Below are 144,179 nucleotides of genomic sequence, written 5' to 3'. Positions count from 1 at the left end.
TGGTGTATGGACAATTGTATGCAGGATGTGGCTAAAGAACTGCATTGCCAAGTTTGGAGATGTGCAAATGTCAAAGGAGGGCTGTGCATTTGTTTGTATATTGTTTTAGAAAGTGCAAATCAGGTAAGTTTCAATGCAAACTGAACCCAAAGTCTCCCCCATCTCTAGGTCGTGGTGGCTGGTGGCTCCATGTCAGCAAGGCAGCAGAATACACTCTGGGTTTTCGTCTGGACTTTCAAGGAGCTGTCCAAGGTGCTGAAGCCTAATCCCAAATTAGGTTCAGCACCATAGAAAGTTCCTTGAAAGTTGGGACTAAAACCCGGAGTGGATTCCGCTGCCCTGCTGCCCTGGGCTGATGGGTGCTAGAGTCCAAGAATATTTAGGCTCCTTCTTGCTGCCCTGGACTCCTTCTAGGAGGAAGGCAGGATATAAATTTAATGATCTGGAGGACAACAATCTAGCATGTCTTGGTGTACACTGAGAGGCAGCAGCATCTTGATGTGGGTGGGTCCCAGCAAATCTGACACCAATCCAGGTGTTACGTTATCTGTGCTAAAATCTATGAGTGTGTTCGTGTGTGAGCAGGGCTGGCCCAAGGCCTCTCTGGGGCCCTTGGGAACAGGCCGTTGATGGTCCCCTGGTCTCCTTGCTTTCCTCCTCAAACCACACCTCCTCCCTCTTGGCCGCACCCCTTTAAAATAAAACAAATCTTGACCGATACGGCAAAGAAAAATGACACACTTTGACCTTTTGAAATGATGAGTGCCATTTCCTCATCACTGAATGGATGCACCACTCCCACACATCTAAGGTCTCTCTACCTTTATCTCATGTCACGCTCCATTTCTTACATTTTTTCGATAAAAGCAGGACATTTTTGTACATGCAAAGTACGTAAATAAATAATATTTGATATTACAGCAATATCCATAAGCTGGGTCTGTCGGTGGGGCTGGGCTGGGGCCGGTGAGGGGCCCCTATGAGCTCCTGGGTCCTTGGCCAATGCCCCACCTGACCTACTGCTGGAGCCGGGCTGAGTAGAAGGGGTGCATATCCATACCTCACTACAAATGGCCCCAGCTCCACCAGTTTCACTTCCAATCACACCCACTCTCCTCCTCCAATCTAGGCAACCTTATGGGGGCCACATAATAGTGGTGGGAGGGGCCACAGGCAAATGTGGGCGGAGCAATGGAGGCAAATTTTATCTTTGTACAGTAGGCATGTTTCCACACACCCATCTCTATCCCCATCCAGACAAGCTAGAGGCATTATCAGAGTTCCAGCACACACTCAGGCTGCAAAGCAGGGCTAGTGAGGGGTGTGGCCTGGGGAAAGGGGGTGTGGCCTGGGGAGAGTGCTGAGGGCCAATCAGGGAGGGCTGGAGGGCCACATTCATCCCCTCTGGACCTTGGGTTCCCCATCCCCAGTTTACAGCATTGGGGTGAATACGTTTTTCATTTATGGATCGGGATCTTCAGGCCCTGCTCTCTTAATTGCTCCCTTGCTTTCCTGACCCCATTCTCTCCTCTCCAAGAGCTATTACTATGACTTTGTGCACAGCATTATAAATTGAGCCTTGTCAGCATTTCTGTTCCAAATTTTGACAAGTCAAGGCTGGAAAAAATCACCACAGCGACCTCCTTGGCGCAGAAATCGTTTTTCCTCGCTCTTTAACTGAAAATCTAGGCTTCAAAAAGAAAATCTCTGACACTTTGCATTTTGAAGTGTCATACTCCAGTTAAGGCAAACCTTTTGCTATTTTTTTTTTGTTCTCGTGTGTGAGGGTGCATATTAAAAGCACCTCAGGGAAGGGCCTCATGCAGATACCATCTTATCAGGAGGTCAGTTCCATATGATATACCAGCTGAGAGGAACCTTTGACCCTTCCCAGATATTGCTGAACTACAACTCCCACCAGCCCCAGCAAGCATGGGATAATGTGAGGTGTAGTTCAGCAACATGTAGAGGGCCAAAGGTTCTCCACACCTGTGATTTAGGAATTAGGTCTTTACCTTGATGGCATCTACCTTTTGGGAATCCATTCCATTCCATATCAGACTCACCTCTACTGTCCTTTCACACCTATTGAAGATCTTCCTTTTTCAGCAAGCGTTTAAAGTGGAGACCTTTATCCGTCTGTATCTGTACTGGATTTGGAATTGTTTTTACATATGAAGATTTGAATTGTTTTTACATATGAAATAGTGTTTAGTTGTTTTATGTATGGACTTGTTTTTAACGAGTTTTACTTATGATTTCCCCCCTGTGAAATCCCTTCAAGATATTTGATGGGAAGTGATTCCTAAATGGAATCAATCAATCAAACAAACAAACATCTAAAGCAGTGCTCTTCAACTTTGGATCCCCAGATGTTGATGGGCAACCATCATCCCTGACCATTGACTATGCTATCTGGGGATGATGGGAGCTGTAGTCCAACCACATTTGGGGACCCAAGGTTGAAGAACAGTGATCTAGAGGGCACCTTTAAATGCTGGCAGGAGCTGATGGGAACTCTAGTCAAAAACGCAGAGCACAAATGCAAGCACAGTCTAGTCAAAAGTATAAAAGATCCAAGTGGCATGGATGTAATCTACTACTAAGTAGCAATGAATTGGGCAAGCAAGATGAAGAAAGAGGGGTCTCTCCAAGCTCTCTTTGGAGATGGTGGGGATTGGACTGGGGGGCCTTCTACATGCAAAGCAGATGATCTGTCACTGAGCCGATGGGTCTACTCAAGGGGTAGGAGAGAAATTTGATTTAGTTTGCATTTAAAGACAAACCTACCAAATTTGCAATTGCTGAAACAGCGTGTGATCTGAAACACAACCCTTCTTCAAAATTTGCACGAAAATGCATGTCCTAGGGGTCAATCAATCAATCATTACGGTCAATGATCAGAGCTATAACATGTTAAAACAGCAGACAATAAAACATGTCAATATTATACAGTGAAGAAAACAAACGGCAGAAGCCTGAGATAATACGGAACTGTAGCCTGCGAAAAGGACCAATAATTGGGTGTTGGAACAAATTAAACCAGAACTATCACTAGAAGCGAAAATGTTGAAACTGAGGTTATCATACTTTGGACACATAATGAGAAGACACGATTCACTAGGAAAGACAATAATGCTGGAAAAAACAGACCATGCTGATGAAGGTTCAAGAGGAAAGAACAAAAGCAGGACTACAGCTAAACATCAAGAAGACTAAAGTAATGACAACAGAAGATTTATGTAACTTTAAAGTTTACAATGAGGACACTGAACTTGTCAAGGATTATCAATAACTTGGCACAATCATTAATCAAAATGGAGACAATAGTCAAGAAATTAGAAGAAGGCTAGGACTGGGGAGGGCAGCTATGTGAGAACTAGGAAAGGTCCTCAAATGCAAAGATGTATCACTGAACACTAAAGTTAGGATCATTCAGACCCTGGTATTCCCCACCTCTGTGTATGGATGTGAAAGTTGGACAGTGAAAAAGGCGGATAAGAGAAAAATCAACTCATTTGAAATGAGAGACTATGGCTGCAGTGAGCTACTCTCTGTCTGTATTTAGCCTCGCTCTGACAGTATCGTATCTGCATCTGAATTCCAACTCATTAGCTTCCCACAGCAGGAGTCTTCCTCTGAAACTTGTTTTCTTTCTTTGGTTCTTGGCTGAAATATGACAACTTTCAAGTCTGTTACTGACTCTCCGAAGAAAACGAAACGCTTCCCTGCTGGTTTCTCTGAGTGTAACCGTTTTAAAAGTCTGATCTGTGTCCATTGATTGCCTTGTGCAGAGACAATCTGGGTTGGCAGAAAGGAGAAGGGCATGGGTGGTGGGGTGGGCTTCACCGATACTTCCCATCTCTGGAGGCCAGTTCACCACCCTGCTATCCCCAGTCTGCTCTCTGCCAGCTCCCAGCTGCCTGCCTTCTTACTTACAACCAGCTCAGAGGGTGGTCCTGGCTGTCAGCTTCCTTCTCCATAGTCTCAGCATTGCTCCGCGAGAACTCAGCAGGGGCCGAAACAAGGATTCATTGGCTTTGCCTCTCATTGGCTGTGGTCCACCTGCGGTTGGGCTCCCTGCCTTCCGCCCCACCAGCCTCAGTGGTAGGGTTGCCAGGTTCAGGGCCTGAGACTGATCCTGTATCTTTAGGAGAAGAGAAAGTCAGCCAAGTGCAGGTGTTCTTGCAACGCTGTAATGGGAAAAGCCACAAGGTGGAATTCTCCCTTCCCCCTGCACTACTTTTAAAGATAGAGAAGACCTCTCGGTTGCCAGGCTCATAGCTAAATGAATAGGTTTTTCATGGTAAGTGGTATTCAGAGGGGGTTTACCATTGCCTTCCTCTGAGGTTGAGAGGCAGTGACTGGCCCAAGGTCACCCTGTGAGCTTCAGGGCTGTGTGGGGAGTTGAACCCTGGTCTCTCAGGTTGTAGTCCAACACTCTAACCACTGCCCCATAGACTATCGCTTCCCCAGGATGCTATGTCTGAAAAAAACCATTTAAGTGATCCAACCCCAGAGGCTGGTCATGTGGGTCCCATCTGCGGGGTCAACATTCTGTTGAGAAAGACCCAGAGCACAGGCCCCAGAAAGAGGGATTTCTCATGGTCGGATGTTTTCAACAGCATGTGCCCTGGAATGAAGACAGAGTTCCCATTCTTTGAGGGGCAATACAGAAAGGAGATGGTAGACCTGAATCCCAATGAATCCAAACAGAACACTCGTAAGGCCTGGGGAGACGGAACTGATGCCCATTGGGCCTGGTAGGGCAGAAGGCAGAGAGGCCAACAGCAGGTGGAGCCAGAGCCACTGATTGGCTGAGCCAGAGCCAATGACTGCCAGAGCCAGCAAATTCTAGTTTTGTCACCATCCTCCTCTCTGCTGAGCTCTACAAGGGCAACCTTGAGAGTAAGCTGAGAGGCACGGCCAACCCTCTGGGCTGGTTTTCAGGAGGAAGGGCCATAGCTTTGCATGCTGCTTTGCAGGCTGAATGGCCCAGGTTCAATCCCTGGCACCTCCAGCTACGGGCTGGGAGAGAACCGTGTCTCAGACCTTGATGAGATGCTGCCGGTCAGTGTAAACAATACTGAGCTAGATGGACCAATGGCCTGTCCTGGAAGAAGGCAGCATCCTGTGTCCCAATGTTCCTAAACACAGAAGAGAGTTCAGAGCAGAGCTGGGAGGGGGGTACCCCCTGTGAAGGAGGCCTGGCCTGGAGAGAGTCCACCTGAGAGGCCACATAGAAAGGTCTGGAGGGCCACATTTGGCCCCAAGGCCTTGAGGGTGTCCACTCCTGATTAGGGATGGAAAGATCTGCCTGCTTCGGTTATCTCAGTTTCTCATTTTTCCAATGTTAAATCCAGTTCTCTAGATTTCTACAGCAATCTGCAATTTTTTTAAAAAAAATCCTCATTTATTTATTTATTTATTTATTGTATTTGTAAACCACCCCATAGCCGAAGCTCTCTAAAAACATCAAAAAGAAACATACAAATTTAAAACTCATGAAAATTCTCCATTATTTTAGTGCAAATTTCTCCAAATAAACACTTTTTTATAGGCCATTTTGACAAAGTTACACATTTTTTGCAAGCCATTTCTCATCGTTTCATGCCTTTTTGCATGTTATTTTCACTCGTGTTCATTTTTACCCACACTTTCCCTAACATATGCATTTTTGTAAATGTTTAGTTGGCGAACTGCATCCCAAAATTCTAATAAATGAAAATGTTGAAGGATGGCTGGGTTTCCATTCTCATAGTGTTTCAGAAATGGTGAATTTAATACATTCTGCTTGAAATGCGAACTGAATCAAAATTCTCACCCATCCCCTACTCCTGATATACAAGGTAGGTTTGCTTCAGTTACCAGTTCCATTTGCTGCTTAAACTCGAAGACAAGAGAGGGACCATTAACTTTGTTATTTTGATTCCTCAGTGTGAATCTGCAGGAGCAAAATAGGCTAAAAGCGTATTGACTAGCAGGAATCTGGCCTTGATGCAAAAAATGAGATTTAATGAATGCTACATAGATGCAAGAACAGCCCCAATCTCTTTACGTTAAATCTGGCGTGAAAGATGTCCTCAAGATATGAAGGAATCCTGCCCTCATCTGGACAAACAAAGAAAAAATGTTTCACAAATAGCCAGCATCTATGTTGCTCTGAAAGAATGGATTTCTTTACAGCTGGTGGATAATTACGTTGTCAAAAGAATTTTTAAATCAACTCCACTTGGCACTTGGGGTGGACAAATTGGTCTACTTATGGTAACAAGCAGGGTACCTCAGGGCTCGGCCCTGGGCCCAGTGCACTTCAACGTTTTTATTAATGACATGGATGAGGAGGTGCAGGGATTGCTTATCAAATTTGCAGGTGATACAAAATTGGGAGGGACAGCTAATACCTTGGAAGACAGAAACAAAATTCAATGGGATCTTGACAGGCTGGAGCGTTGGGCTGAAAACAACAGAATGACATTTAACAGGGATAAGTGCAAAGTTCTACACCTAGGAAAAAGAAACCAAATGCACAGTTATAAGATTGGGGATATTTGGCTCAGCAATACTACATGTGCGAAGGATCTTGGGATTGTTGTTAATCACAAGCTGAATATGAGCCAACAGTGTGATGTGGCTGCAAAAAAGGCAAATACTATTTTAGGCTGCATTAACAGAAGTATAATTTCCAAATCACATGAAGTACTGGTTCCCCTTTATTCAGCACTGGTTAGGCCTCATCTTAAATACTGCATCCAGTTCTGGACACCACACTTTAAGAAGGATCCAGACAAACTGGAACAGGTTCAGAGGAGGGCAACGAGGATGATCAGGGGACTGGAAACAAAGCCCTATGAGGAGAGACTGAAAGAACTGGGCATGTTTAGTCTGGAGAAGAGAAGCCTGAGGGGAGGTATGATAGCACTGATCAAGTAGTTGAAAGATTGTCACACAGAGGAGGGCCACGGTCTCTTCTCGATCGTCCCAGAGTGCAGGAATAACGGGCTTAAGTTACAAGAACCCAGATTTCAACTGAATATCAAGAAAAACTCCCTAACTGTTAGAGCAGTATGACAGTGGAACCCATGACCTAGGGAGGTGGTGGGCTCTCCAAAACTGGAGGCATTCAAGAGTTAGCTGGACAACCACCTGTCAGGGGTGCTTTAATTTGGATTCCCGCATTGAGCAGGGGGTTGGACTTGATGGCCTTATAGGCCCCTTCCAACTCTACAATTCTATAGCCCATGTCACTATCACATGTGTGCAGTCATAAATCCATTCTGCATTAAACTGTGATTTTTTTTAAAAAAAAGTTGTATGAACATTTACATTTAAATATGTATTTAAATATGCATTTCTAAGTAGGGATGGGGAAGGAATGTGGTTTGGTTCAGATTTTAATACAAACCTGCCCAATTTACGTTTCTCAAAACAATATGCAAGTTGAAATACAGAGCTGTCCTTCAGCCCTTCGCACAGTTCTCCAACCAAGAAGGTGTATACTCTGGGAAAGCGTGCATAAGAATGCACATGTTAAAGACAATATGCATGAAAAATTATATAATTATCATATTTATTTATCAAATTTATATCCCTCCATCCCCCCCAGAAGGAGCCCAGGGCGGCAAACAAAAACACTAAAAACACTCTAAAATATCTTAGAAACAAAAGACTAAAACACGTTAAAACAAAACATCTGAAAAAGCAATTCCAGCACAGATGCAGACTGGGATAAGATCTCTACTTAAGAGGCTTGTTGGAAGATGAAGGTCTTCAATAGGCACAGAAAAGATAACAGAGATGGAGTCTGTCTAACATTTAAGGGAAGGGGATTCCAACACTAAAGGTATGCTTCCTATGTTGTGCGGAACAGACCTCCTGAAAAGATGATATCTGCAGGAGGTCCTCACCTGCAGAGCGCAGTGATCGACTGGGTATATAAGGAGTAAGAAGGTCTTACATACAGTGGCAGAGCTGCCACAGATTATAAAATATAAATGCTTGCAAAATGTGCATATCAAGCAAAATTGCATACAAAAATGTGTGTATTAGGAGTAGGGATGGAAAGCTTTGTCAATTTCAAGTCTTTTGGTTTCTCATCTTTCCAGTCTTAAACAGAGTTTTCCACATATCTGCAGCAATTTGCAATTTTTTTTAAAAAAAAATCCTTATGAAAATTCTCCAGGATTATCGTGCGAATTTCTCCTCATAAACACATTTTTTTGTAGGCAGTTTTGACTAATGCACACATTTTGCAAGCGCTTTCTCATAGTACAATGCATTTTTGTACATTATTTTCACTCATATATTCATGATTATGCACATTTCCCCCTAACATATAATTTTTGTAAGCATTACTTATTTACTTATTTGATTTATATCCCACCCTTCCTCCCAGTAGGAGCCCAGGAGGACTTCATCATATTGAATTCTTTTGTCCACCGCTTAGAGATGATTTGTAATTAAGGGGTGTATAAATTGTCAAAATAAAGACATAAAATTGGAGCAAGCTGAAAAATAAACTGAGCTGGCTCCAAAAAAGAATAATCAGAAATAGTTGCCATAGGTGTGCATATTGATAAAGCATGCGTGCATGGACAAAGCAAGCTTAATTGACTGTGTACATTCTTTCATCAATATTATTTTGGGCTGGTGTTTGACAAACATGGAGGAGCAAGCACACACTTGTTGTTGTTGTTATGTGCCTTCAAGTCTATTACGACTTATGGCGACCCTATGAATCCACGACCTCCAACAGCATCTGTCGTGAACCATCCTGTTCAGATCTTGTCAGTTCAGGTCTGTGGCTTCCTTTATGGAATCAATCCATCTCTTGTTTGGGCTTCCTCTTTTTCTACTCCCTTCTGCTTTTCCCAGCATTATGGTCTTTTCTAATGAATCATGTCTTCTCATGATGTGTCCAAAGTATGATAACCTCAGTTTCATCATTTTAGCTTCTAGTGACAGTTCTGGTTTAATTTGTTCTAACACCCAATTATTTGTCTTTTTTGCAGTCCATGGTATGCACAAAGCTCTCCTCCAACACCACATTTCAAATGAGATTATTTTTCTCTTATCCGCCTTTTTCACTGTCCAACTTTCACATCCATACATAGAGATCGGGAATACCAGGGTCTGAATGATCCTAACTTTAGTGTTCAGTGATACATCTTTGCATTTGAGGACCTTTTCTAGTTTTCTCATAGCTGACCTCCCAGTCCTAGCCTTCTTCTTATTTCTTGACTATTGTCTCCATTTTGATTAATGACTGTGCCATGGTATTGATAATCCTGCACACACTGGAGAAGGTTAAATGGAAATGGACTGCCTTCAAGTTGATCCTAACTTATAGTGATGAACAGGGTTTTCATGGTAAGCGGTATTCAGAGGGGGTTTATCATTGCCACACAAAAATTTCAGTGGCATCGCAGATACGATTACATCCGCATTGTTTCAAGAAGCCACTACACAACTGCCCCCTGTAAAACTGTATCTCCTGCTTTCAGATTTTTTTAAAAAAACCTATACATTTAAGGTAAACCCTTTCACATATGAAGCTTTAAGCTTTCACTATATATCACTCATTTCTCTTTCAGGATGAATTATACACCTTTCATCACAGAAGGAGAGGAGAGCCATCAGTCGATCGTTTGCTAATGGAGCATCAGCTTAAAATTACTCTTGTCCCTCTTGGAGAAATGAAGCTTTTCACAATTATCCATTAGAGTAGTTAGCTGCAGCAATATTGTGCATCATTTTCTGTGAGAATTGTTAATTTGGGACCCAAGCGACAGATATGTTTTTAAAAGGAAGAATTAATTATGGGGTGAATGTGGCTTTTCTGCAAGTCAACTCTGCCTCTCTGTCAATAAGAGACAAGCGCAGGCAACCCATCTGCTCCTGACAGAAGATTTTTGCTTGCCAACTCATATCCATCAGTTTCCACCACCAAAACAAAATCCAGTGACGCATAAATACTGAGGGATTAAGTATACCTCCGACTGCTGCTGTGGGAAGCTTCATTTTCCCCTTTTGAAGGGCTTTTCTTGTGTGAAAGCGTAAGGGTTAAGGGACATGCAAATACAAATTGCAGACCTATAATTTTTTAAGCAGAACATTCTTCTGCTCCAAGTTTGAGATCTTTTGTTGAGGTTGTTGTTGTTATGTGCCTCCAAGTCAACAATGACTTATGGCGACCCTATGAATCAGCGACCTCCAAGAGCATCTGTCATGAACCACCCTGTTAAGATCTTGTAAGTTCAGGTCTGTGGCTTCCTTTATGGAATCAATCCATCTCTTGTTTGGCCTTCCTTTTTTTCTACTCCCTTCTGTTTTTCCCAGCATGATTATCTTTTCTAATGAATAATGTCTTCTCATGATGTGTCCAAAGTATAATAACCTCATAACCTTTGTCGAGGTAAGGAACCTTTTTTCATACCGAGAGTCATATCCTCTTCTGGGCAGCCTTCTCAGGGCCATAGGCCAGGAGTGGGCAGGGCCCAGAGGCAAAAGTGGGTGGAGCAACAAATGCCCATTTTATTCTTCTGGACTTGCGTACCATCCAGGCAAGTAAGATTGAGGGGGCCTTTGCTTCTCTTCTGTCCAGCCATCCTATAGCTCCTCTCCATCCTGTGCTACAGCGTAGATGCTTATATCCATCAAAAGACCCCAGAAGAGGGTGGACACAGGGGAGAGTTGTAACTGATACAAACTGACTGCAGTGTCTTGGTTGCTGTGTCTTGAAAGCCGTTTTTGTGTGGAGGGAGGAGGTGGGGTGAGCACAGGGATGTTGGTGAATCCCGACAGAATCAGAAACGGGTACAGAAACTGTCAATGGTTTCTTATCCATCCGGATCAGAAATCAGTCCTGCGTATATCATAGGCATTCGCTGCTCTTGTTGCTTTCACACCGTGAAAAAACAAGAGACGAAATAGATTATGTCCCTTTTCCCTTTGCATTGTGTTTCCTTTGCACTAAAATAAATGGGGTGGAATAATGTATAACAACAACATAATTTGTGTATTTAGTTCTGCTCATGACATAATTTCACCACAGCAGACAGCAACGTATTATTTATTTATTATTTATTTTATTCGATTTCTATACCGCCCACAGCCCGAAGGCTCTCAGGGCGGTGCACAACATAGGATAAAATACAACAGAATCACAAAAACAGTAAAAGCATACATATTAAACAATTAAATGACCTGATATACATTAAAAGCTAAAAGATAGAATTAAAATGCCTGGTAAAATAAAAAGGTAGATAACCATCATTGCTGGCAGAAGGCAAACTGCAGTGGAACAGAAACAGTGGTGAGTGCAATGAATACAGGGTAGAATGGAAAGTGCTGCCATTGTAGATTCCTACCTGAGGAGAAAGCTGATCTGTGGGGAAAGGGAGAGAAAGAGGGAACGTGAACATGAAGTGGCCATGCCCTGAATTAGTTCTGCTACCATCAGTCCCTCTATTTCTAGTGTTCAGAGGTAAGTGCCAGTGCTCAGGTTGCCAAAACAGTGCCAGTTTCTCAGACAAGAGGGATGTAGCAGTCAAGATGTACAAGCTACTCCAAGGGGAAAAATCCTGAAGGGGGACAATGCTTCCCCAAAATGAGGACTGAGGTTCTTCAGCGGCCGCAGAATGCTGACTAGGGATATGGTTCAGTTTGCATTTAATACCAAATTAATCAAATTTGCATGTTCTGAAACAATATGAAAACCAAAACACAACTACCCTCTGAAATGTGCACTTATCCAAATTTTGCAATGCAGTTCTCTAGCCAATGTTTTGAAAAATGCATATATTAGGGGAAAGTATGCATAAATGTATATTTTATGAAAATAACATAAAATGCTTGTATTAGGAGAAATCGCTTGCAAACATTGTACATCAGTCAAAACGGCATACAAAAACGGTCATTTCATCATTAATAATATTTATATATCGCTTAATATGCAAAATCCCAAAGTGCTTTACATAAAATATCACGTTATCATAAAAAAAGAATTACACTATAGCCAGCATGGATTTTTCACATTCAGCAATGTTAAATTGAAAATACCCCCCATGCCATTCTGATGCTTCCCATAAGCTCATTTCAAAACAAAACCTCACAAAATTTATAATCCTGAACTCAGAAACGCTTGCTTAACGACCCTCTCAATTTTCATAACGATACACAAAACAGTCAGAGAGGATAGAGAGTTCAAAGTCTAAAAAGAGAGGGAAAAAACCCAGAGCCCTGTTGGGCTTTTTTTCTGTCAGAGTTCTCATAATCTGTTGAAATTCATTAAAAATAAGCCATGTTCACAGAGTACCTGTATTCCTGTTACTGACCTTGCCCCGTGCTTTGGCCTTCATCTTCTGCAGTTTAAAAGTTAAGAAATGCCTGGTGGAGTTTTAATTAATTTAATAAATTTTGCATTGGATGGAATGATAGTATCAAGCATGCTCAGTAAGAACCAACTGTCAGAGTTCTAAAAGCCTCACAGCTGCTGGGCTTGCCTAATCAGGGAGCATCACCCACACACCAGATTTTGATTTCACGTGAGACAGTCATGGCTTCCCCCAAAGAATCCTGGGAAGTGTAGTCTGTGAAGGGTGCTGAGAGGAGACTGCTATTCCCCTGACAGAGCTCCAGTGGTCAGACTGGTTGAACAGTCAGCCGTTCTGATTGAAGCTCTGTGAGGGGAACAAGGCGTCTCCTAGCAACTCTCTTCTAACCACGAAGAAGCATTCACTGAGCGTGCTCATATATACACACAAACCCAGGTGCCTGATTGCAGCTATAACAGGGAATTGCATACAACGGAGGCAAAGGCGTATGAAAGGGAGTATCAGTATTTGGTGAGATTCACAAGAGAGGAAGAAACTCTAACCCCTCACTGAGACCACTAGGTCTGCATTGGGGGTGAGTGTTGGGCTGCTATAGCGCCCAAGGGCCTAGCCCCCAGCCCTGTCAAGTGCGAATTAGGAAAGCTCGCCTTTAAATGCGAACTCAAATTGAATTTCTCCTGCATCCCTACGTGAACCAGAAGAAAAGCAAAAGAATGGAATGAGTGAAGGATCCTTTCATCCGTACCTAAGCTGCCCTGTCTACAACTTTAAAAGGGAAAGTCTTGAATCACTCTTCAGTTCCCAGAGGATGGAGCCTGACTTAATCCTCTTGAAACTGCTGTAGTGTTTCATTAATGCCCTACTTGGTCTCTTTGCCACCGATACTTTTCCCACAGCAGGCTGCTGTATTTTCATTTCTGTGCATTACCCTTGGTTGTGCTTCAGCAAGCTTGTGCTATGCTGGACACAGAAGCCATTGAAGTGGGGCCTAAAGTCTTCTCGGTACTGAGAAAACGTCGAGCCGTTGCCCCACAAGCGGAGGCTTCTCTGCAGCAGAATTTGCCCACTGGATCGTTCATATATGACGTGTGTGTGTGTGGACATTTGCAGTATGAAAATGGAAATGGGCTTCCTTCAAGTCGATCCTGACTTACGGCGACCCTATGAACAGGGTTTTTATGGTAAGCGGTATTCAGAGGTGGTTTGCCATTGCCTCCCTCTGAGGCTGAGAGGCAGTGACTGACCCAGGGTCACCCAGGGAGCTTCATGGCTGTGTGGGGATTCGAACCCTGCTCTCCCAGGTCGTAGTCCAACACTCTAACCACTATGCCATATAGTATAGTATTTGTTTATAGTAGTATATTATCGTATGTGTAGTGGAGCAACTCCCCTGTGAGAAAAAGTTACAACATTTGGGGCTTTTCAGTTTAGAGTAAAAGTTGAGTAAGAGGCAACAAGATAGATTTGTATAAAATTATACATGGTGTAGAGAAAGTGGGGAGACATGCGCTTTTTCTCCCTCTCTCATATTGTTAGGACTCATGGACATCCGATGAAGCTGAACAGGATGGATAAAAGAAAGGATTGTGCATAATCAAGCTATGGAGCTCACTCCCAAAAGATATAGGGATGGTCACTGTCATGTTGTATGTGCCTTCAAGTCGATTACAACTTATGGCGACCCTATGAATCAGCGACCTCCAAGAGCATCTGTCATGAGCCACCCTGTTCAGATCTTGTAAGTTCAGGTCTGTGGCTTCCTTTATGCTAGTAATCCATCTCTTGTTTGGCCTTCCTCTTTTTCTACTCCCTTCTGTTTTTCTGACTGTGTTAAATCATAGCTGTTTTTGAAAGGCATGTGTCACAGGAAGCAATTCATAAATGAAATAAAGACTATATCCGCAACTAATTGAAGAGCTACCACATAGGCTAATGGATCAAAGAGTGTGGGACCTGAACCACCAAGTTAAAAGAAAAGGGATTTTGATTAAACATTAGGGGGAAAAACCACGATTGCACATGCTGTTTGCGGCTGTGGGACAGACTGCCTCAAAAAGCCATGGAGTCCCCTCTGTCAAGGTTTTGGTATAGCACATGGACAGTCTTGCCTCAGGAATGCTGTGGCAGTGACTTCTCTCCAAGAGCAAGAGGGTTGGACTAGATTACCTTTGAGGTCCCTTCCAACACTATGGGTGGCATTCAGCTAAATCCAACTCTGAGTTAGACCCACTGAAATGATTGAACCTAAGTTAGTCATGCCCATTTGCTGCAATAGGTCTACTCTGAGTAGGACTAGCGCTGAATGCTCAGAGGAGACCCACTGAAATCAATGAGCTTAGTGAGCAAAGTAGTGCATCTGCTTTGCATATAAAAGGTCTCCGTTTCAATCACTGGCAACTCTAGGTAGGGCTGGGAAAAATAATCTGAAACCTAGAGAGACGCTGCCAGATCCCAGGAAATACTGAGCTGGATGTTCCAATGGACTGATGCCGTATAGTTCCCTATGTAAAAATCAGCCCTTTTATTCAGAACCTTGAGGACTGGGATCTTATTTCAGCAAGCCTTTGATTCCGAAGGCGGCTAAGGTTAGGACCAAAAGGAGGTTATATTGTTCTTGCTTGTTTATTTTTTAATTATTCTGATTTTATGAGTATAGTTTTTAATTATCAGAAACAGTTTAATGCTATTTTAAATTATTTATTTATTTATTTAATTTAATTTATATACCGCCCTAAGCCCAAGGGCTCTCTGGGCGGTGTACATAATAATTAGAGTTAATTTTTTAATTATATCTGTCTATATTTATTTATTTATGTATTATATGCTTTTAACTTTGGTAGGTTTTAATTGTATCTGTTTTTTATCAGGAAGCTGCCGTGAGTTCCAATTTGGAAAAACGGCGGGGTATAAATAAAGTTAATAATAATAATAATAATAATAATAATAATAATAATAATAATTAGTTTATCTTTAGGGCAAAGAGCAATAACTCAGTGGGAAAGCATCTGCTTTGTGTACAAAAGGCCCCAGGTTCAATCCCTGGCATCGCCAGGGAAGGCAAGGAATATCCTCTGCCTGAAACCCTGGTGAGCTGCTGCCAGTCAGTGCAGACAGTACTGAGCTAGATGGACCAACCGTCTGACTTGGGATAATGCAGATTCTTAAGTACTCCAAGCATGAGTTAGTTGGGTGCATCCCTATAATTCAATTATTTCTTTCCGTTTGTGAACAGCGGTGTGAATCTCGCATGGTGGCTGCCTTGGTGACTGGAGTTACCTCCTCATTTCAGATTCCTGCTGCTAATGCATGATAGACAGCTCAGGTGTTGAACAGCTTCTCACTGCAAATGCTCGGGGCGATAAGAAGCTCTTGTTTTGCCAGCTCTTCCTCTGCGGGGTGAGTCCTCAAGTTTATATGGGTAGGCAAACATATAATTAAGATTGTAATCAAATTTGTGCAGTATTATTTTAGGCAAACTTACACAGAGGCTTGATATTTATTTTTTGAAAGCCTCCCTAATCAAATCCAGAGCTAAGATAATATTGTTGCCTTTGAAATCTTCCTGTCATTGGAATTCCAAAGTCCCCTCCACCCCCTCCCCCCAAACAGAAAATGGTTCATACTCTGACAAATTGGTACGTTGCTACCTGGATAGTCATGTCTCAGTTACTTGCCCATGAAATCTAAGGGCCCATCCATACCTAACCCAAAATCCGCGTTTTCCATATTCGGTTGGTGGCCTCGAGATCCATACATGTCCTGTTTGTGGTCAGATCATTGTGAAAATCTGATTATCAAGTATCCATATGTGTGGGCTTTTATATATTTTTTGGTCTAAATTGCTTTAGCATTGGCCACTCCCCTTTACAGTCATTGGTGCATAACGATAATTTGCTTTTCGGAAGACAACTGAAACATATATCTTTTTAAAAAAAAAAAATTCCCATGCATGCGCAGGTCTGTGGATGTGCTATTGGGTGGGACGGAGACAAGGGGCTTGGCATACAACAGAGGAACACCCATGGACCGCCTACTGCAGGAAAGCCCATGGCATTGTGTCCAAGCGCAAGGACATTAATGTGATTGATTATCGATATAGGAAAGCATATCTTTTTTTCCTGTGGTATTTCTAATGCAGATTTGTGAACGCGAAAATCCGTACCTGCTTGCAACATCATATGGACGGCAGTGAATTAATGGGGACACAAAGCAATAAGATTGCAGATTATATAGTTGTATGAATGGGCCCTAAGTTTTGAGCTAGACAGTACTTTAACTGCATGGCTAGAGAAATTTTAAACTCTAATTCTAGAAACCCTAGAATCTGCTTTAAACCAGGTAAGTCCATTGGTCCATCTAGCTTAGTACTGTCTACACTGTCTTGCAGCAGCTCTCCAGAGTTTCAGACAGGGAGTCCCCCTGGAGATGTTGGGGATTGAAGCTGGGACCTTCTGCATGCAAAGCAGATGCTCATCCACTGAGCTGTGGCCCTTTGAACAGACGCTGCCTTACACTGAGTCAGACCATCTAGCTCAGAATTGTCTACACTGACTGGCAGTGGCTCTCTGGGGTTTCAGGCAGGCAGATGCTCTGTTACTGCACTATGGCTTTTCTCCACTCCCCTTAGGTGAAGGGAGGCCATTTTCATTAAGACCGCAAGACAAGGAGAGAGGAGATGGTTCCCCATGATATTCTGCACAAATCCCACGCCCTTATTTATACAGCTATCCTTTAAACAATACTTTAAGTTGCTATGCTGCTTAAAGTGTCTTCTTCTCACACGTAGTTTCCAAAGACAAATGATGAGGCAAGGGAGGTGGATAATCGCATTGGGGAAAAAGATATGCTGGAGACAGCTCCATTAGTACTTTTTCCATCTGAGTACCATTACAAGTGAACATGTTCTCAAGAAGCCAGATTTAAATACCTGCGGACGGACCTCTCGGAAGCAACTATTTTTGGACACTGAGGATCTCTAGCATGGCAGCAAAAATAAAATAAAATAATTCCTAACAGGAAGTGGCCACCCAGCTCTTTGCAATAGCAATGCATTTTTGTTTTTTTTCAGCGTAGGGAGATGCAAGGACAGGGAAAAGACATGGAGGTAAGCTGGCATCCAGTTTAATATGCACATTAATTAACGTGGCATAGCACCATGTGTTAATTTAAAATGTGATTAATTTATGGAAAGGAAATAAGCCTAACATTTAAATAGCATTCCCATCAGCACCCACGGCTAGAATAACATTTGTGGGGTGGGGGCAGGGTAGAGTTACCATAGCAACCTTTTTGCTACAAACCTATGAAGAAATAGACCTCCCCCATTTTTTACTTAGAACTGAAGCATTAACGAGACATGGACCTGAGCAATTTAAATTATTGGGGCAGGAATGGAAGGCAGGACTTGAGAGACAGAATTAAAAGCAATTTTCAATTGGACTTCCACGTTGAGCAGGGGGTTGGACTAGACAGCCTTACAGGCTTCTTTCAACTCTACTATTCTGTGATTCTGTGGTTTAGGCTGCAATCTTAAGGTGGTGGAGCAATATCCTACCAGCAGGGGTGAGGGAGACGTTCAATTCAGTTCACATTTAAAAGCACACCTACCTAATCTGCACTTTCTGAAACAATATGAGAACCGTCCTTGGAAATGCGCACTTATCCAAATTTTGCAATGTGGCTCTCCAACCAATGTTTGTAAAAATGAGCATATATGGGAGAAGTGTCCATACGAATGAACGTATCAGCGAAGCTAACATACAACATGCATTCTTTTTAGGGAAGATCCCTTGCAAAAATGTGTACCTTAGCAAAAACAGCACCCGAAAATGTGCTTAATATGGGAAATCCACACGAAAACGCTGGTTTTTTTTTTTAAGGTGCAAATTGCTGCAGAAATGTGGAGAACTGAATTTATGATTGGAAGAATGAGAAACGGAGAGAGCCGAAATTGACGGATCCTGCCATCCCCACCTGTCAGTCTCCAGCAATCAGAGAAGAAGAATGAGCATTGTGTCGACCTAACGGGCTGGCATCTATTTGAGTTTCTTCTGTATCTGCTAGCCACTGCTTTTAGTGATCCATTTTTTTCCTCTTGCAAAAATTTCAATATGAATATTGATATTTTAAAAAGGAAATATCAATATTTTGAAGGAAATATAGATATTTCCCTTAAAAACATCAATATTTTGAAGGAAATATCGATACATTATCATTCTTCCAAACAATGTTTTAGAGGCATTAAATTCCTATCCTCAATGATTGAGAATAAGTGAATTAATGAAAAATTTGGTAAATTACTGCCTTCAAGTAGATTTTGACTTATGGCGACCCTATGAATAGGGTTTTCATGAGGCTGAGAGGTAGTGACTGGCCCAAGGTCACCCAGTAAGCTTCATGGCTATGTGGGGATTCGAACCCTGGTCTCCCAGGTCATAGTCCAACACCTTAACCACTATACCACACTGGTACAATATCCGAATTGGGCGGATTTCTAGCACATCCCTTTAGACATGTTTTAGCTTCCATGGGCCCTTATTTTCAATGAAAGAAGCTCAGTTTCCAACATCAGCAGTCTAGATGGCCAACTAGAAGTACTTACCCCACTGGTGGGGAAGCTTCTTCAGCCCACGGGCCACATTCCCTTCTGGACAACCTTTTGAGGGCCATGTGCCAGTGGAGGGTGGAGACAGAGGCAAAAGTGGGCAGAGCAACTAATTAAAGCTTTGCCTTTGTACTGTAAGCTACCTGCTACACACACCTCTCTCTGTACTCTATCCAGACAAGGAAGAGGCAATTTGAGAGCTCACAAACCCATTAAGAACATCAGAACAGCCTACTGGATCAGGCCAGTGACCCATCTAGTCCAGATTCCTCTTCTCACAATGGCCAACTAGATGGCCATTATGGGAAGCCTACAAACAGGACCTGAGCACTAGGGATGGAATCCTCTCCTTTTTAAAGTTTCATTTTCAAGTGTGGCCCCTAGTGGCCTTTAACGATCTGATTCCTTTTTCCTCTGATACCTTGTCATTTTTCTGATCTCCGATATATATATATATTGCAGAGCAGACAGATTAAGGCAGATAATCAAGTCAGTGTCTTCCCCCTACTGCTTACAAACAACACCTCATTGCCCCCCCTGCTGCTTTCTGTCTCTCAGTTACAATCAACACTTCATTGAAAGGGAATACACGTCTGAAGAGCTCACATAGAAAGTAGATCGATAAAAGTATCATTCACGTTATCGATGATTTCAAAGCAAATTTTTGTTTAAGAAAATGAATCAGGAAAAAAAGAATGAATAGGAAACCAGGTGCAGAGAGTTGCTACTTCAAAATTCTCTCCGCAAAGATAGAAAATATCAGAAATAATAATTAATCCAATGGCAAATCTGATTATTGCAGAAATGGAGCCGATAGCTACTGAGCACAACAGCAACTGTCCTGCATTCCACCAGATGTGGCCTGATGTAGTGTCATTCTAAAGCCATTCTAAATCTCACCTGGTAATTTCTCATCCATTTTTCTCAATTGAGAGGGGAACACAAAATGAATGAAGGAGTTGAAAACACTCCCCAGATCACACCTTCATCATGCTGACAAAAGCCCAGCAGGCCTTTGCGTAGGGGCTTAAACCACCTTCAGATCCTACCCCTCCAAGCACTAGTCTTAGGAGTGCGCAAAAGAAGTGCAGTTCTATACCTGTCCACTCATAAGCCAGTTCTGATCTGTTTAAAGGGGCTCACTCCCCATAAAGTATGCATGGGAGCTCTCTGTAAAATACAATGTTCAGTCACAGGTTGGCCATCCATCTTCTGGGACGCTTACTGCTCAGAATCAATTATCCTTTATGTAGACAGTTTGAAATCATGAATGTCATGAACGATCATGGAGTATGAAATCATGAATGACAAAGTCAGAGGGCAGCTTGAAATTTCTGGACAGACTGAGGCGCCTTGCCACAGTTTTCAGAATTGATGTGTCACCTTTAATCTTCGGAGTTAGACATGCAATGAGGTCTACCCCCCCATAAGCACCCATCTGATAAATGCAAGGTTGATAATGCATCCAAGCACTATTTCTTTTCCCACCCCCACCCCATCTTAATGATTAAGACCTGATCTAATATAAATTTGGATTGAGAGAATAGCTAGGGATGCCAGAGAATTCCAACAAAAATGCAAATGGGAGTGGAAATTGCTAATGTTCGCTTATTTGTCCCATGTTAATGCAGTGAATACAAATGGTATTTACTATTGCTGTTTACAGTCTGCAAATGACACATAACACATTACTGCTGATGCTGTTAGCTGAACATGAACCAACCGTGTAATGTGGCTGCAAAAAAGGCAAATGCAATTTTAGACTGCATTAACAGAAGTATCTTTTCAGCACTGGTTAGGCCTCATCTTGAGTACTGCGTCCAGTTCTGGTCTCAGTACTTCAAGAAGGATGCAGACAAACTGGAACAGGTTCAGAGGAGGGCAACAAGGATGATCAGGGGACTGGAAACCAAGCCCTATGAGGAGAGACTGAAAGAACTGAGAATGTTTAGCCTGGAGAAGAAAAGACTGAGGAGAGATATGATAGCACTCTTCAAGTACATGAAAGGTTGCCACACAGAGGAGGGCGGGGATTTATTCTCGATTGTCCCAGAGTGCAGGACACAGAATAATCAGGCTCAAGTTGCAGGAAGCCAGATTTCGACTGAACATCAGGAAAAACTTCCTAACTGTTAGAGCCATATGACAATGGAACCAATTACCAAGAGAGGTAGTGGGCTCTCTGACACTGAGGCATTCAAGAGGCAGCTGGACAGCAACTGTCAGGGATGTTTTAAGTTATTTTTCCCTTGAGCAGGGAGTTGGACTTGATGGCCTTATGGACCCCTTTCCAACTCCATTAGTCTATTATTCTGTGCCCCCTATTTGCATTGCATTTCCTATACATTGAAATGAATGTTGTGGAACAATACAGTTATGACGTAATTAACCACATAAAATTTCACCATAGCCGAGAGCGAGAAGACAAACTGCAGTGGAACAGAAACAGACCTGCATGCGATGAATACAAGGAAGAACAGATATTGATGCCAACTACCAGAGGGACATTTTTTTTTCAATTAATTTTTATTCAAGTTTCCAAAACCAAAACAATACAAAAAGACAAAACACAATTCAACAACTAATACAATAAAAAAAGAAAAAAAAGAAAAAAAACATAAAAAATATTGACTTCCAATTTGTCTTAGTTCAGCTATAAATCTATAATATATAACAAGCCTGACTCTAAATAGATTATAAAATCACCCTCCTCCAGCGGTTATCTTAATTGGTTTCAAATCTCATTAACATCATATCATTTTATTCTTCCACAAAAAGTCAAAGAGAAGTTTCCAATCCTTGAGATATATGTTGTCGGAAGGCAGAGCTGGGGTCCCAATCCCGGGGAGCTGGATCCCGGAGAGTTGGGAGAAGAGTATTCGGATGGATGGCAGAGGGAAGGGGGAGGAACTTCCCCCCTTTGGAGCGAAGACGAAACAGAGGAACTGCCAGTGATAAGGTCGCTTAGCAACGGGGAGCCTAAGCCCTCCCTGGACATTCTCACGCCTCCCCCTCTTTCAGGCTCAGAGCAAGAGGGGGAAGAGGGAGGGCTGCTCACAGCCGAAAAGCGGGGAGGCAGTTTACCATCAGCCCCTCCCCTATCCCCCATCCTGGAATCGGAAACTTCAGAAGAGGAGGGGGTGATGCTGGCACCCCTGCAAGGCTTGTACCACTTGGAGACTGGGGTAGCCCGGAACTATATATAAACTGTTAATGTTTGCTTTTTATTGCTATTTTAAATGAATATTTTAGACTGTCTCATAAACCACTTAAGAGGTCTTTTGTTCTAGGAAGTGACATATAAATTTGGTTAAATGAATATAAATATATATATATTTTAATCTGAAATACTAATTTAGGAAATGTTAATGGATTCAATAATTGGGGGCAGGGTTCAATTCATAGATTTTATATCCTTCTGTCCCCCTCCCAATAATAATGTGTAGAATATATTTATATTTAACTTTGTATTTAAATATTTTTTGCAAGTCCAATATATGAGACAGAGGATTGTGTCCAACTAAGTCCTATTCAGAGTAGACCCATTGAAATGGATAGACCTAAGTTAGTAATGTCTGTTAACTCCAGTGGGTCTACTCTGAGTAGGACTAGCCTTGGAAACAACCCAGAATTTCCCAACTGTTCTTTCAATACTTCCTTAATGTTCAGGATGTTTTCCAACACAAGATATTGGCACATCGACCTCCAAGAAGATCAAGCTTTGCTACAAAGGCAAATTCTGAGCTTTCCCCCTGACACGTCACTCTCGGAGATGAACCTAAATGGAGGCTTGTTAAGTTTCTTGATTCGCATGGCAGAAATCAAAGCATCCAAGGACGCCCTGAACTGTGGTTGGTCTTGTTATTCTTATTAAGTATTTATGCCCTGCTCTTCTGCAACAGATACCCAGAACAGCATACAAAAGTGAATCAATAGTAAATTCATTAACATGAGCAAAAGCTTTTTGGAAAAACCCAAACATAACACTAACGCAATAAGGATAACTTTTCCAAATCTCATTTTAGCATCTGGTTTTAGAGTGGTGTGAGCCTGTTCTGAAATACACGCATCATTCACCATGTAGACTGCCTAAATCCTTCACCAAGTGTTCATTAGTAGCAGAGCTTGGCAAGTTCATTTGTAAAAGGAACTAGTTCTAGTTCTGGTTCACCCTGTCCAAAAAAAGAACTAGTACCATTTTGTCCCTTAGCAAAACAAATTAGTTTGGTTCACGTTCAGGTCACAGATCAGTTCAAGTTCATCCAAATGATCTTCTGCTATTTTTTCAGCATTCAGGATGTTACAAACTGCTGTACTGGTGTATACTGTAAAATATACTTTCTCTCTCTCACACACACAGTGGAATGTGAATTGTTTAATTAATTTCCCCCAACAATTGTTATCTGTAACAGCCCAAACAGTCTAAAATATTAAAAACCCCAAACATTTGAAAGAGGACTAAGGAAACCTCAAAGTACCCCCATAGTCAAACATTGGTCACCAGCCTCTTTGGGCTTGGGGGTACAGTCGGATTTTTGAAAGAGTGCCATGGGCACCACCCACACAAACGCCACCACAGGTCTGTGACGTAATACAAAATGGCTGCCAGGGGAGTGGCCTAACACAATATGGCTGCCACAAGCTCAAATGAACAAGAAGATGAACTAGAAATTCTGTTCTTTGTATGTTTCTATGGATGGAATCAATGAAAATATATATTTAAAATATATATTTAAAATATATTTAAAAATATATTTAAAAAATCATTCCAAGTTCTACCTCAAAATAAACTTAATTCATGTTTCCTTATGGGAACTATTTTCAGGTGTAGTTCAGAGAGTTTTGAACTAACTCAGTGAACTTTGTTCAAGTGAATTGGTTTAGTCTTCAGCATTGTTGACTACAACAGGTTCCTTATCCACATTGCGTGGCAGCAACAGCAGCTCACAGTCATCCCTTCCTACAAAAGCAAACAATCTTTCGTGGCAGGCTATGATGGGTGCCTCCACTGCTTACCAAAAAAGAGAACGCTGAATTCCTTTTCTGCTTGGCTTTCTATCAGTCAACATTTATGGCAGTGATGGGAAATTTGTGGCCTTCCAAATGTTGCTGGACTCCATCTCCCATAAGCCCTAGCCACCATGGCCAACTGCCAGGAATAATGGGAGCTGTAGTCCAGCAACATCAAGAGGGCCACAGGTTCTCCATTCCTGCTCTGGATCCAGCTTTTATTTTTTCCTTAAGAGAAGATGCAAGGCTTGTTCAGACATTACAGTGAACACAGGTACATGCTGTCTCTACACTTGCTCAGGTGTTTGTGTGAAAGAGTGTAGGTTTGTTGTTTTGTTCAACTCAGCTGTTTGTGTACATGGGTGCACAGACTGTAGACAGGTGTTGAAATAACTGTTCAGGTGTACAACTTGACTGTTTGTGTACACAGGTAAGCAGATTGTATGCCTGTTGAAGGCAATGTGTGAACATGCCTGCATTAATACAGGAAAGCAAAGCAGACATTGTGAGCCTGTGATTTAAAACGTACATTTATGCCTAGAAAATTCCATTATCTTGTTCTCTGGTCCCCCATGTCGGTTTATATTTATGTGGACGTAATCTGATCACCTTAAACAAGTTGTGCTATAATTTAGGATCACCAAGTGGACTCTTAAAAATAACAGACAAAATCACTACCTTTGAAAGAAAAAGGGGAAGTCAGATTTACAACCTGGAATCACAACTCTTTCCCGTTTTTTACGACATGATGACTCCCTTATTAAGATTTCTGGAGGGGATAATCTATAAGAGAATAATGTTTCTCCTTTGTGATTACATTACCATACAGAGCCATTTTCCTTGACACCGAGGTCATCCTATTCTGATGAGTTTTCGAAGAGAGGACCAGTCCATTTGCCTCTTCTGACAGCAAAGGGCAAAATGAGTTATTAACAAGGTGATGACGGTGATTTTTATTATTCAGTTCCTCATTTACTCCCTCGGAATAGCAAGAGATGAAAAGTCTCATGGGTGAAATTAGAGAGTGTTCGATTGAGTGGCCTGTTATCTTGAGAGGGAAAATCGTGGGCTGCATAAGAAGTTCCAGATCATCTCTCCCTCCCCACCCCACCTCAATTATCTTTTATGAGGATTTGTTGAACCCACAAAGATGGGGAAAGGTCATAGAGGTTGGGGGTCAAATCTAGGTCAGAGAAACAGTTGAAAGTTAAAGGAGAAGAAAATAGTAGATCTGGAAAGGTACAGAGGAGGACATCCCAAATGGATCAATCCCAAATGGATCAAGGTCATATCAAGAGGAGACATCAAGTGGGCCAGATCCTTATTTCCCCAACCCTGGCAGACCAAATTTGACCCCCTGTTGATTACCTGACATCACTATGGCATCAGGTGATGCTGCACTTTGAAGCCCTGATTGCCAAGATGTCTAAGCGTAGTGAGGGGGCTATTGGAAAGCCCTTTTGTAAACAGTCCCGCGCTGCTCTTTAAATCTCTGAAAAACTGGAGGTTCAAAAAGCAGTGCAGGGCTTTTTTTTTTTTTTCCTACAAAAAGGCTTTCAAACAGCCCTGCGCTGTGCTTTGAAGTCCTGACATTCAGTGCTTCAAAGTGCAGCATCGCTGGACACCGTAGTGCTCAACCAAGCCCTGCTGTTTGGGCCTCTAGTTGTCAGAGATTAAAAGGGCAGTGCTGGGTTGGAGAAATGGTTTTCACTGAAACCACTGCTAAAACAAAGATGTTTTCCTCTTCAAATGAAAACCATTTTCAATGGAAACTGCTTTCCGCTCCTGGAGCAAGGTATGTTCCCACCATCCATCAGCACATGAGCGGTGGGAGAATCCCTTTCTTTGGCAAAAGAACAATTGGGAGCTCACTTTAAGCTCCTGATTGTCCCTTTGAACCCCCTTTCCTTACCGGCCCAGCACCTGACATTACTTATGGCATCAGGTTTAAGGCAGGTGGGCGTGGCTTGTCCAAAACCGCCTTGCATGCCAAATGGGGAGGCCTGCAGGGCAAGTGTGGCCCATGGGCTGGAGATCCCCATATCTGGTGAATAAAGTGGTGCACACTGTGGGAAAAGGGAAGGAAGAGAAGCGCTACTCCTCTCATAATAGCAGAACCATTGAATGGAGCTGAATGCTGGAAGATTCAGGACTGACCAGAAGACACGTTTCTTCACATAGCACTTAAACTATGGAGATTGGTACCCCAAGAAATAGTCATGGCCCCCAACTTGGACAGCTTTAAAAGGGGGTTAGACAACTTTGTGGAGGATACACCTATCAATGGCTGCTAGTCATGATGGCTGCGCACTACCAATTGTCGGGGAACATCAACGGGAGACAGCTATTACTCTTGTGTCCTGCTTGTGGGCTTCTCATAGGCATCTGGCTGGCCCCTGTGGGAAATAGGATGTTGACTAGATGGACCCTTGATCTGACTCCAAAAAAGCAGATTCCCATGTTCATGAGGAGCATGCCCAGCTTAGTGTTCCTGGGGGCCAAGGGCCTTCAAAGGCCTTCTCTGGTGCCCTCAGTGTCCCGTTCATGATCCCTGAATCTAGCAGTGATCCCAGCATGGAGTGGGAAGTTTCAGGGGCAGCAGATGGGGAGCAAGGCCAGCCAGGCCCTGGCTCAGAGCTGACTGATGAAGATAGGGAGACCACTGAACTGGAGGCTGCTGGGCAGGACCCCTTCCAGACCGCCAGGACCTCTAGGGACAGAGCTTGGACCCTCACCGACATCTGAGTCTGAGGGACCAGATGCCTCCCACTGCACATCACTGGTCTGCCAGTGCAAGGAGTGCACCAGGAGGGGGGGCAATGAAATGGAGGAGGAGTGCCCAGAGGGTTGGCCCTATACAGCTCTACAAGGGCTGGAGGAGGTAATCTGGAGACAGAAGCTCAGAAGGCCCCACTCTGCTCCCAACCTTTGTTGGAGCAAGTTGCTCGCTGGGAGCTGTCCATGGTCTAGCCACCTTTGACCAGTCTCGCCTCTTTCTCCATGGGATTCAGAATTGGACCAGAACACAACAGCCCCCTTCCTGCCTCTCTCTCAGGTTTGAAACAAGCATTCTGCTGAAGCCGGCAAAATAGGCTGATCGTGTGCGCTGAGTTGTAGTGTGGTGTGGCGACCAAGACAATTTCTCCAGTTTGCAAACGTGCTCAGAGGCCCTGAAAGCTTGCCTCCTGGGTGAGAGCATCTGCTTTGCATACAAACTACCCCAGGCCCAGTCCTCAGCATCTCCAAACAGGGCTGGGACAGACCCCTGTCTGAAACTTTGGAGAGCTGCTGCCATTCAGTGTAGACAACATGGAGACAGATGAACCAATGGTCTGGCTCCCTAAAACAGGGGTAGAAAATTTGCTGCCTGCCAGAGGTTGTTAAACATTCAGCTCCAATCAGCCCCACCCAACATGGCCAATGGTCAAAGAAGATGGGGGTTGTAGGTATCATGTTGGCTCCCCCTGCCATAGATGGTAGATTCCTACATTCCTTAGACGCATCCGTAGCTCAGTGGTAGAGCACATGCTTTTATTGAGAAGTCCCAGGAAGAGCTGGAAGAGACCACTCTTTGAAGCCCTAGGGAGTCTCTGCCAGTCAGAGTAGACCAAGCTTGTGAAACGTTTTTCAGCCTGAAAGCCACGCCCCTTCTTTGGCAACCTTCTGGGGGCCACATGCCAGTGGTGGATCGGGGCCAGAGGCAAAAGCGAGTGGAGCAACAGATGTGGTCCTTACTTTTCCAGAGCAACCTGCATTCTAGCTGTGCAAAATCCAGAGATTTCCACACGCACATCTCCCTATCCTCTGTCCGGACAAGCAAGACGCATGAACACCATTCAGGGGCGCTTTCTCGCCAGCCAAAAGCACTGGAGGAGAACAACAAGCAGGGCTGGTGCAGGGTGTGGCCTAGCAGAGTCTTGAGCAGCGGAGGCAGGTGGCTCTACGTCAGCGGGGCAGTGACATCCACTCTGGGTTTTAGACTGCACTTGCAATGAGCTGTCCAAGGTGCTTGCATGTCAGTGGAGAGCTCCACGAACGCTCAGACTAAAATCCAAAGCGGATTCCACCGCCCCACTGGCATGCAGCTGCCACTGGTCCCAAGAACACATGGAGAGGCCTTATTTAGCCTGAGCCATGTTCCCCACCCTTGACAGTAAGCAATACCAAAAGTAGACGGGCCAGTGATCTGCATCGGTATAAGGCTGCCTATCTCCCCTATCTAACTTTAAATGCTATACTTTTAGAAAGGGAGAGTATAAACAGATAGGAGATGCCAGAGACCATCTTGGCTGTATGACCCTCTCCCTGCTCGCTGGCCTCTTTCCACCTGGCCTGGCAGGGTGGGGCCTTGACTGACTGCAGCTGGAAAAGGTGTCGCTACCTGAAGATGCCAGAGACCACCTTGACTGGGGGGTGTTGTTTAGAGGCTTCTGTTTGGGTAAAAGTTTGATTTCTGCTGGGCGGCTTTTTGTTTTGCTGTTATTGGGATTATGCTGCTGTATTTTATTGTATTTTATTAGGAATTATAAGGATGTATTAATTTTTTGTATGTTTTTTAAGACGTTTTTGTTAACTTGTTGACCATTTGAATTTATTTCGTACAGTGAATTGTGTAACTTTTCTTTCTGTTCATGTTCTGAGCAGCCTTATGCAAAAATTGTTATGGAAAGGCAGCATACAAATAAACAGTGATGATGTTCCGTTTCAGTTGGATTTCCCTGAAATGTATACGCATGAGTTGGCTTTCCAAATGTTAAAGAATTTTACCAGGACCATAGGATGAGGAAGGGCCATAGCTCAGTGGCAGAGCATCCGCTTTGCATGCAGAAGGTCCTGGGTTCAATCCTCGGCAACTCCAGGTCAGGCTGGGAGTGGCTCCCTGTCCGAAACCCTGAAGAGCTGCTGCCAGTCAGTGTAGACAATATTGAGCTAGATGGACCAATAGTCTGACTCAGTATGCGGGAATTTCCAATGTTCCCAGACATGGATATTAGGTGGCCTTACCAAATGTCTGGCATCTTTGGGAATTCAAAGAAGCTTTACAAAGGCTGTTTTCTTCTAAGGAGAATGCAAAAAGGAGAAATTTCTCAAAAATGCCAGCGGCTAATGTTTATTTTGGCTCCTTGCTGCATTTTTCTGACGTGCACCACTTCTTCTACAGAATTTGAAAGTATAAGATTGCTAAGAAGGGGCCTGAAGTGTGTTGAGCTGTAACGAATCTTAGCCAGCACTTTTGTGAACATGCTTATCCCTTGTCTACATGTTCTGGCTCCGATGCCTTCCTCCTTGCCCCCCCCCTTCTAAAATAAATAAATAAATCACATTAATCTGTTTCAGCCACTGGAGGTCACTAGCACTGTGCATTTGCTGAGCAGAAACGTGTTCAAATAGTGTGAAACTTATTGTTACTATGATTACAAAATACAAAACAAAAACAAGCTAAGTTTGTACAAAATAGAGAGAGAAATAAAGCAAAGGTATTATACAGTTGCATGTTGTCATCATATTTTTACTTATTTACTTCCTTATTTCACCTGTGCCCCCTACTTTCCTTTAAGCAGTGGGAACTGCTTAACTTGGTCCATTAATTTCAACTGGTGTTCTCTGAATAAAACATTTGTTGAACAATCCATGGTACAGAGTCTTCTTTTTTAACATCCTGAACCAATTGTTTCATTTGAAATGCTTTCTAAAAAACCTGCTGCTTAGAACATCTTTGGGTGTCTGAAAAAATGTTGGCTGAGTCTTGCTTTTTTCCTAATATCTAGAAGTCCTTGCCACTTTTAAAGAGGTGATGTTGGAATGAGTATTGGGGAGGGGGGGAACTGAAAAAAATATTGAAGTAACTCTATCTAAGAGAGATATTAAAATCTAACAATCTATGGGAGGTATCCAATGCTAGTCCTACTCAGAGCAGACTCATTGGACATGACTAAGGCACGTTGATTTCAATAAGAGCTACTCTAGGTACGACTTAGTTGACTACAACCTATCTCTCTCTTTATACTTGGTTTCTTCATCACATCTTAGCAGAGTATGGTCTTTAGGAATGGTAACATCTAAATATATAATTCTTAAGCATTTTTTAAAAAGGGGATACTGTTTCTTACTTGGGGAACATGGTCAAACTCTATATCCAAATCAATGGTACATTATAGCGAGCCTCTCCCGTATTTATTTTCTCACTTTTTAAATTGCTGTATCAGTTAATACATTAATAAATGAAGCTATAAATAACAAAATAGAAATAAACTTTTTTGCAAGTCATCTTATAATTACATGAGTTTTGGGAACTCTTTTTGTTCTGTTAAGGAGTGTGTTAATGCACTGAAAATGAATGACTGCAAATCACTGTGATGTATCTATGCAAGGGTTTTCAAGAGAATCTGCAGACATTCCTAAGATATCCCCCACACTTCCTCTTTCAATTCTGCACTGTACTGTCTGAAAAGTGCACTGAATCTCCCTTTGTCTGTGTAGTGATGAACATCTTGCCCCGTTCAATTTTCCAACTAGATATTGGTCTAGTTAAAATAATCCTGAAAAGCAGGTAGCTTGAAAAACTGTCAACGTAATCTGTGCTATCGAGATTAATCTATTCTAGGCCTGGACAACTCAAGAATGGCCAAGACAAGAGATCCTGACTGAGAGCTATTTCTGACAAGACAGCCATCAAATTTTGCCAGGGGGTAGATGGGAAATTTCACCACATCCGAACTTCACCGTGGATTTTAGAGTTCCAGATCAGTTGGCATTTGTGTATGAACTGATGGATTGTGAATTCTCCATTGCTCATAAAAACAACAACAACCCTTGTTCTTTTCTTTTTTTAAAAAAAAGGATCTACATCTGAAGGGCATCATGTTGGCTAGCCATGGTCTTCATTGACTGGCCATTGCTATGTAGCAGGGGTGGAGAACCTCAACCCCAGGAGCCAGTGGCAGCCCTCTAGACCTCTCTCTCAGGAGTCTTCCCAGGTCACATCTCTTTCCCCAAACCATCGTGGTCCCTTGACACACACACTCCTTCCAAACCATGGAGAAATTAAGTCTAAATATCTCCCTTCTCCTATTATTTCTAATGAAAGGGAAAATTTATTTCCCTGGAAATAAGTGGAGGCTGAGAGGCAGTGACTGGCCCAAGGTCACCCAGTGAGCTTCAGGGCTGTGTGAGGATTCGAACCCTGGTCTCCCGGGTCATAATCCAACACCTTAACCACTATGCCACACTGGCTCTCATTATGTGTCAAGTGACTAATATATTGTAATTATCACTACCACCATCATTATTCCATAGGATTAACTAGCAGCCCTTTAAGGAGACTGAGTAAAGATTCTCATAATTCACTGGCGATCACTCGTGGCCGAGTAAGATTGTCTTCCAAACGTTAACAGTAGATCCATAATTGACTGTGGATGCCAATTCTGGATCCACACAGCCTTCCACAGTGAGACAAAAGTTTCCAGATGGAAGATGGCTGTGATGAGGATTTGTTTGATGTGCCTTCCGCTTAGCTCGTTTGTCCCTTTCGCCATGTATTCGTGCTTCTTCAAAGTCCATAGCACCTTTGATAATGGCAGACCTCCAATTATAATAGACCGCAGAGAATTCACCCATTTCTTGTAACTGCCCACGGTGGAAGTTAAGTGCAATCAGCCCCCGGTGAGGAACAAGCTGGTTCAGTGAGTTCACAGTCACGAGTGATAAGCAGTGAGTACAAATGGCAATGCAAAGTGCCATGTCTGATACGGCCCCGGCGTACGGCTTAATGTGATTTGTTGATGTTGACTCCAGTAAATAGTTTCTCACCAGAGACAGGCTGACACTTCTGCAAACAGCAGCTTGCTTGGGAATCATCTCGGAGTCTCCCGGCACTATTAATAAAGCCTCACTCTGAAGTCTTGCAGTGAAAGTGATTACCTCTCGACACCTGACCGTCAGACGCGAGTCAAAGTTATTCAGCACATCCCACATTTCTGCCATTAGCATAACTCAAAGACCTGCTCCACCTGCCTTTGTTGACTAATGTTTTGCAAAGAGGCTCCTGGGATTGGGACCTTAGCTCCCAAGGGCGTGTGAGAATTTGACTCAGAGCTTCTGCACACAGGGTGCAAGAGGTCTGTGATGCATTTTGGCACTCCTTCTCTTGAGAAGCATTAGCATCGCACAGCAGTCCCACCTGGAAATCACGGAGCTGTGTTTTGAAATTTTCCATCTAACATGCCCTCAAGAATTCTGGAATATAACATCCCCATCCTGTCCTGTTCAGATCCCCCTTGCCTGGGAAAAGCCAGTTAGCTTTCTGGAGAATGCTGACATGACCTTTTTGAGGTGCATCATGAATACTAGGGCTGAGAATGCCCCCCCATTCAATTCAGAGCCTGATTCAGTAATTTGGATTTGGATTTAGATAATCTGAGCCAGAATAATCTGAAACTGAACCAAATCCTGGATCGGGGGGGGGGGAGCAAATCTTCAGAAATCCCACTGCTGCTTTGCTTAATTAAAATTGCGGCAACTTTTTTGCTTTTTCATATAGGCGCATGACTTAGTGGTCCTTCAAGAGGGGATTAACCCTGACAAATTTCAGATGGGTTTTTTTTTGTGTGCTATATCCTTTAAAGTTTGCTTTCTTCAAAAAAATTAAAAAATCTTCCAAAAAATCAAATAGTATGACACTATTATTATTATTATTTCCATTTATAGACCGCTTACTATCTAAAAGATCTCAAAGCGGTTTACAACAGAATACACAAGGTACAATAAAAAACATATCAAATGAATTTACAAAGCAATACATAAACAATATCCATATACATAGAATCATATAATAGTAGAGTTGGAAGGGGCCTATAAGGCCATCAAGTCCAACCCCCTGCTCAATGCAGGAATCCAAATCAAAGCATTCCTGACAGATGGCTGTCCAGCTGCTTCTTGAAGGCCTCCATTGTCAGACAGCCCACTACCTCTCTAGGTAATTGGTTCCAGGGAAGCCCGTAAGCTGCCTTCCCCGCTCTATGAAAGTGTCAGAAAACTGAAATTATGTTGACTATGGAGCAGGGCAACAAGCAGGTAAAGGGTTATCACTTCCCTGGTGTGGCTTGCTGCCATTTCTCTTGCCTCTCCTTCCTCCCGGGGATGGTGGTGGTTGGAGCGCCCACTGGCTGTGAGGCTCCAGGACTCAAGCTTTGGCGGGCCTGTGTGTCCATTGTTCTGAAGGCAGAACATCTTTCCAGGAGGCAGGTTGTGATCAGAGAGCAGGACAGGCTTTAGCTGGGGGCTAAAGAGGGTGCCCGTCATGTTGATGCTGATGGGGGACTGCATGTGACCTCCACGATAGGGAAAATTAGAGGCTCATTCGGTCTTGTCTGCATAGCTCCAGTGACTGGTCCCGTGGCCAGGCGGACCTGCCTCCAAGGGCCCTCCCTCCGAATCTTCCTCGCCGGCATCTCTGTCTGCACTGGCTAGTTGGGCGGCCAGCAGCAACAGCAAGAGGAAGAGGTGGTGGTGGTGGGAGAAGTCCAACCTCAGCCTCTCCCAGGCATGCATCCTCATCGTGGCTCCACGCGGGGTCTCTCCAAGCCCATTGGAGAGTGCGAGCATCATTTTGTGCTGTGGTCTTGAGCAGCTCCTCCAGCTCTGTGTCCTGAGGGTGTTCTTATGCTAGGTTGCTGGGGTTGTTGCCTTCAGTTTTAATTATTTACATGTCCTTATTTGGCACGCGTTTGCCTAGTGCTGGGATTTGCTATTTCAACCTCTACCAGAAAGGGCTTCCTTTGGTTTGGCCCAGCACCTGCCTTCCAGCGTTGTTCTTGCATGGGTCAGCATTTTGACATTTAGGGCCTGGAGCTATCCAGTGAAGTTGGATATTAGAAGATTCAGGACAGGTAGGAGGAAGTACTTCACCATGTAGTTAAACTCTGGAATTCACTACCATGAGATGTGGTGATGCCCACCAGGGTGGATGGCTTTCAAAGAAGATTAGACAAATTCATGGAGGAGAAGCCTATTGATGGCTGCTAGCCGTAATGGCTACGTTCTACCTCCTCTGACAGAGGTAGTATGCCTCTGAATACCAGATGCTGGGAATCACAAGTGGGGAGAGTTGCTGTTGCTTATGGGCTTCCCATAATGGGCATCTGATTGGCCTCTGAGAACAGGATGCTGGACTAGATGGGACATTGGTCTGCTCCACCAGGTAGGTAGGCTCTTCTTATGTTCTCAGAGCTAATTAAGGTTTTTTTTAAAAAAAGAAGATCCCTCTTGAATCTGCAGTCTGATTCCAGGACTCTTCAGTTTGGGGTTGACTTTTTCTCATTCACTAGAGGCAACATGGCCCAACTGTGCTTCAGTCAGCTATTTACAGGAGTGGACATCAGATCATTGCTTATGCTTCACTAATCTAATCAACCTCATATGCTTGGCTTGTTTCTGCAGCATCATAAACATCCGATGCCTGCTTTCAATTTCCAGGAACGACGATGGCCTCTCAAGAACAGTAATTTCCCAAATTAAATCTTTCCGTTGGAAATGGAGATGGATGGCCCCTATTACAGAAGCTAGAGACGCATCCCATACACTTCCAAATATGGCTATTGCCTTACAGCCCTACTGGATTTCTGAAGGATTGATATTATATAGCACCTCTATAGTCTTTCATCCTGGATTGGACATAAGAACATAAGGATAGCCTGCTGCATTGGGCCAATGGCCCATCAAGTCCATCACCCTGTTCACACAGTGGCCAACCAGTTGCCCATGGGAAACAAGCAAGCAAAGAGCACTCTCCCCTCCTCCAGTTTCCAGCAACTGGTGTTGGGAAGCATACTGCCTCCACCTATGGAGGCAGAGCATAGCCATCATGGCTATTAGCCCCTGATAGCCTTTTCCTCCATGAATTTATCTAATCGTCTTTCAAAGCCATCCAAGTTAGTAGTTATCACTGCCTTTTGTGGAATCTAATTGCATGGACATGGGAACAATTGCACAACCTCTGACCCATTTGGCTGACAAGGCTGTTTTGACCAGGCCATGCACATCTGCCCTATACCTGATCCCAAATATGATGCTGCACGGGGCAGGTAAATTTGCAGCTGGGCCAAAAGGCGGTTTGAAAGCATCACAGATCAGCTGAATGTCAGGGCTTTCAAAGCATGGTGCCTTTGCTTGCACAGTTTGATTTCACTCCATACAGGCAAAAACAGGTAATTGTGACATCAGGTGATTGACAGATGGGCAGCCCTGCCCATCTGTCAAACTTGTCCCCTGATGGGGGAGAGATAAGAATCTGATCCATTGACCAGAATCTGCTCTAACATTGTCTACCCGCACCATTGAAGTTATGTTGCCTCATTGAAATTGACAAGGCTCCAGCACTCCATTCTCTGGAACCAAATTCAATGCTTTATGAACATGCTCAGATGTCTTGTTTTCATGAGAGAATGAATGAATGTATGAACAGCTACAGCAAATGCGCATCAGAAACCTTAATGCACTCGGGAATGAGGATCGAGCTTCCAGGTTAACTAGGGTCATGTCCAGACTGACACCATATGGTTGTTTTTTTCAAATGGCTGTAGATATTTGAAATGGGGGAACGGTCACTATAGGTTTGTTTTGGCAGATTCCTGCAAGCTTAGTTTTAAACTGGTTTTCTTTTCCATAGCAGAGGAAATGTGTTCTATCTGCTCTTAATTCCCAGTTATGGCACCCATCTCTGGAAATCTGCTCTCTAAATCTGCTTTTTATTTGGGGTACACATTTTTTAAAAAAATCTTATTGGTTAGCAAACATGCTAGAGATAGACAAATCAACCTATCCCTCTTTCGTGATAGTTTTGCATGCATTGGTCCATTCCAATCCTTTTTTTGCACAGTTTTAAAGAAATGAACAAAAATATGCATTTGAATTGTAAGCACTTCATATGCAGCTTATATACCAGGGGTTGTCAACCCAGTGCCTGCGGGCACCAGCATACCCACCAGTACCTCCCACGATGCCCACAACATCTTTCAGTAAATATTTCATGATGAACTGTTTGCTGTTCCTCTCAGCTCCTGTTTGTAGTGGTTCAACCTTTCCTAGACTGAATACACACCCTTAAACATTGGGCACATTTTGTTGGTTGCCAGAATTGGATTCCCATTCTCTCATCTGTTCCAAATAGAGGAGAGGTATAAAAAGGCTTCTTTCTGTGATGACAGCTGTAAATTACTTTTCTCCACTGATAGTGCGGGCAGCAGCAGCTGATGTGGGACAGGACCACGCCATTTTGTGGCCCTGCCTCTTTTTCTGTTCTTTTTGATGTGGTGGGCATTTTTATGGTTTGCCTTGCCCCCTCATTAGTTATTTTGTGTTATGCTACACCAACCACTTTGTCACTGGCATCTGCAGAACTTGCCTGAAGTCCCAAATGTGCCCACTGGCCCAAAAAGGTTGGCAACACTTGCTTGAAAGTACAACAGCAAGGATCATTCAATTTGTAACTTAAGGAGTTAATTCTGTCAGTGTCAACTAGCCAAGAGGGGGATGGGTGGAGGTGTTGCCTAGCAACTAGTCAGAATGGTATGATCCTTGGTGAGGTAACTGGTGCTCTGACTGGCTGTGTTGTTCTGAGGGAGTTTCCCCCTGTATGTTTGGTTGTTGAATATCTTCCTACTATGAACAAGACCTGAATTAAAAATACTTCAATATGGGCAACAGGAAAACATGTCTTGTTCTGCAATGTGGCAAGGCTCTGCTGAGCTGTAGGACAAAGTGAGGTTCAAGCTGGACACAAGGCTGACTATAAGACTATGCTCTGGGGAATGCAGGGCTGTGAAGGTGCCCTAGCAAGGAGCAACCTGAAAGTGCGCCCTTTTCATAGTAGTAGCACCAGGTGCAGCCTAATGATTAGCACCGCCTGTACAGCAAGGGGCTGCTCTGCTTAAAGAGGCCCAGTTTCCTCTAGTGATCTCCATGGGTTTTGTATGGTGGGATCATTGGAGTCAGAGGATGGAAATGCCACGTCCTTGGGCCAAGGGGGGTCACTGGCCCCACAGGATCATCAGGTAGCAGCACCTCTGGGTCAGCTCCTGCACGCCCTTCAGGCTTGGAGTCCTCGCCTCCATTGACTGACGAACAGGAAGAGGAATCTGAATGCTGGTTCAGCATCCTCCTCCTCTGTAGGAGGGCATCAGCTGGTGCACACAGCTCTGCCCTCCAACAGGGAGAAGGCCATCGCCCCCTTTCTCACCCTCCCTGGATCTTCCACCTGAGATGGCTACCTCCACTCCATTTAGTGGTAGGACCATCCCTGGCTGTTGCATGGAAGAGAGGGGAAACTTGCTCTCCGTTGTCTCAGAGGACAGGGCAAGATCTAATGAGCTTAAATTACAAGAGGGTAGATTTTGGCTGAACGTTAGGAGAACCTTCTTGATGGTAAGAGCAACTCAACAATGGAACCAGTAACCGGGGAGGGAAGGCACAGCAGGGTTCTCTTTTGCTGGAGATCTTTAAGCAGAGGCTGGACCTCCACCTTTTGGGGGATGAGCTAGCTCTGAGCAATGGGTTGGACTAGATGGCTTTAAAAGGACCACTTCCAGCTCTCAATCATTCTGTCTGAAGCATCATTGGCTTTGCTCCCACCCCCTGTTCAAAAGGCATGACTGTTCTTTAGATCACAAAGAATATTGATAGCATCAGCCCACACCCAGCTCCTCGGTGATTTATTCAGTGCAGAAATGCTCTGTGTGGAAATATAGCAAGGAAGTGTAAAGAAATATTGATTTGTGGATTTTAAAAAGAAAAAAATGAGAACAGAAACAAACCGCAAAGAACATTCTGTTCTGCCAAAGGTTTCTGTCCCCCCTCCCCTTGTCTGAAGCAATTTGCCAGTGTTATTTTCTTCACTCAGTTTCTTCAGGGCAAAACAAAGGACTCCATCCTGCACCACTGACTTTATTTATTTATTTCATTAAACTTATAGACCGCCCCATAGCCGAAGCTCTCTGGGCGGTTCACAAGAACAAGAAAACATCAAAAATACAATAAACATGTAACAATATAAAACACATTAAAAATTTAAAATGTTAAAAAGATTAAAACAATGTCAGCGCATACTAAACATATTAAAATGCCTGGGCAAAGAGGAAAGTTTTAACCTGGCACCGAAAAGATAGTAACATTGGCGCCAGGCGTATCTCCTCTGGGAGGTTGTTCCACAGTTCGGGGGCCACCACAGAAAAAGCCCTTTTCCGCATTGCCACCCTCCGAGCTTCCCTATGCGTAGGAACTCGGAGGAGGGTCTTTGATGATGAGCATAGTGTACGGGCAGGTTCATATCGGGGAAGGCGTTCCAACAGGTATTGTGGTCCTGTGCCGTGTAGGGCTTTGTAGGTTAAAACCAGCACTTTGAACCGGGCCCGGAAACAAATAGGCAGCCAGTGCAGGCGGGCCAGAATTGGTGTTATATGGTCGGACCATCTGGTCCCCGTTAATAGTCTGGCCGCTGCATTCTGCACAAGCTGCAGTTTCCGGACCGTCTTCAGAGGCAGCCCCACGTAGAGCGCATTGCAGTAATCTAATTTCAAGGTTACCAGCGCATGAACTACTGAAGCGAGGTTCTCTCTGTCCAGATAGGGGCGTAGCTGGGCCACCAGCCGAAGTTGGTAAAAAGCACCCCGAGCCACCGAGGCTATCTGAGCCTCAAGTGAGAGGGATCGGTCTAAAAGGACACCCAAGCTACGAACCTGTTCATTCAGGGGGAGTGTAACCCCATCCAGAACAGGTCGAACATCCACCATTCTGTCAGGAGAACCACCCACCAGCAGCATCTCAGTCTTGTCTGGATTAAGCCTCAGTCTGTTAGCTCTCATCCAGTCCATTGTCGCAGCTAGACATCGGTTCAGCACGTCGACAGACTCACCTGAAAAAGATGAAAAGGAGAAATAGAGCTGCGTGTCATCAGCATACTGGTGACAACACACTCCAAAACTCCTGATGACCGTACCCAGCGGCTTCATGTAGATGTTAAAGAGCATGGGGGACAGAACTGACCCCTGCGGAACTCCATACTGGAGGGTCCAGGGTATCGAGCAATGCTCCCCAAGCACTACCTTCTGGAGACGACCCGCCAAGTAGGAGGAAAACCACTGCCACGCAGTACCTCCAACTCCCAGCTCAGCGAGCCTCCCCAGGAGGATACCATGGTCGATGGTATCAAAAGCCGCCGAGAGACCAAGGAGAATCAACAGAGTTACACTCCCCCTGTCTCTCTCCCGACAAAGGTCATCATACAGGGCGACCAAGGCTGTCTCCGTGCCAAAACCGGGTCTAAAACCCGACTGAAATGGATCCAGATAATCGGTTTCATCCAAAAGTGTCTGGAGCTGGTCGGCAACCACTCGTTCCAGGACCTTGCCCAGGAACGGAACATTAGCTACTTTATTCATATAATAATAATAATAAAATTTTATTTTTGAGTTGCCTATCTGGCCGAGTGAACGGCCACTCTAGGCGACGTACAAAATACAATAATACCATAAAATACAATATAAAAACCAAGAAGGACCATAATCAGTAATAAATAAAACACCAGTTGGTAACAGAGTTAAAAGACTAACCCACCCCAGCAATCCCATAGGCCTGTCTGAACAACCAGGTCTTCAAGGTCCGTCGGAAACTTGACAGGGAGGGGGCATGGCGAAGGTCAAACGGGAGGGAATTCCAGAGGGTGGGAGCCACGATCGAGAATGCCACCACTAGTCTTATTTTATCTTATTACAGATTTCATAGAATCATAGAATAGTAGAGTTGGAAGGGGCCTATAAGGCCATCAAGTCCAACCCCCTGCTCAATGCAGGGATCCAAATCAAAGCATTCCTGACAGATGGCTATCCAGCTGCCAGTGTCGGAGAGGCCACTACCTCTCTAGGTAATTTGTTCCATTGTCGTATGGCTCTAACAGTTAGGAAGTTTTTCCTGATGTTCAGTCGAAATCTGGCTTCCTGCAACTCTGTGTCCTGCACTCTGGGATGATCAAGAAGAGATCCCAGCCCTCCTCTGTGTGACAACATTTCATGTACTTGTACAGACTGGAAGCGTTCAGTATATATCTCAATTCCAAAGAAAGGGGATCCCAGAGAATTCAAGTAATTATCTAACTATTGCCTTAATATCCCATGCAAGTAAAGTAATGCTCAAGATTCTACAACAAAGGCTCTTACCATATATGGAGTGAGAAATGCCAGACGTCCAAGCTGGATTTAGAAAGGGAAGAGGCACCAGAGATCATATCGCAAACATATGGTGGATAATGGAACAGACCAAGGAATTTCAGAAGAAAATCACATGTGCTTTATAGATCACAGCAAAGTCTTTGACTGTGTAGATCATGAGAAACTGTGGAACGCTTTAAAAGAAATGGGGGTGCCACAGCATCTGATTGTCCTGATGCACAACCTATACTCTGGACAAGAGCCTCTGTAAGAACAGAATATGGAGAAACCAATTGGTTCCACATCGGAAAGGGTGTGAGACAGGGGTGTATATAATCATCCTATTTGTTTAATCTATATGCAGAACATATCATATGGAAAGCGGGATTGAAGATGAAGGAGGTGTGAAAACTGGAGGGAGAAATATCAATAATATAAGATATGCAGACGATACTATACTACTATGTTAGTAGAAACCAGTAATTATTTGAAATGAATGCTGATGAAAGTTAAAGAGGAAAGCACAAAAGCAGGACTTACAGATGAACGTCAAAAAGACTACAGTAATGAAAACAGAAGATTTATGTAACTTTAAAGTTGACAACGAGGGCATTGAACTTGTCAAAGTTTATCAATATCTCGGCACAGTCATTAACCAAACTGGAGACAATAGTCAAGAAATCAGAAGAAGGCTAGGACTGGGGAGGGCAGCTGTAGGTCCTCAAATGCAAAGATTTATCCCTGAACACTATAGTCAGGATCATTCAGACCATGGTATTCCCAATCTCTATGTATGGATGTAAAAGTTGGACAGTGAAATAAGCATTCCCTGCACCTCCTTATCCAAGTCATTAATAAAATTGTTGAAGAGCACTGGGCCCAGGACTGAGCCCTGCAGTACCCTGCTCATTACCTCTCCCCAGTTTGAGAAGGAACCATTGATAAGTACTCTTTGAGTACGATTCTGTAGCCAACTGTGGATCCACCTGATAGTTCCATCCAGCCCACATTTAGCTAGCTTGCTAATCAGGATATCATGGGGCACTTTGTCAAAAGTTTTGCTGAAGTAGAGATATATTATGTCTACAGCATTCCCACAGTCTACCAGGAGGTTGCTCAATCTGTTTGTTTGTTTAAATGGAACTATTTTGTAAGGTACATGGTAATTACAGGGATAATACATGTGATTTGAGCACTTAGGAAAAGCAGTTCTACTGAAACATAGTAGAAAAAGACTTTGATCCAGAGGGAGGGGTTGTAGCAAGGTGCCAATGATGAAATCCCCACCCGCTAACTCCAACCCCACAACCAGGGCAGGGCCCATCCCTATCCAGACTATAGATCTATGAAATCAATACATTTCATAGAGCTATGGGCCAGGGCATTAAAAAAGTGGCAGGTGGCCACCATGGATGACAGCAAAGCCGGGATCCTCTTCACAAGTGGCCCAACTGCCGGCTGAAAAGCATCCAGGCAGCCATAATGGAAGATGACGAAAGGTGGTGTGTCCAGGTTAATGAGGGGCCCTTCCAAGCCCATGAGACCCATCACCAATGCCCAAGCTGGCCAGCTGCTGGTGCCAGGCCTGATTTTAGGCTAGTAAAATTGATGTCCATATTAACTTTGTTTTGCAACAACCTTTGATATTAATCTGAACTATATTCCTATGATGTGGGGACTAACAGATAGGCAACAAATGTGGGTCTTCTGAGCTCTTATGGTTGCAAAGAGACTAATGTTTCAAGGCTAGCTAGTCGCTTCTTACTTGAAGGTCTTCAAGCAACTTACCAACACATTAAAACAGAAATATAAATACATAATATCATAAAAGCAGAACAAACAACCCCCATAAAAACCACAGGAAGCTTTGGCAGCACACTAATGACAAAACATCATCATCTCAGCCTATCAAATTCCTGGGGAAAATGCTCAGTCTTCACCTGGTGTCAAAAAGATGCTGGGGAAGAGCATTCCACAGAAGGGGAGCCACAACTGGCAAGGCCCTCTTCCTTATCAAAGCCCTCCAAGCCACCCTCAGGAGAAGATCTAAAGGTACAGATAGGTTCATACTGGGAGAGGAATTCCAGAAGATATTGGGGTCTTGAGCCATAAAGAGTTTTATAGGTCAAAACCAGCACTTTGAATTGGGCTCAGAAGCATACAGTGTTGCATGATCTGTTCATCTCAAAGGTGTCAACAGTCCATTCTGCACTCACTGAAGCTTCTGAATCATTTTCAAAGGCAGCCCCACATCCAGGGATCAAATCTAGGCCACCGGTCGAAGCTGATGGAAGGCACTTTGCACCACTGAGGCCACCTGTGCCTCAAGTGACAGCAAGGGATCCAGGAGAACCCCCAAACTACAAGCCCACTCCTTCCGAGGGAGCACAAACCCATCTAGAACAGGCGGCACACCACGCAGCCAGTCGGTGGAATCAGCCACCCACAGCAATCTTGTCTGGATTACGCTTCAGTTTGTTGGCCCTCATCCAGTCCATTATCGCAACCAAGCACTGATTCAGCACATCTGCTGCCTTACCTGCAGAAGACGAAAAGGAGAAACACCTGCCATCTATTACTCAGTGGTCTGAAGACCTTACTGCCCTTTCCACATAGATCTCAACAGTCTCATTGGGATGCCTCTTTTGGACATACGAGTGGCTTACATTTATATGTTTAAATTAGGTATGGTGGATTATTCTTATCTCTTCTGATGGATTATTCCTATTGTTAATGAGCGCTGAGTCCCTCCCTTTCTTCTTTGTCATATTTGCAACAATATTTAAATTGGGGTGATGACAAATTGGGATGAGCCCTGCTTATTAGAGCGCTCCCTTGCCTTTCCAGAGCCACAAAACCTTTACTATCTCTTTGCTGTTTACTGCTGGCAGGAGGCAAAGCATCCTTCGCCACAGGCAAGGGGAGTTTTTTCTTTCTGTTCCTCTGAAAGCCCCAAAATGCACAGCACTTCATTATGTCCATCCAAATCACGCTGGGCTGAGTGACTGGCTGGTCGCTGTGCAAAGCCATTTTGTCTGGGTTGGTACTTTGCAAACAGGAGCAGGAAGGGTGTGTGTGAAGCAATCGAAGGCTGCGAGGCAGAGTCACGTAGCACCTTTTCTTAAAAAGTGGGACAGGAACTCCATGCCACAAACAAGCAAATGGGGCACTTTAGTAGTAGCATTAGAACAGGTGCAGAAGAGGAAGAGACATTGTTTCAGGGGGCAGCCCCTTGCCACTGGGCGCTGGATCCTCCTGTCCCTTCCTCCCTTTGTATTTCGTTTTTGCTGATAGCCAGTGGTGTAGTGGCAAATTCAGAAGTGCAGGGTCCCTTCATGATAGTCACAGCCACCCCCCTCCCCCTTTTTTGCTTCAGGGTTGAGTATGAGATCCTTGTTAATGGCTTCTTCCACGACAACAGACACCCCTAGGAGCCAATAAGCATGGAACAGGAGATGTGTGGTAGCTACTGAAAAGCATCTCCTCAGTGGCTGACTCACCTCCTTTCACTCTGATTGGCTCCAATCAGCAGGAAAGGACAAGGAAGCATGTTAGAAGACTCTTCTCAGAAGCTAACATACTCCTCTTTCATGCTGATTGGCTCACAGGATGCTGGAGACATAGGGACCCTGCTGGGACCCTGCTCCCAAAAAAGGAAGGGGTCTAAGACCCCCTGAGACCCTGGATGACTATACCGCTGCTGATAGCTGGGGGTAGGAAACCTTTTCCAGACCAAGGGCCGCATTTCCTTCTAGGCAACTTTCCAGGGGCCATATGCCAGGGGTGGGCAGGGCCAGAGGGAAAAATGGAAAGGGCAATAAATGTAAATTTTACCTTGGTACGGGAAGCTAGTTTCTACACACACACACCCCACACCCCGTCTATCCTCAATCCAGACGAGCAAGAGGCATCATAAGAGTTCGTGGACGCAGTCCATCCGGACCAAAACATCTAAGGAGGGTGCAAAGCAGGGCTGGCAAGGAGTGTGGCCTGCGGAGAGTTCTTGAGGGCCAGAGGCAGATGGCTGGAGAGCTCCATTAGGCCCCCAGGCCTGAGGTCCCACCCCCTTGGGCAAGACAGAGCAAATGCTTTGATGCTTTGATTTGGATTCCTGCACTGAGCAGGGGGTTGGACTTGATGACCTTATAGGCCCCTTCCAACTCTACTATTCTATGATACTATAAAATGCAGACTCTGCCCAAGGCAGCTTCTCCTGGCTTAACAAGGCAGCTTTCCCTCTGAAAGCTGGTTGAACATTGCATCGAAACATATGCGTGAGCATATATGTACATCTCAGGCAAATTTGTACCCCAGGCCTCTGACACGTAGTTGAAGGACCTAGTGAAGCGCCTGAGAAGGTGGCAACCAATATGATCAGAGGGCTAGGAGCACCTTCCCAATAAGGAAAGGTGAAAGAATTTGGGGTTCCTTAGCGGTGGGAAAAGAGGGCAGAGTAGTGTTGAGGGGTGTGTGTGTGTGAGTACATGGTAGGGGTGTATGTCACAATACATGTTGGAAAATAGACAGAGAACAGTCTCTCTTCCTGTCCCCACAGGGGTGGGAAACCAACCGTGGCCCTCCAGGCCTCTCCAGCTGGCCCTCAAAACTCTCTCCAGGCCACCACTGGTCTTACCTCATTGCTAGATTATTGCAATGCATTCTGCATGGAAATGGGAAAGCTTTTAACGAACGTACGGGAATGTCCGTTAGGACAGATTGAGCCTTCAAGGAAGAGGTCAGTGGGTAATACTTGCCTGTGGTATTGCACCGCAACAGGGCTGGCCAAACTCTTTCAGCTCGAGAGCCACATTGTCTCATGGGAAACCATGCCAGCGCTGAGCTTGGCCAGCGGCAAAAGTGGACGGAGCAACAGATTGGCTCTTGCCTTAGTGCAGTCAGCCACATTCCAGCCATGCAAATGCCCAAGATTTCCACACATGAATCTATCCACTCAGGCAAGCCAGAGTCACTGTTGCAGTTCAAGGGCACATTTCAGCCTAGCAAGAGCATTCAAAGAGGGCAAAGAGCACGGCTGGTAAGGGGTGTGCCCTGGGGGGAAGGTGTGCTGCTTAGGAGGGGGTACGCCAGCCCTAGGGGAAGCCTCAGGGACTAGATAGAGAGATGTGAAGGTCCGCATTCAGACGCTGGTGCTGTGGTTTCCCCGCCCTTGCATTGCAACATAAGGAACATAGGCAGGTGCCTTATACTGAAGTTGTCTAGCTCAGTATACACTGGCCGGCAGCAGATCTCAGACTGGGAACATTCCAAGGCTTACCTTGGAGATGCCAAGGGATGACTCCCTTTGGTGGCAACCCCTTGGTGGCAGACTCACTGCGCAAGGGCTGCTGGGCTTCTGCAGCCCCTGACCCAGCCAAGACCTGATGCAAGAAGCTGCAAGATTAGGTGCAGCCTCTCTGTGGAGTCTCACTCAAGGAGGAATGCTAGGGTCCCAGTCCTTACACTGTTTACTGGACACCTCAGCTGTCTCAGAAAACAGCAACCCAGCATTCAGATACTCAGGTACTCATTCCCTGGGCGGGTCTTCGCCAGCCCCACTATGCTGCAGCCATCCAAGCATGGCTCACCTCACATAGCAAACCCAACAACAGCATGACACTGCATAGCTAATCAGATCTGGCTATGAGACTCCCAGTAGGAGCTGGTCCATTAGGGCGAAAGGGGCACCGCCCCACCAACCTCAGTCTGCTCTCAACCAGCCACTCCCTGCGCCTCCTTCCTTACAACCTGGCTGTCAGATTCCTCAATCTCAAGCGTTGCAGTTCTAGATCTTAGCAGGGAGAAGGATGCAGACAAAACTAGAATTAGTTGCCTCTGTCAGTCCTTGGCTCCACCTACTGTTGGTCTCTCTGCCTTCAGCCCTACCAGTCCCAATGAACACCAGCCACTGACTATTAGTAACCTTCCCAAAGACAATTACAAGCAAGGGTAATATTTACCGCATCACCATTGCCTGCCCTCCCTCTGAATGGACATTTTTCATTCCATTTTGGAGCAACTCATGAAAAATCACCAAAAAGGCAGAGAGTGAGCATATATCATGCTCCTGACCCCGGAAAGCAGCCGGGTGGATCAGGAAAACCAGCAACACGAGCCCCAGAGGGGCTGGGCCCAGACCCTGAAACCAAGTGTGACCCTGACAACCAGAAGCCTATTGCACCAGAGATAGTGCCCTCTCAGCCAGATCCCCCCTGGAGAAATTGGCCCACTTTATGCCAAGGGCCTCAACATTCAAGCAATCGAAAACGTGGAAAGTGACTGATGAAGAGGAGGGTCCAGGCTAGAGGATTACCCCTTTAAGACTCATCCCTCTTCAGGAAGGGGCAGGGCCTGGGAGGGGTAGCCTGACACTAGGGCGAAAAGGCCACGCTTGAGCCAGATATCCTTGGAGCTATCCATGGTCCTGTAATGCATGCGACCTCTACCGCCACCATCATCTGTACTAAGCTCTCCTCAGGGATCCATCATGATCTGTAGACTCCAGCTCACAGCCGGGATAGGACAGTGCCTATGAGCTTCTTGTTGCCGCAGCTGATTTTTGTTTTGCTGTTGCAAAAAGCATCTCATCACTTGCTTCAGACATACTAGTAACCCTTAATAATCCAGTAAGCAGCGACAGTGCATGAATATTCCTTCCCACCCATCCAAACCCATCTCTGCTCCCGTTTCTGAAGCCTCTATAGGCAGAGGTACCATCCATCGTTCTCTCTCTGCCCTGAAACAAGCTTCTCAACCCTCACAAGTTAAACCGTTCCTTGATTCTGAGCACAGCCCAAACCAAACCTATCCATTTTTTTCATCGAGACCGTTGAGCTACATTAGGGTAGAAAGGTAACAGCCGTGTAGATCAAGGTTAGCCAGCGTGATGCCCTCCATACTTTGCTGAACTACACAACCCCCGTCGTTCCTGACCATTGGCTGGATGGGGCTAATGGGAGTGAGAACATAGGCTGAACTGTAGGAAGCTGCCTTATACAGAGTGAGGCCATTGGTTCATCTAGTTCAGTACTGTCTGCACTGACTGGCAGCAGCTCTCCAGAGCTTCCGGCAAGGGGCAGTCCCAGCCCTACTTTGAGATGCTGGGACTGAGCCTGGGAACGTCTTCATGCAAAGCAGGTGCTCTACCACTTGGAGTCCAACAATGTCCAGAGGTTTACAACTCCCTACCACTACCACCACCCCGGTACAGACATTGCTCCATTTTTTTTTACTCTTTGCCATGAGCAAAGAAGGATTCCATGCAAGAGCTACAAATTGTGTGCAACCATCCATGACATGCAAGAAAAAGTTTCATCTCAGAAATATCCCCTCCCACCCACCTAATCTAACACGATGCAAGTGTTTGGAAAGGGATGCTGGGATGCAACTTCTCAGGACGCGCCTGACTTCACTGGTGCGCTGAAAACATTGCCACGTCCCGAAATGGCCATCTCAGATGCTTTCTTCCACCTCTTACCTGCCTCCAAAAGTTGGCACTGATGACCAAACACTTGCGAGAAGGTGACAGGCCCCACCACAGGGCCAGAGGTCATGGCTGAGCTCTCCATAGCTTTGCCAGGGTCTCCTGGATTAGTCATGTGCACACTCCCAAACCCTTGGTAGTCTCTTAGCACACCCCCTTGAGGCAAGAGTGGACAGCTCACTGATGGTTTGGATCCGAGGTTCCTTCAAGAAAATGAGAGTCCTTTTAGAGGGACACCCCCCTGTGTTTTTTGGCAGTGCTTTCTTCTCCGTTGGGGCCAATTCCAGAAGGTTTTCAAATCAGCCAGTTTCTTCTAAAGCCAGTCACATCATGTCCTTCCTTGCTGAGGATTCATTTCCCCCAAAATGCCATCAAACCCCCCTCCCTATTCATACATGTACCATCTTTGTACCCTTCCAGAGATAGCTCAGGTAGATGTCAGCGAAGATTTAGGGACTAGCCCTTCTAAGCTGGCCAAAATGCCGACTGTTGTTTCCAGTTCCTGGTTTTGGACGCCTCCCGCTGTCTGAAGATGGCTTTGGAAGGAGCCACGCTCATCTGTCACTCTGCCCAGCTTCCAAGTCTCCGGGAACTGTCGACAAGGCGAAAACAATCCGGTGCGGTGGCCGGCATGTTGAGACAGGGCCTGACCCAAAGCACCCGGCCACGCACCTCGCCAGCCACGGCCAGCCCCAGCCCCAGACAGCCCCCGGCCGCTTTGCTGTCACCAGCTCACCTTCTCCTCTCCTTTTCCCTCAGCTCATCAGCTGCAGCTGCACAACGTCACAGCAACACAAGCGGCCACTGACAGCACAGGCTTCCACTCCAAATCTCCCCCTCTCAGTTGCCTCTGTGTCCAAGCTGAAATACAGACGCAGGAGGAGCTTTCCAGTGTTGCCTTTGCATCCGCTGCAGTCTTTCCTCCACCTCCTTCCCCCCCCCCATCCTACTCCAATTCGGCAATGCCATGCCATGCCAAAAGAGAGACAGAGAGAGAGAGAGAGCTCTTCTGGAAACAGAAACAGCAGGCAAGAAACAGAGGCTCCTTTCAGTTACCTGCTGTTCACCAAGAATGAAAAGATGAGGAGGAAGAGGAGATGAAGGAAATGTTAGGAGCATGTGTGTCCAGAATGCAGCCCATTTTTTTTAAAAAAAAACATGACGCAGCGCAATCCTTGTAAAAGAACCGACAGGATCCAGCCTCTGCTGTGACTAACCCTGCCTGAAGTACACGTGCACAGGGAACTGATGCGTATTCTCTTCTGGTCTTCACCTCCCTCTTTCTGTTGTCAACCTATAACTTGGATCCCCGCATTGAGCAGGGGGTTGGACTTGATGCCCTTGTAGGCCCCTTCCAGCTCTGCGATTCTACGATCCCGCAAGCTGCAGGGCGGCAGAGACTTGTCCCCTCGTACAAGAGAAGTGCTTCTTGGCACAATGTGCCCTTAAGAATGTCGGAAGCTAATAAGAGCCCTGTAGTTGGATCAGGTCGATGGCCCAACTGGTCCAGCATCCTGTTCTCACAGTGGCTAACACACTCCCCTTTCATGCTGATCAGCTCGTAGGATGCTGGAGACATACGGGCCCTGCTGGGACCCTGCTCCCAAAAAGGTGTGGGGTCTAAGACTCTCTGAGACCCTGGACAACTACACCCCTAATGGGTGTTGCATAGCAGCCACAAGACTGAACCACTGTGCTACACCAGAGCAACTCAGAATGAGCTTGTTTCCAACCCAGCTCTGCCATTGTTCCCAACCAGGGGGAAACAGTGTATTGAACATAGCTGGAAAATGACAGAGGTCTCCGCTCTCACTTCCGCCCTGCCAGTGGATTACCCCCATTCCCTGGTTTTGGATTGCAGCCTAAAATGACTGTTAGATAGAACTGGATATATACATATCCAATTCATTGCCCACTAGAATATTGCAACAATATCATTGTTACTTATGTTATTATTAATTAATTTATTTATTTGATTTGTATCCCGCCCTTCCTCCCAGCAGAAGCCCAGGGCGGCAAAGAAAGCCCTAAAAACACTTTAAAAATGTCACCTTTTCATTGCATCTCCAGTTTGGGCTAGGAGAGACCCTTGCCTGAAACCCTGGACAGCCTCTGCCAGTCAGTGTATGCAACACTGAGCTGGATAGGCCAAAGGCCTGACTCCCTATGCTCCTAATTTCACTTATTCCAACACTCAAAGCAAATCTTTTTTTACTTATTTCCCCTTCCCAATTTTTCTATAGTGGAATATCTTGTGCACTACAATCCTAGGCCAAATGGATTTTCCTCCCATTCTTCTTCTGATGGGAGTTATTTGTTCCTTTCAGTTCTTCACCATAAACATACATGCTGCAATTAACGTGGGCATTACATGCAACACACAGTCTTAAAAGTAATATGGGGAAAATGTTGAATCGGAAACAAAACTATAAATACTAGGATTGCATCCCGCAGGAGTTCTACTTAGAGCAGACCTATTGGAATTAATGGACCTAAGTTAGGCACGTCCATTATTTTCAATGGGTCTACTCTAGCATTTGGTATAACCCATTGCAATTGATGCCTAATTTAGGCTCATTAAATTCAATGGGTCAATGGCTAACACACTCCCTTCATGCTGATTGGCTTGTAGGATGCTGGAAACATAGGGACCCTGCTACCAAAAAAGTGAGAGGGTCTAAGACCCCCCGAGACCCTGGATGCTACACCCGTCAGAGGTACACACATACACACTCACGCACAATCTCTCTCTATCCAGGGAAACATTGGTACTGTTCAAGGATACAGCCAAGCAAAGGTACCCAAGGAGAGTGTGGAATCTAGCTAGAGAGGGGTTGGCCTTGAGAAGGTCTGGTCTTGGGAGGGTCCTGAGACCCAGAGACTTGCAAGTCTTCATTCCGTTCCAGGGCCCGAGGTTTCCCACTGCTGGCTCAGACAATTGCACCCTGCTCTTGCTGACTTCCATACAAGGGCATCTCAGAATCAGACTACAAATTCCCACTTCAGGGCTCCATACCTCTGTTCCCCCTCTGGGGGGAAAACGACTGTCTTCCCCTGACATTGGATTCAAGTCTAAACATTCACCGGGGACACACGGTATGTTTTTGTGGCAATTTAGATTTTAGACAAAAAACAAAAAAAGGAGTGCAATCCTTTCCCCACAAGGTGGTGCTGTCCCTTGGCTGTTCTCAACAGAGGGACAGTCAGCCATCCCAGTTGCTTTGCTGAATCAGGCTACAGCTGCATCCCCACCATACGTTTAAAGCTCCCCCTCCATGGATGCACGGACGCACACACAAGAATCCTGGCAAGTGTGCTTTGTTAAGGGTGCAACTCTGTGAGAGGTATCAGACAATCATAGAACAGCAGAGTTGGAAGGGGCCTTTAAGGTCATCGAGTCCAACCCCCTGCTCAATGCAGGAATTTAATTTAAAGGATACCCGACAGGTGGCTGTCCAGCTGTAAACAATAGTTCCCAGGAGTCTTGGTGGCAGAGGGGGTAGGAATGTGCTTTAAAGGTATGGTGTAGACGCAGTATCCAGCTAGTTATCTAAGAGAACTTTAAATTATTATACAGCCACGAGAGTGTCTGTATACTATAGCCAGTGTGGATTTTTCACATTTCGCAATGTTAAATTGAAAATACCCCCCCATGCCATTCTGATGCTTCCCATAAGCTCATTTCAAAACAAAACCTCACAAAATTCTTGCTTGCTTAACAACCCTCTCAATTTTCATGGCGATACACAAAACAGAGAGAATCGAGAGTTCAAAGTGTAAAAAGAGAAAAAACCCAGAGCCCCTTTTGACTTTTTTCTGTCAGAGTTCTCATAATCTGTTGAAACTCATTAAAAATCAGCCATGTTCACAGAGTACCTGTAATCCTATTACTGACCTTGTCCCCATGCTCTGACCTTCATCTTCTGCAGTTTAAAAGTGAAAAAAATGCTGATTTTTAATTAATTTAAGAAATTTTGGCTGGAAGCCAACGATAAGGGCAGGGATGCTCAGTAAGGACCAACTGTCAGTGTTCTAAAAGCCCCACAGCTGCTGGGCTTGCCTAATCAGGGGGCCACACCCACACCAGACTTTGATTTCATGTGATACAGTCATGCCTTCCCTCAAAGAATCCTGGGAGTGTGAAGGGTGCTGAGAGGAGACTCCTGTTCCACTGATGGAGCTTCAGTGGCCAGAATGGTTTAACAGTCAGCCACTCTGATTGAAGTATGTGAGGGGAACAGGGCATCTCCTAGCACCCTCTCGGCACCCTTCACTAACTGCACTTCCCAGGATTCTTTGGGAGAAGCCATGGCTGTCCAAAGTGAAATAAAGGCCTGGTGAGGATGCGGCCAGTGACAGCTTTGGTTTAAATTTGGTTGGGAGGCTGCATGTGCCTACTGTAGAATAAAAAGTTGGGGGGAAAGCTGAAAAGCAATGATACTGTTCACATTTTCCTTTTGGAAAGGGGCTTCCCCTCTGCCCAGTGCCCGCCCACCCAGCCAATCTCCCCCCCTCCCCTCCTCCAGGGCATTGTTCGGCTACGGCCTGGGAGACCAGGGTTCGAATCCCCACACAGCCATTAAGCTGACTGGGTGACCGCAATGTAAATGATCAAACCTGTTCTCCTCCCCTCCCGCCTGCTCCCATCCCCCTCCTCCCCTCTGTGTTTCCTCCCCAACCCCTGTGGTCAGTTTAACCTATCCTAAGCATGATTGTGTGTGTGTGGGGGGGTAAATCCCACTGAACTCAATAAGCATGCAAATGATCAATCCATTCTCAGCAAAGTTGGATGGGATCCTATTTCTTACCTCCCGGATTAAAAAGCAGGGAAATTCACTAATAGGGAAAAAAACCTTGCGATTTAAGAACGTACCTATAGCCCACAGATATTTCTACTGAACTTTAAAAAGCAGGGAAATTGGGCAGCTATAGTGAATGCACTGATTGTTTTTCAGTGTTTCCCCCACCTTTTTATTCTACAGCAGGCACACGTAGCCTCCCACCAAAATTTAAACCATAGCTGTCCCTGGCCACAGTCATGGTTTCTCTCAAAGAATCCTGAGAAGTGTAGTTAGTGAAGGGTGCTGAGAGTTGCTAGGAGACACCCTGTTTCCCTCACAGACCTTCAGTCAGAGCGGCTGATTGTTCAACCCCTGTGGTCCTGTCAGGGGAATAGGAGTCTCCTCTCAGCACTCTTCACAAACTACACTTCCCAGGATTCTCTGGGGGAAGCCATGACTCTCAAGTGAAATCAAAGGTGTGGGTGTGGGCCCCTTGATTAGGCAAGCCCAGCAGCTGCGAGTCTGGCTTTTAGAACACTGATAGATGGTTCTTACTGAGTATGCCCGACATTATCATTGAGTTCAATGCAAAATTTATTAAATTAATTAAAAATCAGCCAGGCCTTTTTTTCACTTTTAAACTGCAGAAGATGAAAGTTAGAGTATGGGGCAAGGTCAGTAACAGAAATGCAGGTACTCTGTGAACATGGCTGATTTTTAATGAATTTCAACAGATTATGAGAACTCTGACAGAAAAAAGTCCAAAAGGGATCTGGGTCCCCCCCCTTTTTTTAGACTTTGAACTCTCTAGTCTCTGTTTTGTGTATTGCCATGAAAATTTAGATAGAGCCAGTGTGGTGTAGTGGTTAGAGCAGCCTTTCCCAACCAGTGTGCCTCCAGATGTTGTTGGACCACAACTCCCATCAGCCTCAGCCAGCATTGCCAATGGTCAGGAAAGATGGGAGTTGTGGTCCAACAACATCTGGAGGCACACTGGTTGGGAAAGGCTGGGTTAGAGGGTTGGACTCTGACCTGGGAGACCAGGGTTCGAATCTCGACACAGCCATGAAGCTCACTGGGTGACCTTTGGCCAGTCACTGACTCTCAGCCTCAGAGGAAGGCAATAGTAAACCACCTCTGAATACCGCTCACCATGAAACCCCTGTTCGTAGGGTCGCCATAAGTTGGGATCAACTTGAAGGCAGTCCATGTCCATTTATTAAGCAAGCGTTTCTGAGTTCAGGACTATAAGTTTTGTAAGGTTTTGTTTTGAAATGAGCTTATGGGAAGCATCAAAATGGCATGGAGGGTATTTTCAATTTAACATTGTGGAATATGAAAAATCTACGCTGGCTATAGTGTACAGCCACTCTCGTGGCTGACTAATAATAATAATAATAACAATAATAATAATAAAAGGAGTCAGGCCTTTAGTGTTTTGTCACCTTCCCTTTCAAATTCCTTCCCATTAAATATTAGACAGGCACCTTCTCGTCTGCATCTGCACTGGAATTGTTTTTAGATGTTTTCATTGTTTTATGGCTTCTGTGTTTGCAACCCTGACCCTCCTTTTTGGCAGGAAGGGTGGGATATCAGCTTAATAATAAACAAACAAACATCTCCTAAATAAATAAACAGTCCAACAACATCCAGAGGTTACCATAATGGTAAGATCTCTCTTCTCTTTTATATATGAGTGCACGCACGCACAAACACACACACTTTGCCTATTTTCTGTATTTTAAATATCTCCAATGATGCCATGTTTAAAAGCAATGACAACCCCCCTTTCTTTTTGTATGGCAAATTGGAAATTTTAATGTCTTTATTAGAATAGCCTTTATATCACTCTCCAAAAACAAAACAAAAACTACAGAACGGCAAACTTTAATACAGGAACAGTATCCAGATGAACAACCCCCTTCCTCCCCCACAATAAAACAAAATGAATGTAAAATGTAAATCATATAATACAACTGACGTGCCAAAAAAAAAAAAAGAATTTAAATAATTTTAAATATTTTATTTTTTTTCCAAACTTGCTACAAATGCTTTATACAATAGTTCGACGTAGAAGTCCCCATAAACCGGGAAAAAATGTAATGAAACAAAAAGAAAAAAAAAGGAAAAAAGGGAATGATAGTGAAAGAGAAAGTGTTAAAGTGGCACAAATTCACCAAACAATATTAAAACTACAAATTTTAAGAGGTAGATTACTTTTTAAGTGAAGAACAAATAAGGTTTTTTTTAAATGGGTGCATAAAGAAAACTAACAACTTCCCCCCCCACCCACCCCCAAGGTGTGTGGAAAAAGAACAAAACAAACATATTATTTCCAGGAAAATAATAATCCTCATCTTGCTTTACAACTAGGAAAAAATTGTAGCTCTTGCTATTTGATGCAGATGCCAATTAACAGTTGTGTATTCCGTTGTGCTATACAGTCTTATATAGCAAACAAGCCAGTCACAATAAAGTGTGGGTGACATCCCAAAGGATAAGATTTCAGATACGGATGCCAGTAAGGTTGACAGGCAAATCTTCCTCCTTCCCCTCCAACAGCCCCCTCTCCCATGCACAAAGAAGATGATCATGGAAAGCAATGGCGACATCCGGGCTGCCCTCCCACCCGTTCAAAACAAATTAATAATAATAATAATAAAAGTCTGGGAAGTGAGTGCAGGTGCTGTGAGGGGGAAGAGCGACAGGGACTCTCAGTTCTCCCCATTGCAGAGTCTTTTCATACTGGCTGATATAAAAACAAAGGCATAGAGAGACTCGACGTGCAAGCAAAAAAAAAAAAAATACAAATAAAAATTTGAGTGCAGTTAAACGTGTTGTCATCCCTGAATATACGGGGAGCTTCTGATGAGGACGTGGCTTTGAATATGTTTTGGTGGCACCATCTCTTATTTGTCTCCTCGGATCCCCCTCCCCCCATGCTTTTCATCAGGTAAGAAAGCAAAGTAGAAGAATGAGCTATGGATTCCGTGGCAGGGCTCGCTCCAGCGTAGTTCGAACCATGTCCTTTAAAAATAAAAATGGGGTAGTTTTAGAGAGGGGGAGACAAGGAACAACCATGTACCCTGCCTGCTTTTTTCTTTTTGCAGCCAATCATTCCCTTAGTTTGGCTGCTGCATGCCAATCTTCATCCCCGGCATGTGAGCACATTGGCAAGCCTTTGGGGGTGAAGTCGACTCGGGCTGAACCTTTCAAGCTTGGACGATCGGGGCCTCCGTGCTCGTCTTCTCCAAGCTGAGCATCCAACAGCTCAAGCTCATCAGTTAGGAAATTTCATTTACAAATATCGGAGATATTATTTTTTGTCTGTTTCCTTTCGTTACAGGAGGTTCCTAGATGGAAAGAAACAACAACAACAAAAAGATTAACAAACTAGAAGACGGAGATTAAAAAACAAACAATGCACCTAGCAGGGTGGCACAGTTCAAAAAGGACAGGTGGTGGAACGACGGAAACAGGGTCACTGGGAAACTGCTTACAAAAAGTAACATAGGGAGCAAATTACTCTGAGAAATAAGAATATACTTGCAATAGTGACTTGATCTGCTACGGAACCAGACCTCAGATTGTATCTTGGCTGAATTTTGGGGAAGGAGCATAGTTTAGCAGTAGAGCACAGGCTTTTAAAGCCTAAAGTGACTGCTTTACAGTGCAATCTTGAAAGCATTTTAATTTTTTAAAACTTGCAAGTAAGCCCCGCTGGATTCAATAGGGTTCAACGCCATCATAAGTGTGTTTAGAAGTGCAGGGTCAACCTCACCTGAAATCTTTTGGCTCCTGCCGTGCGCTTGTTTCTTCTCTCTTGTTCTCTGCCACGTCAGTGCTGGTCGCCTGCTGCACGCTCCGGGTGACGGGGCCGCCAACTCTCTCTCTCGACTTCAGGCTGAATCTGTCCACCTTTTTTTTATTTGTCACAGTCGACTTGCTGGCCAAGGCCACTTTGCTCCTTTGTATCCTGACGTGTAGCTTGCGGGATGCTTTGCTCGAGAGGCCATAGGAACTGTTTTTGGTTACCGCCCCTTTTGCTCTTTTGCCCTCCACTGGGATCATTCTGGACATCCTTAGAGGGCTGGTGTTCCTCGTGGCCAACTGGCCGCTTGGCTTTTTGGATCTAACAGGCTGTATGAATTTGACATTTTGTTTCAATTTGAAGGATGCGGATGGAAGCTGAAGCGGCATGGGTCCTGAGCTGCGAGCTCGGGTCTTGCCTAGATGAGTCTGTGTGCTTTGCATTTTGATCTCAGCGTCTGCTGTCCGCCGGCGCTGGTTGCTAGTTTTATCGCTGCTGGTAGATGTCATGCTTCTCTTTTTAGACTTCTTCTTAGAGGAAGGGGAAATGGGCTTTTGGGGACAGCTGTAAGAAGCATGCTTGTTCAAGCTCCCAATGTATGTGAATTCCCGGTTGCAGTAAGGACAGATGTGAGTGCTGGACTCTGCTGTGCTGTTCCTCAACTCTGCCTTCTGCTGAGATCTCTTCTTTTGCAAAATGGCTTTCTGGACAAGTTGGTTTTTCTTCTTCAACGCACTGATTTTGAGTTTGTTAGAAGACATTCGGCCTACCTCAATGCTGAAACTGAGTCTCTTGGGCTGGCCTACACGTCTGAACGCATTGCTCGCCGGGCTTGGGAGGGCAACACCATTTTTAGGCCGAACGGTCTGTTTTAACGGCACGGGGTTCTTTTTTGGGGTATACCGTTTCTTGTCACTGGCAGAAGCACAAGCCAGAATGTGTTTGTGCAATTCAGGCATGTTGTCTACACTTTTCCCACACTTGGTGCAGCGGATGGCAGTGGTGAAGGTCTGCGGAATATTATGAGTCGTGAAATTTGTGGCAGTGACTCCAATCCCGTTAGGATTGCGGTGGTGATACTGGAATGGAGGGGGTTTAAAACTTGGGTAGTGCTGATTGAGACCCATCCGGACATCTGGATCTTTTGACTTGACTCCAGAAGCCATTATTTTGATAGTTGTATAAAGTTCTTCAGAGGAATCGTTCAGCTCCTCATCTTCCTCTTCCTCTTTAGAAGGTCCAGAGGAATCTTCGGGCAGAATCTGCATGTGTTTGGTCTTTGCCTTACTGGGATCTGTGAAGTTCTGCGGTCGGAGAGTCCCACTTTCAAACTCGTGGTGTGTGCATTCTTTATCAGGGTGAAGATCCCGCTGGTGCTGCTGCAAATTGCATAGAAAAGCAAATTCTTTTTTGCAGATGGAGCACACAAAGATATTCCCGACGCCGTGGAGCAAAAAGCGATGTTCTGACAAATCTGTTTTCTCTCTAAAGAGCTGGACACAGAATTCACATTTGAAGGGCCACTCTTCGGCATGAACAGACAAATGTTTGGTAAGATCTTTAATGGACAGAAAAGGTGACTCGCAGACATTGCACACAAAACTCTTGTTAAACGTTTCCTGAATGATATCTGCTTCGCTTGACCTGTGTGGGTCTTCCCTTAGCTTTTGACACTCATTCTCCACCTCCTCTTGCTTAAAAGACATAATAGGGACAGAGTTTTCTAGGTTATCGCCAGGGGAAAGAACTGAAGAGACCACTGAAAGAGGAGGAGGAGAAGGAGAGGAGGATGACAATGGCGAAGAGGAGGAGGAGGAAAAGGAGGAGGAGGAAGAAGAAGAAGAAGAAGAGAGGTTGGGAGGCCCAGGTGAAGCACAACTAAGAGGTTCTACTGAAGGGACGGGTGATGCCGAGACTGTAGGAGAAAGGATTGGAAGGGGGGATTGAGCAGTGGTATTTGATAAGGGAGAAGGGCACGAACTTGGAGTGACACTCATAGGCTCTTCTGGAAGTGGGGAGGGAACAGTAGGAAGGAGAGGGGGTGGTGGTGTGGGAACCTTTAACATAGGCGGGCAGGGTGGTGGAGAAGGAGAGCTTGTTGGAGTCAGGAGAGGTGGAATCTGACTTGAAGATGCAGTAGATGTTGGAAGTACAGGCATCTGAGCAGAGGGGATCGGGGAACCCGATTCGACCACCGGTACAAGGAGGCCAGCACTGGACTCCGGGTCTGGATGCTCTTCTGCTACTTTGCACAAACCGAGGTTTGGATTCACTTCAGCTGCAGGGTTTTCAGATGACAAATCAGTCCCATTATATTCGTTCAACAAAACTTTCTGCAACATGGATGTAGTTGGCTTCTTCTTGACACCGCTGCACGCTGGTGGTGCCAAGTTATTCTCCTTGGCTTCGGTGTCACTGCAAGGCTTTTTATGGACACTGAGATCTAACACCGACTCCCAGGGAGCCTGAGTCCTATGCTTGCAGTTTGACCTTTGCTTCATGCTACTGGATAAGTCCAAAGGCTGCTGGTTACACACATTACCAAACGGAGGACTTGGCGTCCAGTCCTTTGATGCTTTATACTCTTCTAAACAAAGAGGGCTGACACTGTCTTTTTCTTCTCTCCCAGATAAGCTCCACGCAGGTGAATTATTATGACTCTCTAACTTGGGGATTTTCGAGCCTAAAACAGCATCTTTCCAAACAGATTTCCCCTCACCTGCTTTGCTGAAGTCTCGAAGGGCCGGACTGTGCTGGGGTGAACTAGGAGGGGAACTGGTCCTCCTTTTGAACCTGCTGGAGGCTGTGGGGAGAAGGGGCGAAGATGAGGCTGGGAGTCCCAGTTTGGGGATTTCAGATGATGATAATGGGGGAGATGGTGCTACTTTGTTCCCATCCTGCGTCTGGAGAAGTTGTTTCAGTTTTGATGATAAATAAATACTTTTCTCTTTGGGGAAAGGCAAGCTCTCAGCTGCCGATATAGTAAGAGGGATAGTCAAGGAGCACAATGATGTGATCGGCTCCGGATCCATTTCGGTTTTTATCTTAGGCAGGAGAGGAGGACTTGTAGTCCTTCTCTTTTTGGGTTCAGCGTTTCCACTGACTGGCGACTCCTTAGATACCTCCATTAGGTGCACTGGTGTAGCCTTTAAATTTGGAGATATTTCCACCGTCACAGGACTAAGTAAACAGTTTATTCCATAGAGTTCTGTCGAGCTGGATTCCACCTCAATCACATCGCAGTTGCTTGTGGTACTGTTCGACTGAATCTTACCATCAATGTAGTAATTGAGGTTTTCAGATATGTTACTGGAAACGTCCATAATGTACACATCATCAGCCTCGCCCTCCTCTTCGAGGTCTGTGCTCGCTGCGTACACATTTTGGGCTTGCTGGGTTTTCTCTGCTGGAAGCTGGGGCTCCTCCGGTTTCCTCCTGACACCTTTGGGGATGAGATGACGCTCGTGGACCCTCCGCTGGTGCCTGCGCATATTGGTGTGGGTGCCAAAAACCTTCCTGCAATATTTGCATGGATGCAGTTCCTTGGGTTCCTTGCTGTCTTCAAAGAGAACAGGACTTGGCGTTTCGAGAGAAACTTTCTCAGTCTCCGTGGCTATGAAGTCTTGCCTGGAGTTTGTTTCCTCTTTAATACCGTCTTCGGTAACGCCTTGGCTCTTGGCGCTACCTTCAGATGGCTGGGCTGAAGACAGCAATGGGAACGGTTTCCTTTTGGGTCCGGCCTCGTGGCGCCGCTCATGCCTCCGCCGGTTAATCTGTGTGCCGAAGGCTTTGCCACAGTAGCGGCATTTGAACGCATGACTGATCGCTGAAATGTGGATATGCATGTGGCGTTCAAGTCCCTGCTTTGTGGTAAATTTCCTTTCGCAATGTTGACACGGAAACATGAACGTACCTTGGATGTTGCCATTGGATTCGTCTCTCACTCTGGGAAATTTAACCACAGGCTTTTTCTTGGGGGAGCTTTCTGGAGAGTCTTCAGATATGCTGCTCTGCTCTTCCACGGACTCCAGCTTGTATTCACACATGGACATCGGTTCCATGTCAGGACTTCCTTTAGGTAAGCTAGCGTCTTCCTCTTCTTCCTCGGGTTCCTCCTCTTCCTCCTCCTCTTCTTCCTCCCCTGTATCCTCCTCAGGCTCTTCCCCATCTTCCTCAGGCTCCTCCTCTGGCTCCTCCTCCTCCACGTTTGTTTCACACGTTATTGCTTCCGATTTGTCTTCGGGCATTGAATGGGGCCCACTGGTCGGACTGGGGGTGACCAAGTTTGGAAGCGCGTCTTGATCTACCATCTCCTGGATCACAGCTGTCTGTTCCAGTGACAGCACCGCTGAAACAGAGGGCGTTTCGTCCTCCTGTTTATGGCCTGCAAAAGAGAAAAAGGGGACGGGTTAAAGTTCACGGAACACTCCAAATGTATTTCCAGGATTCCGCTGTGAATTTCAGGTTTAGCTTTGAAATAGATAGCACCCTATAAAACAGGGATAGGGAAACTTCTTCAGCCCAAGGGCCACTTTCTCTATTATTATCACATCATCATCATAACAACAACAATTTTGTCCTGCCCTTCTTTCCAGACATTAGAATGTTAAAACAATACAATTTAATATAAAATAAAACGTCTTGAAAACCATTAAAAACCATTAAAACAATCACATACGAATAATGGCCAGTGTCATTCAGCTTAGGTAAACAGTAATGTTTTTAAATTTGTCCTGAAAGTCAGTAATAAGGGCGAGAGGCTCACCTCACCAGGGAGGGCATCTCAAAATGGGAGCTGCCAATAAATGGGTCCTCTCATGGGCCAATACCAACCGGGGAGCAAAAACATAGAGGACCTCCCCTGCTGATTGTACGGCCTGAGATGGCTGATACTGGGGGAGGCGCACCTTTTATGTGCTTGGTCCCAAAGTGTTTCAAGAGGGGCCTTACCACCACCTCTTGCAAGACAGTGGGCATAACCCCTTCCTGTAATGAGGCATTAACCACTCCTTGGGCCCATCCAGTCAATCCCCTCCTACATGATGGGCAGGGATCGAGAGGGCACATAGTCGGCCTTCCTGTCATGAGTGCCCTGTCCAAGTCAGGCTGCAACAACTGAAACCGATCCCACGGGATGAAACGTGGCAGTCCTACTGGGACCTCCAACAGGCTTGGACCAATCGTAGCATCAGGTTCAGCACAGATCCTAGCCGTTCTCCCCTCACCACCCTTCTTTTCCAGCTATCGCTCCGCATTCTATCGCTACCGACTGCGCTCAGTCGTTATTGAGCCATTTTTGCCCTAAAGATTTTTTGTACTTCTGCAAACGCCAAGCATGCTGGAACTTTCCTTTTGTTTCTAAATTGCCCCATTTATCTATAATCTTAGTGGCACTCACCAGTTGAATTCCCTATTAGAGAAAGAGTGTTTGAAATTAACTCTGGGCGCCTCTAGACTGACACTATTTTTAGGCGGGATTCAATGACATCCCGGCAAAATCAGGTTGCTCAATTAAACTTGCTTTGGAACTCTTGCGCAACAAATCCGCTTCTCCAGAAGATTGGGTCTTTTGGCGTTCTATCCAACTAAGTCCTACTCAGAGAAGGCCCACTGAAATTAATAGACTTACGTTAGTCATGTTCCTTAACTTCAATGGTTTTACTCTGAGTAGGACAAGCATTGGATACAACTCTTTACAATGAGGAAACTGCACTGGAAAATGTGGGATGGCACTCTCATGTAACGCCTTCTAGCCTCCCAGCAAACAAATCAGAATGGATGCTAATTAAATAGCCAACGCCATTTAATGTGTCTGCAAACGAATCAGGATAAATGTTCAATACACAAATTGTCTGCAAGTGTGCGCTCTCTCTCTCTCACGCATGCACACAGACACATACCTGTCTTACCTTCCTTAGGCTCCCTCATATCGTCAGAAGCTAAATCCAAAACAGTCTTCTGCTTTTTATCTATTGCTTTCTTTCCTTTGTTTTTAGCCTCCTGGGATTTTTTCTTCCCTAAAAAAAATAAAGGGGGGGGAAACGGAAGAGAAGAAAAAGGAAATAATTCACTTTCAATGCTTTGACTTTTTAAAAAGGCCACACCTTCAAAAACAGTTGGGGAGGGAGCATGTATGTCTCTCTCATCAAAACATTGGAAATAACATTAACAACAAAGAAATAATCCTACTAGAATCACAACAAAGATCTTGTGGCACCTTAAAGTCTAACCAATCTATTATGGCAGAAGCTTTCATGGGCTACAGTCCATGTCATCAGATGCATTTGCCATCCACAAAATTTATTATGCTGTAGTAGATCTGTTAAGTCTTTAAGGTGCTCTTGGCTGGTTTCTGCTGCAAGAGACTACCATGTCTCATTGACATGAGTTGTGCTTCTGGCCCATGGGACACCACTAATAAGTGCCCCCCCCGATAATCTCAGTGATTGACTTGGGACATACAAAATTTTCAATTTTGGGGGCACTTGAAATTCTAAGCATTACTTACAACTTCAGCTCTTTCAGCTATGATCACACAACTCTGCACAAGGTCAACCGCATACATAATCCCCCTTCACTGTTATTCTGATCTACCCTAAATTAGGATGCAACTTTGCTAATGACAAAGCCGTGTGCGTTCTACAGACACCTCAGTGTAAAGCTTGCCAAAACACTTGCACGCACACACAAATGCCTTGATGATGACGACAATTGCGTTTTTTAAGAAATGCGAGACGACAAATAGCATAACAAAACAAATAAATACTATAGTGAATTATTTTAGAAGGTACAAAATATCCTCTTGGAAAGGCAATCTACAAATATTTTTGCTCTTTTTGGTGAAGGGTTTGATCTCATGGGCGGCTTTCAATGCACTCATTCCATCAGCACAAGGATTTCCATTTGTATAATGGGATGTCCCCTCCCTCTCTTCAAATCTGCTCTGGAGACTGGGGGGGGGGGATATCAAGCACAGGTTTAGGAGGTGCACAGGGGACAAGCATGCAGAGAAGGAGGGGAAGTTCTGTGGTATAGTCAAAAGCCCTTGAAATGGAACTCTGATGGAATGAGTGCGCGGAACACCACCCCATGCTTTTACAATGTTCACAATACAGAGTACAGAACCTAATAAAAAGGGACCTATTTTTCAATAATAGGACCATCAATCTGTCTCCTTCTCTTACTCTCACTATATTAGATTTCTCATTTGGACACTATCCCATACAGTTGTGATCTAGTCATCTAACATTGGAGCATCGATTTCCTCCCCACTTAAAACTAATTGCCATACAGGCTGCTGGCAGAATGTGCGTTCTCTCTTTGTCTTGGAAGAGGACATGGACTTTTACATATCCCAATAAGACAACTGTTGGATTTACTGGTAGCACGTATACTGCCACATAATCTATTTCTTCTAGTCCTGCAATCCAGAAGGGTCTTATTTTGGGACAGCACCAAAATACATGTATTCAGCATTTGTACTTTTGTGTCTCCAGCACAGATGATTGGTTCCTCGGTATATTCAATTATGTCTAGCTGGAAGTACCATCTGAAAATGAGTTTATTAAAAAATTGAGGCTTAATACTAGAGGGCTCATTAAGGAATGAGTTTCCATAACCATTTCCAAGTTTCGCCTGCCTGCCTTGTTAAACATTTGTTTGCATGGATTACTCATGTGGCTATTCTTCATAATTTAGCATCCTCACCAGGATGTTTAGAAATTAAATAATGGAGTGAGAGAGGAGATGCATCTTGTCCCAAGTGCACATGGTTGAACATGCACACACATGAACATTAAAGGCAGCATGCAGTGTACACCCCCTGCATCATTTCATACCCTGCTCTTAATAATAATTTGTAATAGATTTAGGCTTTTTTCATACATAACCTCAACCAAAAGATCACACACAGTGTTAGCTTTCAGATCCATGGGGGTCAGGTTACTATGAAATAAGTCAATATGTGGCCCATGTAACAAAATGTTTGCTTCTGGGCCCAAATGAAGGTGTTCATGTTAGCGTTTAAAGTCCTAAACAACTTTGGTCCCAAATATCTGAAAGACTGCCTCCTTCCCTGCAAACCCACTTGAGGTCAGCAGAGGGGCCTCTTTTGGTACTTCCGCCACCCTCAGAACCAGGTGGGTGGTGGCCCAAGAAAGGGCATTCTCTGTGAAGGCCTTTAGGATTGGAACCTCCCTCACCACCAAGGTGTGTCTGACGAATGCTTAAGATGCACCTCTTTACCCTGGGTTCGACACATGAGACACAATTTTAGGACCCATCCTATTTTGTGATTTTAGGTTGTTTTTAATACCATGTTTTAAAATTGTTGTAACCTGCCCTGGGTTACAAGGAAATAAATGTTAATGATGATGATTCCCATCACCACCCCTGGCAACTGGGCATGATCGCTGAGGCTGATGGGAGCTGAAGTTCTGCAACCTCTGAACATCTGGAGGGTGAAAGGTTCTCCAATTCTGCTTTAAGAAGCCCCAAAGTTCCAAAAGAGAAGGAAGATTTTACAATCCATGCAGAGGAACAATCCCACAATTTCCTAGCAAAATCACTCAGTTGTAAAGGCCCCGTGTTCAATAGCAGATATTCATCTCTCTCTCACACACACATACACACACAGAGCGAATGGTGCAAACAATAAAATAAATACTAGGAGGAGGGATCTTAATCACAGGGCCTGACTACAACATGGAGAAAAAAGATATGGGGCTTGACTAGAAAAAAAAAGGAAGGGGGCCCAACCTGTACTGATAACAAAGCCATGGGTATAAATAAATGACGACAACAACCAATTATTCTTAGAAAATACTGCTTGCTTGTTAAGAATTTAATCTTCCATTTATCCAAGCGTAATTTCCAAGGCACTTCTGGCTCTCACAGCTCCAGCATGGGTGGGAGGGTTGCCGGAATGCGTGTCTCTTTAGATTGGCAATGGCACAGCGCAGGGCTACACTGTGCCAGCGGCGCACTCCCACCCCAATTTGGGGGGGCTCCACAGTGGTGCTCAACAGCCACTAGGGTGTGCTTTAATTTGGTAAGAGAGGGACAGGGGTGTAAGGCACTGCAAAGGGGTGGAATGGGGGGAAAACATCTCAGACCACAGTCCCCATCACCACCAACTATATGAGGCCAGGCAGAGCAGAGTGCCCTCCAGGCCGCCGATCCAGCCTTGAAGACTGCCAGCTGACCTCCCAGATTCAACAGGGTCAGCTGCTTCTCAAAAGCCAATTGGGAATCGCTGGGCCCTATGAAGTCCTTGCAGCCAAGCCAGCTTATTGCTCTGTGCAACCCATCCAAACTTACCGCAACTGCTCAACCGGGTGGTTGCCTCTGGCCGTGTCTATCGCCTCTGGCCCTTTGAGGACATCCACTTTCACCCAAACTGGACCCCCGCTGCAGCCCATCTCACAGCTAAGGCCAAGGCCTGACAAGGGGCTCCTCTCCAATATCACGCTGGGCTTCAGAGCCACTTGGAAAATGACAAAGTGGCTTGCTGCTTGCTTTAATGCCCAGTGCAGCATCTGGGAGAGTCTGTGCCCTTCTTCTCAGCCTGGAGAAAAGGAGGTTTGGAGGTTTCCCTAATGTGCAGTTTGGAGGTGCTTGGAAGCTCCAAGCTCAGTGAAAAACAAGGGACGATAACTCACCTCTCCCCAGCATCTGGGAAGAGCAGGGTGCATGGTGACTACATAATTTTGTCTAGTTACCATGACCAACAAAAATAAATTGGGAACCCTGCAACCCAACGCAGGTTTGATCAAGACAGCACAATCACATCTTTCTGAATGTGCGCTTCTCGTAGGTCAAGCGCAGGCTAACCCCACACAATCTGCTCCTCTCCTCCCTGCCGCTGAAGGGCAGTCCTGTTCTCTCCTCGTTGCCTCTCATGAACCCAACCAAAGCTTCCTCTGAGATGTCCCCTCACGTAAACTTCCTCAGGAGCTTCTGCAGTGGCTCAGTGTGAAGGATGCAGGTGTTTATAATTTGCGGCTCTTCCTGTCAAATGATAAACGGAAAAATCCGTGCCGTGGGGTGGGGTGGCACGGAGAAGGACCACACACAAGCAAGCGCCAGGAGATGCAGCCACCATTTCACCCCAGCTACGCCGACTGAGAGGGGGAAGCGATTGTGCAGGGACACTAGAAGCTGCCTTATACTGAGTCAGGCCATTGGACTATCTAGCTCAGTATTGTCTACACTGACTGGCAGCAGTCACTCCAGGGTTTCAGAGAGGAGTCTCTCCCAGCCCTTCCTCGAGGTGCCAGGGATTGACCATAGGACATTTTGCATGCAAAGCAGACGTTATACACTACCGTGTATAACACAGAGAAAAACACAGAGCATTTCGCCCCCCCATGTCTTTTCATTTGTTTCCCCCCCCCCCAGTTCCATAATATACAAGCACATGCAAAAAAGTCCAATCAATTATAAGTCTGGGGTCCCCCAACTGTGGGCCCTGGACCAATGATGGCCTGCAAGCTTAATTCAGGTGCTCCACACTGTTCAATCCATATTGATTTTTAATTATATTTTGATTGCTTCTTTTATTGCTTACATTTTATTCTATTGTACTACAGTTTAAATTCTACAGAACGCAAATTGTAACACTGTAAAGTGTAAGAAACAAAAGAAGCAACAAAAAAGCAATTAGCACGGTGGCAGCACAGAAAAATCACGTGGTCCAGCAAGACTCTTAGCAATGTTGAAGTAGTCCACGGGAGAATTAAGTCATACTTAATGCATTTACAATGATCACTTCCTTTATTTCGATTGTATCGAACTAAGTTTTACTTCGAGGAGACCCTCTCAAATTAATGGACCTAAGTTCATCAGTGGGTCTACTTGGAGTAGGACCAATGTTAGGTACAACCATTTGTTTCAATTCCAATGCAACAAAAATGGTAACCATTTTTTTCTAAAAAGCAAACAAACGAACCAGCCTCTATCGAATGTAACCCTCCCTCCTACAACGGCTTATATCTTGTTATTTATTCATAATCATTATATCCCAAATTTTCCTCCCCCAGGTTTATAGTTGGTTCAGTGACTGTTTCCCACATTTTAGCTATTAAAGGCCAAGCAGATATCAACGTGTGGAAGGCCAAAACAAAACAACTTTGAGGTCAGTGGGATGCATCTGATTTTGTTTCAAGGGTGATACTATTAACAGGGATGCAGAACATCTGTGGCTCTCCAATTGCTGCTGTACCCCAAGTCCCGTCTGGCTCAAAGAGTGTGGCCAATGGTCAAGGATGATGATGGGAGTTGTAGTCTAGCAACATTTGGAGGACCACAGGTTCCCCATCCCTCCAATCAGCATGGGCAGAAGAGGAAATGTTGGAATGAGCATTTGGTGAAATAGCCCCGTACAGACAGGACAAAGGAAAGGGAGGTGTGGTGAGGAAGGTTAGATGACTTCAGGCTATTAAAGAAAAAAAAGAAGAAAACAGTCCTGATCCACTGGCACCGAATCATCAGAGGAATTTCATTTGGTCCACATTAAGCCTAACTGACCTAATCTGGACTTACACATGGACCAGAACACAGTTATCCTTCAGACGGTGCATTTCTCCACATTTTGTGATGTCATTCTCGACTCAGAAAGTGTATTATAGGGATAGCACATACAACAAGCAATTTAACAGAGGCGTGCAGTGGCATGGAGATTCACCTAGTATCTGTATCTATGAGTTTTTAAAAATTCAGATCTGTTTCTGAGCTATTTTGGGCTCTCTCTGCTTTGCTCTGTAATTGAGCACCTGAGCCGCTCTGCATGAAATGAAGGTCTAAAACTACTATAATATTTTCCCCTTTTGGCCAAAGTGGATGAAATTCACAAGCACAGGAGCCTGCCAAACTGCAGACAAATAGGTCCAGGGGCTTTTTGAGGGGGAAGTAAAAGGGAGTCACTTTTCTCCATATTCCCTTATTGGGGGGGGGGGGGAGCAGAGGTTTGCCTCTTGTTCCTTCTTATTTTCAAATAATTAAGAGGAGGCCGAGTGGTGTTTATTTTTGTACATTTTTTGACAACAACAAAAAAACTGTGAAGTTTCTTCAGCACCTGCACACAGCTGATGCACACCCCTACCATTTAAATATGACTTTTGGTTGCATTTGTTTATTTAGTTATTAAAAATGCATAAAACGGATAAGAATGGACTTATGATTGAACAAATGTAAAGCTGGTACGGACTGGAAATCGATCAATCCATCTCTCCCTATCAGCAGCCCAACCAGGATGGGCACTTACTTGATCTGACCTAGGAAATGCATGTATATTGGGTGTACAAATAGGTCCAGGGGCTGGGGCAAGCAACGACAACAACAACAAAATTGGTGCCTAAGATTTACTTGAAAGGGAGAGTTTGGAAAGTTTCATTTCACACCCAACTCGAGAACTTTGTCCCTGAACATAATGCATTTCCTGGTCCATCCGAGTGTCAAGTAAGCTATAGTTCTCAAACCTCCAAGAGACTTAAGTTCTATACACTTACCTGGGGCTCACTTCTGAACAGACATGCATAAGAGACACTGAGTTGTATCCAATGCTAGTCCTACTCAGAGTACGCCCACAGAAGTTCATGAACATGATTAAGGACAATTCATTTCAATGGGTCTACTCTGAGCAGAACTTAGCCCACTGTTAAGGCACCAGAGGAAGTCCTTCTATTTGTCATGAGTTGCTTCGTAGTACTGGTCACCGAGCTGTTCTGTTTCTCTCATTATTATTGAACTTCTGCTCCCCAACTTTGCCTCTGGTCTGTTTTCTTGAGTGTCTATTATTTGATTTACCCTTACTTTCAATTCCAATTACTAGCCTCAGGAACAAATCACTACAGTGTACTCTAATGTCCAAAGTGGCATGTGTGTGTGAACGGTGGCCTTCTAAGTGTTAGACAACTCCCATCAACATTGACCATTGGCCATGCCGGTTGGGGCTGAGGGGAGCTGGTCCAACAACATCCAAAGGGCCACAGGTTCCCCACACCCCTGCGCTAGACCTACCTCACAAGACTATACCCAGGCAGGTGGGTCAAGAAGCTAGACATGCCAGTAGGAGTTCCTCTGAGGAAGAGTTGGACACAAATACCATTAATAAATAGGCTTGACAATGAAACAATACTCAGGAAAAGTGGCCCACTTAACAAGACTCCCAACTACAAATGCTAGCTCTGGAATTAGACCTGAATGACCTTAACACGGAACTACTCTGGAAGAGGCGATGTGTCCAGCAGCTGCTCCTGCTTACTAAAAACAGCGAGGACGACAACTTGAGAGCAAATGTAATTTTAGATCCACTGGATCAGAGTCCGAGGAACAAACGGAAACATCCAAAGCTTTTCGGTGTCTGCTGCTTCAGCAACTCCCATCGCTCTTCAAACCGGTTTGCTCGGAGATTTTGCCCTTTTGAACACACAGAGCTGGGAGTCTGAAATGCTGCATCAAAAGGTCGTCCAAAAACTGCCCAACTCAGGAAATTCTGCAGTAAACTTTGGCTTACATTTGGAGGGAAGAAAGCTGGAGTTCACAAGACACTGGAGCGAGAGAAAATGGACCATGCGCTAAACTGAACAAGTCCTAACCATAGTCTCCTAAGAGCAGCATTGAGACATCTCCTATTTTCTAGAACAGTAATGAATAAAATCACAATGGGCAAAAGAGTTGCTTTGGTAGAGGACCTCAGCTTCTAGAATTATGGGAGAGGCGGAAAAGCTTCTCTCTATCCACTTAGGGACACGGGAAGCTGCCTTCCACTGAGTCAGACCATTGGGTCCATCCAGCTGAGTACTGTCCACACGGATTAGCAGCAGCTCTCCAGAGTTTCAGGCAGGGGGTCTCTCCTAGCAGGGATTGAACCTGGGACCTTCTGCATGCAAGGAACATGCTCTGCCACTGAGCTATGGCCCTTCCCTTTCTCCACACCATGCAAAATTCTGAACACCTCTCTCAGGGCCTTTAGTTCATACCAGTTATATGACTTTGGTGCTCTTTGAAATTCTCGCGCTAATTTATTTCCCCTTTGCTGGTTTTACCACTGAATCATTTCATGCTGCTGCGTTTATACTGGTTTGAGGTTGTAGCATTTATTTTAATGATTTTTTAAACTCTCGACTGTTAGCAACCTCACAAGTATGATTTATTTATTTTTTAGATTATTATTATTTATTTCATTTATATAATGCTTTTAAGGAATATAATTTATGTATTATCATTACCATTACAATTATTATTATTTAAGGGTTTATATCCTGCCTTTCACCTGCCCCCACAAAGGGAGCCCAGGGTGATCAACCAATAAAAACATCTTAAAACCAATTCCAATACATATGCAAAATGGGACAAAGGTCTCTGCTTAAAAGGCTTGTTGGAAGAGGAAGGACTTCAGTAAGAGCCAAAAAGATATCTGCCCCGAGGCTTTGGAAGTTCCTTCCTAGGGAAGCAAGAATGGCCTCCTCCTTGCAGTCCTTCCATCGGCAAGCAAAGACTTTTTTATTTCAACAAGCCTTTGGAACTGAAAGCTGTTAAGGACAGGTCTTGACGGGTGCTGCATCGCTGTTGCCTAACTGTATTATTTTAAACTGAGTTTGAATTATTTTAACTGTATGTATGAATGGTTTTCATACTGTAAATTGTTTAATTTGATTTTAATCTAGACTTTGGTACGTTTTTAATTATATGCGTGCTTTTATCTGGAAGCCGCCGTGAGTTCCAGTTTTGGAAAAAGGGCGGGGTAAAAAGAATGATAATAAATAAATAAATAAATAAATATCAGAAACGGCCCGTTTAATATTTAAGGGGGGTAAACTCCAAAGAGGAGGTGCCACAGAATCACTAAAGGCCCAATTCCTACGTTGTGGGGAAGGACCTCCTGATGAGAGGGCATCTCCATGAGGCCTCAGCTGCAGAGCGCAGTGATTGACTGGGTACATAAAGGGTGAGACAATCTTTCAGGATTTATATCCCACCTTTCTCTTCCAAGGAATTCGAGGTGGCATAACGTGGTTCTCCCTGTCCGAACTTATCCTCGCAACAACCCTGCAAAGTAGTTAGGCAGAGAGAGAGAGAGACACCAACCCAAGGTCACCCAGATAGCTTCATGGGTTGAGCGAAGATTAGTACTTTGATCTCTCAGGTTCCATTCCAACATTCTAACCACTGCACCAAATTGGCTCTCGCACCTCTCATTACAGTCAAGAAACGGACAAATCAACATCCTATCTCAGCTCGACAATCTTGGCACCTCATAGGAAATCTGGTGGTGGGGAACACAACACTTACAAAAATTAACATGAACATTAAAATTGAAACAGAAAGCAAAAATCCAAGTGAAAGATCAAAACAAAATCCCATTAAATCATGGTTGAATAGCAACTTCATCAGCCGGCATCTGAATACTTCATCTGAATACCACAAAAGCATGTTCAAGGTGAATGCAATGTCCCACAACTCAAGGCACCACAACTCAAATGCCCTGTCCCTAGCCACCATGCATACTGCCTCGGATGCTGGACTATGGAGGGCAGCTGCAGAAATGTGGCTTTCCCGCCTGCAATGCGAAGCCGTGCAGTCTATTTTGCCACTTGGTGTTCTACCAGAACTTTCCGCGATATGTGTAGACAGGCCTACATCTTCTGTCTTCTTTGTTAACCTGCTTGCCTTCCTGCTTTTAAAAGAAACCTCTCCATATCACGGTTTTGGTTACGGGGAGCAGCTAGCAAGATCTCTTTTGGGACATGATTTCACCTTACTGTTTTTAATACGATGGAGAGTTACAAATAAGCAAGATACGTCAAAAGTAGAACAAGTCACCCGAGGCTTTCAAGTTTTCTGCCTCTTTGAACAGGGACTCTGTAAACCTCTAATGGAACTCTGGGTTGTCAGCATTCTATGCCAGTTACTGTGACATGGCCTACAACTTCTGCGTTGCAACTGCAGAGGGAGATGCTCTCGCCTGCTCTCTATGGATTAGCAATTCCCGTCTGCCAGACGTTTTGTGGCTGGCAAAGCCGCACCTAAAGCCTGTTAGGAGCCTGATAGAAGCACACGAGTGAGTGCACTTACCATCAGGTTACCGAAGGGTCCTACATGCCCGCGCTACCGCTGGCTGGATCCTCCAGTTGGTCTAAACAAGAAAGATATATAGGAATGAAACCACAGGGGAAGTGGAATGAGAACAGTGACAGAAAGAGACAGGGGGAAAAAAGGTAGAACCAAGCAAGATTATGTTGCATCAACAAAGAGTAAAAGAACAGAGAACAGCCAAGAGGCTAAAGGGGCGAGATAAAAGATGGAGGGTTTCCTCTAGGGTTGTGCATCCAATTTGGGACCTGATCTGGTGCTCTGGAAAGCCTTGGTCCAACTTGGATCTGGGTCCTGAACCAATCTGGGGACCTTGCGCAGTCATGCAGTTGGGAGGGAAGAGAAAGCGTAGAGGTAGAACGCATCTGGTTTGCTGCTCTACAGGGCACCCTACAACCAAGATGACTGCACCCGATTAGGATGTCACCTGCCAACACAACTCGCCCAGAGCAGGGAGGTCAGAATGAGACTGCAGTCGAAATAATTTGTGCAGGCTCTTGGAAGTGGTAGATTAGGTTTTCATGCCAAGACTGAAGCCCTGTCAGTCTTGGCATGCTTCTGGAGCCTTTGACAGCAGGCTGCAAGTGGAGACTGCATAGAATGTTGAAAATGCTCCGAGCAAACGGGAAGCAAGACGGAAGGAGAAGGGGATCTTGCCTCGCTTTCTCCCGGGCATTCATGTTTTCTATCTGGTTGCCCTCGGACGCAAGGCTGGCCACGAACCACGGCTGAGCAAGTGAGCCAACGTGCTTGGGCTGAGCGCTCCCCACATCCTCACAACCTCCCTGCATGAGCTCTCCCCACGGTTTAAGAGGCTACATTTCAAGCAATCAGAGGCTAGGCTGGCCTTCAAGAAGCACGAACCTGCTCAACTGAGGCAGCAGAGCCGGGGGGCATCTTTCAACAGGCTGCACACTCAGTTCGGTCCCTTCTGGCATTCCAGAAGCAGGTTGGGACAGCTTTCCTTTGGTATGTTTCAGGTTGCCAGTTCTCATGTTTCACTTCCTGCCCCCCCCCGCCCCTTTTAATGCAGGATTGCTTTTAAATTATCTTTTATTTCCTTTTATTTTACTGTGAGCTGCTTCGAACCCCCCTCATTTTTTTTTTAAAGAGGTGAAAAGTCGTTTGTAAATTTAGCAAAACAAATAAGTAAATATAACGGCAGTGGGATACCAAGACACAGATGTGGCCTCTGTGCTGGGAATCCCCAAGAGATCATGGCATTTGGGCGCTATGACAGCCATGAGGCATAGAACCAAATAATACATTCCTTCTCTGACTCAGGATGGAACCGATACAAACCCACCTGGAGCATCATATTCATTTGCAGGTGCTGCCTATCAAATGGATGTTGACAAATGGAGGAGTCGGCAGATTTTTAAAATTTTAATTTTTTTAAGGAAAAAGGAAAGGATGGAACAAACCATTTATGGTTCTTACAGACAAGAAAATAAAAGGGACGTTGTTGCTGGTTTTTCTCAAAGGGAAATAGTTTTAACAGTTTAATTAACAGTTTAATTACTGTCACACATTTGGATGACCAGTCAGATTGGGCTATTTGGTGGGGAATGTTTCAATAACTATGAAGGGTGAAGGGAGAGGAAAGAGATGAATGCTTGTGGGGAGAAGTGGAGAAAAAAATTAAGACACATTACACACACCCCGTCTGAAATGGCAAAAATGGATTGAGGGGGGACCTCTTATGGAATATTCAACAATACTGCTACAGGCAATTCACACTCCTGAAAATCTTTTACAGCCAAGATTCAAAGGTGGCAATGAGATTATACAATGATCAACGCTATCAAGACAGCAAATGCAGAACATCCTCGTTCATGTGGTCCAACCTAGGAGTCTACTGAGCACATTGCTCCTGGACATGATGGCTAGGGAGCTTGAATAAAAGAATTTCAGACTCCTTTTGCTACTCGTGTGCCTCAGATTCTTCCATCTTCTGCATCAAACGAAATAAAGTGAAGAATGTTTGGAAACACACACACACACACACATATTTAAATAAACAAAGGTGAAAAGTGTGCAGAATATTATTGTAAGTCATGCAAGTATTCCATTTATTGGAGTTCATGAAATATATGTAGCTCCTGTCTCTTTTTAAAAGGATTGCACATCATTATTAATATGCTATTTTACAAATTTGATGTTTTGTGCAATTGTTTCCAAACACTGTTAACTGTTAACACAAGGGCATCTCCTAATACAAGCAGTTCTCAGACTTCTTTTTGGAAACTTGGAAATTGCTCGGGGTCTTGGCAGTTCACTTAGTGCATACATGGCTCAAATTTTAATAAACGTAGTCTTGCATTCTAATGTGAAAAAAACAATATTTTCCCCCTCTTCAGCATGTGCACGAAAATCATGGGCTATAGGCTGGGCTGCCAAGAAAATTCCCTTGAACTGGTTACATTTTAGAGAGAAGGTTGCAGACTGCCCCAGGGGCCACAAACAAAGGCCTTAAAGCTTGTTTGATAATCTGGCCCTGGTCAAAAATACAACGTAGAGCCAGATACAGATATTCTCGATTGTTTCTGCAAGCGTGTGAATGTAGCTCATTGACCACCAGTGGTCTGTGGACCACAGTTAGAGATCCTCCTTTTGATTAATAGTTTATGTGACTAACGGCTGAAACACACACTCCCGTCAAGTGCTCTGACTTCCTGCTTTAATACTGTGATTGGGACTATAATTGATTCATTATATTGTATGGACTATGGACTTTTGTCCATCCTGATTTGCTTGTGACCTTTCTGATCCATCCTGTTTTATTAATATACAAGGGAATATTTAAAAAAAATAAAAAAGGCTGAGAGTAAGGAAGAACTAATCCCATTCTGTTCAAGTTTGCCCTGCAAAGAGCCATCCTAACAGGATAGACCCTTTAGAGCTTTGGGGAACTCTGGGGCTTTGTTGGGGGTCCTCTCAAGTGCCAGCATAAAGGCATTCCCCCCCCACATAACTAAGAGGTCTAACCTCTGACAGCGTCCATAACGGCAGTAAGTTACTTCTGAATTCAGAGGGAACATTCCTCTGAATGCCAGTTCCTGGGAAGCACAAGGGAGGAGAGGGTTGTTGCATCAGATCCTGCTTGCGGGCATCCCATGGACTTCTAGCTGGCCACTGTGAGAACAGATGCCAGAGTAGATGGGCCTTAGGCCTGATCCAGCAGGGCTCTTTTTGTGGGCTTTTGTCTCTACTCAAGGATGAAACCTGGGTAAGATAGACACTCTGGCCTTAGCTTGCGGTCCCCTTGAATGATAAAGGACATGCATTTTAATTTGAGATATGCCCTCCAGAATCCTAACATAAATTCCCCTGGATCAGCTGAGAGTCTCCCAGAACATGGTTCTGCATGGATTATTTTTATGGGTCAAGGCAGACTCGTAAGGAAGTGATCTACAAACAGAGGTGGAGTCATCCAGGGATGCAGGGGCTTGTACACCCGTAACTTTTTGGGGAGCAGGGTCCCAGCCAGATGTACGAGCCAAAGCCAATCAGCATGAAAAGAGAGTGTGTTAGCCACTGAGAAGAGGCCTTTGTGATGTTTCTATATATTAGTGTATATATGGTAAGTGCTGGTTGTTTAGAGTATACATGGTAAGTAGTGAAAGAGGAGGGGGAGTGAATGGGCAATAGAATGCTTGATGATTGGCTGAATGTTTAAAATGGCTGACAGTATAAATGAAAGGATGACAGGTAAATCTGGGGGAATGTGAGGTGGTGAATTGTGGAATCTGGGGGGAGAAGAGAAAGGGTGGATTGCTTGGTGGGGTTGGAGAGTTGTTTACCAGGAGGGAGGTGGAGTTCGGATTAGTATTGAGTAAAACCATATGCTTATGTGCCTTAAGAAGAAATCTTGTTAGCTTTGTTATCTGTATAAATACTTAATTTGGTTTACCAAAGGCCTGATCCTTGGCTGGGGTTTCACAGACCAGAAGGGAGGGTAAGGTAATGACCAAGGCTGAAGGGGAACTGTAACAAATGGTGGCAGCGGTGAAGAGAATAACAATACCAGTATTCAGAGTCTCTGGGAATACTAGTATTGGGACGTTACTGGTGGTTGCCTAGCAGGGGGATCTGTTGAGATCTGTGCTAGAGCGGGGAGAGAAATCATAAGAGAGAGCGGTCCGGACTGGTGGAGTCCCTGGTGGTGCCTAGAGACAGGCAATAACCACAACGAGCAGGTAGGAACCTGATAGGGAGAGCCAGGGAAGGACGCCTCACAGCCTTCTCCTTTCATGCTGATTAGAACCAATGTAGTGAAAGAAGGTGAATCAGCCACTGAGCAGACTCTTCTAGGTAGCTAACACAAAGCCGCTCCTTTCATTCTGATTGGCTCCTAGGGACATCTGTTGTAGTGGAGTGTGGAGTCGTGAGATGACAGGGAGAGCAAGGGAAACCGGGGAAGGGGTTGTTGTTGCGAGGGGGTGTGGTGTGATTATTATGAAGGGACCCTGCACTTATGAGTTTGCTATGAGCATGAAGGCAAAACCCATCCCAATTTATATTCATGCTCAGGAACATGGAAGGTGACCAATAGCCACCGTCAACAACAGCCACTGATAGACCTCTGCATCTAATCCCATTTTAAATCCAGCCAAGCTAGAGGCTATCATCACAAACAAATCCTGTAAATCCACTGTGTTGTGTGAAGAAGTGAAATTGTAGAAATACATGATAGTACTTTTTTTTGGTAAACTTTTGGGTGGAGAGAAAACTCATGTTCTGGGTAAACTTGTGAAAGCAGGCAAAAGGTTTGTAACATTAACATAGCCTTTCCTTGACAAGGATAGCTTAGCCAGAGTGATCCATGCTCTGATAACCTCCAGGCTAGATTACTGTAATGGGTTACATGGGGGGGGGGTGCTCTTGTAAACAGTTCGGAAGCTTCAACTAGCACAGACTCCAGCTGCAAGAATTCTGGCTGGTTTTACCTCAATGGAGCCACGCTAAAATTAGTTCTAAAGGATTCTACTGTGTCCTCATTTGCTTCCAAGCCCAATTCAAGATACGTGTGCTTACATATAAAGCCAGGGATGGAGGTCTTCTGCCCAGTGGGCTAACACGCTAACCTGCCCCACACCTGATGTCATACATGTCATCAGGTGTGGGGCAGGAAAGGGCAGGGCTTCAAAGGAAATACTGGGAGCTTAATTTGGCTCCTGATTGTTCCTTTGCTGCATCAAGAGATGTTCCCAACCACTAATCAGCAGATGGGCGGTAGGCACAGGCTAGTCATGGATGAGAGACAGCAGGTCTCTGAATGCCAGGCACTGGGGAACAATGGTGGGGAAAGCATACTGTACCCATGCCCTTCTCGTGGGCTTCCCATCGCGGCTTCTGGTTGGCCACTGTGGGAACAGGAAGCTGGACTAGATGGGCCTTTCATCTGACCCACCAAGACTCTTCCTGCGCTTTCAGTTAAAAACGCTGATTTGCCCAAGTCTTACAATTCAGTGTATTGTGTGGTTTCACCGTTGCACCTTTTAAATTATGCTCTTTTTAGACTGGCATCTGAGCTGGAATATTTAGTTTGCAAGTTTCAGTCTTGTTGCTGTTTGGGGTTTTTTTTAGCCCATTGCCTTGCTTTTATATCTTCATTTTTATCTGCAAGCTGCCTTGAAAACAACTTTTGAAGAGGTGGGGAGATACAAATATATCAAATGTATAAATCGACTGGAAGGGGAGACACTCGAGCCTCCCTCAAAATGCCCCTGGATTTATCCAAAGCTCCAACAAATGTTGACACAAAAGGCCAAACTCACCACGAAGGAATTTGTGTTCAGATCTGTTATTCCCCACTTGGACCTAACGCAGGTGAGTAGGTTGAGGAAGAGACAGCAACAGAAAGTCAGAAAGTCTATGGGTGCATTAGCCTTGCACAAACAGTACGGGACAGTGGCCACATTTGTTGGGACTCCAGCTGCCAGCAGCCCCAGCCAGCATGACCAATGGCTAGGGATGATGGGAGCTGTTGTCCAAAACACCTGGCACCAGGTTGGGGGGGGGGCTGCAGTAAGGCATGTTTAATGGTTTACCATCAGTGTGCAGATCCAAATGGGAGATTGTGGTTTGTTTCACTCCAATCGCTCTGAACTTGGCTTCTGATCAGGGTTTGTTTGGAGCAAAAATAAGGAATGGGGCTCCCACCAACCCTGGTTTGGATGTAGTGCTAAACCAGGGATTGTACTTTGTTGCTTCTGCTTCCTAGCAGAAGCAATCTGCCTGTTGATAGTAAACCATTCACTGTGGCCGGGGATGGGAGAGAAATTTGATTCAGTTCACATTTAAAGCCACATTTATCAAACTTGCACTTTCCAAAACATGAGAACCAAGACAGACATCCTTAAAAATTCACACTTCGACAAATTTGGCAAGGCAGTTCTCAAAACAACAAATCTTTACAAAAATGCATATACGGGTGCGTGTCTGCGCAAAAATGAGTATCTTGGTGAAACTAAAAAAATTAAAAATGTATTATATTGGGATAATTTACTTGCAGAAATGTATAACAGTCAAAACTGCATACAAAGATGTGTTTATTCGGAGAAATTCACACTAAAATGCTGAAGAATGTTCATGAGGATTTTATTTTATTTTATTTTGGGGGGGGGCAAATGGCTACAAAATTGTGGAGAACTGAATTCAGGGTGCAATCCAACTAGTATTTGTGCAGGGTTGGGGGGATTGGATGGGGTGGACCCCCAGCTGAGCCAGGAGGCTCCCGGAACTGCCAGGGTCTGCCGGCAGAAGTCCCTCGTCCCGGCTTAGCCACAGAGCCACCAGGACTCTGTGGGCTCAGCTGGGGGTCCATCGAGGATAGCCAGCCTGGTGGACAGAAAGGTGGTGGAAGATGCCAGTAGTCCTGAACACAGGGTGTTCTGGGGGCATGGCAGAGGAGAGGCTTCGGGGTGGGGGATCTTAAGCAGCATCCAAGTCCCCCTCAGAGTGCCCTTACAGGTCCCGCCCCCGCAGGTCCCGCCCCAGAGGAAAATTCTACTGGCAAAAGGGTCGGTGGAGGAAAATAATTGCAATGGTGGTGTACGGGAATGCTTACTCCCCGGTAGGTCTATTTGTGGGAGATGGCTCTTCCCTTCCGGCTCTCGTGATTGCTCTGCCCAGAATGGAAAAATTACCTAGGGTGGTGGGCTCTCCCACACTGGAGGCATTCAAGAGGCAGCTGGACCTGTCAGGTATGCTTTAATTTGGCTTCCTCAACTGAGCAGGGGGTTGGCCTTGATGACCTTACAGGCCCCTTCCAACTCTACTGTTCTATGATTTTATGAAAATGAGAAACCGAAAGAACCAAAATGGACAGATCCTTCAGTTCCTGACAGTAGCATGTGAATGTGTCCAATCCTTCTTTATTTTCACATCTCTTAGATGGAAACTTGTGTGCAAGAATCTTCAGGAAACCTAAGTGCGGACAGTTACGCATCATTATCTGCAAGAAGCAGCCCTGGGATTGCCAGCACTAAGTTAGCTGGGCGCTGTGCTGATCTTTTAAGTAAAGGAAGCAATGGTCACTAGACAGACCATGTACACTAAGGGAATAAAAGGGCTGTCAGTTTAGCAAGATTCCTCATTGTTAGGCTCTGGGTTGTGCCACTCCCAGTTCAGGCACACGGTGCAGCAATCTAAGAGAGGACTTTTTTCGCAATGGCACCAAGCCCATGGAATTCCCGCCCCTCTGAAATAAGGCAAGCCCCAACTCTGATGGGTTTTTGGCACCTGCTTAAAACACACCTGTCCACTCAGGCATTTGCTGGCCATTAATTTCAAGCCCGGTTATAATGTAGTATTTGGCTACAGTGGTTTAAATCTTATCTGGCTTTAATTTTAACATGTGGATTTTACTGTAATATTTTATTAGCTGCTCTGGTATTTTTTAAACAAAGAGAGGGATAGAAATATTTTTAAACAAAATAAATTAAATAGTGCTTTGCTTGGTCATCTGCCACAGATTCAGTTACCAGAGAGAAGTTGACACCTAACGTTGCTGGAGAAGTCAAACACACAAATAATTTTGGTTTTGAGAATGAGAAACAAACCCCGGCTCTTTGGACATGGTCTGGAATCCCTTCACGGGCCATGCCAAGAGCCAGATTCACATCCACCCTTGTCATTATGGAAGGACATTCTGCAATGTTTTGGCTGGAACTGCATTTGCTTAACATGGTTGTAGCAACCGAGCAACTAGGTGAGCTGAATCTTACTTTCTGTTATTGCTTGACAACAATAAAACATATTTGAAATTGGAGAGAGAGAGAGAGAGAGAGAGAGAGAGAGAGAGAGAGAGAGAGAGAGAGAGAGAGACTCTGTAGCACCACCCTGTGGGGTACTTTGTTGTTGTTATGTGCCTTCAAGTCGACTACGACTTATGGCGACCCTATGAACTAGCAACCTCCAAGAGCATCTGTCGTGAACCACCCTGTTCAGATCTTGTCAGTTCAGGTCTGTGGCTTCCTTGATGGAATCAATCCATCTCTTGTTTGGCCTTCCACTTTTTCTACTCCCTTCTGTTTTTCCCAGCATTATCGTCTTTTCTAGTGAATCCTGTCTTCTCATTATGTGTCCGAAGTATGATAATCTCAGTTTCATCATTTTAGCTTCTAGTGATTTTTGTTGTTATGTGCCTTCAAGCTGATTATGACTTATAGCGACCCTATGAATCAGTGACCTCCAAGAGCATCTGTCATGAACCACCCTGTTCAGATCTTGTAAGTTCAGGGCTATGGCTTCCTTTATGGAATCAATCCATCTCTTGTTTGGCCTTCCTCTTTTTCTAATCCCTTCTGTTTTCCCCAGCATTATTGTCTTTTCTAGTGAATCAGGTCTTCTCATTATGTGTCCAAAGTACGATAACCTCAAGTTTCATCGTGGGGTACTTAGTAGTACTGTTTTGACCCCGAGGACTGCAGCCTTCGGATTTTCACATTCAAGCTAGCTGAATCAGCTCAGCTGGGACCAAGTGCCATTTGGACCCTCCCCTCCCTAAAAATGCCTCTTGTGGTGAACATTCCACCTGGCAAGGTGAAGACAGCAAGCCCCCACCCCGTTCATCAGTTCAGCTGAGAGCACCTGACCACTGGGCTCTTCCCATCTCTGGAAACTGTCTTAAACAATGACCGGGGAAGCGTTCCACAGGGACTCACAGGATTTATGAAAGATATCAATGGCTACTAGCCACGATGGGTATGTTCTCCTTTCACTGTTGCAGGCAGTATGCTTCTGAACACCAGTTGCTAGGAATCACAAGCGAGGAGAGAGCAGTTGCGCTCAGTTCCCGCTTGCGGGCTTCCCATTCAGGTAGTTGGTTGGCCACTGTGAGAACAGGATTCCGGCTTGGAGGGACCTTTGCCTGACCCAAGTAAGGCTTTTCTTATGTTCCTATCCCCCCCCCCTTAGTTCAGACGACTGCAGAACTAATGAGGGTAGTGTAATTCCCAGGCTTGCAACATGCAGCATGGAATGTACTCACTTTGACCAATGGGATTGTTTCCAAGTAAGCGCACGTAAGACAGAAGCCTCCGTTTCAGTTTTTAGACTGGGGTAGCCGACATGGTACTCTCAACCGTATTGCGGACTCCAGCTCCGATCAGTCCCAGCCAACATGACCAATGATGAGTGATGACAGGCACTGGAATCCACAGCATCTGGAGGGTTGACTACCTCTGCCTTACGCTATTCTATGATTCATTGGCCAATTTGGCTGGATTCACTTTGCCCTTCCTCAATGACTAATGTGACGTACCTAGAGGCATTCAGTCGCTCTGTAAGATTATTGCTCCTGAAATGTGGACCCAGTTCGACTTTATTATTGCTATGCTACTACAGCAGATTAACAACAAGGGCTTTCTAGTTAGGACGGCTATCTATATGAAGCCTGAATGTATATTTTCTAAAGTAAAAAAATAATAATCAGAAACCAAAAAACTGCTTGGGTTGCGTCCAATGTCAGTCCGACTCAAGAGTAGACCCACTGAAATGAATGAATATGACTAATTTAGGTTCATTAGTTTCAATGGCTAATTTCAAGCTGAGGAACATTTACTAAGATACAACACATTGTTCTGAACAGTACATTAAGAAATATAAAATTTATTTATTTATTAAATTTATATCCTGCCCTTATATCCCCCTATCATTGTCCAGTGCGCACAATTTTGACCCAAAGGCTCTAACTTAAAATCACCATCTTATCAGTGAAATCTGATTTTAGTATAGGAAAACCTATAGGAACGTCCAGATCCAGTGTGGTGTAGTGGTTAGAGTGTTGGACTGGGACCCCACTAGACCATGAAGCTCACTTGGTGACCTTGGGCCAGTCACTCCCTCTCAGCCTAACCTACCCCACAGGGTTGTTGTAAGGATAAAATGGGGAGGGGGAAAAACCATGTTTGTATGTCACCTTGAGCTCCTTGGAGGAAAGGTGGGATAGAAATGTAATAATAAATAAAGTATTTTGACCACTATATAAAACCAACATATTTTTCATTCAAGATAATTCTGAAACATTTGCTTTCCTTACAATCCCCCCAAAACCCCAAATAACTAGAGTTTCTTCCTTCTCACCTGCCGTTATTATTTCTATCAAAATAATTTCTTTGATTCATGATAAACAAAAATATGTCCTTACTGTGTACACACAGAGCCCTCTTTTTCATTTCCGTCTTAGGATACGGACCTATCATTTCCTTCCCATTAATTTCAAAGACAGCCCCACCCACAATGAGAAATTTAAATTTAAAAACAAAAACAGGCCTAGTGCGGGACTGAAAAAAGTACTGTCACAATTAAAGAATAAATGCAAATGCTGTGTCTTGATGAGTCATTGCCCAAATTTCAACACCACACTGTAATAAAATCCTAAACACAACCTGCCCAAATTCAACAGTTGGAATCCTCCATATGCCGAAATGTCATCTGCTACCTGAACTCATGACAGTTAAAACTATCAGCAAATAATATAAACTGTTTGCAGACTTCTTCTTTTTTAAAAAAGACGCAGGGCTTTTTAATCTTTTGAAATCATTTGCAGAACCCATCTGCTGACACAACACACTATAAGGAACAGAGACAACTAAAACACAATCTTAAAACAAGGATCACTTTGTTTTCCTAACATGTACGCTAAAAGTGACAGTACATCAAACTCTAAAAACAGGTTGAATCACCAGCTCTTCCCCAAGTTCTAACTAACTTCTAGTTTGAAAAGTACAGACCATGGTAGAGAAAGAACTGTCACCCCCCCTTCCCCACCCACCCACCCCGGCACTAGAAAGGAAACTGATGTGACATTCCTACTCTGTGACCTAAGAAGAGGGGAAGCGGCCGGGCGGGGTGGGGGGCAGAGAAAGAAAGCGAGAAAAATCCCTTTAACTGGACGTCTGGGAACTGTTTAAATTGAGCAGGCAAGCACAAGAGCTTGGGAAAAGGTCAGACAGAGACGTGCTTGTTGGCATGACACTCCTGACTGAGAAAATGTTAGAAGTGATTCTTAAATCCTACATGCAGGAACTGGGAGAAGGGAGAGAGAGCGGGGACAAAAAGTTTGCAGTTCCATCACGCCACTCTCCAAGACGTCCCCCCCTTCTTGGATTTTTCCTCCATGGAGAGATTGGGGAGGGGGGAGAGCGCACACAAAACTTCTAACCTTTCTTGGCTTTTGGAGAGTTCCTCTTGCTTCGATTGCTGATTCTCTCTTCTTCGATAGCAGCTGCTATCTCCGGGTTATCTTCCCCATTGTACCACACCAAGAGCTCCTCGCCTGGCTCAATTGGCTGGAGGAATGAAACGAGACAAAACAGGACACCAATCAAACAGAAGGTTGTTAATAAGAGAGAGAGAGAGGGAGAGAAAGGCAGGCTCAGGGCCAGAGGGCGTGGAGCTTGCCGTGCGGATCACAAACAGCTGTACTCTGCACTAAGAACAGATTTCCTAACTGCCTGCCTGCGCCTGGCCAAACAGGAAGGACTCTTTAAACCTTCTCGGCTTGTGCAAGCGGATTCTGCTGTACTGCAGCGCCAACAGAGAAAAAGAGACGGAGAGAGGGAAAGAAGAGAGACACAGGGAGAGAAAGGAAAAGCCAGCTGTGCCAAACCCCTCTGCTGGAAGGAGGACCACATATAATACACGTATAAGCTGATCCAAGTGCATTAGCATGACTTGCAGATTTTATTTAAAAAACAAAGTCACTCGTTTGATGTCTAATTCGGCAAGAAGAGCTTTAACCAAATGTCAGATGGTTTAATTGTCAGAGAGGGAAAAAAAAAAACCCTCCCAAACTGATATCAGCTCATTCTGATAGGGACATCTCAAAGGGCAAGGAGGAAAAGTAGAAAAAATTAACACAAGCAGTATCAACTATTTCAACATCTTTGAAAGGAAACATACTTTTTTTTCATTTAAGTCAGAACAAAGTGGCTCAAACGTCAAATAATAATCTACAAGCACAGAAGGGATTTGAAAACACAGGATTGCATCCACCTAAGTCTTATTCAGAACAGACCCATTGAAATTAATGGGCCTAAGTTAGTCACGGCTATTAACTTCAATGGGCGTACTCTGAGTAGGACTAGCACTATGTCCACATCAGCCTTCTCTAACCTGGCACCCTCCAGAATGTTTGGACTACAGTTCCCATGAGCCTCAGCCAGCATGGCCACGGCTGCTGGGGCTGCTGGGAGGTGTTTTCCAAAATGCTACTTTGCTTTCCCATAGTTAGGAAATCACAACGAGAAGAATCCACTATGATTTGAAGGATGGTTTGGAAAATGGTTGCAAGAGTCTCACAGGCAGGTAAATGAACATAGTTTGTCCATATCTGAGCATTATTTAGCTGTTAATCCTCTTTCCCCCCCTTAGAATTAGACCAGAGTAGACCACGCCTGCACGTATTTGAATTTGTACGTGAGGAACAACTTTAAGTCTTTCCCCTTCGCATCAGTAGGCAGCTTGTTCCTGCCTTCTGATTTGTTGATTCCATCACACTGATGAAGTACTGACAGGGCAAGTGCACAAACAGCTGTGGCCACACCTCATTCTCACCCCACACTTTTGCACTTTTCTGGTTTTATGCAAATCTGAGGGATAACAAAGAATCTATACTCCTCCATTAAGGAGCACGCCAGAAATAGTTACTAGCATGGCCAGAAAAGAAATGAAAGCACTGAGGAAGTAGCGGGCGTGGAAAGGGGAGTAGCAGAAAGTGACAGCTGATCCACACATCCAAAAACATCAAAACAAATAGTCTGTGATCCTAAGTGCAGCACTTTGGAGCCCAATTTATCAGATTATCCCTGTATCGGGTAAGCCCAAACTTACAGCAGAAAAGCATCAAGACTGGTGTTGTTTGAAGGTAACATTATGTGGATTATGCAGCTTCAAACACACAGTAAACTCCAGTGTGGACAAGCTCACTAAGGACAAAACAGGACACCCCCCCCCAGGAGCTGTAACTGATTACAGACAAGAATAAATGAAGACTGCCTTGTCAATTTCACTGACCTCTTTGCCACAGCCTTCAAACTGCCTTGAGACTTGTAACTGGCTGGTCTGATACATTTATAACTTTTGACCATTTTTGTTTTGTAAGTCTTGTGGCATTTCTTTGAAATGCACAAACTGCCTTGTTAATAAAATATATTTTTTATCTATATCCCTCTGCCTTTTAACAAACATTCCAGAGGGGAGGATTAATTGTGATATGAAAGGAGATCACAGAATCAAAGGATGTAAGGAACCACAAAAGGTCATCCAGTCCAACCCCATGCCAATGCAGAAAATCCACTACTCCAACCTCTTATCACATAATGGAATACATGTTGCAATTGCCCTCTTTTATATACATGAACCATTTCCAGCTGGTCATATGATTCTGTACCCAAGCACATTAATCTTTGACTCCTCTCCACATCCTCACCTTGTATGGAAATTACATACATTGGGTTGTATCCAATGCTAGACCCATTGAAATCATGGTCATGGCTAAATAATGGGGTTGTATCCAATGTTAATTCTACTCAAAGTGTGTTCTGTGCCTTCAAGTCAATTACAACTTTATGGTGACCCTATGAATCAGTGACCAACAACAAAATCTGTTGTAAACCACCCTGTTCAGATCTTGTAAGTTCAGCTCTGTGGCTTCCTTTATGAAATCAACCCATCTCTTGTTTGGCCTTCCTCTTTTTCTACTCCCTTCTGTTTTCCCCAGCATTATGGTCTTTCCTAGTGAATCATGTCTTCTCATTATGTGTCCAAAGTATGATATCCTCAGTTTCATCATATTAGCTTCTAATGATAGCTCTGGTTTCATTTGTTCTAACACCCAATTATTTGTCTTTTTCATGGTCCATGGTACCCACAAACCTCTCCTCCAATACTGCATTTCAAATGAGTTGATTCTTCTCTTATCCGCCTTTTTTCACTGTCCAACTTTCACATTTGTACACACAGATTGGGAATACCATGGTCTGAATGATCCTGACTTTGGTGTTCTGTGATACATCTTTGCATTTGAGGACCTTTTCTAGTTCTCTCATAGCTGCCCTCCCCAGTCCTAGCCTTCTTCTGATTTCTTGACTATTATCTCCATTTTGGTTGATGACTGTGCCAAGGTATTGATAATCTTTGACAAGTTCAAAGTCCTCATTGTCAACTTTTGTTACTTAAATCTTCTGTTGTCATTACTTTAGTCTACTTGATGTTCAGCTGTAGTCCTGCTTTTGTACTTTCCTCTTTAACTTTCATCAGCATTTGTTTCAGATCATTACTAGTTTCTGCTAGTAGTATGTTATCGTCTGCATATCTTAAATTATTGATATTTCTCCTTCCAATTTTCACACCTCCTTCATCTTGGTCCAATCCTGCTTTCTGTATGATAGATTAAGCAAATAGGGTGATAAATTCACCCGTCTCACACCCTTTCCAATTGGGAACCAATCGTTTTCTCCACATTCTGTCCTTACAGTAGCCTCTTGTGCAGCGTATAGGTTGCGCATCAGGACAATCAGATGCTGTGGCACCCCCATTTCTTTTAAAGCATTCCATAGTTTTTCATGATCTACACAGTCAAAGGCTTTGCTGTAATCTATAAAGCACAGGATGATTTTCTTCTGAAATTCCCTGGTCCGTTCCATTATCCAACGTATGTACGCAATATGTTCTCTGGTACCCATTGTTTTCTTTTCCATATTTCTTGACAAATTTTTGTCAAAATTTGGACAGATTCAGTCTCAGTAACTTGTAACAACTCTATTGGTATGCCGTCTATTCCTGGTGATTTGTTTCTTCTATGTATTTTCGGAGCAGCTTCTACCTCACATTCTAAAATTTCTGGTTCTTCATCATACAGTTCCTCCGTGAATGAATTTGTCATCCTTGCATCTCTTTTATATAATTTTTCAGTGTATTGCTCCCATCTTCCTTTTATTTTATGTTGACCATTGAGGTCTTTCCTTCTTTTTAGCTAGTGGCACTGTCTTTTTGCACTTTTCCCTGATACAGGTAATGTCTTTGACTTCACTCCATAGTTCTTCTGGTTCTCTATCAGCTAGGTTTACAGCCTCAACTCTGTTCCTTATTTGATCTTTATATTCTTCTGGGATGTTATTTAGATTGTATTTTGGCATTATGATTGTTGTTCTTCTTTAGCTTTATTCTGATTTTCGATATTAACCGTTCATTATCTGTACTGCAGTCCGCTCCTGGCCTTGTTTTCGGAGAAAGTATGGAACTTCTCCATCTTCTGCTTCCAATTATATAACCAATTTGATTCCTAAATTGACCATTTGATGATGTTCACGTGTACAATCTTCTTTAAGGTTGCACAAAAAATGTGCTTGCAAGAAACAAATTATTGGCTTCACAGAATTCAATAAGTCTTTCTCCTGCTTCATTTCTATCTCCTAAGCCCCATTTCCCCACATTTTCTAGTTCTTCTCTGTTCCCTACCTTTGCATTCCAGTCCTCCATGGTTATCAGAGCATCCTGTTTTGGTGTGTGATCAATTTCTTCCTGTATTTCTGCATAAATCTCTCCATTTCCTCTCCTTCTGTGTTTGCTGTTGGAGTGTAGACTTGGATGATGGTTATGTTAATAGGTTTCCCGTTAAGTCTCATTGATATCACTCGCTCAGACCTTGCGTTATAGCTCCTAACTGCTTTTGCTACATCGCTTCTCACTATTAGAGCAACCCCGTTTCTTCTTAATTTCTCATTTCCTGCATAAAATATTTTGTAGTTGCCTGACTGAAAGTGTCCCATTCCCATCCATTTTAATTCACTCACGCCAAGTATTGTAATGTTGACACATTCCATTTCTTGCTTGACAATTTCTAACTTTCCCTGGTTCATGATTCTCACATTCCATGTTGCTATTGTGTACATTGTAGAACTCCGGACTCTCCTTTCGCAACTGTGAGCATCAGCCTCCAGTCTGCGCCATTAGTCACAGCGCTACTCAAACTTGTCCATTGTTCTTCCCCAGTAGCTCGATGAGTGCCATCTGACCTGGGGGTCTCATCTTCCAGCACTATCCTGTGTTGCATTTTGGATAGTCCATTCATAGGTTTTCATGGTAAAAGGTATTCAGAGGTGTTTTACCATTGCCTTCCTCTGAGTCTGGATGCATCTTAGTCTGGTGTCTCAGCTTTGACCATTCTGCCTTGGGTGCCCCTGCTAGCAGTCTAATCTCTTGGTCTAGAGGAGGTCTACTCAAAGCAGACCCATTTAAATCAACAGACATGCTGAGTAAAACATAGTTGGATACAACCCATCATACATAAAATCTGGAATATGAAGGTCTGTGAATTATTAATAAAACTTGTGCACTGATTTTTGATCTTTAGTGTGGATTATATTTCTATATAGCATACATATTTACAATAAGGTAATTAAAAAGAATGTCACAGAAAGCTACCAAACTCTGGATGGGGAAAGAGGGACACTAACCAAGGACAGCCACCCCCACCAATGTTTGTCTTTGGACCTACTAACCTTTCTGTTAACAAGAACAGCCCCTGCCACGTGGCGTTCCCCGCTTGGTGGAGCAGAATACGCTCAGCTACCACGCAACTAGGAATACAGACATTGGTTCAGGCCACAGGGGCCCGGCTCATCTACTCTAGCGTGCTGTTGTCACAGTGGTCAAGCAAATGGCCCAAAGGGAAGCCCGCAAGCAGGATCTAGGTGCAACACACTGCCCGCTTGTTTTTAGCTTATATAAGAGAACTGCTGCACAGAAAAGAGTGCTTGACAATCCTCACCTCATTCATCGTCACACTGTCTTTTAACGCAGATTGACACCATCGCCTCAAGGCCACCAAGCAGGTTCATGGCTGGGCAGGTATATAAACCCAAGTGAGTTGCCTGGGTCATACTGACATATTCTGATGCACCGAGTGATACCGTGGGAACTGCGTATTGCAATAAGAAGCCAAGGCTGCAGCCTTTAAAGAATATCATAAATGGCTTCTTGTCTTCAGATCAGCTTCTCTTTCGAATCTGCACACGTCTATTCTGTTGTGACTATTTTTCAGCAGTAGCTTGTCTGCAGGATGTCGATTGGTGAGGGCATCAGTCTAGAAAGACAGCCAGAAATACTTTGAACAGTGCAAACCTAAGCAGGCCTACTGAGAAGTAAGCCACACTGTGTCCAATGGGTCTTAATCTCAAGAAAGTACATATAGGGTTTCACTTTACTGGGCCCAGAGAGCATTCACCGGAGAGTTCTTAAATGTAAAACCACTGATCTTCTGTAAACAAACAAACATGTAACTTGGATACCTAACATCAGCCACTGGACTGTTTTCTGTGCTGCAATTCTCTTATATAAGCTAAAAACAAGTATGGAGAGTGCTGCAGCTTCATTCAGGCCCTGCTTGTGGGCTTCCCTTGACAGGGCATCTGACTGGCCACTGTGAGAACAAGATGGTGGACTAGATGGGCCTTTGGCCTGATAAAGCAGGACTCTTCTTATGTTCTTTTATTGGATCAAAATTAATTCTAAAAATAGTATTACTGTATTTGCAGAGCACTTTACAACCATCATGATTTAGCACAAATAACAGATCCTAAATACAAGGTCCCCTCAATGGTATTAAACAAATGATATTGTGTGTTTCCTGACATTGCTCCTCTGAAAAGGTAGAGGTGGTCTTCTGCCTATACATAAATTGAATTTCAAACCTCACCAGTTTTTTTTTAGTAGACAGCAGAGCAAGGGGGCTAAGTGTCATTTGACTCCTGCCCCCCCCCAAGAATAATACATAAATAAGTGAATAATTCAATTTTGTTATAGCCTCCTGGTAATGTATTGCGAGTTGCTCTGAAACGGTGATGAAATTTTCAAGGATTAATAAAAGCGTTATTATAATTGCATAGGTATGATAGAGAAACATAAAAAGGCTGAAGATATATAACTCTTCTGGGGAAAACATATTAGCATTAATAGGGATACAGCTGATTATCTTAGATTAACGCAAAGGGATCACAAACTTGTTTGTTGTTCAAACTGTGACTAAAGCAGAAGGTCACGAAACGTTTAGAGCTGTCAGAGAAAGCTAAACACATTCTATAGCTGATGCTACTGTATCTATCTGTCTAGAGATGGGCATGCACAGACCTCTTCTGATTAAAAACAGAATAATATTAAATAAGAGATCAATAATATTAAAAGAAACTATGATAAACAGCAACACTAAACACCAGCAGGACAAAACGCCAACAGCAAAATGAACCAAATAAAACAACACAGAAGAAACAGGATCAGATTCAATAAACTACAGCACCACATCTGCTATGTTAAAAGTCTGAGCGCATAAAATAGCTTGAACTGTTTCGTGCTCCTCGGGGCGGAGACCTACCCTTCTGTACTTTCTGCCCAAGTGGTGTATAGTGCACGGCCCTACCTTGTGAGGTAGGTTAGGCTGAGAGGCAGTGACTGGCACAAGGTCACCCAGGGAGCTTCATGGCTGAGTGGGGACTTGAACTCTAGTCTCCTGTGTCCTAGTCCAAGACGTTAACCACAACACCACACCGGCTCACAGCATTTGAAATGTTCAGTGGGTTAGCAAACTGAAGAGTGAGCACCCACCCCTCCAAATCTGATCACTTGCCCCCTTGGGCTCACATGCCACCAGCTCTTTGGTTTGTCCCAGGATCTTTTGCTTTCCCCTCTCCCTTTCCCCCCCTCTCCCGAGCACTGGAAAGACAGGGCTGCAGCGCTTCACTGGGCTAAGGAAGCCTCAGCACCATGGCTAAGCTTCCATAGCCAAATGGAACGTTTCACAGGCCAACAGAACACTCACTCAGTGCCACCTTCCTGGAATAACAGCTTCCTTTCAAGCAGACTCCAAAGCGTTTATGTACCCTCCATGCTTCCTCATAGAGACAATTCAGAGTGGGGCCTCGAATGTTGTTGGATTACAACTTCCATCATCCCTGAGCACCGGCAAAGCAGGCTGGGGATGGCGGGAGTTCACATCAAGTTTCTCAAGGGATGATCGGAGTTGTAGGCCAACATCATCTGGGGCCCCAAGAGTTGAAGACCACTGGTGCAGGTGTCTCTCCTAGCAGACTCCCGTGGCTCAGACTGAAATGGCTGAGGAATGCAGTAAGACCTGCACCAGCAGTTGGGACTTTACTGCCTGTTAACTTTCTTGTTGCTGTGGACTTATATATTTAGGTCTAGATCAGCCTTTCCCAACCAGTGTGCCTCCAGATGTTGTTGGACCACAACTCCCATCAGCCTCAGCCAGCATTGCCAATGGTCAGGAAAGATGGCAATTGTCCAACAACATCTGGAGGCACACTGGTTGGGAAAGGCTGCTCTAGCCTAACACACCATTTTCTCCCTAGGGCTCAGGCTGAACTCTTTACCAGAAAACCTTTTAACTTGGGAGACTGAACTCGAAGCCTTCTTCATGCAAAGTAACTGATCTGCCACGGGGCTATGTTGCTTCTCCTGTAAGTGGCAGATTTTGCAGAGCAGCAAAGAGAACGTAGCAATTTTTTTGTTTAAGAAAGAAATATATATGTATAAAGATAATTAAGAGCAGCATGGAGGCATTGCTACCTTTAAGGTTTTGTAGTAAATGGTTCTGTTGATCTCCAAAGGGAAGAGGTTCTGCTCCTTTCCTGAACGAGCCCAGTTCACATAACGCAGCCAGTTCCCCTTCTCCGGATCCGTGGCATCAACACACATCCATCCCAAGTTTGGGTAATAGACCTTGGAAGGTTGCGCCAAAGAGGAGGGAAGAGAAACAAGAGTACTCAATAATCGTCTCGCTTTCAAAACACGGGTGTTTTATATGACTGGCTCCATATGGAGTTTGAGGAAGGAAGGGAACATGTCACTGGATGATTCCTGGGAGATTAAAGAGACCTGATCCCACCCACTCCTGTGGCTGGGCTGACAGGAAGTTGCGATCTGGAGTGGGAAGGTTGACTCTTAGGCCTATTCTTCTCCATCCCTTGGTGGTAGTGGGGAAAGAGATGTAACAACAAAATCATTTATTTCCTAATTTACCTACTGTATTTGTATGAGATTGAGGCCAGATGCATAATGGGGCAGCACAAGCGATAAGGACAACTTTTTTTAGCTGATGTCTTGCATGTTTTTCAAGCTCTGCAACCATGAAGACTGGGAACTTGTGTTTTGTTTTGTTTTTAAAAAAAGGACTCTCAGGAAATCCACCACATGGGATGAAGTTCTGCACTAGATACTAAACTGAAATTCCTTATTCTTCACAAACTGCAAACAACTCTTCCATTCTTCACGAGCCTGACGATGCCCACGTCCAGAGCCACCTTCTTTTAAGAGGCAGTATTACCTCTGAATGCTGAGAACAAAGAACAGGAGAGAGTTCTTGCCTTCCTGGCCTGGTTGCGAAGCTCCTTGGGAAATCTGCCTGCTCGCCCAGAATGCGGGATTAGATGTATGTTGGTCTGATCTAACAAGGACCATGTATTCTTTATGGTGTGTCGATTTAGAAGTAAAATGATCTAGTAGCCGGTGTTGTTGTTGTTATGTGCCTTCAGAGCCAAGCTCATCAACGATGTATACTGGAAAGTCAGCCCAGCTCAGAGAGACTGGCAAGACTTGACTTTAATAACAAAAATAAAAAAAGGGTGGAAGAAGAGATTCATGCATGCTTCCCCATTCTCCTGGACAGTTTAAAAGCCACTGAACTGGGTTTATAAAAAGCCAAGTTTCAGTGACTGTTTCCTAACTACTTGATAAGTATCTGCAAGAAGCAAAGGCACACAAACATCCTATTGATCTTACAAATGAACAGGAAATCAAACGAATTCTCTCTCCACTTGGAGAGTCCAAGATGCAACCTGGGAGTCCAACAACATCCAGAGGACCACAGGTTTTAAAATGTGTTTTAAGTAACTATCCAATATGGTTTTATGCAATGGAAGTGCTAAGTGCTTGGTTTTCTGCTGCTCCTCTTCAAGACTATACTTTTATGGATTATGATTGTATCTTGCTGTTTTATGCCACTTAGGCTTTGCAACTGAATTGTAAATGTTTTATTGTTTTTAATAGTGATGCCGTTAGCTGCCTTGGGCTGTGTTTTTTATTTTTTTTAAAAAAAACAGAGGATAGATCTTTCAAATAATTAAATAAAAAGCAGTCTTTCAGCCATTCCTTACCTCCCACATGTACACATTGCTTTTAACTTGAGATCTTTTCTTCTTGTCCCCAGCAAACGGTCCAAACTTTCTGCCTCTGAAAATTGGCTTCGTTGCCCAGACACCTGAAGGTTAAATGAGGAGCCACAATTTAGATTACTCCACAGTATTCCACACATCAAAACTGTGCTACGGGGAATAAAGATGCTAGAAACACATCACAGCTTTGCCTGGCTAAATGCGACATAAAGGGGGAACAGCTGAGAAGACAAAACAAAAGTTTATTCTGCAAGATGGGAAGGAATACCTTTGAAACAGCTGCAATCCATGTGTGTACGCGAGCGCACGCATATGCACAATTGTGTTTTAAGAGAAAATAAACACATCATAAAATGGCATGTAACTAATGGCAAAGCAAATAAAGACAGAGAAAGCAGTAAAAGCCAACTTAGCAGCATACCAGGATACTGATGCATAGTTAAGTCGGGACTGGAAAGGGGGGGTGGGAGCAGAAAGATTGATACAATCTGCTGCTGGGACATAGATGGGAGGACAACCCTGTATCAAGGCCTTGAAGGGGCCAAAAATAACATGTTCCTGGAATGGGCATCCACAAGCTTCCGCCCCACTGGGCCATCACTACCAGATCCCCAGCTTTCATTTTTTAAAAGGAGTAAGTCTCCAGCATTTGCAGAATCTGAGATGTGAGGGGAAATGTACAGGCGCTTTTCTCCTTTTTCTTCTTCTGAGAAACCAGTCTGCTGCCCCTTTCAGCATTTTCCTTTGGCTCCCCCCACTCCCACCAGAAAAACTCCTGCAAACACCCATGGCTCCTGGCTGACCTTAAGAGACAAAAAATGTGCCCCATCAGGTCCCAGATGCATCTTTGGTGTGGACAGCTTGCTAATGCCCTCCACGGAGTCAATTTCAATGCACGTGGTACGCAGAGAGGTCTGCTTGCTGGCTACTCTATCATTTACCATCTACTAATTTACCATTCTTGGGCAAGGTGATTGAGAGGGTGGTGGCTGTGCAATTACAGACACACTTGGAGGAAACGGATTATTTAGATCCATACCAATCAGGTTTTAGGACTGGTCATGGTACAGAAACAGCCTTGGTCGCTCTGGTAGATGATATGCGGAGGGCATTGGATAGGGGTGAATACACCTTCCTTGTCCTCCTGGACCTCTCAGCGGCTTTCGATACCGTTGACCACGGTATCCTTTTAAACCACCTAGAGGGATTAGGAATAGGAGGCACTGTCTTGCAGTGGTTCCGCTCCTATCTCTCGGATAGGCAGCAACGGGTGGCATTGGGAGATGAGGTTTCAGACCCTTGGCCTCTTCATTGTGGAGTGCCACAGGGTTCTATCCTCTCTCCCATGCTATTCAACATCTATGTGAAACCGCTGGGAGCAATCATCAGGAGTTTTGGGTTGCAGTGCCATCAGTATGCAGATGACACTCAGCTCTATCTCTCCTTTAAGTCCTCACCGGAGTTGGCTGTGAATACCATGTCCAAGTGCCTAGAATCCGTAAGTGGATGGATGGGAGAGAATAGGCTGAAGCTGAACCCCGACAAGACTGAGGTATTACTTGTGGGAGATAAAAGGAAGTTAGGAATTACTGACCTGATGCTTGATGGGGTAAGTTTACCCCTGAAGGACCAGGTCCGCAGTCTTGGGGTCATACTTGACTCCCAGCTGTCCATGGAGGCTCAGATTACAGCAGTGAGCCGGGCAGCTTGGTATCAATTACATCTGATACGGAGACTGCATCCCTATCTTCCTGTTCACCTGCTCCCTCAGGTGATACATGCCCCGGTCTCCTCTCGCTCAGACTACTGCAACGCGCTCTGCGTGGGGTTACCCTTGAAAACGGTCCGGAAATTACAGCTGGTACAGAACGCGGCGGCAGGCTTGATTACGCATAGCCGTCGCTGGGATCATATCACCCCAGTGTTATTAGATCTTCACTGGCTACCAGTTGTCTACCGGGCCCAATTCAAGGTGTTGGTGTTGACCTTTAAAACCCTATACGGTTTCGGCCCAGTATATCTGAAGGAACGCCTCCAGAATCACCGATTGTGCCGCCTGACGAGATCAGCCACTCAAGACCTTCTCTCAGTCCCACCAGTCAAAACAGCTAGGCTGGTACGGACCAGAGAGAGGGCATTCTCTGTTGTGGCCCCCACCCTCTGGAACTCTCTCCCTTTCGATCTCAGACATGCTCCCTCCCTGTCCAGCTATCGCCGAGCCTTGGAGACCTGGCTGTTCAGCCAGGCCTACAAGATTGGGACAGATTAATTTATGTTCTGAATTAATGAATGGTTTTTTTAGCTTAAAATTTGATTATGTTGATGTATATGGATTGTTTTTATTCTTGTTGTTCGTCGCCTAGAGCGTCCCTAACCTGGACAGATAGGCGGCTGAAAAATAAAATTTTTATTTTTATTTTTATTATTATTATTATTATTATTATTATTTATTATTCAGGGACGCCTCTTCCACATCCCCAAGAGAGCAAAGCTGTTGCTAGCCGGGGATAAGTATGAGGGTTTTAGAGGGGTGAGAAATGTTGTTCACAAGGTTATCCGTTCCCATCCATTTCAGCCATTTAGATTTCATCTTCCTGACAGGGAGAGTTTTGCCAATAGCACAGAAAGCCAATAGGGATAATTACCTTGGAACCCCTTTGTCCAAGCCTCAACAAAACATTTGCCTTTCAACTACAATCTGACAGTAGCGCCACAGGTCTAAGCCCAGGTAAAACTGGATAGTGCTGTCGACCTTCAATCGGGGTGGACAACAGGGCGGCACTAAACTGGATGCCGTATCTCAAAACGTGGGTTGGAAATGCATCGTGCAGCCGTGCTGATGAAGCAAAATGGGGCTGGGGGTGGCCTGCGCTTGGGTGGTGTGCAGAGCACCTGAGGAAGGCCACAAACACCATCTGGAATCTCAGGGTGGTATCCAATGCCCTCATTCCATTCACGCAGAGATTTAACCTAATCCCATGGAATTTCTCCCCGTCTCCTCCTCCAATCTGCATGGGAGGGTTGGGGAACCCTCCAGAACAGATTTAGGGGGTAAATGGGGGTAGGAGAGGGGGGAGTTCCACTGCGCAAGCATAAATCCTTGCGCTAATGGAACAAGTTGCTAAAATCTACGCAGGATACAAGCCTCATGGTGGAAGAAGGGTGAGACACTTTGATTTGATTTGATACACCATACACACACAGCACTTCAAGAATAAAAATAATCGGAAATTTCAGAACTGATGGCACATTTACTAACGGCTGCCTGGATTACAGTAACTGGAAAAAGACAGCTACTCCAACAACAGAAGACTGGATAATACAAATTAGGGAAATAGCTCATATGGTGAAGTTAATTTATGTCAGATGTGTAAGAGAAGACAGGCAAATGGATAATTCATTGATTGAAAAGTGGAACAGCTTTGTGATGTATTAGTTTAACAAAGCCCAAGAAAATGTTCAACCACATGCATCGCTGGAAACTCTTTAAAAGGGAATAACTGGTATATTTACACTTAAATATAAATTTGCATTTGCTTACATCCACTTATGTTTGTCCTCCTGCCTCTTTCTCTCTCTGCTTTGATACTGATCTATGTATTACTTATGTATATGTATTTTACTTTCCATGTATGACAACATTAATGCTAATAACAATTATAAATTATTTTATTTATATCCTGCCTCCTAGGCATGCTAGTCCTCAAGGCAGCTTGCATGGGCTCCCAAAAGGGTTCCAAAGGCTTCAGCTGCATCATGTGACTTTTAGACCATGTTCTGGGATGAACAGAAGCCATTCATGAACCAGAGCCTACTCAATTTTTGTTTGTCTTAAAAAATTCCAAAGACCACAATTCCACATCGTTATTCCCTCTCGCAGTGAATTCTCAGGTGATCAATCTGGAAGGAAAACAAGACCACATAAAAGTAAGGTAGCCGTTTTGGCATACCCTCTGGGTACTCTCCCTAGGTACACAGAAGCGTTCAAGTTTGTAAGTTAAAAGGAGGAGGAAAAAAAATGTTTAAACCCCCGAAACAACTCTGTGAGTCTTCAGTACCTGTAAGCTTGCAGGACCTGCAGAATGCTGAGGACACAGAGATAAGAACAGACTAAAGTAGCTGGCGGGGGAACGCTTGGGCTCAGATTGAATGCCAAAGACTCCTGTCTCTTGTCTTTGTTGCTACTTCCTTCTCTGGAGAAGGAATAAAAAGGGCGCCCAAAAGAACCATAGGTTGGGCAGACTGTGAGATTCATAAGAACATAAGAAGAGCCTGCTGGATCAGGCCAGTGGCCCATCTAGTCCAGCATCCTGTTCTCACAGTGGCCAACCAGGTGCCTGGGGGAAGCCCGCAAGCAGGACCCGAGTGCAAGAACACTCTCCCCTCCTGAGGCTTCCGGCAACTGGTTTTCAGAAGCATGCTGCCTCTGACTAGGGTGGCAGAGCACAGCCATCATGGCTAGTAGCTATTGATAGCACTGTCCTCCATGAATTTGTCTAATCTTCTTTTAAAGCCATCAAAGCTGGTGGCCATTACTGCGTCTTGTGGGAGCAAATTCCATAGTTTAACTATGCGCTGAGTAAAGAAGTACTTCCTTTTGTCTGTCCTGAATCTTCCAACATTCAGCTTCTTTGAATGTCCACGAGTTCTAGTATTATGAGAGAGGGAGAAGAACTTTTCTCTATCCACTTTCTCAATGCCATGCATAATTTTATACACTTCTATCATGTCTCCTCTGACCCGCCTTTTCTCTAAACTAAAAAGCCCCAAATGCTGCAACCTTTCCTCATAAGGGAGTCGCTCCATCCCCTTGATCATTCTGGTTGCCCTCTTCTGAACCTTTTCCAACCCTATAATATCCTTTTTGAGATGAGGCGACCAGAACTCTACACAATATTCCAAATGCGGCCGCACCATAGATTTATACAACGGCATTATGATATCGGCTGTTTTATTTTCAATGTTGTTGTTGTTGTTATGCGCCTTCAAGTCGATTACAACTTATACCTTTCCTAATTATCCCTAGCATGGAATTTGCCTTTTTCACAGCTGCCGCACATTGGGTCGACATCTTCATCATGCTGTCCACTACAACCCCGAGGTCTCTCTCCTGGTCGGTCACCACCAGTTCAGACCCCATGAGCGTATATGTGAAATTCAGATTTTTTGCTCCAATATGCATAATTTTACACTGGTTTATATTGAATTGCATTTGCCATAAGATTCACTGGAGGCATTCAAGAGGCAGCTGGACAGCCATCTGTCAGGAATGCTTTGATTTGGATTGAGCAGGGGGTTGGACTCGATGCCTTGTAGGCCCCTTCCAACTCTACTATTCTATGATTATTATTTTTAACTGTCCTCTGTAAACCCCAAACTGTACTACAGGGCTGGCTATATTACTGCTGATATGCAGTTGCATTAGAATGACTATTCTATTCGTTATTAATCTATATGTTTTCACTGACTGTTGTTTTATGGTGATCTTAGGTGTTATAACGTTCACATAATCAAAAGGAGTTATTTGTTGGATTGTTGTTTAGTTCTGAATTGTTTGATTGTTATTGTAATGATGTAATGATTTGTATTTTTTTGCTGCTCTGCTCTGAGCCACTTTGGGCATATTTATATGGAAAAGTGGCATACAAAGTGCCGCCCTGGGCTCCTACTGGGAGGAAGGGCAGGATATAAATCTAAATTTATTATTATTATTATTAGTTGTAGTAGTGGTAGTAGCAGCAATAATTAAAAGAATGCTTTATCTGCATTCTGAGAACTGAATCTTTCCCCCCCCCTTCATTTCCAGTGGCCTCTCCTTCCACAGCTCACTTCTAGATACGCTTACCAAGCCGTGTCTTGTCAACAGCAGAAGGAAGAAGCCTCACTTCCTCAGGAAGTCCTTTAAGCACATGCGCAGGTACGTCAGCCAGAGTCTCAACTGATACTGCAGGCTCTATTGAGTTCTACAAAGAAAAACAGACAGGGGCGGCCCACGGTAAACACGTGGCACAATCCACCAATCCACCTGCGCCACAACAGACAGCACAATGCAAGAACCCAGGGACACGAAACAAACGCTGACTTGCAATAACTGGCATTTCAACTTTGCATAAACACTGCTTTACCAAACACAACTGAACTTGGAAGGTATTGCTGTCATCATCTGCCCTTCACCCTAAGGTCCCAAGGCGGGTTACAACAATTTAAAATTCAGTATTAAAAACAGTTAAAAAGAAATCACAGTGAAAGAAACAGGGTGGGTCCTGAAAACACACATCTCAGGTGTCAAAGGCCAGAGTAAAGAGGTGTGTCTTCAGCATTCGCTGAACACTGCATATTTTATTTATTTAAGTATGATTCGATTTATATCTCGCCCTTCCTCCCAGCAGGAGCCCAAATGCACCTTTGTGTGGAGGGAATTCCACAACTTCGGGACTCTACAGAGAACACCCTCTCTCAGGCCACCACTACCACCCCAAGCTCCTGAGGGTGATGGAACTACCAAGAGGTCCCTCTCTGCTGATCTTAACACCTGAGAGGGTCTATAGGGAAGGAGGCTTTTTTTTTTCCAGATAGGAGAAATATTACAAATCCTTCACCCAATGCATAATCTGCTCAGTGATCGACCAGATGCTGTGATGGCCACCAGGTTAAATGGGCTTTTAAAAACAGACAATGTTCAGAGAGAATAGGGCTATCACTGGTTACTAGCCATAATAAATAGAAAGGCCACTTTCATTTTTCAGAGATATGACATGAAAGAACAACAAAGGAGCGAGAGGTGTCTCCATTATGCTTTTGCTCGCTGTATGTTTCTAATTTCCAGTCAAGCCCATGAAGCAGAGTTTATAGTGGTCCACATTTGAATTTTACTCTAGGTGATCGATCACAACTTCTCCATGAAGCCTTGGCTCAACACTCTGTTCCTCACCTGCTACAGACACCTGGCCTCAGCAAATGTATCTTTATTTAAATATATTATTTCTCCGCTGCCTCAGTCTACTCCACTTCATTAAAATTTAAACTGCAAACTCCTTGAGTGTCAAGTGTTAGGCACTTTGCTCCTTCCAATACACACCAACAAGGCAGCCGTTTCTGCATCCTGTTGGAGGGGAGAAGAAATGCTCAAAGGGCAATGACCAGGTTATAGCGTAAAGAATTAGGAAGGTGAGTGGAATCAGTGAAAAAAGTGTGTCTTCTGATCTTGATGGTTGCCCCTCAAAGGACACTTTAAGCTTCAGAGCCCTTAGCACGGAGAGTCAACATGGTGTCTGGCAGATGGTGTTGGCCTTCAGGTCCCATCAGCCCCAGCTAACATGGGCAATGGTCAAGGATGATGGAAGATGTGGTACAGCAACATCTGGAGGGCACTGTGCTGGCTACACCTGCGTTAGCAGCTTAAAAACATCCTGGAAGTTGTTGTTGTTATATGCCTTCAAGTCGATTATGACTTATGGCGACCCTATGGATCTTTTTTGGATATATTCATAGGGTTTTCATGGTAAGAGGTATTCAGAGGTGGTTTACCATTGCCTTCCTCTAAGCCTACGGCACCCGTTATTCCCAGGCAGTCTCCCATCCAAGTACTAAGCAGGCCTCACCCTGCTTAGCTTCCGGGATCAGACGAGATCGGGCGTGTTCAGGGTAGTATGGCCATAGGCCATCCTGGAAAGAAGGGGTCAAATTAGAGGTGAGGATGTGTACCACGCAGACAGCAATCACTGACCTTAATTCCCTTCAATCCCCCCATGCATCACGTGACGGGAGAGAAATACATACTCCACTACCTGCACAATAGCACTCACACTTAGGGACAGACTAACTCAGCCTTTTCCACCTGGTGCCTTCCAGGTGATGTTAGACGACCATTGGGCCATGGCCAATGATGGACGTTGGGAGTACAGCAGCATCCAGAGAGCACCAGGTTGTGGAAAGCTTGACTAGCATATTCCTGATTACCTAAACTGATGCTTCAGCAGTGAGAGCTCAGAAGTCTAGCGTTATTGAGCTAAATGGGAGATTTCCCAATCATTTTATCTCCTACACCCCACCTCCAGTGATTCCTCACAGGTCCCCAATGATAAACAAAGGTTTCTTCTTTAAAAAGAAAAGAGATGCAGGTGAGCCATTTGTAACACTCAACCTACATTCTCCTCCATCTGAGGAACAGGAAAACTCATAAAGGATCTGAATGAAACCTGTATGTGAGTACCACGTACACCTACAGAGGCCAGATGCATTGGAAGAACACGGCAAGCCATGCCAAAAACGTCCTGTGGAGATGCAGAAGCAAACCACAGTGGATGGTGTGCCTGGATTCAAAGAGATCCAGATATTCAGGTCAGCAAGTAGAAACTGCAAGGACAGCGGTGACACTGCTGTGCCCAAACTCAAGACCGGCACTATTCAGTTCAGGAGCCCTGATCTCAAACAATGCAGACTCACTCTCTCAAGAGGAATGCAAGGAGAAGACAGTTGCTTGCCTTGTTTAAAACCTGACTTTCCGGTGGCACTGTGAATTACGAGGAGCAAAAGCGAAGGATAAAGAAACTGAGGATCTGACAGCCACCAATTTAACTACATGATGACTTCTTTTCTTTTTTTTTAGGGATGAGGAGGCTTAAAAGCTGCTCGTCAGTGCCATTGTTTGGATTCCTGCATTGCGCAGGGGGTTGGACTTGATGGCCTTATAGGCCCCTTCCAACTCTACTATTCTATGATTGTGCCGAACAACACATTAAGCAAGAACACTGACAGATCCATATGGAATGTGGTGGGGAACCTCAAGTCTGTGGGCCAAATGTGGCCCTCCGGGCATCTATGTGTAGCCCTTGGGACTCCACCTAGGCTACACCCCATACCACTCCTGTTTCACACTCCCCATAAGTGCTTTTGCCTGGAATGTGCCTTTGAACTCTGATAAAGCTTGCCTGGATGAAGGGGAGTGTGTCAGAGTGGTTAGAAACTAGCCTGCTGTACACTGCTCTGCCCACTTCTGCCTCTGACCCCCACCTGTCACTGGCATGTGGCTGTCCAGAAGGGAGCGCAGCCCTCAATCTGAAAAAAGTTTCCCACCCTGCATTGTGGGTTCTCCACCCAATGTCAGAATTGCTGAGCAAAAGGGCCGTTAAAAGGGCATCAGACAAATGCACAGAAGAAAGGGCTATCAAGGGCTACTGTGGGCCCTCCATGCTCAGAAGCAGGGTGCCACCCAGGGCTGTGGAGTCGGTACGCCAAACCTTCGACTCTGACTCCTCTATTTTTCTACTGTCCGACTCCACCCAAAATTGCTTCCAACTCCACAGCCCTGGAAAAGGCTGTAAATGTCTTTTTAAATTGGAAGCTCTCATAGGAACATTTTTATCACTGCCTGAATATGCGCTGATCTTGGCATCACAGCATTTGTCATCATCTGGGTCCTGTGTCATACACTGAGACACAAAATGTTTCCCATCCTGAGTTATGGTGAAATGCTCAGCTACAGCTGACTTCATGGGAAGCTTCTTTGACATTTTGAATTTATATTTTTAAAAAATTGTCAATCAAAATTTATTTTGAAGCCGGAGTCGGTACATTTCTACCGACTCCGACTCCACCCAACATTGCTTTCGACTCCGACTCCACAGCCCTGGTGCCACCGAATAACAGCTGCTTAAGAGCAGTGATGGTGGTGGGGCCATGGCCTTCCAGCCCTGCTTGTGGGATTCCTGGAGGCATCTGATTGGCTGCTGGGGGAAAGGGAATGTTGGACTGGACAGAACTTTGGTCTGATCTGGTGGTGACTCAAGAACTCTCAACTGCGGAGAGCAAGAGCTATCCATGTATCACCATGAGTCATATTGCCAATTCAACCGTGACCAAAGTGAAGCTACATTCCAAGTGGGGGAGACTCTCAACATTCTTCTTGTAAAAACTACTTTTCTACATTATTATGGCAAAATGACCTTTAATATGGTAAACAGGCTGGAAAAGTAAACGGGATATAGATAGCAGGGAGGTTAAAAAAATCCTACCAGTGAAGACCAAGCTACTTTGTGTCAAGGATCGGTATTCTTGCCAACTGAAACCAGCTGATTTGCCCAACAGATATTAAAGATCCATCAATGAAGAAGGGTGGGGGGCAGATATTGCCTCACTTCAGCCTTGTCCCAGATTGCACCCTGCTGAATCTGTCAGAAAGCATTCAGACCCGAGTTCACTCTCACCTATGAACTGTTGCTGGGGCAGGTTACAGTCTTGGAATCTCCTAGTGATTCATGCTGGTGACTGTGCATGCCCCCCCCATCTGAAACAACAGAGTTAACAATTTGCCTCACTTGCCAGCCTTAACTGTGTGATTATGACCCTAACCATGGTTATCACTACCCGGGGTTTACTACCATTCAGGGATATGGAAACAGCTTCTAAACCTGATTAAAAAAAATGAATCCTGGGGTAGTGCTAACCCAATGCCAACGTAAAGTTTAAACCAAAGTGTTAAGGCCCAAACTGATCACGCTAGGATGCAAGAAAAGATGGAAGCAGGGGGGCTGCCTTCCTGCCCCCCACACACCACACACACACACCATCTGTGCAAATGGTTATTTACAAACCACTATCCTAACCAACCCATCACAGTAGCACCAAGCAATTGCTATTACCATAAACTACAACAATGCAATGATGGGCCCAAGCTAGAATGAACTGTCAAATGTCAAACGAAAGATTTTAGGGGAAGGACCATCTCTGTGGCAGAACACATGTTTTGCAAGCAAGAGGTTTCAGGTTGTATTCCTGGCATCTCCAGGAAAGGCTGGGAAAGATTCCTGTCCGAAATTATGGAAAGCCACTGCCGGTCACTATTGACAGTACTGAGCTGATGGGCCAGTGGCCTGATTTAATATCAGCAGTAGTGTAATGGCAAATTCAGAAGAGCAGGGTCCCTTCATGACAGCCATGCCACACACCCCTCACAGCCATGCCCCCTTTCCCTCGCCTCCCTTGCTCTTCCTGTTGTCTCGCAAGCCCACACTCCAATACAACAGATGTCCCTAGGAGCCAATCAGCATGAAAGGAGAGGCTGTGTGCATTATTGAGAAGAGTCTTCTCCGTGGCTGGCTCGCCTCCTTTCACTGATTGGCTCCAGTCGGCAGGAAAGGAGAAGGACCGTTTTCAGTGGTTAACACGCTCCCTTTTCACGCTGACTGGCTTTGGCTCAGACGCAGGGACCTGGCTGGGACCCTGCTCCCAAAAATGTTATGGGTCTATGACACCCCATGTCCCTGGATGACTACACCCCCTAAATATAATGTAGCTTCCTCTGTTCTTAAATACTGTATCGCTCACATTGGGTAGTTTCAAAGCTGCAATTAGTCTCTCTCCCCCCCCCCCCGATTTTCTGCAACTGAGAATTTGACTCACAGGGGTATCTAATCCTGCAGTTTTGCTTTTAAAACAGATTTTAAAACACTTGGAAGTCAAGGAAAACATGCCAATTTTCTATACTCCACTTTCCTCTAAACGTAAGAGCAGATCTCAGCCTTTTTCCTCCACAGACCGCTTGGGAACTGCTGGGGGTCTCAATGGACCACTTTATTTAAAAAAAACACCTTTTTCTTTTATTTCTCTTCAGCACCAGCGTAATCAAAACCAGCGCCATATTATGAAATAATATTCTGAAATTATAATTCCTAAGAACATGGCCTTGGTAGACTGTTCAATAAATCTGGTTGCACGGTCAAATTTGCCTCAAAAATGACTCAAGCTAGAGACAGTCTTGACTGTTCCACCACCTTTCCCCAGACCACCTGCAGTTCATGGACTAGAGCAGTAGTTGCCAACCAGGCGCCATGGTGCCCGTGAAGACCTTCAGTAGGTGCCTCAGACTCCGAGCTTTCATTTTTTAAAAAAAGTCTCTAGCCCTCTTAGAAAGAAAGTTATGAAACAAAATTTTCAGGTCCCCTCCTAAGCAATTTCTGTGAAACAAGCCAGCCTGGCTGCTCTCCCCTGTCAGTGTTTCCTAAATATTTCCTATATGATCTCTTTAAATGGAGGTGCCAGGGATTTGACCCTGGGACCTTCTTCATGCAAAACACGCACTCTTCCACTAGTGGAGACCAAGACTGCTCTCGGCACTGGTGTTTTTGGCAAACTCCGGAGCATTGCAGCTCTGTGAGGGGCAAACTATAGCTCCCAGGAGTCTTCTGGGGAAATCATGTTCTTTAAATATATGCCATGCAAGCAGTCAAAGTCTTATTTAAATAACCAGAAAACGCAACCCATTTTGGCTTCTTTAACCAGTGCACCCTAAAATTAATCTCCAGGGTTCTTTATATAAAAATGTCAATTTCCCTGACCCCCAACTCTCTGCCCTATAAAGAGACCAGTGTCTTCTGAACAGTGGTGGAGGCAGATCCAAATTACTGTGGGCATTTATATTTTAGAGGAGAGGACGTCCACTGTTCTCTGCCCCAGTAGCAGCCCTGTAGCCAGCCTTCCTCGTTAGGTGGGTCAGCCACATTTCTAGATGGGGGGAAGTGACATGGCACCAGCCAATCCCCCCCCTTTCAATTGGTGAAGAGGATGTGAGGGCTGGGCCAGAGGAAGGGAAAGGCAGTGATCTTTCCTGTCACTCCTCCTCCATCCAGAAAGTGTTAACTTAAATGAATGACATTTAATCTGTTGCATTATCTCAGCCTTTTTTTGAGAAATCCCCAGGAATACCAGATGCAAAAGCTTGACTTTGCCTATAGCTACAGTCCTCTTTTACCTGTGGTCTGTCCTTGTGTTCTGATTCTTCATGAACTACTTTGGTAAAGACAGTGAGCTCCTGAGCTTAGCTGCGATGCTGCATTTGGTATCTCAGCTTTAGATTCCACCTGAAAAACAATCCTGTCCATTCTACAAGTTTAGGGAAGGGCAGAGAGAAAATAAATAGTACAGGGCAGCCTTTCCCAACTAGTGGGCCACCCGATGTTGTTGAACCACAACTCCCATCAGACTCAGCCAGCATTGCCAATGGTCAGGAAAGATGGGAATTGTGGTCCAACAACATCTGGTGGCCCACTAGTTGGGAAAGGTTGGTATAGGGTGTGTATGCAACTCCTCTTTGAGAGTCCCTCCTTCTAGTCTTGCTCCTGGCCTTTAGATTTTCCTTCTTGTTGGACAATCAAAGGAAAACTGGCTGCTATATAAAGGATGAATTGGAAACTAATTGTGGATTTTTTTACTGGTTGCTGGGTTGATTTTTCTGTCCAGAAACCCTGAAAAGGCCTCATGCCGCACATATTGGGGAAATCAGAAATTAGGTTTGAGTTACAACCTAGGTGTCCAGTCAGCCAGCTAGCTAACTGTAGTGTGTACAGCAATATTTCTATTCCTCTAGAGCTGTTTTCATCCTTTGCCATCAAGTAATCAAGAAAAAGAAGAAAAAATAGCCACTATGATTGGGAATATAGTGAGTGCTTTAAAAGAGTAAAGGTTAGTCATTTCTTCAGTTCACATTTACTTTATCTCTTTATTTTACCCTTTAGCAATAACCACCCAATCCTGCTCTGTTCATCATCATAACTGCAGAATAAACAAACTCTTACTCCTTACTGCAGACAAACAAACATGCTTACTTATTGCTGGCTGGGTAGACAGCACAACTGAAAATGAAACTGAAAAATTCTAGCCCAGAATACAAAGTTATAATATTTAATGATTCAAGGGTTATGTTACTATACAGGCTGGGTTTTTTCCCCAGGATCATTTAAGTAATTATAGGGTGATTGTAATCATGAAACATCCACGCTCAGTCAGGGGAAAGTCTTCTGTGAGGAGACTTTTGGGGGCTCTTCCAGATGAGGCTTTTGTTGTGCACTCACCCTGCCTTATTCACTGCATTTTTTCAGTGGGTCCAATTTTTAAATTGCTCCTGTTCTGAAAATAAGCGATCATTCTTTAAGTGAAATATTGCCATTATCTGTCATGTCACTAATTAAAAAGAAAACATTTCCCCCCAAAAAATATGGGGGAGGCCAAGCACGGCTCAGGAGGGGCATCCCCATTTGCTCCACCTTGGCTACAGTCCTGCCCAGTAGCCCATAATACAGCTTGAAACCTGCTTGGAGCTAGAGCGGCCTAACCTAACTGGATTTCAATGCTTTGTACATTTATCATGGAATAAGCTCAATTGTACACGGTATGACCCATCTGAATAAACATGCAAGGCCTGCAACGTAAAGGTTCTTTCCAACTAAGTCCTACTCAGAGTAGACCCAGTGAAATTAATGAACCTACATTAGCCATGCCTATTGATTTCAATGGGTCCACCCTGAGTAGGACTAGGACCGGATACAGCCCATAGTATGCATGAACCTCTCCTGCTCTCCATCTTAAGACGGTTCAAAACAGCAGAGTGTGGAACTTTTCCTGTCATGCCTTGAAATGTCCCTTTTGTTTGTTTTTACTTGAAGCAGAGTTTTGCGGTACTAGAACAGTCTGCTCGCTAATCTGTGGTCCAGCCAGGCTTTTAAAATTGCCACCCTGGGCTCCTGGTGGGAGGAAAGGCGGAGTATAAATTAAATAATAAATAAATAAATAAATAAATAAATAAATAAAACGAGAGAAATCCCTGCATCTCCTTGGGGGCCTCTGGCACATGACTGTAAGGAGAGAACCAGTATATCCCTCTGTGTGCTGACGTTTGGAGAAGTTAAGAAACGGGAGAGAAAGGAGCGTTAATGAAATATGTGCATCTTGGGCATAAAGTGTCTTATATGTCATCATATGGTCTATGCGTTGTATCTGCATAATGAAATAATGTTAAAAACTTAGCAGGAAGGACTCTCCTAAATTCTTCATACCCAACACAAATTTCAGAAATCCCAGCCTCTCCCCCAAACCCTCTGTGCATGCACGTTGGAACAAGCCTTTTACCAAGTCAGGCCATTACTGTCTACATCGACTGCCAGCAGCTCTCTGGGGTTTGAGGCAGAGGAGGTTTCCTCAAGCCTCATCAGAGATGGCAAAGGTTGCACCCGAGTCCATCTGCAAGCAAAGAGTGTGTGCTCCATCACCCGTCACTGAGCTATGGTCCTTCCTCCAAAGTTGGGGCAGGAGAGGAACATAATGGAAAGCACAAAGAGTAATCCAATATTTGTGGACCCGTGCTCATTTGGAAAAGCATGTAGAGGTTGTGTTTTTTTTAAAAAAAATCCATTCAGAATTGCCTTTCGTAACAGCCTACAAATGTTCAGTTTTGGGGTGTAGTTGTCTGGGGTTGTGGGAGGTCATAGAAACTTTTGGGGTTGCAGGGTCCCAGCCCAGGTCCCTGTGTACGAGCCAATCAGAGTGAAAGGAGGTGAGTCAGCCACTGAGAAAACTCTTCTCAGTAGCTAACACATAGCCTCCCCTTTCATGATTGGCTCTTAGGGATGCCCGTTATAGTGGAATATGGACTTGGAGATAACACAGACAGCAAGGGAGAAAAGGACAAGTGGGAAACGGGCATGGCTGGGAGGGGGCACCTTCATGGAGGGATGCTGCAATTCTGGATTTGCCCCTACACTACAGTTCAGTTTACAAGAATCTACGGCACAACCAATCAGGGCAAGTTAGCTTCCACATTTATTAGGGTGTCAGTGAAACCACAGAGGAAGCGGGGGGGGGGGAACCTGTGACTCTCCGGAGTGTCATTGAGCAACAATTCCCATAATCCCTGACCTCTGGACATGCTGGATGGGGCTGATAGGAACTGGAGTCCAACATAGTCCCAGGCTATGGTCTGAAGGCACATGAGGCCAGCTCCCTGCTGAAGCTAAGCAGGGTCAGGTCTGGTCAGTGCCTGGATGGGAGACCGCCTCAGAACCATATGTAAGCCGCCTTGGGTTTCAATCATGAAAAGAAAGGCGTAGAAGGGGTAGAAATGTAATACAGTAAATAAGTAAATAAATCATCTGGATGGCCACTGGTTCCCCATCTTTCCCAGAGATATTACTCACTTTCAACTCCACAAAAGCATTTGAAAGCCCCTTTTGGTCATTTTAATGGAACCCACAAATCACAAATGTCGCCATCAATGACCTTAAATCCTGACTCCTCCTCAGAAAATGACCAAAGTATTTGCTGATGGAAAGAATATTCAGGGGCAGGGATACAGCTGAGTGGAAGAGCATCCACTCTGCACGCAGAAGGTTCCAGGTTCAGTCCCTGGCACCCCCAGGCAGGGTTGGGAGAGACCCTTTGTCTGAAACACTGGAGAGCTGCTGCCAGTCAGTGTAGGCAATACTGAGCTGGATGGAACCGTTGTCTGACTCGCTGTAAGGCAGCTTCTGGTGTTCCTTTGTTCCTATTAAGGGGAACGCACGTTTCGCCTGTGGCTTTTCCCTTTAAACATATACAGAGTTTATCAGGGTGAGGTTTTTTGGTCATGTTGGCTCATTGGACTACAACCTGGGAGACCAGGGTTCGAATCCCCACATAGCCATGAAGCTCCCTGGGTCACTGCCTCTCAGCCTCATGAAAACCCTCTTCAGAGGGTCGCCATAAGTCGGAATCGACTTGAAGGCAGTACACACATACACTCATAGAGTTCAGAGAAGCGTAATTATGGCTCATCGGAGCACTGCTCAGGAGCCAGCCCCTTTAATTTCAACCGTTCATTCTTACCATACTTCTTATCTTGAAAGGATCTCCGTATTGCAGGGTTGGGAGGAAGTGTTTGAAACGCACAACCGCCCTCTACGGGAACATTAAGAAGCCACTTTACATTGAGTCAAACCACTGGCCCGTCTAGTACTGTCTGCACCAGGGGGTGACTAATGTGTGTCAGGCCAAGGGCCACCTTGACCAATGGTCAACCCTCTGGGGCCACATGGCAAACTGGATGTCATCAAAGTGTAGAAGCAGTTGCAGCTGAAGTATAGAAGCGGGTACGGCAAAACTCAAAAGTAGCCAATGGTTGTATCCAATGTTAGTCCTACTCAGAGGAGACCCAGTGAACTTAATGGACACAAGCCACTTCGGCTCATTAATTTTGAGCAGGACTTTGTGGGATGCAACCCAGCGTTTCTTTTTTTGTTATTATGTTAACATTATGTTAATTTTAATTTTTAAATGAGCTAATTCGAGGGCCGCCAAAAACCCTTTTAGCATGTGCCATCACATCGGAGGGTCGACAGGAGCAGTCGTTTAATTTTTGAGCAAAATTAAATGATAAATTTTGAAGAGGCCTTGTGGTCCTCAAAAAACACCCCGGTCTATACTCGCTGGCAGTGGCTCTCTGCGGCTTCAGACAGGTGTTTTTGCAGAACTAGGTGGGGCTGCTGGAAATTAAATGAGACACGGGGACAAAAGAGGCTGCCTTATCTCGAGGCCCCATATTGCTCCATCCACGCAGTATTGCCTGCACCAGCCTTCCCCCAACCTGCTCTCCTCCAGATGCGAGGACTACAACTTCCACCATCCCTGACCATTGGCAACACCAGCTCGGGGTGATTGGATAAATTGTGAACTACAAGTCCTGAGGGCAGCGGGTTGGCAGAAGGCTGGCCTACACTGCCTGCAGGCCAACTTGAATGGCTTTAAAAGATTAGACAAATCAATGGAGAATAAGGCTATCAATGACTACTAACCCTAAGTTCTACCTCCACTGTTGGAAGCTGTATGCCTCTGAATACCAGTTGCTGGAAACCGCAGGAGGGGACAGTGCTCTTGCACTCAGGTCCTGCTTGTGGGCTTCCCATTGGGGGCATCTGGTGGGCTTCCAATTGGGGGCATCACCTTTGAGAACAGGAAGCTGGACCAGATGGGCCACTGGCCTGATCCAGCCAGACTCTTATGTTCTTACTACAGGTGATGGCTCTAAAGGGTTTCAAAACTGAAGTCTTTCTAGGCCTGACTGGAGGTACCAGGGAGTGAAACAGAAACCTTCTTCATGTAAAACGTGTCTATCACAGAGCTATACAGGAACCAGATTGTTGGGGTTGTATACAATATTAGTCCTACTCAAAGCAGACCCATTAAAATTAATGGCCCTCAGTTAATCATGTCCATTAATTTCAACGGATCTACTCTGAGTAGGACTAATATTGGATACATTCAGATGTACAGGCGGGCCCTGCTTATACGGCAGGTTCCGTTCTGGACTGCCGCCAAAAAGCGGAAACTGCCAAAATGCAGAACCCATTGACGATAATGGTGCGCGTCGCATGAAAATGACGCAAAAATGGTGAGCGATGAGCAAAAACCGCCATGAAAGCGGAACAAGCGCCTTAAAGCGGGGGCTTCCCCTAATTGAAAGTCGCCGCATTAGCGGAATGCCGAAAGGCGAAGCGCCATAAAGTGGGGCCCGCCTGTAGTGCCAAATCATTTAGTGCTCCAGGACTCAACCCTATGCTCACATGCTCTCTTCTCCCCGAGCCCTTTGCTCACATATTGCCCATCCTAGAGAGTTACTTCCTCTTTAGCACAACCCATAGTCTGCCTTTCACATCCAAGCCAACAAAGTACATTTTACACTTGCCCTCCAAACCACAGTTTGAAGCTAGTTCCAACCCTGGTCTGGAGGACACGTACAAACCATAGTGTGATGGTTCTGGAAACTGGCATTACATCTGAACGGAGCTGCAGACTGACTCACAGGGGTGAAGAGGACCAAAAAGGCATCTAGTTCAGTCCTCCGGCATGAGTGTACTATTCGTTCATCCACCCACCCACAAATGCAAATGCCCAGACCACCTAGACTAAAATATGCTCTTAGGCAGGCATCACACAGCCCTTCCAATGATTCAAGGAAGTGAGTCCAACAAAATGGTGGAGCGGAGGGAGGGAAGAGGGAAGAGGGAAGAACCACTCACAACCAAAACCAAAACCAGCCAATCTGACACTTTTCACAGGCAACAAGGAAGGGATGTGGACAAGCAAGATAGGCCTTCAAGAGTAGGCAGCATTTAAATGTGTGTCCGCCCCCCCAGGCTCCAACAAGCACCAGAGTGTCTTAGATCAACAAGGAGACTCGGAATACCAGGGGTATGAAACGTGATGCCGTTTGTCACAAGTGTTTGCATCTGCATAAAAGATGGGCACCTGCTGGTCAATTTAGCAGAAGGAAAATAGTTCCTTATTTAGAGCACAGAAGGGTAACCGTTGGCCCTCCAGATGTCAATTTATTTATTTATTTATACCCCGCCCTTCCCTCCAGCAGGAACCCAGGGTGGCAAACAGAAACACTAAAAACACCTTAAAATATCACAAAAAGACCTTAAAATACATTGAAACAAATGGACTGCAACCCCCATTATCCCTGACCCCTGGCCATGCTGGCTAGAGCTGATGGGAGTGGAGTCCAGCAAATTAAAGTATGTTTTAATCTGGATTCCTGCACTGAGCAGGGGGTTGGACCCGATGGCCTTACAGGCCCAACTCTATGATTCTACGAACATCTGGAGGCTCATAGGCTCCCTATCCCTTCTGTACAATGAGAGACAATGGCTGGATCTGCAGTGCTGCAAATCCTTTTTCTGAGAAATTTTGGATTAGCTCTAAAAATCTGATCCCAGTCATTCCCTGCATGGGAATTCCTCGCTTTTTGACCAGTGGTGAGGAATCTGTAGACCTCCCAGATGGTATTAGACTACAACTTCCTATCCTGCCTGGCCACTGGCCATGCTGGCTGGCCTGATGGGAGCTGGAGTCCAGCAACATGACGAGGGCCATAGGTTCCCCACCACTGATTTAGAACAGCTGTTTGTTGTTGTTATGTGCCTTCAAGTCGATTACGACTTATGGCGACCCTATGAATCAGCGACCTCCAAGAGCATCTGTCGTGAGCCACCTTGTTCAGATCTTGTAAGTTCAGGTCTGTGGCTTCCTTTATGGAATCCATCCATCTCTTGTTTGGCCTTCCTCTTTTTCTACTCCCTTCTGTTTTTCCCAGCATTATTGTCTTTTCTAGTGACTTACGTGTTCTCATGATGTGTCCAAAGTATGATAACCTCAGTTTCATCATTTTAGCTTCTAGCGACAGTTCTGGTTTAATTTGTTCTAACACCCAATTATTTGTCTTTTTCGCAGTCCGTGGTATGCGCAAAGCTCTCCTCCAACACCACATTTCAAATGAGTTGATTTTTCTCTTATCTGCTTTTTTCACTGTCCAACTTTCACATCCATACATAGAGATCGGGAATACCATGGTCTGAATGATCCTGACTTTGGTGTTCAGTGATACCTCTTTGCATTTGAAGAACAGCTATACCCTGTCTTTTTTCCACAGCAGGGCTCAAGGTGGACTACAAGAGGTATCCAGGCAGATTCCTATCCAGGCACTGGCCAACCTCTGACATCCTTAGCATTTAACAAGGCTGCTGTACCAGGCACCATCCGAACATAGGGCTGGCCCCAACTTTGCATTTGAAAAGGTTTTAGGTGGGTCTTCAGCTTTACTCTGTTTGCCATTCTAAACTTTCTCTTCTCAGCCACATCCTTAAAGGTATTCCAAAACATGCAACAGCCATGTTAGTGCCTCTAAGTATTTTTAAGGGGGGGGGGGTTAGTAGTAGTAAGTCAATGCACAGAACACAGTTAAGCATATCACTGAATGTTAGGCCAGTTTGTGGGCAAGCAACCTCCCCTGCCCGTCTCGCTTTGTCCCAAATACTCTCCCAGGGAGACATGCAACTCGGGCTCCAGAGAGTCTTAAAAAGTCAATTAAATTATAGCAGGTGTTTCAATGGCAAAACTCCACAATCCAAAATATGTAGTGCAGATCGGTCATGCTGGATGGAGCTGATGGGAGGTGTAGCCCAAAACATTTGGAAGTAGGGTTGCCAGGTTCAGGGCCTGAGACTGATCCTGTAACTTCAGGAGAAGAGAAAGTCAGCCAAGTGCAGGTGTTCTTGCAACGCTGTAATGGGAAAAACCACAAGGTGGAATTCTCCCTTCCCCCTGCACAACTTTTAAAGGTACAGAAGACCTTTTGGTTGCCAGGCCCAGCCTCCAAGCTGTATCTTTAAAAGTTGTGCAGGGGGAAGGGGGTTAGGTGGTATTGCCAAGTGAAGCAAGCAGGGGCATAGCCCTGTGAGCTGCATAGGTGAGGCGCTGCATGCTTGTCGAAAACAACCAGACAGCTATTTGGATGCAAGCCTCCAGTTTTTAACCATTAAAGGCCGTGCTAGTTTGCCAAACACGAAGCAACTTTAAACTCATTGTGCAGGCCCAGTGGAGCTATGATCCTTGAGGTCTGATTTACCCCACCCCACCCCAGATGACAGATGCTGCCAGTCAGTGTAGACAAACCTTTGTCAACCTGGTGACCTCCAGATGCTTGTTGATGGAGCTGATGAGAGCTGTGGTCCAAAACAGTCAGTATCTGTATTGGGTTTGAAATATATTTTTTATATATGCAATTGTTTTAACTGTTTTTATATCAACGTTTTTACTGTATTGTGAAATCCCTTTGAGATGCTTCATTGGAAGAGATTCATAAATGAAATCATCGCCATCATCTCCGTCTGATCCCGCCGTGGCCTGCTTAGGTTCGTAACACAAAACTGACTTGGAAATAGCTTCCAAAGCCAATCTGGTCTGCACATGTGCAGCAGAATGAGGGAGTAGAACAGGATGGACCACTGCAGGCCAGAGGTGGAAGATTACATTCTGAATGCTACAAAAACATCCTCAAAATATCTTTCTAAAATCCCATACAATAGGCAAAGGGCTTGAATCGAAAACTTCCTCTCTCCCTAATACGTTAGATTTTTTTTTCTATTTACAGGAAGTTCCTTTCTCCTTTTACGTAAGGGAGCATTCAAACAGAAACTCCTCCTCCTCTGCAGTGGTACAGTACATTCTATTATCTCCTCCTCCTCATGTATATGTGGACCCAACTGTACTCCTTACAACTCCGACTTCATAGCGTTGTTGCAAGTTTAAAACGAAAGAGGAGAAAACTATTCATTCTGCCCTTGAGTTTCTTGAAAGATGGGTGCAATATACATTGCATTAAATGACATATATAGATCAATGCCTTCCCAACAGGGAAAAACAACCACATTGTACAGCCAGTAGACCATGGCTGGGGAACCTCAGGACCAGGGGCTGGATGTGGCCCTTTAGGCCTCGCTGTCTGGCCCTTAGGCCTCTCCCCAGGCGACATTGTATCTCCCTCCAGGCTGAAATGTGCCCTTGACAATGCCTTTTGTTTGCCCGGATGGAAGATGGAGAAGAGTGAAAATGTTAAAATCACATCCATTGCTGTGCCCAGTTTTGCCTTTTGCCCCTGGCATGTGTCCCCAGGTTGGTTCCCCATCTCTGGTGTAACAGGTGGTCTTCGGTTAGGCTAAGGAGTGCCAGGTTCAAATCCCCACTAAGCCATTAAGCTCACACTGGATGACCTTGGGCTAGTAACAGCTTAGCCTACCTCGCAGGGCTGCTATGAGGATAAAGTGGGCAGAGGGGTGCAATGGAGAAGAACTATGTATACTTGCCATGTTCCCCTTGGAGGAAGGGCAGGAGAGAAAGGTATATCAGTAATATCCATGTGAAGAAATAAAGACACCTCACCTATCATATTCACACTCCTATTTCTACTCAGTGGGGAAGAATGGCACATATTTAATTCCCCAAGGTCACACAGCTATAGAAAGACACCGCAAACTGTGGGCTGGTGTCAAAGCACCCACATGTAAAGTTCACCAGTGTCCTTCTGCTTATTTCCACAGCACCACCACTACTACGGGAGTGTAGGAGGGGGGATGTGACTTCTGGAAAGGGAGAGACTGGATCACGACAGAGTGGCTACTAAGAGGATGCCAGTGTGGCAATGCCACCACGCTGAGGGCCACTGCTCCCGATCAGCCAAAGCACTCTGCAGCAGAATCTTAGCTGTCGCCTACCATCCGGGCACATCCCTTTTCAACAAGAAGACAGCAACATCCACATCTGTGTGCAATGGAATGGGACAGAAAGGGGGAAGGAAATAGCTGTGCAGATCCCCACATCGCCTGGGTTGCGTTTTAAGTAAGTGCATGCTCCAGCACAGGAGAAAAAGGGCGCAGCATACGGCCTCAAAGGATTTTTTAAAAAGCAAAAACTTAACAGTACACAAAATGGCATTGGCAAGAGTGGGGTGGGAAGGCAGGAGAGGCACATCACAAACAATCACATGACACATGCAGAAATACAAATACAAACAGCCATAAAAAATTCTCTCAGAGGAGGAAAAAAACCGTGTCCCCCCCCCCTAGATAGCAAGATTGCAGTTTGAAGAAAATGCCAGCTGTGGCCACAACCCAAGCTCAACCTGGAGGGGAGATGGGCCAGGCTACGAGTGAACAATGAACTGCAGGCAGGGTAAAAGGGGATTGGTTGTGACCCCCGAGACCACTGTCCGCTCTCCCCACCAATAGCTCATCTCAAAGGGAGAATATGTTTATTGATCCAGCGACCATTACAAACAGTTGAACAAACATTAAAACCAGTTGCTCTATAAAGTACTGATCGGCATGCATTTTAGCTCTAGCGTCAATAACAATGCTTAAAAATGCGGTAACGTTTAAAATGACATAGGGGCTATTACAGTTTAAACATATTTTCCAAAGAACTCCATCAGCTCGACCACGAAACCGTTCCAGAATGGGATGCAGCAGCCTGACCCCTTGTAAAAATTACAACACAAAAGCATGTGCGCTATAGACTGAAAGGACATTTTAAAGCTTCCGAAGGGTGGGCTACCTTCTTTGTTCATTGTTCTTTGTTACGAAAAGTGTTTTGAGAAGAGCAAGCATGATTCTTCCCCACTCCCACTGTGGCAGCAAAGCCGTACGCAACATCAGAATAAAATGATTGTACCTACAACCCTAGGTACAATCACTGAGGAATAACCATCGCTGAGCCCGGTGGGGCTCACTTTCTCATAACTCAAGGGCTATTCATCATGATACCTATGTTCTACGCCTACAACTCCCATCAGCCTCAGCCAGCGTTGCCAGTGGTCAGGAAAGATGGGGATTGTGGTCCAACAACATCTGGAGGCACACTGGTTGGGAAAGGCTGTTCTACGCCCACTGCGAGAGGCAACACGCTTTGAATACCAGATGCTAGAAACGGCAGGAGGGGAGAGTAATGCTTGCTGCACTCAAGTCTGGATTGCAGGCTTCCCACAGGCATCTAGTTGGCTAGTGTAAGACAAAAGCGGAATGCGTGGCAAGATGGGCCATTGGCCTGATTCAGCAGAGCTATTCTTATGTTAAGTGCTGGAAGGGTTGGGCTGCTGGCCTGGCTTAAAACAGCCTGGTACTCTTCTGATGCTTTGGACTACAACACCCGTCATCCCTGACTACCGGCCATGTTGACTGGGCCTGAAGGAGGTTGAGCAACACTGCAGGGCACCAGGTTGGAGAAGGCTGGTTGAAAAGAGCGCACTCTCTCAAAACATGCAAAACAGAGAACAGTTGCAGAGTTCCATGCCAGAGGTATGCATCGATCTCTGGGCTCCTACTCAGAGGAAGGGTGGGATGTAAAGCTAATAAATAATAAATAGCTAATATATCCATTCTTTGTGGTGAATTCTATTAATTATGGAGTTGAAACTCAAGGGGGTAAAGAGTGAACTCAAGTTTGTGATTTTTCAAATGGCCTATAGGCAAATTATTTTTATAAAATAGCTACAGCTTTTTTTTGGAGGCGAGTGCCCTTGTAAAAGGGGCCAGTGATATTATTCTACAGTCAGATGAGCTGGGCACAAATCAAATTTAAGATAACCGAGTTTCACATTTTCAAGACAAGAAAGAGAAGGGTACTATTCTGCATGTTGGATTACAGTTGGGATTACTATTTCTACCAGAATAAAAGAGACATATTCTAACATCTGAGCAATTATTTTTTGAGAAAGTCTTACATTCAAACTCACCTGATTCATTCTGAAATCCGGTTGCGTTCTGAAAAGACACATACAACAAAGAAACTCCTGTGATTACATGAACCCTAAAAAGAAAAACAGACAATTGTCATATGTGCCTACCTTCAGGTTTATAAGTGATCTGAAGCTGAACCTCTTCATACTGGGTTGGCAGCCAACCAAAAAACAACAGTTTTTCAAACACAACATTTTTCATAAATAACTGTAAAGGCTCCTAAGTCGCATGACTGCATAGGCAAGTTTCAAAATAATTAATAAGTAATAAAAAATAATTGTTGTGGCACTCCCAAGTGCTCCAAATAGTTCACACACATTATCTTACTGTAATCCTATACGGTGAGGTGGGGTGGTTTGCTGAAGGTGAGATTTGGTGGCTTCACTAAGTTCACCTAAGGAGTTCATGGCAGAGATGGACAGCCGGTGACTCCAACTGCCATCAGCCCCAGCCAGCAAGCTCAATAGTCAGGGATGATGGGAACTGTAGTCCATCAACATCTGGAGGGCCAGATCCTGCTCTATGGTATTAAGCATTAAAAAAAGTTGACCTTTTAAAATAATTTTCATTTCATTTTTTTTTTAAATCACATTTGTAAGCTACCTTACAAGTCTCAAGGGTCTTGCCTTCTCAAATTTGTTAAATTAACATTAGAGGGGCTACCTACCATCCGTAATGTGTGCCATCCACCCCTATTTAAACAACATGCTTCTAAAATAACCTTAAAGTTCAAAATGCCAATACGGTCCTTGATCCTACAGAATGCCTCTGTTTTAGAAACATGTCCTCTCACTATTGCTGCAAAATAGCCACAGCAATTATTGTTCCTAAAGTTGTAGCACAAACACTCAAACTCATGTAGGCTGGGATTTGAAGTGGGGCAGGGATACAACCCCACATAACAGTCCGTAGTTGAAAGCAGACCCACATTCTGAGAAATTAAGGGAGAATGAGCACAGACGATCTTATGCCAATCTTACCACACTGTACATGTAACCAAATATAAAGAAATGGTCAGGTACAATCCCCAGCATCTTCAGCTAAAAGACTCAAGGGGAAAACGACATGCAAGAGTCTCCTCTCTCTGAGACCCTGTGGCTGTTACAGGGGGTTGTTGGTTCTGTTTCTGTGGGTATTATGTATTCATATTTAGGTTTTTCATGCATTGTAAGTCACAGAGACTGGTGAATAGCAATAATAATACTCAAACAGGTTCCAGTGCAACAGCAGCTTTGAAGAAACAAATCGTTCTCAAAAACTGATAACACTACATTATTGCAGCAGTTCACACTTCGTGTCAAGCCACTCACTCACTCACATACACACTCCAGTTCAATAAGTTACTTCCTCCTTCATGCAAACCACAGTTTGCTGTTACAGTGCATTCCATATGGCAATCTATATCTGACAATTGCCCTCCAGAGCCAGACTGCAAATCAGCTTTAAACTGTGATTGGCAATCCTGGCTGAGGGTGGGGATACAAACCATAATTTGCTTGTGCGGATACACAAACAAACTATGGTTTGCATTAGAGGAGCAAACATTTATTTGAATCCAGGCACACAAGCACAAGGCTTGCACAGGTTACATGGGAAGTTGCCTTGAACAAAGTCAGACGCCCATCTAGTGCAAGATTGTCTACGCTGGCTGACAGAGGGTCTCCTGGGTTTCCCATAGGGATCTCTCCCAGCCCTGCCTAGAGATGCCAGGGACTGAACTTGGGACCTTCTGCACCCAAAGCACATGTTCTGCCACTGAGCCATGGCCATTCCCCAAGACTTCTATACATGTCACTAAACCATAGGTTGGTGTGAAGCCTGAAACAAATCACTGTCTCACAATAGATCGTGGGGCCAGTAAGGCTGGGTATTTAACCAATCCAATTTAATAAAAAAAAGGTACACTTCATGGAGTCATTGACCCAGTGCATTTCCTGATCTCCAACCAGTGGCTCCCTTTTTTAGCATTACTGTTTCACCGGTGCTAAGAAATTACTCTATAACCTTCAAACTCTGGTGACAAGGGCAACCCCTTCCTGGTTAGTGTCAGCTCAGAGGCACACCTCACCTGAAAAGAAGGGATGAATTACTAAACAACAGTCTCCTAAACAACGGTGGCATTAGTAATGCTACACCTCTACTGGGCCATGGTAAATATTCTCTTTAGAACGGTGCAAAACGTTCTCCCTCTTGTTAGGGCAACCATCATGACACATGCAAAGCCCAAGGGACTTCTCTTTGCATTTGCATTTTTCTTGAACTTCACCTCTGTTTTCCTACAGAGAAATCAGCATTTGGGAACAGACAAAAACGAACTGAACATGCAAATCTCATCGAAGTGCTGCACCGTTCTGAAATGACCAAGGATGCTTCCTTACACTTTAAATGCACTTCAAATACATGGCAGTGAAATACTGTTCAGTGCCCATTGCACCACACTACCAATGGTTTAACTCAGCCTTTGCCAAACTAGTGCCCTCCAGATGTTAACAGACTACAACTCCCCATCATTCCTGACCACTGGCCTTGAAAGCTGGGGCTGACGGGAGTTGGAGACCGACAACAACTGGAGGGCCACAGTTTTCCCATCCCTGCTCTAGATTATTGTTTCGAATGTCAGGGTTGAGCATACCATATGTCTCTCTCTGTACTTTCAGCTTGGCCTTCAATTGAATGAAGCACACATCTGAAAGCATTCAAATCTGCTAGCTATACCGAGAAGAAAAGATTCACATTCACAGGGAAAAGAAAAATGGAACACTACACAAACATCATCAAGCTTCCTGGCTTAGGGTGGTTTTCAATTGTATTTTTGTGCTAGCTCAAGGGTCCCCCCCCACACACACACACTCTCTCTCGTCCACCTATGTGTGCCCTGAGCCATCCCCAGATCTGCTCTAGAGAATTGGGAGAACAGACTTAGGAGGAGTGAGGGGACTGGTTCCTTTTTTTTTTTTCAATAATTTTTATTCAGATTTTCATAAAACATACAAGACAAAATCATAAAACATTCAAAGACAAAAAACAAAATCAAAAATAATTAAACAAAAAGAAAAAAAGAAAAAAAAACAAAAATAAAAAATAAAGAGTAAAATATTGACTTCCCATTTGTCAAAGATCAAATCAGTTATAAGTCTATAATATATAACAATCCTGTCTCTTAAGTCATGTTATAAAATCACTTTCCTCCAGTAGTTATCTTACTTAATCATCAAATCTCATAAACATTACTTTATTCTTTCCACAAAAAGTCAAAGAGAGGTTTCAATTCTTTAAGAAATATATCTATCAATTTTTTTTTCCAGATAAGCATATCGATTAATCCATCTCATTACTAATTATGATAATCTTATTGTCATAACCATAGTCAAAATAAACATTTCAATTAATCCATCACATCAGAATCTGTTAGGTTCAATAATTTCAGTAGCCATTGTTCTATTATCTCTATTAGTTCCATTTTCCATCTTCCATCTTCAGTAGTCTTGTTAAGTCCAGTAATTTCAATATCCAATCTTCCATTATCAGTATTCCATAATAATCTTGCTGTCAAAGCCATAGTCATATAGTAAGAGTCTGATGGGAATTACCTCTATCCCAAATATTTTCTTGCCATCCATTCTGAATAGGTTGCTGAAATACTGCTGTAAAATCATATCTCTGTTCTTTTTTTCAAAATGCACTGGGTCATCTCTTAAAAGTTTTTCCATTGTCACATGGCTGCAGTTAATTCCATAGATTTTCTCTATATTGGGCTCCATCACATCATTCCAGTCCAGAAGATTATCCATGCCATTGATAACTTTATCTCTAGAATCTTCATTCATTTCTTCAGAGATAACATTGAGTTCCAAACAATAGATTTTATTTCTAAAGTCCATAGACTCCAAATCTTGTTCCTGTTCCACGTTGGTTCCAATCTCCGGGATCTCCTCTCTCACAGGGACCCCTATTCCAGTCTCCAGGGTCTCCTCTCTCACAGGAACCCCTGTTCCAATCTCCGGGGTCTCCTCTCTCACAGGGACCCCTTCCAGGGTCACCTCTCTCACAGGGACCCTTATATCTTTAATCTCCTGCTTCATTTTACTCAATTCAATTTTCGTTATCTCAATCTCATCCATTATTTTCTGAAACATAGTTATTTCCAGATTTTCAGCCACTTTCTTAATTGCCATTTTAAAAGAAAAATATAGGAAAACCACTTCTTATTTCAGCAACAATTGGGTTAATACTCCAAACTTGGTGACATCACAGTATAAACAGTGCAGACAGCCTTATCTCTCCAATAGTTAAGTAAACAAAATGCAGTTCCCAGGATCGAAACAATTAAAGGCAATCGTCAAGAAACAGATTCGTCAAAATAAAATAGACCAAAAAGAGAGTAGTCTCAAAACAGTATAATATTTTTCAAAATAAAAATCTGGAATAGAAATCCCTCTTCTGTGTATATCTTTAGAATGCAAATCCAGGACAGCTTTTTGCAACAAAAACAGAGATAAGCTATTAATTAGTGCGTAGCAGAGAGAAGTTATGGCTCCCCAGTGAGATGTCAAAAACTGATCAATCTGGCAAATCTCTTTTAAACAGCAACAATTTAAGTCAAGTAAAAGAAAAATATAGAAAGAAGGGTGCTTGCCTGTTAGTGCGTTCTCTCTTAGAAGATAAGATGAACGTTCGCTTTAACAGATAGAGCTTGCTGTTGAAAATCCGTCCCACCTTCGTCGGCTGGACCTCGTCCCATAAATTAATGAGATCTGGTCGTCCCAACAAAAATAGGCTTTGAGGTTAATCTCTTCGTTTCTCCCTACCCGGGAGAAGTTTAATCAGTCAAAAAAAAAAGAAAAAACTGACTGATATATCTGAATAAGCTTCTTTTGAGGCAGGAGCCCGTCTCAAAAGCAGGCACAGGCTAAGTCACCCTTCCCGGAAGTCGTGAGGGGACTGGTTCCATTGTGCAAGGAAAAATCCTCGTGCTGGGGGAACTATCCCCAGACATATTACAAGAACTCTATCTGTAGTCGCCAAACACCTGCAGGAGATGTTTTGTCCTCCTCCCTTCGACTATCATCTTTAAGGGATGATATCCCAAGAATGCCACATTCTTTCTCTTCAGGTGCTGTAGTCTCAATGTGCTATTGAAATCCCTTCTGAAGCGAGATGGTTCCCCCCAAAAAGGCTAATGCATAACATGATCTATGATTTGCAATGTAATGCTGTTAGAATAAAAACAAGATTGCACCCTTATACTCGGTGTTAATTAATAATTACCACCCCTTGACTCCACAACCCAATTGCTAGCCGAGATGAGAACCCCAGCCCCATTCACAAATATGCACCAAATGGTGTGGGGAGAAAACACCACATTGTTATGCATCCTGACTGTGAATCCTACACAGTGGTTGAAAGGACTAATTCATGTTAACTAACTTGGATGTGTACTCAGAGCAGATAGGGCAATAACAACAGGCCAACTTCTGCTTTGTGCAAGAGGATGGAAGAAATGAAATGAAGGTGTTATTATGACATATTTGATCACGGATGCACAGCGTACATGTCCCAGGATGCGCAACACATGAAGTGGAATTTTGACATTAGAACACTGCCTTCCTGAGGTGGCCAGATCATGCACATTTTGCCCTTCAATTCTATGCTTCATTGCCCTGGGAACCTTTGAACTGAAAGGCAGAACACAAATCCGATAAATAATAACAAGTACACTTGGCGGCAAACCCTCATTTTCAATTAGCCTTGAGAAAATGCAGAAAGGATCAGAATGCAAAATCATCAAGAACTTAAAAAAAAACAACCAAAATTATTTTTATGTATTCAATCACTCTTTTCAAATTTGGACTTTTAGATATTTCCTAAACAAAAATGTCTACTAATTGGTTTGAAATTGCCATTACAGCATAATGGTTTGTAAACAAAACCAGGCTACGGCTCAAAATGATCCTCTTGAAAACTGAGCTGCCGTTCTCAAATGCTTTGGACAACAACTCCATTCGGCAGCAGGGCGAGGAGGCCAGGGCCCCCCACTCTGCCCTTCTGTTCCCTGACCTCAACTAAACCACAGTCTCCAACCTATTGACGTAATAAACCTCAAACAAAACTATGCAGGTAAGAAGCCAGCAGGCGTGTGGGGGCTTTCCAGTGTTTTGCACAGCCTGCAGCATGTAAGACTATCTGCCTGTTGGACAGCAGTCGTGGGTGTGCTCTCGGTGCAATGAGCTCCTGGCTCTCCGGGAACGACTTCATTTCCTTGAGGCCAAGGTGGCAGACCTGGAAAAGCTGAGAGAGGCAGAGAGGTGTGTGGAGGAGGCCTTCAGGGACGTTATAGCTGTGTCCCACTCCAGCGATGATAGCTCTCCTGCTATCATGGAGAACGATGGTCTCGGGGAAGGAGAGCATCCAGCTGAGGAAGAGGGAAACGATCCCTTAGAAGGGACCCATTCCTTGGGGGATGAGCAGCTATCCTCTCGTGCCGAGGATATATCTCCAGGGGGTGGAGGGATCCTTGTAGTGGGTGATTCGATCATTAGGAACATAGACAGTGGGGTGTGTGATGGGCGTGTAGACCGCAAGGTGTTTTGCCTGCCTGGTGCGAAGGTTGCGGATATCGCCCGTTGTTTAGATAGTTTGGTAGACAGTGCTGGGGAGGAGTCAGTGGTTGTGGTGCACGTTGGCACCAACGACATGGGGAAATGCAGCCGTGAGGTCCTGGAAGCAAAATTTAGGTTGCTAGGTAGGATGCTGAAAGCCAGGACCTCCAAGGTGGCTTTCTCTGAAATGCTACCAGTTCCACACGCAGGACCAGCCAGACAGGCCCAGCTTCGCAGTCTCAATGCGTGGATGAGACGATGGTGTCGGGTGGAAGGGTTCGGATTTGTTAGGCACTGGGGAACATTTTGGAACAAGCCGGGCCTGTACAAAAGGGACGGGCTCCACTTGAACCAGAATGGAACCAGACTGCTGGCACTTAAGATTAAAAAGGTGGCAGAGCAGCTTTTAAACTGACTGAGGGGGAAAACCCGACAGGAGCTGAGAAAGGTCCGGTTCGGAATAAACCTCCCCCCTGGGATAAAAACCAAAGAAATGATGAAATTTTAAAAGGGGTAGGCCTAGAAGTAGGCATTGTGAGAGCAGGGGCACAGGATATAAATTCAGAAGAGCAAAATTACCACAGGCCAAACCACAAGTGCCAAAGACACTTGAAGAGAGATACTGCTTACAAGTGCCTGTACGCTAATGCTAGGAGCCTCCGAACCAAGATGGGAGAACTGGAGTGCTTGGTCTTAGAGGAGAGCATTGATATAGTGAGCATAACCGAGACCTGGTGGAATGGAGAAAACCAGTGGGATACGGTTATCCCTGGATATAAACTATATCAGAAGGACAGAGAAGGACGTATTGGTGGCGGAGTTGCTCTATACGTGAAAGAAGGCATTGAATCCAGCAAGCTCGAAACCCCGAAAGAGGCAGACTCCTCCACAGAATCGTTGTGGGTGGTGATACCGTGCCCCAGGAGGGACTTAATACTGGGAACGATCTATCGTCCCCCTGATCAAAATGCTCAGGGAGACCTTGAGATGAGATATGAAATTGAGGAAGCATCCAAACTAGGAAATGTGGTAGTAATGGGTGACTTCAACTACCCGGACATAGACTGGCCGCATATGTGTTCCAGTCATGACAAAGAAGCAAAGTTTCTAGATATTCTAAATGACTATTCCCTAGACCAGTTGGTCATGGAACCGACCAGAGGGACGGCAACCCTGGACTTAATCCTCAGTGGGGACCGGGACCTGGTGCGAGATGTAAGTGTTGTTGAACCGATTGGGAGCAGTGACCACAGTGCTATTAAATTAAACATACATGTAAATGGCCAATTGCCAAGAAAATCCAACACGGTCACATTTGACTTCAGAAGAGGAAACTTCACAAAAATGAGGGGATTGGTAAAAAGAAAGCTGAAAAACAAAGTCCAGAGGGTCACATCACTCAAAAATGCTTGGAAGTTGTTTAAAAACACTATATTAGAAGCTCAACTGGAGTGCATACCGCAGATCAGAAAAGGTACTGCCAGGGCCAAGAAGATGCCAGCATGGTTAATGAGCAAAGTCAAGGAAGCTCTTAGAGGCAAAAAGTCTTCCTTCAGAAAATGGAAGTCTTGTCCGAATGAAGAAAATAAAAAAGAACACAAACTCTGGCAAAAGAAATGCAAGAAGACAATAAGGGATGCTAAAAAAGAATTTGAGGAGCACATTGCTAAGAACATAAAAACCAACAACAAAAAATTCTATAAATACATTCAAAGCAGGAGACCATCTAGGGAGGCGATTGGACCCTTGGATGATAAGGGAGTCAAAGGTGTACTAAAGAACGATAAGGAGATTGCAGAGAAGCTAAATGAATTCTTTGCATCTGTCTTCACAGTGGAAGATATAGGGCAGATCCCTGAACCTGAACTAACATTTGCAGGAAGGGATTCTGAGGAACTGAGACAAATAGTGGTAACGAGAGAGGAAGTTCTAGGCTTAATGGACAATATAAAAACTGACAAATCACCAGGCCCGGATGGCATCCACCCGAGAGTTCTTAAAGAACTCAAATGTGAAATTGCTGATCTGCTAACTAAAATATGTAACTTGTCCCTCGGGTCCTCCTCCGTGCCTGAGGACTGGAAAGTGGCAAATGTAACGCCAATCTTCAAAAAGGGATCCAGAGGGGATCCCGGAAATTACAGGCCAGTTAGCTTAACTTCTGTCCCTGGAAAACTGGTAGAAAGTATTATTAAAGCTAGATTAACTAAGCACATAGAAGAACAAGCCTTGCTGAAGCAGAGCCAGCATGGCTTCTGCAAGGGAAAGTCCTATCTCAGTAACCTATTAGAATTCTTTGAGAGTGACAACAAGCATATAGATAGAGGTGATCCAGTGGACATAGTGTACTTAGACTTTCAAAAAGCGTTTGACAAGGTACCTCACCAAAGGCTTCTGAGGAAGCTTAGCAGTCATGGAATAAGAGGAGAGGTCCTCTTGTGGATAAGGAATTGGTTAAGAAGCAGAAAGCAGAGAGTAGGAATAAACGGACAGTTCTCCCAATGGAGGGCTGTAGAAAGTGGAGTCCCTCAAGGATTGGTATTGGGACCTGTACTTTTCAACTTGTTCATTAATGACCTAGAATTAGGAGTGAGCAGTGAAGTGGCCAAGTTTGCTGACGACACTAAATTGTTCAGGGTTGTTAAAACAAACAGGGATTGTGAAGAGCTCCAAAAATATCTCTCCAAACTGAGTGAATGGGCGGAAAAATGGCAAATGCAATTCAATATAAACAAGTGTAAAATTATGCATATTGGAGCAAAAAATCTTAATTTCACATATACGCTCATGGGGTCTGAACTGGCGGTGACTGACCAGGAGAGAGACCTCGGGGTTGTAGTGGACAGCACGATGAAAATGTCGACCCAGTGTGCGGCAGCTGTGAAAAAGGCAAATTCCATGCTAGCGATAATTAGGAAAGGTATTGAAAATAAAACAGCCGATATCATAATGCCGTTGTATAAATCTATGGTGCGGCCGCATTTGGAATACTGTGTACAGTTCTGGTCGCCTCATCTCAAAAAGGATATTATAGAGTTGGAAAAGGTTCAGAAGAGGGCAACCAGAATGATCAAGGGGATGGAGCGACTCCCTTACGAGGAAAGGTTGCAGCATTTGGGGCTTTTTAGTTTAGAGAAAAGGTGGGTCAGAGGAGACATGATAGAAGTGTATAAAATTATGCATGGCATTGAGAAAGTGGATAGAGAAAAGTTCTTCTCCCTCTCTAGAACTCGTGGACATTCAAAGAAGCTGAATGTTGGAAGATTCAGGACAGACAAAAGGAAGTACTTCTTTACTCAGCGCATAGTTAAACTATGGAATTTGCTCCCACAAGATGCAGTAATGGCCACCAGCTTGGACGGCTTTAAAAGAAGATTAGACCAATTCATGGAGGACAGGGCTATCAATGGCTACTAGCCGTGATGGCTGTACTCTGCCACCCTAGTCAGAGGCAGCATGCTTCTGAAAACCAGTTGCCAGAAGCCTCAGGAGGGGAGAGTGTTCTTGCACTCGGGTCCTGCTTGCGGGCTTCCCCCAGGCACCTGGTTGGCCACTGTGAGAACAGGATGCTGGACTAGATGGGCCACTGGCCTGATCCAGCAGGCTCTTCTTATGTTCTTATGACCGGATGGCAGCCCTCCAGATATTGCTGAAATACAGCTCCCATTATAATTATTATGAATGTGTTGTTATTGTTGTTGTTATTTAATTAATTATTTGATTATTATTTAATCAAATGTATATCCTGCACTTCCTCCCAAGGGAGCCCAGGGTGGCAAGCATCAAGCAATAAAATAAGAGCATCTTAAAAAGATTCCAATACAGACACAGACTGGGATAAAGGTCTCTAAGGCTTGTTGAAAGAGGAAGGTCTTCGGTGGGTGCCAAAAAGACAACAGAAAAGTCGCCTGTTCAACATTTAAGGGGAGGGAATTCCAAAGAGTAGGAGCCACAACACTAATCACCTAATTCCTATACTGTGCAGAATGGACCTCCTGATAAGGTGGTATCTGCAGGATTCCTGAGATTTGGCCACGCTGGCTGGGGCTGATGGTTGCTGGAGACCAGCACAGGAACACAGGCAGCTGCCTTAAAGTGAATCAGGCAATGGGTCCATCTAGCTAAGTACTGTCTACACTGACCGGCAGCGGCTCTCCGCAGTTTTTGTCAGGGAGTCTCTCCCAGCCCTACCTAGAGATGGCATTGGGAGCTGAACCTGGATCCTTCTGCGTGCAAAACAGGTGCTCTGCCCCTGAGCTACGGCCCTTCCCCAAAGGAAGCAACACGTTGACCAGCCTTTTTAGCATTAAAAGTCTATGACCTGTGTTTTGTCCTCTTCAAGCTAGATGGTACAAGTGCACATTTTATCAGCACACACACACAAAAGAGGCGCTATGCTTTACAAATATGCAGTAAACAGAATAGACTTATGCTGTGCGGTATTGCTGGTCTCCAGTTTCAAACTGCACCTCAGGTGTCAGTTTGACAGGTGCTAGAGAACTTCATTTAATCCCACCACATTCTGCCACTAACCATCTCAGTGGAATACCACTAGCTGGGAAGAGGAGCATATATTCAATGTAAAGAATCTTCTCAAAAGCATAATTTTATAAACCTCTGTCATCACCTTCTTTCAGTTTTCCTTGGCTGTGCTTTGCCCCACCCTGCCAAACAAATCTGGGAAAGTAAACACAACAGCGGCAGCTACTCCACATAGGATTGGTGAGGTCACATAAGAAACTGAAAAGGTGGTATTATTCTTTGGAACGACTCTTGGAATAAAGGGGATGTCTGCTAGGATCTGAATTCTATTTTGATTTTCTCTCTCTCTCCAAGAAAGAATATTCAATCTTCAAAGACAATGACACCAATTTTTTTTTAAAAAAAACAGCACAGAGAATGAAGCCTCAAGAAATAGACTATAATACAGGTACATCGCTCACAGTACATCTGTGGCATTTTTATAACTTGAACAAAAATCATATACCCATTTCAATACTCATAATGGCTAAAATGCACATTCGATTGACTGATGCAAAAAAAAAATTAAGGGAAAGAGCACTTTAAAGGCACTTTCAGAAAAAAATTCGCTTCGACTACCCCATCACTCACCACAGACCTTCCTCTCCTACCATACAACCACAATGCACACTTTCCTTTTTATATATAATAAGGTACACGCACACTTTTTAACAACTTTCCCATTTAGTCCTTTCCCCTAGTGCCAGTTAAGGGCAGTCAGGTTCAAATTTCAGAATCCAAGGCCATTCAGATGCAATTCCATCCAGATCTACAGAGATAGCCTGTCCTGAGAGGGGGAAGCAGCTTTGAAAATAAAGAGGGGTGGAGATGAGGAAGAATGTGGAAACGCAACCTGAATGTGCCACAAAGAAATTCCATTTTATTACTGCAAGTCCTGGATCTTCTGCTTCTAACTGATACTATAGGAGTGACTCAGAATCCAAAGCATAAATGTAGGACCCCACCAGCCCCAACACTCATCCCGCTTTGAGGTGCAATACGGGGGGGGGGGTCCCTTCCCATTTATGCATCTTTCCATCCAAGCCTTGAGCATGGGGAGAGAGCCCATTTCAGCCCAACTCCCCCCTGGCTAAAATATTACCCCCAAGCTGTCCAGATACCCCCTCAGTCTAACCACCGGGATTCCTTCAAGAGTCCAACACCAATCCCTTGGGGTGCATACACTTTTATACATGTCTCCATCTATGTTTTGTGTGTTGGGGGGGTCCTTTTCAGAACCCCATACACCCCCTCGATCAAAGTTGGGGGGAAGGGGGAGGGATCCCTTCCAGAGACACACTCCTCCCCATTACGGCAAGACAGCCACCCTCCACTATCAACTTATGCACCTCCACTTTTAAGAGGGACCAAGGGATCCCTTCCAGAGTCACCCTCCTATCCTCTACCTCGTGGCAAAATATCCACCAGCACCCACTCACACATGCACCCAAGATCTGGGCATGGAGGTGATGACAGACAAACTCCTTCTAGGTTGTGTGCACACCAAACACTTAAAACAACCCCCAAAAAGGAATCCACACACACACACACACACACACACAGAGGTACAATTTCCATCACCCTTAACAAACTGCATCTCCCAGGATTGCTCTTTTTTTTGGGGGGGGGGAGAAGAATGTGCTTTAAATGTATAGAGCAGTGTCCAATGAAGTCCAACTCAGAGTAGACCCAGTGAAAACAATGTATCTTTACTGATGTTGATTAATTTCAGTGGGCCTACTCTGAGTAGGGCCTATACCCAGAGCGCCTCAGAGCCACATTTACTCCCCCATGTAAACATAACATAACCTACACCCCTTGTATTTTTTCATACCATGGGGGGGTGCTGTCCTTCCAGATCTACTCTCCCTATTAAAATAACCCCCCAATCTATACAAGCCTCAGGCCTATTCCTCCACCCCCCCAATGCATACCTCGACCTCGTCCCATTAAAAAAGCCCTTCACTGGGGACGGAGGGGGGGGTTCCTTCCAAAGCTTTGCTATATAAACACAGCCACCCTAAATTAGCTCACACCTGAGCGCCCCCCCATCAAAGCCTCATCCATCCCCCCACTTAGTCCACTTTTGGCCAAAAAAGGAGGGGGGATCCCTCCCCCCCCCTCCCCAATGCATGTTTTCTCCCCCTTCTACGCCTGCTCCCCTCGCCCACTGTCGGCGGAGGGGGTCCCTCTCGCTCGCTCTCACAGCCTCCTCGGCGCAAACTCTCCTTATCGCCCTCCGCCGAGAGGAGCCGCTGGGGCTACCACGGCTGCCGCCCTCGCCTCCGCCGGCCTTTACCTGCGCGCTCGCCGCCGCCGCCGCCGCCTCGCCTCCCAGAGCCGGGTGGGCTCAGCCCGAGCCGCCCCGCAGGCCCCGGCGGGCCCCTCCGGACGCCATTTTGTCTCCGGCCTCGGAAGTGACGGCGGCCGCGACGGGGACGACGACGACGCGGGGCCGGGAGCGGAGCGGGATGAGGGAGGGGCGCGCGCGGCCCACCGACCCACCCCCCGACCCACTCGCTCACGGGCGGCCCGCCGGAGGGAAGCGGCGCTGGCTCAACCTGAGGGGGCTTGCTGCTCTGGTCCTGCTGACTGGACAGTCAGGGATCTCTGCCTCACTGAGGACTAGAGGGTGGTGATGAGGGACATGGATCTCTGCCTCACTGAGGACTAGAGGGTGATGAGCTCAACAGCGCTCTCCCCACTTGCGATTCCCAGCAACTGCCATTCAGAGGCATACTGCCTCCACAGTAGAGAGGGAACATAGCCATCGTGGCTAGCAGCCATTGATAGCCTTTTCCTCCATGTGTTGATCTAATCCTTTTTCAAAGCCATCCAAGGTGGTGGCTGTCACTACATCTCCTAAAGCAAATTCCGTTTTTCAGCTATGTGAGTCTGTCCTGAATCTTCCAGCATTCGGCTTCCTTGGACAGCAAAAAGTCTCACTACTTTCTCTACACCGTGCATAAACATATAGACCTCTATCCTGAGGAGAGGGGTGGAAGGATATGACCTCAACAGCAGTCTTCCCACTTTGGATTCCCAGCAATTGTTATTCTGCCTTTGATACCTTACAGATGGGCTGATCCAGTAAGCGGTGGTGGCTGATGGCTCCATGTCAGTAGGACAGTGTAATCCACTCCAGGTTTTAGTCTGAACTTTCAAGGAACTAACAATTGTCCACTTCATCTGATGCATCATTCTTGGAAATCCATTAAAGTTTATGCAATTATCATTTGCTAGCCTGTAAAGTGCTACTGGACTATTGTTTCATTGCTGCTGTAAGTCATGGCTAGCTGGCTACCCCTTTGGACCCAGGGCTGCTCAACATTTTTATTAATGACTTGGATAAGAAAGTTCAGGGAATGCTTATCAAATCTGCAGATGATACAAAATTGGGATGGATAGCTAATATGGAAGACAGAATCAAAATTCAAAGGGATCTTGATAGGCTGGAGCACTGGGCTGTAAACAACCGAATGAAATTTAACAGGGATGAGTGCAAAGTTCTACATGTAGGAAAAAGAAACCAAATGCACAGTTATAAGATGGGGAATACTTGGGTCAGCAATACTACATGTGAGAAGGATGTTGGGATTGTTGTTGATCACAAGCTGGATATGAGCCAACAGTGTGATGTGGCTGCAAAAAAGGCAAATGCTATTTTAGGCTGCATTAACAAGAATATAGTTTCCAAATTGCATGAAGTACTAGTTCTCCTCTATTTGGCCTCATCTTGAGTACTGTATCTTGCTCTGGATGCCACACTTTGAGAAGAATACAAACAAAATGGAACAGGTTTGGAGGAGAGCCACAAGGATGATTAGGGACTGGAAACAAAGCCTTATGAGGAAAGACTGAAAGAACTGGGCACGTTCAGCCTGGAAAAGAGAAGACTGAGGGGAGATATGATAGCACTCTTCAGGTGACTGAAAGATTGCCACACAGAGGAGGGCCAGGATCTCTTCTCGATCATCTCAGAATGCAGGACACATAATAATGGGCTAAAGTTATGGGAAGCCAGATTTCGGCTGAACATCAGGAAAAGCTTCCTGCTAGAGGGGTGCGACAATTGAACCAATGATCTAGGGAGGTGGTGGGCTCTCCAGCACTGGAGGCCTTCAAGAGGCAGCTGGACAGCAACCTGTCTGGTATACGTTAATTTGGATTCCTGCACTGAGCAGGGGGTTGGACTCGATAGCCTTATAGTCCGATTCTATGAAATGTACCAAAGTAATGCATTCAATACCATACAATGAGCAGAGAGGAGGAATTATAAATTAGGTCTCTAGATCTTCTGATGTTTTTGTTTTTTAAAAATATCAAAGGCAAGGTTCTTGTCAGTTGGCATTCTGAGAAAGAAAATATGCAGGTAGTAGTCTACCCAATCAAAACATAACATAGCCTAAGGGGTTTGCCTTGAGCAGGGAGATACATGATCAAGGATTATGAGCCTCAGAAATAAGACTCATGACTGGATACTTCCTCCCAATCACCATAAAACGAGGCTAAATTGAGGGTGATGGGTTGCAACGAGGTACTAGAAGGCTATTTCTGAATAGGCATTGCTGGTATGTGTGTCATTTTATTGTGGAGGATCATCAATGGCTTTATTGTACAGCTAGAAAGCTTCCTTTTATATTCAGATTTTTGGCATTTGCATTATTATACGGTATTTAAAAAGGACTTGTCTACATTGTACATGAAAGAAAAGAATGAATCTTCATATCCTGTGGAGAAGGTTGCTTGCTGTTAGCATTAATTATGTGTACTTGTTTTTATCTGGAAGCCGCCTTGAGTTCCAGTTTGGAAAAAGGGTGGGGGATAAATAAAGATAATAATAATAATAATAATAATAATAATAATAATAATAATAATAATAACAACAAAATAGGAATATACGTAGGAAGCAGCCTTATGCCAAGTGAAATCATTGAGCCATCTAGTTCAGTATTGCCTACACTGACTGGTAGCAGCTATCCAGGGTTTCAGACAGGAGATTCCCATCCCTACCTGGAGATGCCTGGTATTGAACCTGGGACCTTTTGCATGCAACAAATATTGTCTAGTGCTGTGCAACAGATACGCCTTCATCTTGGAACTGGTATGAGATTTCTACTGTATTTAAAAGGAGGTTGGGATGGTCTCCATTAAGTGAAATGGAGGCATTCAAGAGGCCAGCTGGACAGCCACCTGGCGGGTATGCTTTAAGTTGGATTTGTGTACTGAGCAGGGGGTTGGTTTTGATAGCCTTACAGGCCCCTTCCAACTCTACTGTTCTACGATTCTATGTTGCTTAATGAAAAATAATCAGATTTATGAAAGAAATAGAGATACGAAGAAAATGTTTCAGGAAGCCGGCAGGCAAAACAGCCAGCGTCTCAAAGTTCTGAAGGAAGCAACATTCAAGGTGGAGGAGAGGAGTCAGGGCCAAGGCAGGTGGGTTGTCAAAGGTGACAGTGACCTGCCCTCCTCTGTGACATCTCTTGCTGTTGGCTTAAAAGTGGCTAACCAGGGTTGTCCAGTGTGGGAGTTAAGAGAAACGATAGGAGAGGAGGAAGAGGAGATGGGGAGAGCGGCAGTTAGAGAAGAGAAATAAACATCTTTATTTTCTTTATATTTTTCTTTATTTTGTTTGTTTATATTTTATCTTGCTTCTTTTTTCTTTATTTTTTCCTTAGTTTTGTATACATTTTGTGCATATTTTGTATTTATTTTTATTTTTGTATATATTTTTATAGATATTATATAGATCTTTAGGGTTAGAGGTCGGGATAGGATTAGGAATTGGGGATGGGAGTAGGTTAGGTGGGTATTTAGGTAGATTAGACAGGGCTTTGTGGGGTGGGTGGCTGAGTTGGTAAGACTTCTCTTTCCAAAGACAACATCATCATGAAATGTAAGTACAGTAGATTGTTTTCTGCTTCTATTTACTGTGTGTCCTGGGAGAGATGGCCCGAGTTTCCCCTCGTGACCTTACCCCCCCAGAGGTCACTAGGTCAGTCACTCCACTATCTTGAGTCTGGGGCTTCCCTTCATGTTCCCCTCAGTGCAATGCCTGCCTCCACTACCTCCTGAGCTACAGAGATCATCGGGGTTAAGACTATCCATGGCTACTAGCCATGGCAGCTGTGCTCTGCCACCATAGTTGGATGCAATATGCTTCTGAAAACCAGTTGCATGATGCGCAGGAGGAAGGGTGCTCTTGCACTCAGGTCCTGCTTGCGTGCTTCCTATGGGCGCCCGTTTGGCCACTGTGAGAACAGGATGCTGGATTAGATGGGCCTTTGGCCTGACCCAGCATGCTCTCCTTACGTTCTTAGGACTCTCCCTCAACACTGCCCCAAGTTCAGGGCCGATGCTTCATTCCAGTTTCTCACTTTCTCCCTGTTCTAGGTTGAAAAGGCTCTGCAAGCTCTGCCAAAGTCCATCCCCTGGTAGGGATGGGCGAGAATTTCAATTCAATTTGCATTTCCAGCTGAATTTATCAAATTCACGTTTTCTGAAACAATATAACAGAAACACAGCCATCTTTTGAAATTCGCACATTGTCAAATTTTGCAATGGAGTTCACCAACCAACCAATGTTTTAAAAAATGCATATATTAGGGGAAAGTATGCATAAAAATAAATATATATGAGTAAAAAAATATGAAAAAATGCATTTATGTGACCAGAAATGGCTTGCAAAAGTGTGTATGTTAGTCAAAATTGCCTACAAAAATGTATTTATTAGGAGAAATTCGCACTAAAATGCTGGGGAATTTTAATGAGTTTTTTTTTTTAAATCGCAAATTGCTGCAGAAATGCAGAGAACTGAATTTAAGGTTGGGAAAATGAGAAACTGAGAGGACTGAAATTAACAGATCTTTCCATCCCTATCCCCTGATCAGCAAGAAGGAAACGGAAATCCCCCTCATCTGTGAGGGGCCCAGTGACCAGGGGGTGAACACCACTGCTTTTTATAGTTCAGGTGAGGAAATGTCCTCTGTTGAGGGGAATTATTGTGAGACCATCGTGCATCTGACTATAACTGGGTCAGAGAATGAAGAAGGTTTCTGATTCAAGAAGGCTTCGGAGGCCTTCTTCGGAAGAAGAGGGATGATAATCATTTCGCTTGACATCTCACTTTTCGCATAGCTTCATCAACAGAGTCTGTCCCTTTCTGAATAATATACCTATGAAAGAGACATGGAAGAAAACAATCCCCGAAAGTTTTGCGGTGGCATCTTAAACCCTGGCAAGAAGGAACCACCATCACCTTCCTTACTGAGAGTCAGTGTGCTGCAGTAGTTAAGCCAGAGGGTGCCAAGGTGCCACTTGCCAACATAACAGATGCCAACAAGGGACTTCTCTAGTGCCCACAGGGTGCCCTCCCCTTGCCCCACTGGAATTAGGCTTGAAAGAAGCATTCTGTTGTAGCCAGCATAATAGATTCCAATTTGTACATGGCTGCAGTGCAATGAAGAGTCTATGATAGTTTTTCATGTATTTCTAATGCGCTCATAGGCCCAAAAAAAGATTGGTGACCGCTGAATTAGGTTGTGGTGAGGGAAACATGGGCAGGAAGTGTGGTTGCCATCCTATTTCATTTCCTCCCCAGTGATGGGTGTGTGTGTACATATATACATGCACATGTACGTATATACATAAACACACAAGCATATAATGCAGTGGAGTGTGTAACCTTCCCCCCATAAGATCAATAGGAATCAGCACCCCCTCCCCTTAAGACCAATAGGAATGGAACAGCTGCCCTACCCAATAGTAGTACAGCTTGCCAGATCTCTGGAATTCACTGCATTAAAACGCAAAAGAGAGGTGCCAGCACTCAGGTCTCCATCAGATTCCAGCCTGTATCACAGAAGGCTGGTCTCCCCTCTCCCTGATCTGGTTTGTGAGAATCAGTGTACTAAAGACACTTCTTATATGAGGTGACTGTTTCCCCTTTTCATAGTATCACAGAAGAGTTGGAAGTGGTCTGTAAGGCCATCGAGTCGAACCCCCTGCTTAATGCAGGAATCCAAAACAAAGCATATCTGAAAGCAGGAAAGCAAAACAAAGCTGCCTCTTGAAGGCCTCCAGTGCTGGAGAGCCCACCACCTCCCTAGGTCATTGTTTCCATGGTTGTTTGTCGTTTTCCATTGTCGTCCCATTGTCATTGTAGTTAGGAAGTTTGTCCTGATGTCCAGAGCTTGGAAGTAACTAGTTACAAGTAACAAATTACTTGTAATTTATTACTTTTTTGAGCAACGAGTGGGTAACTTCATTACATTCTGTTGGTAATAGAACAAGTAGTAACTTCATTACTTTTGAGGAGTAACTGTAATGTTTCCAGCATCACTTTTGTGCATTACTTGGGGGGGGGGAGCAGGGGAAGTCTTCAGCTCCACTCATTTGTGAATAAAAATCATGTGCTTCAAATTGGGTTTCTGTGCAGCGTTGCTCTTCCTTCATGCTCTGTGGGTGCTTAGGAGGCAACGAGGGAGGAGGTGGAGACCGAGATGGGGTGGAGAAAACAATTGTTTAAAAATTGACAGGAGTGGAAGGAGAAAAGAGCTGGAGGCAATATATATATACAAAAAATACATGTGTTGGGGTGTCATCATTGCTGGGGGTGGGGTGAGGGGATGTGAGATTCTGTTATGCCATTCTGTTAATCTTATGGATAAAAAAAATTTCTACTACCCTCTGTGTGTGTGTGCTTGTTTTTAATGTTGTTTTAGGCTACTTAAATGTGCAGCAGCCAAGGCCAGCACCTTGTAGGCAGTTTTCTTTTTAAAAAGTAACTAAAATGTAATTGTAGCAATTACTTTTGAGCAAAAGTAAAGTAATCAGTTACTTTCAGAACAGTTGCAATTGTAACTGTAATTACTACTTTTTGGGGGCCATGTAACTAACTGTAATTTATTACTTTTTAAAAGTAATCTTCCAAGCTCTGGTCTGAGCCCCTTTCAGAACCTTCCATAAGGCCAGGAGAGCCTGGCTCACATGCCTATGGAGAAAAGGCATCAGTTGAAGGGAGATAACAGGTTAATTGCAGCGACAAGGAATCTGTGGCCCTCCAGATGTTGCTGGACTCCATCAGCCCCCCCAGGTGAGGGAAGTTTGGAGTTGTAGTCCAACAACATCTGGAGGGCGACAGGTTTCCCATCCTTGCTTGTTCAGATTCATATTAGCCTCGATGCCTGAACAAAACCTCCATATCCCAAGGTGGTATATCTGATTCTGGGGACTGTCAACAGGGAAGCAAGCCATCATCTTTCATGCCTTCATCACAGGCTTGCTGGAGGCTTCTGGTTGGTCCATTGTGGGAAGCAGATTGTTGAAATTAGAGGCAACCCCCCTTGGCTGTTCTTATGCAAGAATAGCCAAACTGAACCTCCACTTGTCAAGGCAGTATACTTCAGTGGACCAAATGCAGTAAAGGGGGGTGGACAATGAGGAAGGCCTTGCCTTCTCATGGGTTTCCTTAGATGTTTCTGGCCAGCTGCCATTGGAAACAGAATACTGGGCCAGTTGGATTTTTGGAGCTTCCACAATCAGAGGCAGTCTATCTCCGAGTGCTAGAATCTGGGGACAATCAGCTGGATGGTGGCGGCTGTTTGTCTGCTGCGCCTGTGAGTTGCTTGTGAGATGTCAACATTCCATTATACACAGAATCTCCTAGTTATTTTTTGACACAATTTTCTCCCCCCAGCTGCCTGAAGGATAAAACTGACCGCTGTTTATAGGAACCAGTATAGGAACCAAAAGCCCCCAACCCTCTGGGGACTTACCTCTGTGCTGGGAAAGCAGCAGAGGAAAGGTGAAGGAGTCTCTGCTCTGAAGAGCCACCAGTTGCAAAAAAAGGAGATGCAAAAAGAAAAAATAAGCAGGCAGCTGCTTGCAAAAATATATAAAATGGCAAGCAAGGGAAATCCCACCCGGTGCCCCTCCCCTCCTGGACAGGCTCGGCCAATCAGCAGAGTCCATCCTTCCTCCTGGGCAGGGTGCTGAAGGGAAATCCTGGCAGGGCAACAAAGAGATAAAAAACAGTAGAGGTGCCCCATCTTATCAACTGGTTGTGGGGGGGGTGTTTCCGGTTCACCCCAGGGAAGCCGTTCATCAATTCCCTGAATGGCCTTAGCAGCGCTATACTGTACATTTAAAGCATTATCATGCCCCTTTAAACAGTCCCGGCTTCTCCCAAAGACTCCTGGGAAGTATAGTTTGTTCAGAGTGCTGAGAGTTGCAAGGAGACCCCCCTATTCCCCTCACAGAGCTACAAAGTTTGTTCAGGGTTCCCTGGGAAGAGGGATGGATTGTTAAACCACTCTAAGACTGGTACCTTTGTAAGAGGGAATAGGGGTCCCTAATTCACGCCATCCAAAGAGGCCCTTTCCCATCCATAAGATCATTGGGTTGTAGCCAACCAAGTCCTACTCAGAGTAGACCCATTGAAATGAATGAACCTAAGTTAGCCATGCCCATTAACCTCAATGGGTCTGCTCTGACTTGGGCTGGCATTGGCTATAGCTACCTAACTGAACCACTCATCTTGGTCTTAAAACATTCAGGGCATTGTTTAAAATTAATAGCAGGGCTGGAAAAAGCGAGAGAGTTGGTATGTTAGCTTCTGCAGTGGAATGATTTGCCCCGATTCCTGGCTCCCAAGATTTAAGAAAGTGGGCTCCCCTCCCACCTGTCACCACTGCATTTTGCTCACGACTCCCCATCCACTCTTGTGCCTAACTTTGCCTATGTTCAAAGACACTCTTCTCTGATTCCTGACAGCTGTTGGAGTCAATCCCAATCTCAAACAAAGCCCCCAAGGGTCACTGAGCTCTGCCACGTCCAAACCATGTCAAAACACGGGCTAGAGCCTATCTGAAGGTCTACTCTGTGGCAGTGCAGGCAGCAAAGAAATTATTCTTTTCTGCCACCATTGCATCTGCAGGGAGCTGTCCAGCGGAGCTGTTTCAAGTGGTCAGGGGTCTTTTACATTCTGGCCCTTGAGAGGGTAATACAGACCACTCAACAGCCTGCTGTCAAGAATTTGCACGGCACTTTGCAGATAAAATCGCTCAGATTCGTTCTGACTTGGATGCTATTGTTGATATAGTCTCAGCAGATGTAGCTCGGGCTTCTGCTTGCCCAATAATAATGTATTCTTTTCAATTTGTACAGCCCGAGGATGTGGACAGGATCATTGGAGAGGTGAGAGCCACCACATGTCTGCTAGACCCTTGCCCCTCCTGGCTCATTAAAAGTGCCAGAGGGGGACTGGTTGAGTGGGTGAGGGGAGTGGTTAATGCCTCCCTACAACAAAGCAGAGTTCCAATGTGCCTAAAGGAGGCTGTTGTAAGGACATTGCTGAAAAAGCCCTCCCTGGATCCCTCTATAATGGATAATTATCGGCCAGTGTCCAACATTCCATTTCTGGGCAAGGTAATAGAGTGTGTGGTGGCCTCCCAGCTCCAGAGATTCCTGGATGAAATGGATTATCTGGATATTGATGACTATGACAATGACTATGACGTGTTGTTGTTGCCCCGCCTTGATGTTGTTGATGTTGATGCTCATGTTGATGTCGATGATGGTGATGTGTTGTTGATGTCGATGTTGATGACGATGATGATGACGGTGATACATTGTTGTTGTTGATGATTGTTGAGGATGTAGATGTTGATGTTGATGCTCATGTTGATGTTGTTGTTGATGCTGTTATTAATGACAATATTCTCAGAGAAGCTGCACCTGCCGCCCTGCTGGATGAGAGCGAGCCTGCAAAGGTGAGTTGATGATGTCAAGGTGATGTGTTGTTGATGTCGATGTTGATGACGATGATGATGACGGTGATACATTGTTGTTGTTGATGATTGTTGAGGATGTAGATGTTGATGTTGATGTTGATGCTCATGTTGATGTTGTTGTTGATGCTGTTATTAATGACAATATTCTCAGAGAAGCTGCACCTGCCGCCCTGCTGGATGAGAGCGAGCCTGCAAAGGTGAGTTGATGATGTAGTTTTTATTATTGTTATACTTTATCGTGACGATATTGATGCTAATGTTGTTGTTGTTGATCATGATGATGATGTCGATGTCAATGTCAATGATGTTGATGATGATGATGCTATCATTATTATTATTATTATAGTTCATTTATACCCCACCTTGGTATTGATGGTGTTGTTGGTGATGCTGCTGTTGCTGTTGATTATGTTATTATTATTATTGTTATAGCTTATTTATCTTGATGTTGATGTTCATGTTGATGCCGATGTTGATGATGATGATGGTGATGCATTGTTGTTGATGATGATGATGATGTTTTTGTTGAGGATGTTGTTATTGTTTCTGATGTTAATGTTGACATTGACATTGACATTGACGTTGACGATGATGATGTGTTGTTGTTGATGTTGATGTTGATGGCAATATTGATGACAATGACGATGACAATGACAATCATGATGATGATGATGACATGTTGTTGATGATGTTGATGTTGATGTCAATGTTGATGTTGATGATGTTGATATTGATGTTGATGATGATGATGTGTTGTTGTTGCCCCACTTTGATGTTGTTGATGTTGATGCTCAAGTTGATGTTGATGCTGATGACGACGGTGATGCATTGTTGCTGTTGTTGATGATGATGATCACGTTGTTTTTGTTGAGGATGTTATTGTTTCAGATGTAGATGTTGATGTTGACAATGACGATCACGTGTTGTTGTTGTTGATGTTGATGGCATATTGACATCTATGGCAATAACGATGATGACGATGATGACGATGACAATGACATGTTGTTGTTGATGATTATGTTGATGTTATTGATGCTCATGTTGATAACATCGTGTTGATGTTATTATTATTATCATTATAGTTTATTTATACCCGCCTTGATGTCGTTGATGTTGATGATGATTTTGATGATGATGATGTTGTTGTTGCTGATGTTGTTTTTGAGGATGTTGTTGTTGTTGTTATAGTTTATTTATATCCCACCTTGATGATGTTGATATTGATTTTATTATTATTATTGTTACAGTTTATTTATACCCTGCCTTAATGTTGATGTTCATGTTGATCATGATGATGTTGTTTATTTATACCACACCTTGATGTTAATGTTGATGTTGTTATTGATGATGTTATTGTTGTTTTTGATTACAATGATGATAATGCAGCCACATAGATCTTCTCGGAGAAGATCATGATGTTGATGTTGTTGATGTTGATGTTGTTGATGATGATGATGATGATGATGATGCAGCCATGTAGATCTTCTTGGAGAAGCTGCTCCCACCACACTGTTGGATGAGGGCAAGCCACGGTGTACCTGCAATGGTGAGTTGATGTTGATTTTACTGTTGTTTTCATTATTATAGTTTATTTATACCGCACCTTGATATTGATGTTGTTGATGTTATTGATGATGATGTTGATGTTAATGATGTTTTTGATGTTGATGTTGTTATTGATGATGTTGATTTTATTATTATTATTGTTATAGTTTATTTATACCCTGCCTTAATGTGGATGTTTTTGATGTTGATGGTGTTGATGTTACTGATTATGTGGATTTTATTATTGTAATTGTTATAGTATATTTATACCCCACCTGGATGTTCATGTTGTTGTTGTTGTTGTTTTTGATGATGATGATGATGCAGCCATGTAGATCTTCTTGGAGAAGATCATGATGTTGATGATGTTGATGATGTTGATGTTGATGATGTTGATGTTGTTGTTGATGATGATGATGCAGCTACATGGATCTTCTCAGAGATACTGCACCCACCGCACTGCTGGTTGAGGGCGAGCCACAGCATACCTGCAACGGTGAGTTGATGTTGATTTTACTATTATTATTATTATCATTATTATAGTTTATTTATACTGCGCCTTGATGTTGATGTTGATATTGTTGTTGATGATGTTGATGTTTTTGATGTTGATGATGTTGATGTTATTGATGATGATGATTTTATTATAATATTTGTTATAGTTTATTTATACCCTGCCTTAATGTTGATTATTTTGATGTTGATGATGTTGATGTTGTTATTGATGATGATGTTGATTTTATTATTATTATTGTTATAGTTGATTTATACCATGTGGATGATTTTGATGTTGATTGTGTTGATGTTGATGTTGTTATTGATGATGATGTTGAAAGGGCA

At 44.5% G+C, this 144,179-nt stretch overlaps 1 protein-coding gene and 1 non-coding gene across 5 annotated transcripts; both read right to left on the bottom strand.

Annotated features, from left to right (window-relative positions):
* Nucleotides 1–54,414: 54,414 nt before the first annotated feature.
* PRDM2 (PR/SET domain 2) lies at nt 54,415–132,518 on the bottom strand. Of its 4 annotated transcripts, none has more exons than XM_061601220.1 (9): nt 132,299–132,518; nt 118,876–118,903; nt 99,850–99,967; nt 93,987–94,090; nt 92,401–92,553; nt 83,981–84,107; nt 62,118–62,234; nt 56,188–60,601; nt 54,415–55,759 (listed from the first exon to the last, which is right to left on the bottom strand). In XM_061601220.1, the coding sequence occupies exons 2-9, from the start codon at nt 118,882–118,884 to the stop codon at nt 55,747–55,749; spliced, it is 5,055 nt and encodes a 1,684-aa protein (XP_061457204.1). In that variant the 5' UTR covers nt 118,885–118,903; nt 132,299–132,518; the 3' UTR covers nt 54,415–55,746. The 4 variants fall into 4 exon arrangements, with proteins under 4 accessions (XP_061457204.1, XP_061457202.1, XP_061457203.1 ...); XM_061601218.1 differs by having other exon boundaries at nt 118,876–118,949; nt 132,299–132,473; XM_061601219.1 differs by having other exon boundaries at nt 62,127–62,234; nt 118,876–118,949; nt 132,299–132,473.
* Nucleotides 101,547–101,665, bottom strand: LOC133373041 (5S ribosomal RNA). Its single transcript, XR_009759609.1, has one exon. It is a non-coding gene; the product is annotated as a 5S ribosomal RNA (ribosomal RNA).
* Nucleotides 132,519–144,179: the final 11,661 nt, after the last annotated feature.

This window comes from Rhineura floridana, chromosome 18, assembly GCF_030035675.1.
Source record: "Rhineura floridana isolate rRhiFlo1 chromosome 18, rRhiFlo1.hap2, whole genome shotgun sequence".
Classification (NCBI taxonomy): domain Eukaryota; kingdom Metazoa; phylum Chordata; class Lepidosauria; order Squamata; family Rhineuridae; genus Rhineura; species Rhineura floridana.
Note: the sequence above shows the minus strand (reverse complement) of the source record. Positions and strands in the feature narration are given on the sequence as shown.

Coding starts and splice junctions, on each gene's coding strand:
- PRDM2 (XM_061601218.1), bottom strand. CDS start 118,917: ATGTGTCTTTTCAGAACGCAACCGGATTTCAGAATGAATCAG. Junction 84,108..92,400: donor TTTACTACAAAACCTTAAAG/GTAGCAATGCCT, acceptor TCATTCCTCCAG/CCAATTGAGCCAGGCGAGGA. Junction 62,235..83,980: donor CTCTCCAAAAGCCAAGAAAG/GTTAGAAGTTTT, acceptor TATTTTTTTTAG/GGAAGAAAAAATCCCAGGAG.